This window comes from Scyliorhinus torazame, chromosome 5 (genome assembly GCF_047496885.1).
Source record: "Scyliorhinus torazame isolate Kashiwa2021f chromosome 5, sScyTor2.1, whole genome shotgun sequence".
Classification (NCBI taxonomy): Eukaryota; Metazoa; Chordata; class Chondrichthyes; order Carcharhiniformes; family Scyliorhinidae; genus Scyliorhinus; species Scyliorhinus torazame.
The window spans coordinates 112,535,464-112,678,733 of NC_092711.1; the positions used below are offsets into that span (position 1 = coordinate 112,535,464).

At 47.4% G+C, this 143,270-nt stretch overlaps 4 protein-coding genes, 4 long non-coding RNA genes and 1 other non-coding gene across 16 annotated transcripts; 3 read left to right on the forward strand and 6 right to left on the reverse strand.

The window, feature by feature from the left end:
* Positions 1–10,213: 10,213 nt before the first annotated feature.
* Positions 10,214–37,123, reverse strand: LOC140419463 (uncharacterized). Of its 2 annotated transcripts, XR_011945801.1 has the most exons (5): positions 37,066–37,123; positions 29,239–29,322; positions 27,227–27,333; positions 23,265–23,380; positions 10,214–10,745 (listed from the first exon to the last, which is right to left on the reverse strand). It is a non-coding gene; the product is annotated as an uncharacterized lncRNA (long non-coding RNA). The 2 variants fall into 2 exon arrangements; XR_011945802.1 differs by lacking the exons at positions 10,214–10,745; positions 23,265–23,380 and adding an exon at positions 25,821–25,888.
* A 7,385-nt stretch (positions 37,124–44,508) lies between these two features.
* LOC140419457 (uncharacterized) lies at positions 44,509–49,835 on the reverse strand. The gene is made up of 2 exons (XR_011945798.1): positions 49,366–49,835; positions 44,509–48,452 (listed from the first exon to the last, which is right to left on the reverse strand). It is a non-coding gene; the product is annotated as an uncharacterized lncRNA (long non-coding RNA).
* A 13,952-nt stretch (positions 49,836–63,787) lies between these two features.
* LOC140419461 (uncharacterized) lies at positions 63,788–67,246 on the reverse strand. Its single transcript, XR_011945799.1, has 2 exons — positions 67,153–67,246; positions 63,788–66,138 (listed from the first exon to the last, which is right to left on the reverse strand). It is a non-coding gene; the product is annotated as an uncharacterized lncRNA (long non-coding RNA).
* On the forward strand, positions 66,997–109,398 carry LOC140419458 (uncharacterized). 6 transcript variants are annotated; one of them, XM_072503331.1, is made up of 2 exons: positions 66,997–67,410; positions 105,449–109,398. In XM_072503331.1, exon 2 carries the CDS (start codon positions 105,620–105,622, stop codon positions 106,958–106,960), a length of 1,341 nt encoding a protein of 446 aa, XP_072359432.1. In that variant the 5' UTR covers positions 66,997–67,410; positions 105,449–105,619; the 3' UTR covers positions 106,961–109,398. The 6 variants fall into 6 exon arrangements, with proteins under 6 accessions (XP_072359432.1, XP_072359428.1, XP_072359429.1 ...); XM_072503327.1 differs by lacking the exon at positions 66,997–67,410 and adding an exon at positions 99,750–99,803; XM_072503328.1 differs by lacking the exon at positions 66,997–67,410 and adding an exon at positions 99,811–100,484.
* LOC140419460 (uncharacterized) lies at positions 80,550–108,222 on the reverse strand. 2 transcript variants are annotated; one of them, XM_072503334.1, is made up of 2 exons: positions 108,105–108,222; positions 80,550–83,368 (listed from the first exon to the last, which is right to left on the reverse strand). In XM_072503334.1, exon 2 carries the CDS (start codon positions 82,937–82,939, stop codon positions 82,166–82,168), a length of 774 nt encoding a protein of 257 aa, XP_072359435.1. In that variant the 5' UTR covers positions 82,940–83,368; positions 108,105–108,222; the 3' UTR covers positions 80,550–82,165. The 2 variants fall into 2 exon arrangements, with proteins under 2 accessions (XP_072359435.1, XP_072359434.1); XM_072503333.1 differs by lacking the exon at positions 108,105–108,222 and adding an exon at positions 97,659–97,720.
* Positions 109,399–114,253: 4,855 nt separating the features above from the next.
* On the reverse strand, positions 114,254–122,510 carry LOC140419462 (uncharacterized). The gene is made up of 4 exons (XR_011945800.1): positions 122,377–122,510; positions 119,872–119,978; positions 117,247–117,360; positions 114,254–115,129 (listed from the first exon to the last, which is right to left on the reverse strand). It is a non-coding gene; the product is annotated as an uncharacterized lncRNA (long non-coding RNA).
* trnak-cuu (transfer RNA lysine (anticodon CUU)) lies at positions 121,190–121,262 on the forward strand. The gene has a single exon. It is a non-coding gene; the product is annotated as a tRNA-Lys (tRNA).
* Positions 122,511–127,545: 5,035 nt separating the features above from the next.
* LOC140419459 (uncharacterized) lies at positions 127,546–132,748 on the forward strand. Its single transcript, XM_072503332.1, has 2 exons — positions 127,546–127,755; positions 130,027–132,748. Exon 2 carries the CDS (start codon positions 130,389–130,391, stop codon positions 131,205–131,207), a length of 819 nt encoding a protein of 272 aa, XP_072359433.1. The 5' UTR covers positions 127,546–127,755; positions 130,027–130,388; the 3' UTR covers positions 131,208–132,748.
* Positions 132,749–134,965: 2,217 nt separating this feature from the next.
* Positions 134,966–138,817, reverse strand: LOC140417872 (uncharacterized). Its single transcript, XM_072501309.1, has 3 exons — positions 138,807–138,817; positions 137,199–137,987; positions 134,966–135,023 (listed from the first exon to the last, which is right to left on the reverse strand). Exons 1-3 carry the CDS (start codon positions 138,815–138,817, stop codon positions 134,966–134,968), a joined length of 858 nt encoding a protein of 285 aa, XP_072357410.1.
* Positions 138,818–143,270: the final 4,453 nt, after the last annotated feature.

Here is a 143,270-nt window from a genome sequence, read left to right on the forward strand (position 1 = left end):
GATCATTTTGCACATGAAAAGAAAGTCAACTCAAAGAAAATACATAATAGGGCAACACAAGGTACACAATGTAAATACATAGACAAAGGCATTGAGTGCTGTATACAGGAGTGTAGTATTAATCAGGTCAGTCCAAAAGAGCGTTGTTTAGGAGTCTGGTAATAAGAACATAAGAACATAAGAACTAGGAGCAGGAGTAGGCCATCTGGCCCCTCGAGCCTGCTCCGCCATTCAATGAGATCATGGCTGATCTTTTGTGGACTCAGCTCCACTTTCCGGCCCGAACACCATAACCCTTAATCCCTTTATTCTTCAAAAAACTATCTATCTTTATCTTAAAAACATTTAATGAAGGAGCCTCTACTGCTTCACTGGGCAAGGAATTCCATAGATTCACAACCCTTTGGGTGAAGAAGTTCCTCCTAAACTCAGACCTAAATCTACTTCCCCTTATTTTGAGGCTATGCCCCCTAGTTCTGCTTTCACCCGCCAGTGGAAACAACCTGCCCGCATCTATCCTATTGATTCCCTTCATAAATATATATGTTTCTATAAGATCCCCCCTCATCCTTCTAAATTCCAACGAGTACAGTCCCAGTCTACTCAACCTCTCCTCGTAATCCAACCCCTTCAGCTCTGGGATTAACCTAGTGAATCTCCTCTGCACACCCTCCAGTGCCAGTACGTCCTTTCTCAAGTAAGGAGACCAAAACTGAACACAATACTCCAGGTGTGGCCTCACTAACACCTTATACAATTGCAGCATAACCTCCCTAGTCTTAAACTCCATCCCTCTAGCAATGAAGGACAAAATTCCATTTGTCGTCTTAATCACCTGTTGCACCTGAAAACCAACTTTCTGCGACTCATGCACGAGCACACCCAGGTCTCTCTGCACAGCAGCATGTTTTAATATTCTATCATTTAAATAATAATCCCTTTTGCCGTTATTCTTACCAAAATGGAAAACCTCACATTTGTCAACACTGTATTCCATCTGCCAGACCCTAGCCCATTCACTTAGCCTGTCCAAATCCCTCTGCAGACTTCCAGTATCCTCTGCACTTTTTGCTTTACCACTTATCTTAGTGTCGTCTGCAAACTTGGACACATTGCCCTTGGTCCCCAACTCCAAATCATCTATGTAAATTGTGAACAGTTGTGGGCCCAACACTGATCCCTGAGGGACACCACTAGCTACTGATTGCCAACCAGAGAAACACCCATTAATCCCCACTCTTTGCTTTCTATTAATTAACCAATCCTCTATCCATGCTCCTACTTTCCCCTTAATGCCATGCATCTTTATCTTATGCAACAACCTTTTGTGTGGCACCTTGTCAAAGGCTTTCTGGAAATCCAGATATACCACATCCATTGGCTCCCCGTTATCTACCGCACTGTTAATGTCCTCAAAAAATTCCACTAAATTAGTTAGGCACGACCTGCCCTTTATGAACCCATGCTGCGTCTGTCCAATGGGACAATTTCCATCCAGATGCCTCGCTATTTCTTCCTTGTTGATAGATTCCAGCATCTTCCCTACTACCGAAGTTAAGCTCACTGGCCTATAATTACCCACTTTCTGCCTACCTCCTTTTTTAAACAGTGGTGTCACGTTTGCTAATTTCCAATCCGCCGGGACCACCCCAGAGTCTAGTGAATTTTGGTAAATTATCACTAGTGCATTTGCAATTTCCCTAGCCATCTCTTTTAGCACTCTGGGATGCATTCCATCAGGGCCAGGAGACTTGTCTACCTTTAGCCCCATTAGCTTGCCCATCACTACCTCCTTGGTGATATGAATCCTCTCAAGGTCCTCACCTGTCATAGCCTCATTTCCATCAGTCACTGGCATGTTATTTGTGTCTTCCACTGTGAAGACCGACCCAAAAAACCTGTTCAGTTCCTCAGCCATTTCCTCATCTCCCATTATTAAATCTCCCTTCTCATCCTCTAAAGGACCAATATTTACCTTAGCCACTCTTTTTTGTTTTATGTATTTGTAGAAACTTTTACTATCTGTTTTTATATTCTGAGCAAGTTTACTCTCATAATCTATCTTACTCTTCTTTATAGCTTTTTTAATAGCTTTCTGTTGCCCCCTAAAGATTTCCCAGTCCTCTAGTCTCCCACTGATCTTTGCTACTTTGTATGCTTTTTCCTTCAATTTGGTACTCTCCCTTATTTCCTTAGATATCCACGGTCGATTGTCCCTCTTTTTACCGTCCTTCCTTTTTGTTGGTATAAACCTTTGCTGGGCACTGTGAAAAATCACTTGGAAGGTTCTCCACTGTTCCTCAACTGTTTCACCATAAAGGCTTTGCTCCCAGTCTACCTTAGCTAGTTCTTCTCTCATCCCATTGTAATCTCCTTTGTTTAAGCACAAAACACTAGTGCTTGATTTTACCTTCTCACCCTCCATCTGTATTTTAAATTCCACCATATTGTGATTGCTCCTTCCGAGAGGATCCCTAACTATGAGATCCTGAATCAATCCTGTCTCATTACACAGGACCAGATCTAGGACCGCTTGTTCCCTCGTAGGTTCCATTACATACTGTTCGAGGAAACTATCGCGGATACATTCTATAAACTCCTCCTCAAGGCTGCCTTGACCGACCTGGTTAAACCAATCAACATGTAGATTAAAATCCCCCATGATAACTGCTGTACCATTTCTACATGCATCTGTTATTTCTTTGTTTATAGCCTGCCCCACCATAATGTTACTATTTGGTGGCCTATAGATTACTCCTATCAGTGACTTTTTCGCCTTACTATTCCTGATTTCCACCCAAATGGATTCAACCTTATCCTCCATAGCACCAATGTCATCCCTTACTGTTGCCCGGATGTCATCCTTAAATAACAGAGCTACACCACCTCCCTTACCATCCACTCTGTCCTTCCGAAAAGTTTGATACCCTCGGATATTTAACTCCCAGTCGTGACCATCCTTTAACCATGTTTCAGTAATGGCCACTAAATCATAGTCATTCACGATGATTTGCGCCATCAACTCATTTACCTTATTCCGAATACTACGAGCATTCAGGTAAAGTACACTTATGTTGGCTTTTTTACCTCTGTTCTTAATCTTAACACCTCGATCAGTAACCCCTCCTAAGTTATATTTCCTCTTAACCTTTCTCCTAATTTTCCTTGTCGTCGAACCCACATCTTCCTGTAACAACCTGCCGCATCGCTTACCATTAATGTTTTCACTTCCCATTTTATTTCTTTTAGTATTCCTGGTCCTATTCACTGAGCTCCCCTCTGATACTGTACCTTGTACTGTCGCCCTTTTTGATTTTTGACTCTGGCTTCTCTGCCTTACACTTTCCCCCTTACTGCCTTTTATTTCTGTCCCTGTTTTACTACCTTACAACTTCCTGCATCGCTTCCTATCCCCCTGCCACATTAGATTAAACTCTCCCCAACAGCTCTAGCAAACACCCCCCTAGGACATCGGTTCCAGTCCTGCCCAGGTGCAGACCGTCCGGTTTGTACTGGTCCCACCTCCCCCAGAATCGGTTCCAATGTCCCAGGAATTTGAATCCCTCCCTCTTGCACCATCTCTCGAGCCACGTATTCATCCTCTCTATCCTGACATTCCTACTCTGACTAGCTCGTGGCACTGGTAGCAATCCTGAGATTACTACCTTTGAGGTCCTACTTTTTAGTTTAACTCCTAGCTCCCTAAATTCAGCTTGTAGGACCTCGTCCCGTTTTTTACCTATATCATTGGTGCCTACGTGCACCACGACAGCTGGCTGTTCACCCCCCCCCCCCCCCAAATGTCCTGCAGCCGCTCCGAGACATCCTTGACCCTTGCACCAGGGAGGCAACATACCATCCTGGAGTCTCGATTTCGTCCGCAGAACCGCCTGTCTATTCCCCTTACAGTTGAGTCCCCTATCACTATAGCCCTGCCATTCTTCTTCCTGCTCAGCTGCGCAGCAGAGCCAGCCACGGTGCCATGAACCTGGCTGCTGCCGCCTTCCCCTGGTGAGTCATCTCCCTCAACAGTATCCAAAGCAGTATATCTGTTTTGCAGGGAGATGACCGCAGAGGACACCTGCACTGCCTTCCTACTCTTGCTCTGTCTTTTGGTCACCCATTTACTATCTAACTCAGTACCTTTCACCTGCGGTGTGACCAACTCGCTAAACGTGCTATCCACGACGTCCTCAGCATCGCGGACGCTCCAAAGTGAGTCCATCCGCAGCTCCAGAGCCGTCAAGCGGTCTAACAGCAGCTGCAACTGGACACACCTCTTGCACGTGAAGGAGCCAGGGACAGTGGACGTGTCCCTGAGCTCCCACATCGCACACGAGGAGCATGACACGGGTCTGAGATCTCCTGCCATGTCTTAAACCTTTGGTTAACTTCAACAATTTCAATTTCCCCAGAAAAAATTTAAATAAATAAATAAACAATGAAGAAAAAAATAAATAAATATACCAATGAAAAGAAACAGAAAAACAGAAACACTACTTACCAGTCACAAAAAGCACTTCCTCCCCACCCAGCTTCGAATTCCCACCTCGATTCAAATTCCCAAACTCACTCTTTGCTGTCTCACTCCTGGCTGTCTTCTCTGTCTCACTGGGAGAACTCACTCCCAGCGAGGAAGAAGCTGTTTTCAATCTGTCCGTGTGTGTACTCAGACTTTTGTATGTCCTGGCCGATGGAAGAAGTTGGAAGAGTGAGTAAGCTGGGTGGGAGGGTCTTTGATTATGCTGCCCGCTTTCCCCAGGCAGCGGGAGATGTGAAATGAATGAAATGAAATGAAATGAAAAATGAAAATGAAAATTGCTTATTGTCACAAGTAGGCTTCAATGAAGTTACTGTGAAAAGCCCCTAGTCGCCACATTCCGGCGCCTGTTCGGGGAGGCTGGTATGGGAATTGAACCGTGCTGCTGGCCTGCTTTAAAAGCCAGCAATTTAGCCCAGTGTGCTAAACCAGCCCCTAGATGTGGATAGAGTCAGTGGATGGGAGGCAGGTCTGTGTGATGGACTGGGCTGTGTTCACTACTCTCTGAAGTTTCTTGCGGTCTTGGGCCGAGCAGTTGCCATACCAGGCTGTGATGCAGCCAGATAGGATGCTTTCTATGGTGCATCTGTAAAAGTTGGTAAGAGTCAGTGTGGACATGTCAAACTTCCTTCGTTTCCTGAAGAAGTATAGGCGCTGTTGTGCTTTCTTGGTGGTAGCGTCGATGTGTGTGGATCAGCACAGATTTTTGGTGATGGAAACCCTGTGCCCAGTGCAGGAGAGGCTGGTTGTTGGGCAGTGTGAGCTGAACATACATGGCTGGATAAAAACTAAGGCAGATGTCAAGACCCTTGGAGTGAAAACAAGTCTGGAGGGAGTGGGTCAAAAAACCTGGGGAGTTGCATTTTGCATGAATCGTGAGTGTGACCCAGTCACAATTATGAACAGTAAACAAACCTATCACTGGTTTGATGAGATGATTTACCGTGTCCCAGGTGTTGTATATACTGTACATACTGTAGATCAGCCTGCTTGCTGCCCATGTCTAAGTGATATCAGAATAATGTGCTTCGGTATTAAATAAAGTATCCAAACCTCTCATTGTGCTTCATGCCCAGCATCTTGCCTAACTGTGGATCTTCTGTTTTGCTAACTGGGAAATAGAATCTTCCTGTTTACTAATGGCTCTATGGCGGCTGCGTTACCCAGAATCCCCCGCGCTGCAGAAAGTTCCCGATCAGTGAGTGTACGAGGCCAGTGCGCAGGTGCAGTGTGGGTGTGTGCTCCGAGCATGCTCAGTGTCAGTCATGGTGAGGGAGTGAGGAGGAGCTGGGTTGAACACAACAGTGAGCTGTACCCCTGTGAGAAGGGCATCTCCCAGTCTCTGTTTGACTCTCCTGCAGCTTCCTGTCATGATTGAGTTGGACAAGGAACCCTCATCATTTGAGCTGGAAAAGGCCATTGATTGCTGAGCAAGCAGAAAGGTGCCCGGCAAGGATGGAATTCCAGCTGAACTGCTCACACACAGAAAGTCCCATCGACTGTCACACCTTCCTGCCCGCCCCTTTTGGGCTGTGAGACTGGTCCACGGAACGTGTGTGATGCAATAAAAACAGCAGTGACAGAGGAGCCGGCATCAACTACAGGGACATCTCACTCCTTAGAGTCAGGGGGAAGACGTTCACTTGGGTGATGTTTAAAAGATTCATCTACTTGCAGACTGAGTGTATCCAGAAGCACAGTGCGGTTTCTGTGCTGATCGATCTACAGTGAACGTGATCTCCTCCACACACCAGCTACAAGGGAAGAGAACAATTGGGATTTGATCAAAAGTATCAGTGCTGAGAAAGTGAAATGTTCTAATTACTGAATGAAAGTGAACTTTTCATTGTGAATCACAATTTACTGGTACAATTGGAAAAGGCACCAAAACGTTTCAATCTCTGAAGATAAACTTCAGCCTTGAAGTTATGTTTCGGAGCTCACAAGCTGTGGGAAGCTTTGCGAATGTTTCCCCTTCCCTTTTGTAAACAAGCAGAGAAGTTAACCCTTTCCCCTGACAGCACGGCAACAATTTGAAATAAAGACTTTGACTTTTAAAGATTTGGCTTCATCCCATTTGTCGGGGTCATATTCCCATGCAAATCATCGTGGGCGGGATGGAAATTTGCCGGAACATTTTTTTTTTTTACAATCCTGATCTTTGTCACAAGTAGTCTTACTTTAACGCTGCAATGAAGTTACCATGAAAAGCCCCTTGGCAGCACATTCCGGAGCCTTTTCAGGTACACAGAGGGAGAATTCAGAATTGCCATGTGAGAGTACCTTTAGGAACTGGGTGTTTATCCAATAGCTGTAGTGGATGTACCTTTAAGAAATGGTGTTTATCAAATAACTGCAGTGAAGACAGACAGCCCAGCTCTACCCACACTCTGATATCATTGCAGCTATTTGATAAACACTCATTTTTTAAAGGTAGAGCTGATCTTCCAACCAATCGGAGTGAATGAGGGGTGGGGCTGATCCCAGATCTCCCTCATTGGCTGAGACTCTATCATTTTGAGTTCTTCCCATTGGCCACGTGGGCGCGGGTTCCAAAACCTCATTTCCTGCCTGAGCGATGCCGACCAATGGGAGGATTTGGAAGACCGGATGGACTCTGGTCCTCCAGCCAATCAGACTGCGGGCTTTGTGTAAGTGAAGATTGAGCTTCACACAAGTTAAAAGTTCTTCCTGTGTCAAATCTCTGAGTAAAACACTTTCCACTTTTCACTTCAATGGAATTTAAATTAGAGTCCATTCACCCTCCTACAGAACTGTTACAAGGAACAACAAACGTTAACTCTGTTTCTCTCACAACAGATGTGGCACAGTGGTTAGCACTGCTACCTCATACCGCCAGCGACCTGGGTTCAATTCCGGCCTTGGGTGACTGTGTGGAGTTTGCACATTCTCCCTGTGTCTGTGTGGGTTCCCTCCGGGTGCTCCAGTTTTCCCACAGTCCAAAGATGTGCCGGTTTGGTGGATTGGCTTTGCAAAATTGTTCCTTAGAGTCTAATGGTGAAGTGTAGTTATGGGGAGAGGTTGGGGGAAGTGCGCCTGGGTGGGGAGCTCTTGTGTAGCGTTGGTGCAACTCGATGAGCCGAATGGCCTCCTTTTGCATTGTAGTGATTCTATGATGCTGCCAGGCCTGTTGAGTTAATCTAGCATATTCTGTTTTTACTCTATATTGCACACCTTTTCAATCCACTAATTATGTTTATTGAACCACTGTACCATCAACTACCAGCAGCAGTATGTTGATGTTTCAGCTATTCCGGCCTTGGGTGACTGTGTGGAGTTTGTACATTCTCCCCGTGTCTGTGTGGGTTCCCTCCGGGTGCTCCCACTGTCCAAAGATGTGCAGGTTAGGTGGATTGGCCCCGCTAAATTGCCCCTTAGTGTCCAAACAAAGGTTAGGTGACGTTACTGGGTTACGGGGATAAACAAAGAATAGAGAAAAGTACAGCACAGGAAAAGGCCCTTCGGCCCTCCAAGCCTGCGTCGATCATGCTGCACATCTAAACTAAAATATTCTATGCTTCCAGGGTCCGTATCCCTCTATTCCCATCCTATTCATGTATTTTGTCAAGATGCCCCTTAATAGGGTGAAGCCATGCGCTTAAGTAGAGTTATCTTTCCAAGGGCCGGTGGCAGCTGGATGGGCAGAATGGCCTCCTTCTGCGCTGTAAATTGAATGATTCTGCAGGATTTTCTCTCTCACGGTCTGATCCGATGGGTCTGTCTGGTGGTATTTCCCTGATGGTGGCACAGTGGTTAGCACTGTTGTTTCACAGTGCCAGGGTTCCGAGTTCAGTTCTCGTTTGGGTCACTGTCTGTGCGGAGTCTGCACTTTCTCCCTGTGTCTGCGTGGGTTTCCTCCGGGTGCTCCGGTTTCCTCCCACAAGTCCCGAAAGATGCGCTTGTTAGGTGAATTGGACATTGTGAATTCTCCCTCAGTGTATCCAAACAGGCGCCGGAGTATGTTGACTAGGGGATTTTCACAGTAACTTCACGCAGTGTTAATGTAAGCCTACTTGTGACATTAATAAAAATTATTATTCTGTGTTTGGATATTTTAAGGAGCAGGTAGAACCTCCTTGTTTTACCTGTTGTCCCCTCAGATATTCCCATCTGTTTTTGGTTAATGTGTCTGGAGTCTGAGTTCTTCCAGTCTGTCTCCAATTCTCCTTCCTGTCTTGGGTATATGGGTCGAGGTAGCTTGGTGTTGTGATTTGTGTTGTTCTATTGTCTGTCTGTCTCCAGCAGGTATTGTTGTCTCTCGATAATGACTGTGCTGCTATCCTTGACTTCTGGTTATGAACATATCCGTATTGGAGCCAAGTTCCCGGATTGTCTGTCTTTCTCTCCGGGTGAGATTCTGTTTGTCTCTTGTATTTCACGACTGTGACAGGGCAGAGACCAGATTGGAGGGATTCAGACATGGGAGTTCTGGGAAAGATAGGCAAGGATTTGGGAGGTGACAACATGTTCAAAGAGTTTGGAGAGGAGGGAGGTTGAAGATGGGGCAGTAATTTGTAAGGATGGCAGGGTCAAGGGTTTGTTTTGAGGGGGTGATGATGGCAGATTTGAAGGACAGAGGGACAGTACCTGAAGAGAGGGAAATGTGGACAATATCCGTGGACACAGGGTAGTTGGCTGATCAATAGTTCAGTGGGAATAGAGTCGATGGAGCAGGAGCTGGATCTCATGGACAAGATGAGCTCTGAGAGGGCATGAGGGGAGATGGGAGAGAAACTAGAGAAAGATGTGGGTTCAGGACTCGGGAAAGGATGAAATTTAGAGACAGTTTGGTCCGGTGGGCTCGTGGAAGGGAGGGAAGCAGCAGAGGCAGCTGATCGGATTTACTCAATCTTAGTCACAAAGATGCTCCACAAGCTCCTCACACTTCTTGTTGGAGTTGAGGATGGAAGAGACAGGGGAGAGCGAGAGTATTTCAAAGGGAACGAACTTGTGTCAGAAATATTTAAAAGTTTCAACACACTGCGTATTGCACACAAATCTGATTTATTAGACTTTTAGCCAGAATATTAGCCCCAAAAATGGGCTGGATTTGTCATCAGCAGAAAGAGACTCAAATGACCATGGTTCATACTCCTGAATGTGAGCAACAGCAAAATCCAATCACTGTGGTTTCTTGTGGCCTCGTTGGTGTCTCAGCAGGTGGGATAACTGAGTGAATCCCTCCCCACACTCGGAGCAGGTGAATGGTCTCTCCCCAGTATGAATTCGATAATGGTTCTGCAGGGTGGATGGCTGAGTGAATCCCTTCCCACACTCGGAGCAGGCGAATGGTCTCTCCCCAGTGTGAATTCGCTGGTGTGTGGAGAGAGCGGATGACTGAGTGAATCCCTTCCCACACTTGGAGCAGGTGAACGGTCTCTCCCCAGTGTGAATTTGCTGATGTGCAGTGAGGTGAAATGATCGTCTGAACCCAGTCCCACAGTGAGAGCACCTAAACGGTCTCTCGTCAGTGTGAACACGTTGATGGCTTGTCAGATTCCCAGAATGTTTATAGCACTTCCCACAGTCTGTACATTGAAACGGTCTCTCATCAGTGTGAACTCGCTGGTGATTCAACAGGCGGGCTGAAATAGTAAATCCCTTCCCACACTTGGAGCAGGTGAATGGCCTCTCGCCCGTGTGACTGCGTCGATGTATAGTGAGGTCAGATGATCGTCTGAACCCAGTCCCGCAATGAGAGCACCTAAACGGTCTTTCGTCAGTGTGAACACGTTGATGGTGCATCAGTTCCCCAGAACTTTTATAGCACTTCCTGCAGTCTGGACATTGAAACGGTCTCTCATCAGTGTGAATTCGCTGGTGACTCACCAGGTGGGATGACTTAGTAAATCCCTTCCCACACTTGGAGCAGGTGAATGGTCTCTCCCCAGTGTGACTGCGTCGATGAATTTCCAGCTTGGATGGGACAGTGAATCCTTTCCCACAGTCCGCACATTTCCACGGTTTCTCCTCAGCGTGACTGCATTTGTGGCTTGTGAGGCCTGATGATCGACTGAATCCTCGTCCACACACACAACACGTGTACGGTTTCTCCGCACTGTGAATGAAGCTTTTTCCTTCCATGTTCAATGATATTCCGATGATGTTCAGGGTATGATAAATTGAGAACTCTGTCAGATCTTGATGTGATTCTCCAGACTTTGAAGCCTCCCCTTCGACCACCCTGTGAAATGGATTGAAAACAGAAAATAGGGAGTGAGAGGTTGGTGAGGTTGTGAAATTGAGCTGAATGAATCTGGTCATTTGTGGGACCGACCCCAGGAAAAATGACCATGAAAACTGCTGAATTGTCATAAAAACCCAACTGGCCTCTTTGGGAGGAGAGAGAAAGAGGTGAAGAGGGATTTTGTATATCTACAAGACATATTAAGAGAGTAGTTGGCAAAGCAAATTCGATCTTGAGCTTCATAAACAGTAATATTGACACCAAAACTATGCTTCTGGTGGTGATTAGCACCACTGCCTCACAGCGACAGAGACCCGGGTTCAATTCCTGCCTTGGTGTCTGTGTGTGTGGAGTTTGCACTTTCTCCCCGTGTCTGCGTGGGTTTCCACCCGGTGCTCAGGTTTCCTCCCACAGTTCAAAGAAGGGAAAGTTAGGTGGATTGGCCTTGATAAATTGCCCTTTAGTGTCCAGGGATGTGCAGGTTCGATGGGGCAATGCGGTACCAGGGACAGGTGTGGGCCTAGGCATGGTGTCCTTTCAGAGAATAGGTGTAGACCCGATGGGCCGAATGGCCCCCTTCTGCACTGTAGGAATTCTATGGCTCTAATTCTATTCTATGAATCTTTATAAAGCTCTGGTCACCACTCTTCAGGAAGGATGTGAAGGTTCTTGGAGAAGGTGCAGAGGAGATTTACCAGAATGGTTCCAGCAAAGGAGGTTGAGGGGAGATTTGATTCAGGTACACAAGATTATGCCAGATTTCCATTGGTTGGACAAAGAAACTCTGTTTCCATTCACTGGTCATACAAGCACTAGGGACACAGATTTAAAGTTTTGGGTAAAACCTGGATTGAACTATATAAGATCCTGAGGGGTCTTGACAGGGTTGATGTGGAGACGATGTTTCCTCTTGTGGGAGAATCTAGGACGAGGGCATCACTGTTGCAAAATAAGGGGTCACCCATTTCAGATGGAGATGAGGATTTATTATTCTCAAGGGTTGTAAGACAAAGGGTGGCATAGTGCTTAGCACTGCTGCCTCACAGCACCAGGGACCCGGGTTCAATTCCGACCCTGACTGTGTGGAGTTTGGACTTTCTCCCCGTGTCTGTGTGGGTTTCCTCCGGTTTCCTCCCACAGTTCAAAGATGTACAGATTAGGTTGAATCGGTTAGGATTGTGTTTGCTGGAGTTCAGAAGAATTAGAGGAGATCTCATATAAACGTATAAAAAGTGGGTGGTGCAGTGGTTAGCACTGCTGCCTCATGTCGCCGAGGACCCGGGTTTGATGCCGGCCCACTGTCTGTGTGGAGTTTGCACATTCTCCCTGTGTTTGCGTGGGTCTCACCCCCACAAATCCAAAGATGTGCAGGGTAGGTGGATTGGCCACGCTAAAATTGCCTCTTAATTGCAAAAAAAGAATTGGGCACTCAAAATTTATGTTTAAAAAAAAAACAGGGCAAGACAGAGTAGATTCAGGAAGGATGTTCCCGATAGTGGGTGTGTCCAGAAATAGGGGTCACAGTCTGAGGATACGGGGTAGACCATTTCGGAGAGAGGCGAGGAGAAATTTCTTCACCCTGAGAGTGGTGAGCCTGTGGAATTCGTCACCACAGGAACTAATTAAGGCCAAAACACTGCATGTTTTCAAGAAGCAGTTAGACACAGCACTTAGGGTGAAGGGGATCAAAGGATATGGGGGAAAGCGGGATTAGACTATTGAGCCTAATCAGCTCTGATCGTAATGAATGGTGGAGCTGGCTCAAAAGGCCAAATGGCCTCCTGCTCCTATTCTCTACGTTGCTCCGTATCTATGCATGTAAATGGTCCAGGAGGGTGACTTCCGGGTGCGGCGATGACCAGCTAAGTCGCACGTTTCGGCAGCTCCCGGTGGAACGGACTTTTGGGCTCTTAATAGGAGCCCCATCGGCAATTTTAACGGCAAATAACACTGTGCGGTAATCCAGAAGGGAATCCCCCCTGGACACGGATGGAAAAAAGAGGAAAGTAGCCGGATTGCGGTGGATCCTCAAGAGCAGCGGGCAGGAAGGCAGGCACAAAGCAAGATGGCGTCGGAAGGAGGCAGTTTAATATGGGGCCCTGACCAACAAGAGTTCCTGCGGCGTTGCGTAGATGAACTCAAAAAGGAGATGAAGAAGGAGCTGTTGGCCCCGATATTACAAGCGATTGAGGGGCTAAAGGAGGAGCAAAAGACCCAGGAACAGGAGCTTCGGGTCGTGAAGGCAAAGGCTGCTGAGAATGAGGACGACATCCAGGGCCTGGTGGTGAAAACGGAGATCCACGAGGCACAACACAAAAGGTGTGTGGAAAGGCTGGAGGTGCTGGAGAACAATGCGAGGAGGAAGAACCTAAGGATTCTTGGTCTTCCCGAAGGTGCAGAAGGGGCGGACGTCGGGGCATATGTGAGCACGATGCTGCACTCGTTAATGGGATCGGAGGCCCCGACGGGTGCGCTGGAGGTGGAGGGAGCCTATCGGGTTATGGCGCGAAGACCGAGGGCGGGAGAAATTCCTCGAGCAATAGTGGTGAGATTTCTCCGATATAAGGTCAGAGAGATGGTCCTCAGATGGGCAAAGAAAACTCGGAGCAGTAGGTGGGAGAATGCGGTGATCCGCGTATATCAAGATTGGAGTGCGGAGGTGGCGAGAAGGAGGGCAAGCTTTAATCGGGCCAAGGCGGTGTTGCATAAAAGGAAGGTCAAATTCGGAATGCTGCAACCGGCAAGACTGTGGGTCACACATCTAGGGAAACACCACTACTTCGAAACGGCAGACGAGGCGTGGACATTTACTGTCGAGGAGAAGCTGGAGTGAGCGGGCCAGAAAAAGAACGTTTGGGATAAATGTGGGGGGGGGTGAATTTGTGGGATGAAGGGGGGAAAAGGGGGAAGAGAGGACTTCCTAAGTTGTTAAACCTACGACCCTGTAACTTCTCTCTCTTCCCCATGTCGTGGGGGAGGGGGTGAGGGAGGATGAGGAGCTGAGGGCGCCGGCCATTGGAGGTGGGGCCAAAAGGGAAGCGCGGGCTTTGTTCCCGCGCTATGGTAATTATGGCGGGAACAGGGAAGCAGGAAGGGGGGGGCCTCGCACAGTGTGAGCCGAGGTCACGGGGGGAAGCCGAGGTCGGCCAGAGTTTGCTGACTTCTGGGAGCAACATGGGGTGTGTAATTACGCTAGCTTGGGATCTGGGGGTGGGGGGGGTTAACTGGGTTGCTGCTGCTAGGGAGAGGGGGGAGCTGGTATCGGAGGGGGGGTCGGGGCGGGGGGGCGCCGCCTGGGGGGGATACAGCTACGTGGGAACCGGGTGAGGAGCTGGATTGAAAAAGGAAATGGCTAGTCGTCAAGGGGTAAAGAGCCCCCCAACCCGGTTGATCACGTGGAATGTGAGAGGGCTGAACGGGCCGATTAAGAGGGCACGGGTACTCGCACACCTAAAGAAACTTAAGGCAGATGTGGTTATGCTTCAGGAGACGCATCTGAAGCTGATAGACCAGGTTAGACTTCGCAAAGGATGGGTGGGGCAGGTGTTTCATTCGGGGCTAGATGCAAAAAACAGGGGGGTGGCCATACTAGTGGGGAAGCGGGTAATGTTTGAGGCAAAGACGATAGTGGCGGATAGTGGGGGCAGATACGTGATGGTGAGTGGCAAACTGCAAGGGGAGGCGGTGGTATTAGTGAATGTGTATGCCCCGAACTGGGATGATGCCAATTTTATGAGGCGTATGTTAGGACGAATCCCGGACCTAGAAGTGGGGAAGTTGGTAATGGGTGGAGACTTTAATACGGTGCTGGACCCAGGGCTGGACAGATCGAGGTCCAGGACCGGAAGGAGGCCGGCTGCAGCTAGTGTGCTAAAGGATTTTATGGTGCAGATGGGAGGAGTAGATCCCTGGAGATTTAGTAGACCTAGGAGTAAGGAGTTTTCGTTTTTCTCCTATGTACATAAAGTATTTTTACGAATAGATTTTTTTGTTTTGGGAAGGGCACTGATCCCAAAGGTGACGGGGACGGAGTACACGGCTATAGCCATCTCGGATCATGCTCCACACTGGGTGGACCTGGAGATAGGGGAAGAAAAACAACAGCTTCCACCCTGGAGAATTGACATGGGATTATTGGCAGGTGAGGGGGTGTATTGAAAGGTACTTGGAACTCAATGATAATGGGGAGGTACAGGTGGGAGTGGTCTGGGAGGCACTGAAGGTGGTGGTTAGAGGGGAGCTGATATCTATTAGGGCACATAAAGGAAAGCAGGAGGGTAGGGAAAGGGAGCGGTTGTTGAAAGAACTTCTGAGGGTGGACAGACAATACGCGGAGGCACCGGAGGAGGGACTGTACAGGGAAAGGCAAAGGCTACATGTAGAATTTGACTTGTTGACTACGGGTAATGCAGAGGCACAATGGAGGAAGGCACATGGTGTACAGTACGAATATGGGGAGAAGGCGAGTAGGTTGTTGGCCCACCAACTGAGGAAAAGGGAGAGCAGCGAGGGAGATAGGGGGGGGTGAGAGAGGAGGAGGGAGAGATGGAGCGGGGAGCAGAGAGAGTGAATGGAGTGTTCAAGGCATTTTATGAAAGATTATATGAAGCGCAGCCCCCTGATGGGAAGGAGAGAATGATGTGCTTTCTGGATCAGCTGGAATTTCCTAAGGTGGAGGAGCAGGAGAGAGTGGGGCTGGGAGCACAGATTGAGACGGAGGAAGTAGTGAAAGGGATTGGAAGCATGCAGGCGGGGAAGGCCCCGGGACCAGACGGATTCCCAGTTGAATTCTATGAGAAATATTTGGACTTGCTGGCCCCGCTACTGATGAGAACCTTTAATGAGGCGAGGGAAAGGGGGCAGCTGCCCCCGACTATGTCAGAGGCAACGATATCGCTCCTCCTAAAGAAGGAAAAAGACCCGCTGCAATGCGGGTCATACAGGCCCATTTCCCTCCTGAATGTGGATGCTAAGATTCTGGCCAAGGTAATGGCAATGAGGATAGAGGATTGTGTCCCGGGGGTGGTCCATGAGGACCAAACTGGGTTTGTGAAGGGGAGACAGCTAAATACAAATATACGGAGGCTGTTAGGGGTAATGATGATGCCCCCACCAGAGGGGGAAGCGGAGATTGTGGTGGCGATGGATGCCGAGAAAGCATTTGATAGAGTGGAGTGGGATTATTTGTGAGAGGTGTTGAGGAGATTTGGCTTTGGAGACGGGTATATCAGATGGGTACAGTTGCTGTATAGGGCCCCGATGGCGAGCGTGGTCACGAATGGACGGGGGTCTGACTATTTTCGGCTCCATAGAGGGACGAGGCAGGGATGTCCACTGTCCCCGTTATTGTTTGCATTGGCGATTGAACCCCTGGCCATAGCACTGAGGGGTTCCAGGAAGTGGAGGGGAGTACTTTGGATTTCGGCGGCAGTGGTGCGCAGGGGCCTTCTTGGAGGTGAGTAGTGTATTTAAAAAGCCTTACCTTTACAGGAGCAGCCCTTTGGATTTCGGCGGCAGCGGTGCGCAGGGGCCTTCTGGGAGGTGAGTACTTACTTTAAAAAGCCTTACCTTTACAGGAGCAGCCCTTTGGATTTCGGCGGCAGCGGTGCGCAGGGGCCTTCTGGGAGGTGAGTAGTGTATTTAAAAAGCCTTGCCTGGTCCCGTGTCTGTTCTTCTTTTCTGTTTTATTTGTTTTTATATGAGGCGGGAACCGGAAGTTCGACCCGCGGACCTCTGGCAAGTCCCCCCCCCCCCCAACCAATAAATTCTGGGAAACCCGAGACACTACACGTGTAGTGTCTCCCACCCGCCCTCCTCCTCTAACCTAATAATAAGACCCATTGGTGTAAGGTAAGTGCCATATTATATTATTATTATATTATTAGCATTGTGCAGGTCAAGGTTCGGAGGTGGAGGAGCAGTCTCTGTCAGCGAGAGAACCTGAGAACATCTAAGACACTCAGAAGGTAAGAAGGTAAGTAAGTGATTTTTACTTATTTTTACTTTTATACCTTTTTTCAAATTGTGTGTGTCAGGGGGAAACAAGTGACATCACAGAAAAGCTGTGGCCAGAGTGGCTGGTTGGGATTCTAACCTAAATTTTAAAAAAATTTGAGTATTTGGGAACATAATAACTTAATTATAATTTAGAGGATATCTAAGCCAGAGATCGGAGAGTATTATAGTTAGCTATCGCATTTCTATTAGAAATCTAGTGCTAGGAAACAGATAGTTGACAGTAACTTTGAAATTTAAAAAAAAAGACAAATTTAAATTTTAATTAATTGACGCAATGTCAGTTAGAGGGGTGCTGTGCTCTGACTGTGAGATGTGGCAGGTCCGGGAGGCTTCCAGCGTCCCGGATGGCTTCATCTGCAGAAAGTGCACCCAACTGGAGCTCCTCACAGACCGCATGGTTCGGTTGGAGCAGCAATTGGATGCACTTAGGAGCATGCAGGTGGCGGAAAGCGTCATAGATCGCAGTTATGTAAATGTGGTCACACCCAAGGTGCAGGCAGAGAAATGGGTGACCACCAGAAAGGGCAGGCAGTCAGTGCAGGAATCCCCTGTGGTTGTCCCCCTCTCGAACAGATATACCCCTTTGGATACTGTCGGGGGGGATAGCCTATCAGGGGAAAACAGCAGCAGCCAGAGCAGTGGCACCACGGCTGGCTCTGATGTTCAGAAGGGAGGGTCAAAGCGCAGAAGAGCAATAGTAATAGGGGACTCTATAGTCAGGGGCACAGATAGGCGCTTCTGTGGACGTGAAAGAGACTCCAGGATGGTATGTTGCCTCCCTGGTGCCAGGGTCCAGGATGTCTCCGAACGGGTAGAGGGAATCCTGAAGGGGGAGGGCAAACAGGCAGAGGTTGTTGTACATATTGGTACTAACGACATAGGCAGGAAGGGGCATGAGGTCCTGCAGCAGGAGTTCAGGGAGCTAGGCAGAAAGTTAAAAGACAGGACCTCGAGGGTTGTAATCTCGGGATTACTCCCTGAGCCACGTGCCAGTGAGGCTAGAAATAGGAAGATAGAGCAGATAAACACGTGGCTAAACAGCTGGTGTAGGAGGGAGGGTTTCCGTTATCTGGACCACTGGGAGCTCTTCCGGGGCAGGTGTGACCTGTATAAGATGGACGGGTTGCATCTAAACCGGAGAGGCATAAATATCCTGGCCGCGAGGTTTGCCAGTGTCACACGGGAGGGTTTAAACTAGTATGGCAGGGGGGTGGGCACGGGAGCAATAGGTCAGAAGGTGAGAGCATTGAGGGAGAACTAGGGAATAGGGACAGTGTGGCTCTGAGGCAGAGCAGACGGGGAGAAGTTGCTGAACACAGCGGGTCTGGTGGCCTGAAGTGCATATGTTTTAATGCAAGGAGCATTACGGGTAAGGCAGATGAACTTAGAGCCTTGATTACTCCTTGGAACTATGATGTTGTTGCCATTACAGAGACCTGGTTGAGGGAAGGGCAGGATTGGCAGCTAAACGTTCCAGGATTTAGATGTTTCAGGCGGGATAGAGGGGGATGTAAAAGGGGAGGCGGAGTTGCGCTACTTGTTCGGGAGAATATCACAGCTATACTGCGAGAGGACACCTCAGAGGGCAGTGAGGCTATATGGGTAGAGATCAGGAATAAGAAGGGTGCAGTCACAATGTTGGGGGTATACTACAGGCCTCCCAACAGCCAGCGGGAGATAGAGGAGCAGATAGGTAGACAGATTTTGGAAAAGAGTAAAAACAACAGGGTTGTGGTGATGGGAGACTTCAACTTCCCCAATATTGACTGGGACTCACTTAGTGCCAGGGGCTTAGACGGGGCGGAGTTTGTAAGGAGCATCCAGGAGGGCTTCTTAAAACAATATGTAAACAGTCCAACTAGGGAAGGGGCGGTACTGGACCTGGTATTGGGGAATGAGCCCGGCCAGGTGGTAGATGTTTCAGTAGGGGAGCATTTTGGTAACAGTGACCACAATTCAGTAAGTTTTAAAGTACTGGTGGACAAGGATAAGAGTGGTCCGAGGATGAATGTGCTAAATTGGGGGAAGGCTAATTATAACAATATTAGGTGGGAACTGAAGAACATAGATTGGGGGCGGATGTTTGAGGGCAAATCAACATCTGACATGTGGGAGGCTTTCAAGTGTCAGTTGAAAGGAATACAGGACCGGCATGTTCCTGTGAGGAAGAAAGATAAATACGGCAATTTTCGGGAACCTTGGATGACGAGTGATATTGTAGGCCTCGTCAAAAAGAAAAAGGAGGCATTTGTCAGGGCTAAAAGGCTGGGAACAGACGAAGCCTGTGTGGCATATCAGGAAAGTAGGAAGGAACTGAAGCAAGGAGTCAGGAGGGCTAGAAGGGATCATGAAAAGTCATTGGCAAATAGGGTTAAGGAAAATCCCAAGGCTTTTTACACGTACATAAAAAGCAAGAGGGTAGCCAGGGAAAGGGTTGGCCCACTGAAGGATAGGCAAGGGAATCTATGTGTGGAGCCAGAGGAAATGGGCGAGGTACTAAATGAATACTTTGCATCAGTATTCACCAAAGAGAAGGAATTGGTAGATGTTGATTCTGGAGAAGGGGGTGTAGATAGCCTGGGTCACATTGTGATCCAAAAAGACGAGGTGTTGGGTGTCTTAAAAAATATTAAGGTAGATAAGTCCCCAGGGCCTGATGGGATCTACCCCAGAATACTGAAGGAGGCTGGAGAGGAAATTGCTGAGGCCTTGACAGAAATCTTTGGATCCTCGCTGTCTTCAGGGGATGTCCCGGAGGACTGGAGAATAGCCAATGTTGTTCCTCTGTTTAAGAAGGGTAGCAAGGATAATCCCGGGAACTACAGGCCGGTGAGCCTTACTTCAGTGGTCAGGAAATTACTGGAGAGAATTCTTCGAGACAGGATCTACTCCCATTTGGAAGCAAATGGACGTATTAGTGAGAGGCAGCACGGTTTTGTGAAGGGGAGGTCGTGTCTCACTAACTTGATAGAGTTTTTCGAGGAGGTCACTAAGATGATTGATGCAGGTAGGGCAGTAGATGTTGTCTATATGGACTTCAGTAAGGCCTTTGACAAGGTCCCTCATGGTAGACTAGTACAAAAGGTGAAGTCACACGGGATCAGGGGTGAACTGGCAAGGTGGATACAGAACTGGCTAGGCCATAGAAGGCAGAGGGTAGCAATGGAGGGATGCTTTTCTAATTGGAGGGCTGTGACCAGTGGTGTTCCACAGGGATCAGTGCTGGGACCTTTGCTCTTTGTAGTATATATAAATGATTTGGAGGAAAATGTAACTGGTCTGATTAGTAAGTTTGCAGACGGCACAAAGGTTGGTGGAATTGCGGATAGCGATGAGGACTGTCTGAGGATACAGCAGGATTTAGATTGTCTGGAGACTTGGGCGGAGAGATGGCAGATGGAGATTAATCCGGACAAATGTGAGGTAATGCATTTTGGAAGGGCTAATGCAGGTAGGGAATATACAGTGAATGGTAGAACCCTCAAGAGTATTGAAAGTCAAAGAGATCTAGGAGTACAGGTCCACAGGTCATTGAAAGGGGCAACACAGGTGGAGAAGGTAGTCAAGAAGGCATACGGCATGCTTGCCTTCATTGGCCGGGGCATTGAGTATAAGAATTGGCAAGTCATGTTGCAGCTGTATAGAACCTTAGTTAGGCCACACTTGGAGTATAGTGTTCAATTGTGGTCGCCACACTACCAGAAGGATGTGGAGGCTTTAGAGAGGGTGCGGAAGAGATTTACCAGAATGTTGCCTGGTATGGAAGGCATAAGCTATGAGGAGCGATTGAATAAACTCGGTTTGTTCTCACTGGAACGAAGGAGGTTGAGGGGCGACCTGATAGAGGTATACAAAATTATGAGGGGCATAGACAGAGTGGATAGTCAGAGGCTTTTCCCCAGGGTAGAGGGGTCAATTACTAGGGGGCATAGGTTTAAGGTGAGAGGGGCAAGGTTTAGAGTAGATGTACGAGGCAAGTTTTTTACGCAGAGGGTAGTGGGTGCCTGGAACTCGCTACCGGAGGAGGTAGTGGAAGCAGGGACGATAGGGACATTTAAGGGGCATCTTGACAAATATATGAATAGGATGGGAATAGAAGGATACGGACCCAGGAAGTGTAGAAGATTGTAGTTTAGTCGGGCAGTATGGTCGGCACGGGCTTGGAGGGCCGAAGGGCCTGTTCCTGTGCTGTACATTTCTTTGTTCTTTGTACTTAGGGGGGGGAGAAGAACACCGGTTATCTCTGTATGCGGATGATTTGTTGCTATATGTGGCGGACCAGGCGGAGGGGATGCCAGAGATAATGCGGATACTTGGGGAGTTTGGGGATTTTTCAGGGTATAAACTGAACATGGGGAAAAGTGAGTTATTTGTGGTGCATCCGGGGGAGCAGAGCAGAGAGATAGAGGATTTACCGTTGAGGAAGGTAACAAGGGACCTCCGGTACCTGGGGATCCAGATAGCCAAGAATTGGGGTACATTACATAGGCTTAATTTAACACGGTTGGTGGAACAGATGGAGGAGGATTTCAAGAGATGGGACATGGTGTCCCTGTCATTGGCAGGTCGGGTGCAGGCGGTTAAAATGGTGGTCCTCCCGAGATTCCTTTTTGTGTTCCAGTGCCTCCCGGTGGTGATCACGAAGGCTTTTTTCAAAAGAATTGAGAAGAGCATTATGAGTTTTGTGTGGGCTGGGAAGACCCCGAGAGTGAGGCGGGGATTCTTGCAGCGTAGCAGGGACAGGGGGGTGCTGGCACTACCGAGCCTAAGTGAGTACTACTGGGCCGCCAATGTTTCAATGGTGTGTAAGTGGATGGGAGAAGGGGAGGGAGCGGCGTGGAAGAGATTGGAGAGGGCGTCCTGCAGGGGGACTAGCCTGCAAGCAATGGTGACGGCGCCGTTGCCGTTCTCACCAAAGAAATACACCACAAGCCCGGTGGTGGTGGCTACATTGAAAATTTGGGGGCAGTGGAGACGGCATAGGGGAGGGACGGGAGCTTCGGTGCGGTCCCCGATAAGAAACAATCATAGGTTCGTTCCGGGGAGAATGGACGGGGGATTTGGAGCATGGCAAAGAGCTGGGGTAGTACAACTAAGAGACCTATTTGTAGATGGGACGTTTGCGAGTCTGGGAGCGCTGACGGAGAAATATGGGTTGCCCCAAGGGAATGCATTTCGGTATACGCAATTGAGGGCTTTTGCGACGCAACAGGGATGTTATTGTATATGTATAGGTATTTGGTATATGTAATTGTATATTGGATTGTTGGATTGTATTTTTGGAGAGTATTTATTTTGGACAAGGCAGTTGCCATTTAGTTTTGTTTTTTGTTTTTGTTTATATATTACTTATTTATTTGTTTAAAACTGGCCACGGTTATTTATATTGCTTTATTGTTGTGTAAAAGAAACACTACGTATTGTTATGTTTGGCCAAAAAACTTGAATAAAATATATTTTTTTAAAAAGTAAATGATCCAGGAAGTATGAGGAAGAATGTTTTTACACAGCCAGTGGCAATGACCTAAAACTTGCTGCCTATGACGGAGTTTGGAAATAGACACAATAAATCTTTTTTTTTTATTTGGATAGAAACCAGAGAGAAATAAAGCTGTGAGGATACAGAGACAGAGCAGGAGAATGACTCTGGATTGCTCCAGTTAATAATAATCTTTATTAGTGTCACAAGTAGGCTTACATTAACGCTGCACTGAAGTTACTGTGAAAATCCCCAAGTCGCCACACTCCGGCGCCTGTTCGGGTACACGGAGGGAGAATTCAGAATGTCCAATTCAGCTAACAAGCACATCTTTCGGGACTTGTGGGAGGAAACCGCAGCACCTGGAGGAAACCCACGCAGACACGGGGAGAACGTGCAGACTCCGCACAGACAGTGACCCAAGCCGGGAATCGAACCCGGGTCCCTGGCGCTGTGAAGCAACAGTGCTAACCACCGTGCCAATTAGAGAGCTAGCATGGACTCAATGGACCGAATGCCCTTCTCTGCCCATAATGGTTTGTAAAAAATGTTTTAAAATAAATTTATAGTACCCAATTCATTTTTTCCAATTAAGGGGCAAGTTAGCGTGGTCAATCCACCTAGCCTGCACATCTTTGGGTTTTGGGAGCGAAACTCACGCAAACATGGGGAGAACTTGCAAACTCCACATGGACAATGATCCAGAGCCGGGATCGAACTTGGGACCTCGGCGCTGTGAGGCAGCAGTGCTAACCCACTGCGCCACCGTGCTGCCAGCTGACTCTGACATTTTTGTCCAATCTCGCCTTGTAATTTAACCCCTGGGGGTTCAGATATCACTCAGGTAAATATGTGCTACACTCCCTCCGAGGCCATTCTCTCCTTCCTCAGGTTTGTTGCCCAGAACTGAACACAGTTCTCCAGGTTTGGTCTAACCAGGGTTTGTGAATCTCGGGGCTTTTCCAGTCACACTGAGACCTGAAATCTTCCCTCACAGACAGAACAGACAAACCTTTTACCTTCCACACCCAGATGCTGCTGATATTCAGGTTCTGATGAATCAAGTAACTCTGTCAGATTGTGATGTGACGTTTGGTTTGCGTTTCCCGTCTGTTAAACCTCCACTTCCAGCATCCTGTAAATTTACAGAAACCTCACTGTCAGTTTAGGATCGAAATTCACAACATTCTCTCCTCATCAACTTTGATTAAATGTATTCTTGGAGGTTTTATCACATAACCTGCCCCCATCCACCAGCCATTAATCGGTCAACACATCCATCCTTGTGGCACACTGCCTTCCTCGGCCAATTGGGAAGCAAAAGGACTCATTACCTTACAGGACAGTGATTGACTGTCAGCCAAACAACCTTTATCCCATTTTCAATATTTTTATATCCACTGAAGAGAAATGTTCAAAAATCTTTACTGTCCCAATGATTTTCCAGACACCCAGACATGAATCTCACCAAGGCAGAAGGTAAAATTTGAATTCATTGAAAGTTTACTGATGACCATGAAACCATTGTCGATTGTTGCAAAAACCCATCTGGTTCACTCATGTCCTTCAGTGAAGGAAATCTTGTATCCTTACCTGGTCTGGCCTACACGTGATTCCAGATCCACAGTCAGTTGGTTGACCCTTAAAATTCCCTAAGGTGACGGTGGGCGGGAGGCAGCCGCACATTGGAGGGCTCCCGTTCAGAACGGCATTTTCGGGGAGTAACGCCCGGTCCTAGGGCCAGCGACGGCAGTAAAAGTTGGGAGATAGCGCAAGGAGAAGAAGGATGTCAAAAAACACCAAAGAAACGGCCGGGAAAAAAGCGTCTGAAAGTCCGTTGGAGAGGGGAAAGGTCACTGCGGGGTCAACAAAGAAGATGGAGGCTGGAGCACCAGGGGAGGCCGCAGTGCTTACGGCTGAAGAACTAACTAAGGTGATGGCTGCGGAATTCCAAAAGCAGTTGGTACAGATTGAGAAATGTATGGAGATGGTGAGGAAGGAGATGCGGGAGGTTTTGAATGTGCTGGTGGAGGAGGCGGTTTCCCCGGGGAAGACGGCGGCGGCGAGCGCAGTGGCGGAGGTGTGAGAGCAAGGGGAGGCGCTGAAGGAAGTGGAGGAGACATTATTGCAGCACGGTGATCAACTTGCGTCGATGGGGAAGGAGATGCGGACGGTGATGGTCACGAACAAGAATCTGCGAGGAAAAGTGGAAGATCTGAAAAACAGATCCAGGCGACAGAATTTGAGGATTGTGGGGCTGCCCGAAGGAGTTGAAGGCCGAAGCCGACTGAGTATTTTGCCGCGATGCTGGCAAAACTACTGGGGGAGGGGGAAGACCCCTCCCAATATGAACTGGATCGCGCTCATCGGTCGTGGAGGCCTGTACCAAAGGCGAGTGAGCCGCCGAGGGCAGTGACTCTGTGCTTCCGTAGGTAGTGTGAAGGAGAAGGTCCTGAGCTGGGCCAAGCAGAAGCGGGTGGTGCAGTGGGCTGGAGCTGGTATACGTGTATACCAGGACTTTACGGTGGAGCTAGCGAGGAGGCGGGCTGCCTTCAACCGGGTGAAGAGGGCACTGTACATTGGCAAGGTGCAGTGTGGCATTGTATATCCAGCGAAGCTGAGGGTGACTTACAAGCTCAGGGACTTTTATTTTGGAACGGCGGAAGCAGCGGAGGAGTTTGCGAAGGCAGAAGGACTGTGGCAGAACAGAGAAATTGAGGAATGGTCATGTGCCGATGTAACCTCATGACTGTATTTTCTTCTTTTTTTTTGTATCACTGCGCGCGGGGGTAGAGGCTAAAGGAGCCAATGTTGCATATATTTGGACAAGGGAAGGGACGGGACTTTCATTCAAAAGGAGGGCTCTTTGTGGTGTAGGTGGATAGGCGGGGTTTGTGAGCTAAAAGGGGATCTTTGGGCTTTCCTAGGGCCGGGCAAGGGGGAAAGGGACCCGGGCGGGGGCCTCCACGCTGGCCAGTTTAAGCCGGCCAGTGAACGGGAGTGAGGTGGGGGGAGGGGCTGCGGCCATCGGAGCCTGACAGAACAGGGTCCGAGTGGTCTAGCCTGGGTGGAAAGTTGGGGGGAGGGAACCGAGGTTGGGAGGAGGAGTTCTACAAGAGGCAGTGGACGGGGGAGCTGGAGACTTGGGGGGGTGGGGGGTATAACTGTGGGGTATCATGCACGGTACTCTCTTAGAGGCTGGATGGCGTTGGTTGGGGGGGGGGGTGGTGAGCCGTGTAGATTAAGGGTGACTACGGGCAATCCCTGATTCCTTTTTGTCATTTGTTTATGTAAACATGCGGGTTGAGGTTTGGGGGTTGGTGGGTGGATGGGATTGTTGTTATTATGGGGATTGACATATCTTGCTGATTATTGTGTATTGTTGATGGGTGTAAATGTGGGAGAAAACGTGAAAAAGGAGGAGAATTTAAAAAATGTAAATTTTTTTTAAAAATTCCCTAAGATGCCCTCAGTTCAAGGGCAATTAGTGATGGGCAGTGAATGCTGGCCCAGCCAGTGACACCCACATCCCGTGAATAAAAAAAAAAAATGCCATCCTTACCTGGTCTGGCCGACACGATTCCATACCACAGCAATGTGGTTGATTCTTTAAATGCCCTCCGAGATGGCCGAGCAAGTCACTCTGTTTGAGGGAAATTAGGGATGGGCAATAAATGTTGGCCCAGCCAGTGACTCCCACAAATGATTAAAATAAAATCCCGGAGACTCCAGTCAGTCAATCCGGGAGAGTTGGCATCCGGTCCAGGCTTGCAGTGCAAAATAATAATACTCACTTATTGTCACAAGTCGGCTTCAATGAAGTTCCTGTGAAAAGCCCCTAGTCACCACATTCCGGCGCCTGTTCGGGGAGGCTGAAACGGGAATTGAACCCACGCTGCTGGTCTTGTTCTGCATTAAAAGCCAGCTGTCTTAGCCCACTGTGCTAAACCAGCCCCTTCCCTGCGGCACCTTGTCCTCTGTAAAGATGGCGGCCGGTATTCCGGGCCTGTCACCGCTCAGCTCTCACTCTATTCGGTGCTGTTTAAGACGGGACCGTTAACATTTTCACCGGGAGTTGAAGCCTCCACAGGGTATTTATGAAGCCTCCCGGCTCACTCCGCAGCTTCTATCGCTCCCCGGCCACCCACCGGCTCCAATCCTGAAAGTCGCTCAATTGTTTCTTCCCCGCTCCTCGCACCGTCAGCGACAACCTGAACTGTGCATGCGCCGATCACAGCCCGAACACCGCATGCTCCAGTCACAGCCGGACTCTGCGCATGTGCAAGAAGCTTCTGTCATGTGGATAGAGCACATTCTCAGCTGCAACGCATGTTGGGTAATAAACCTGCCACTAAAATGGATATTTTTGATATAAATTATGCTTTGCGAACTGATTACGATTTGTAACATTGGGCCAAGGGAATACCCACATCCCAAGAACAAATAAAGGAAAGTTGGCAGTTAGAAAGGCAAATGCAATGTTCGCATTCATTTCACGAGAGCTACAATACAAGATGAATGGGGATGAGAAACATATCAGCCATGGTCGAATGGCAGAACAAACTTGAAAACTCGATGGGCTGAATGGCCTAATTCTGCTTCTCGATCTTTTTTTTTAATGAGGGGATCTCATAGAAACATTTGTAAAAAAAATTGTTGGAATCCATCCTGGATACAGATCAATTGATTCTTGGAGGAGACTTCAATTGTGTTCTGGATCCTAAATGGACTGGTCCAAGCTGATTCAACCACAACAAAAACATGAAAAAGGAATGAAACCAGACGGACCACCCGGCATCGACCCAGGCACCAGAAACGACAACGGCAAACCTAGCAAAAGATTTTTTTTTACTGTTCCCATCAGTAGATTGTAAAAAGGATTACGGGACACAGATTTAAGATTGTGAACAAGATCTACAGGGGAGATAGGAGGTAGACATTTTACACAGTGAGTGATAATGATATGGAACTCAATGCTTACACACAAAGGTCGATAATCTCCAGGTCCTGATAACCCGAATGGTGCTGTCAGAATTCGATGTGAAGATTGGTTGTGAGTTTCCTGTCTGCGAATCCCTTTCTAAGTCCCTGTGAAAGAAGTTTACAAAGGCATCACTGTCAGTCCAGAAATGAAATTCAGGAAAGATAAACCTTTTTCCTGGTTTGAATTTGCTGAGTGTAAATCCTCCCCTACTAATCCCCTGTAAAAGGAGTTTCCAAAATTAATCACCGTCAGTCTAGGATAGAAATTCACAACATTCTCCCCTCCTGCTCCCTGGTCCAGGAAGACCTCTCATCCACCCCCCCCCCCCCCCCCCCCCCCCCCCCCAGCTGCACACAGACCCTCTTGTCATCAGCAGTCCCCTCGATTTGAGTGTGACGTCTACTCAGGGTTGTGAATTTCTGCCCTGGGTCGTCATGTGGCTGAACAGAGCCGCAGAGCTTTGAACACATGGGACAGAATGTCTAATAAGACAGTGAAATCCGGAGAGCAGGATTGGCTTCCTTTTCTTTCCATCTCTGCCACCCCTTTGCATCATCAATAAGACATTGGGAATCAAAGACTAATCCAGTTTGATGGACAAGTTGTCTCCATCCTGAACAATGGGGAACAAGCTCCTCCCACTCATTGAAACATCGCCCCGACAAAGATGACAAATGCGCATGCGCCCTGATTCACATCCAATAAAGATGGCGGCCGTTAACCCGAGCCAAACACAAGGAGCTGCAGCTCCGCTTGGTACAAACGGGGTCCCGGAAACTCTTTTCCGAAGATGCAGCTTACAACAGCTTTACACAACGTTTCTGCCCACCTCCGCGATCTCTCGCTTCCTCCATATTGTTAAACGCCACTTTCGGATCTGAAGACACAGCCATTCTCCTTTGCCATTACCCACACTGCGCGTGCTTTAATCACAGCGGGCACCGCCCCTCATTCATTCCGATTGGTTGGAGGACCAGCCACTCCCGGTAGGTCCTCCAGTCCTGCCCCTCCTCTTCCAATGTGCAAAGTCCACGCAGACAGTGACCCAAGGTCGGAATCAAAGCCAGGTACCTGGTGCTTGAGGCAACAGTGCTAACCACTGAGCCACCCCCGTAACTCTGTCATGATTAGACAATAACCTGCCTGTTATTCCAATTCTGGTGTACGTTACTCTGTCACTATTATTATTAGACAACAACCTATCTAATTTCCAATTCTGGTGTGTGTTACTCTGTTACTGTTATCATCAGACAATAATAGGAGGGCAAGATGCAAGGTAGCATTGATATTTTGAAGTTTCTGTGTTACAATGAGTGTCACTGGGAGGTGTGTGATAAAATAGGAATGGAAACATCATGACAAAGGATGGCACGGTGGCAGTGGTTAGCACTGGTCCGCGAGGTCTTCGGCCCAAGTAGGACTCAGCAAAAACACAGTCCGTGCTCCCACCCTGGAAAGACCACCCAATGGATTCCACCTCTTCCCTGCTGGTGTGTGGGGTCTTCAGTCCGGGAGGGGGCTCAGCAAACACACAGCCCACTCGATCCCCCTGCCCCAGAACAAACACACCGGATAGAATAAGGAGGGTTTTGTCCTTGCTGAAGGCAAATGTTATCAGTTGGGAGGACTGGGCCAGGCCCTCAACCGGGGAGGGGCCCAGCAAACAAGCAGTCCAAAGGGCTTTACTCCCATCTTGTTTTTGAAGTTGCCTCCTTGTTGTTGTCTTTCTCTCCTCTCTCCATCCTTCTCTCTCTCTCCCCTCTCTTTCCCGCTCTCTCCTCTCCTTCCTGGTCTCCCCTCGCCTTCCTCTAGCAGCAACTAGCACTGAAAACAGGCAGCAAACTGAGCAACAGAGAAAGCAGCAACAGCCACTCTCCACCACATCAACAACCTCACAACATCAAAGTCTGAACTGGGAGTACCAGCTTCGGATTGGCCATGCTAAATTGCCCCTTAATTGGAAACAAATAATTGGGGACTGTAAATTTATAATTAATAATAATACTCACCTCTGTCACAATTTTGGTGTTTTCAAGTTTACAATCTCCTGCTGCAATCTTCGGCTGGAAAGATATCAGAAGCTTTGGAAGCAGCTGTAAAAGGAAATTACAATGGTCAGAAATGCTAGTCGAGGTTAGAAATTAAGATCAGACAAACATTTATCTTGGTTTGAGTTTACTGGGTGTAAATCCTCCCCTAACCCCCGGTAAAAGGAGTTTCCAAAATCCATCACTCCGAGTCCAGGATAGAAGTTCCAAACATTCTCTTCCCTTGTTGCCAGTCCTAGGATTATGTAATGTGGGCTATACTTGCTTTGGAGGCAGTTCAGTGAAGTTTCACTGGTCTGATTTCTGGGATAGGAGAGTTTGTTTTATGGAGCAAGATCGAGCCTGATTGGTCTGTACCCGGTGGAGTTTAGAAGAATGAGAGGTGATCTTATTGAAACATTCGAGGGGTTTTGATGAAAGAATATTTCCCACATGGGGATTGAAGAACTAAGGGGGACAGTTTAAAGATAAGAGTTCTCCAATTTGACACTGAGATAAGGAGAAATGTCTTCCCTCAGAGGGTCATCAGTCTGTGGATGAAAGCAAATTACTGCGGATGCTGGAATCTGAAACAAAAACAGAAAATACTGGACAATCTCAGCAGGTCTGACAGTATCTGTGGAGAGAAAAGGGAGCGAACGTTTTGAGTCTGGATGACTCTTTGTCAAAGCTGAGTTTGTGGAATTCTCTTTCCCAGAGAGTAGTGGCGCTGGGTCACTGAATATACTCAAAGCTGAGTTCGTCTTTATTTATCTACTGGGGAGTCAAAAGTTTTGGGGGCAGACAGGAAAATGTAATTAATGGCACATTCGGATCAGCGTTTATTGAATGGCAGAGCAGTGTCAATAGGCCGAATGGCCTACTCCTGCTGCTAATTCTGATGTTATTCTTCTTCTGTTCTACGGATTGCCACACATGGCAGTAGCACCTCCCCCTTCTGGAGGGGCCTGTCAATCATCGAGACAATGATTTTCTCTCCTGGTCACCGGGATCCTGAAGCACCGCCTGTTACGTCATCAAGATGGCCCTTCAGCCGCGCTACTAAACAAAGATGGCGGCCGTGGAACTGGGCCTGATACCGGATAAAAGCTCCGCAGCTGCAAACACGGGGTTTGCAGGGTCTTATTCCGGCCTTGTGACCAGCAGGGGGTGTTTATGAAGCCTTCACTCCCTCCCCACCCGACTCCAGACTCTATTCCTCCCTACACCTCACTGCCCCCGCACTCGCACTCGCAGACCTCCGAGCAAAGTGACATTGCGCTTGCTCCAGATACAGCCCAACATTGCGTCTGCGCACTGCGCTCCTGTGGAGTGAATAGGGAACATTCACAGCCGCAAAGAATGTTGGGAAAAAGCCGCACCATTGAAATAGTTAATACAAAATAACTTCGTCACCAATTGCAAAAATAATCAAACAAATTATTGTCAATGGGTATTCCCATTTCTCAAAATGATTACATGCTGATCTCTTGTGGAATAATGCAGAACTGAAAGGTTTTTATCCACAATGGGTCCTTCCTCTCTCCTTCCCACAAGATGCAAACTCTTGTTGGGTACAATTCCAGAATCAGTAATTCTTCCATCTTCTTCCCTCTTGCTCGTGATACTTAATGTTCAGTGTTTTCTGGAATGATCCAGCACAGATGGAAGTCACTTGACACATCATGTCTGTACTGACTCTGGACAAGAGCTACCACTTTTCATGGTTAAATTCCATTTGCCACTGTACTGCCCATATGACCAGTCCATCTGTATCATGCTGTAATTTAAGGCTTTTCTCCTCGCCAGTTACACCAACAATTTTCCATCTGCAAACTTATTGATCATACCACTACCTTCACATATTTCAAGCCCTCGATTTTATATATAATTAATATTGGTGGCTGAGGATGCACCAGGATCTCCATCAGCACCTCAACCTGTGTTTCTTTCCTGTGAGACAATTGAGAGCTTTAATAACTCTGGAGAAACAATGCAGAAAAAGCTGATATTCTGGTCAAGGCTAATAACTGGGTGCTGCCTTCTCTGTCTTTGAATTTACATGACTCCTGTTCACTCCCCACTTATGTGCATTGACCATAATGACTGGCAAGAGTTTGCTGCCAATCAGTCACTATCATGACAACATGCGCATCAAACAGCATCATTCAGGTGGCACGGAAGCAAAGTGGTTAGCACTGTTGCATCACAGCACCAGGGTCCCGGGTTCAATTCCCACTTGGGTCACTGCCTTTGTAGAATCTGCACGTTCTCCCCGAAAGACGTGCTTGTTGGGTGAATTGAACATTCACCTGAACAGGTGCCAGAGTGTGGCGACGAGGAGGTTTTCACTGTAATTTCATTGCAGTGTTAATGTAAGCCTACTTATGACAATAAAGATTGTTATTATTATTATTTTTTCGGTGTTCTTGGAAAATATTGACCTGTTATATTTTAATTGATAATTTACTTTCATAATGGAGGTGTCACTGTGAAGAATTTGTCAGTCAGTAAGGATTGTCAGTGAGGATTAATCAGCATTTTCTAACTGGAGATGTTAATCAGAGGAAGCGTTCAGGCACTGAATTGTAGAGTTTATTACAAAAACTTAGGGCTGAAGTAAAAATTCATAATTTTATTGTTCACCAGCTTCTTTGGGAATTCTTAAATCGAAGGATAAGATCACAGATGATGATTTAAAAAGGGACCCTGCCATCACAAAAACCAACATATATCTTGAAGATTAAACTCCAGCCAGTTAACGTCATGAGGAAAGTAAATAATAATAATCTTTATTGTCACATGGAGGCTTACATTCACACTGCAATGAAGTTACTGTGAAATGCGCCTCGTTGCCACATTTTGGCGCCTGTTCGGGAAAGGATGACATTTAGAGACAGTTTGGTCCGGTGGGCTCGCGGAACGGAGGGAAGCAGCAGAGGCAGCTGATCAGATTTACTCAATCTCAGTCACAAAGAAGCTCCACAAGCTCCTCACACTTCTTGTTGGAGGTGAGGATGGAAGAGACAGGGGAGAGCGAGAGTACTTCAAAGGAACTAACTTGTGTCAGAGATATTAAAAAATTTCAGCACACGGTATATATAACACAAATCTAATTTATTTGACTTTTAGCCAGAATATTAGCCCCTGTAAATGGGCTGGAATTTGTTATCAGCAGAAAGAGACCCAAATGAACATGGTTCAGTCCTGAATGTGAGAAACAGCAAAACCCAATCGCAGTCGTTACTTGTGGCATCGTTGGTGTCTCAGCAGGTGGGATGAGGTGGTGAATCCCTTCCCACACTTGGAGCAGGTGAATGGCCTCTCCCCAGTGTGAGTTCGCTGATGTACAATGAGCTGAGATGATTGTGTGAACCCATTCCCACAGTGAGAGCACCGATACGGTCTCTCGTCAGTGTGAACACGTTGATGGCGTGTCAGATTCCCAGAGGTTTTAAAGCACTTCTCGCAGTCTGGACATTGAAACAGTCTCTCATCAGTGTGAATTCGCTGGTGACTTAGCAGGTCGGATGAAATAGTAAATCCCTTCCCACACTCTGAGCAGGTGAATGGTCTCTCCCTGGTGTGATCTTGCTGGTGCTTCTGCAGGGTGGATGAATCACGGAATCCCTTCCCACACTCGGAGCAGCTCAATGGCCTCTCCCCAATGTGAACTCGCTGGTGTCTCAGTAGGTGGGATGAACGAGTGAATTCCTTCCCACATTTGGAGCAGGTGAACGGTCTCTCCCCAGTGTGAATTCGCTGGTGTGTGCACAGAGCGGATGACTGAGTGAATTGCTTCCCACACGTGGAGCAGGTGAACGGTCTCTCCCCAGTGTGAATTTGCTTGTGATTTTGCAGCGCGGATGAGCCAGCGAATCCCTTCCCACACGTGGAGCAGGTGAATGGTCTCTCCCCTGTGTGACTACGTCGATGAATTTCCAGCTTGGATGGGGAAGGGAATCCTTTCCCACAGTCCGCACATTTCCGCAGTTTCTCCTCAGTGTGACTGCATTTGTGGCTTGTGAGGCCTGATGATAGAGCAAATCCTCGTCCACAGACACAAATCAAGTACGGTTTCTCACTACTGTCAACGATGCTTGTTCCTTCCATATTTAAAATCCGCTGATATTCAGGATATGATAAACTGAGGACTCTGTCAGATCCTGATGTGATGCTTGGTTTGAGTTTCCGGATTTTGAAGCCTCCCCTTCGAACACTCTGTGAAACTGATTTAAAAACAGAAAATAGGGGGTGAGAGAGAACCCACAAAAACACAAAGGTAGGTCGTGAAATTGCTGAATGATTCTTGTCGGCACTGGGAAAAAGTGACCATGAAAACGGCTGGATTGTTATAAAATCCAATTGACCTCTTTGGGAGGAGAGAGAAAGAGGTGAAGAGGGATTTTGTATATCTACAAGATATATTAAGACAGTAGTTGGCAAAGCATAATCGACCTTGAGCTTCATAAATTGAAATATTGATACTAAATTATGCTTCTGGTGGCAAAGTGGTTAGCACTGCTGCCTCACAGCTCCAGGGTCCCGGGTTCAATTCGAGTCTCGGGTGACTCTGTCTGGAGTTTGCAATTTCTCCCTGTGTCTACACAGATTTCCTCTGGTTTCCTCCCACAGTCCAAAGATGTGCTGGTTAGGTGGATTGGCCATGCTAAATTGCCCCTTCGTGTCCAAAGGTTAGTTGGGATCACTAGATTCCAGGGACAGGTTGGAGGCGTGGGCATAAGCTTAAGTAGCGTGCTCTTTCCAAAGGCCAGTGCAGACCCGATGGGCTGAATGACCTCCTTCTGCACTGTAAAGTCTATGATTCTGCACTGTAGGAATTCTATGAAGCTCTGATCGCCACGCTTCAGGAAGGATGTAAAGAGGACAGCACAGTGGCACTGAATGTTAGCCCTGCTGCCTCATGGCGCCGAGGTCCCAGCTTCAAATCAACTCTGGGTCACAGTCCGTGTGGCGTTTGCACATTCTCCCCGTGTTTTCGTGGGTTTTGCACCCACAACCCAAAGATGTACAGGCTAGGTGGATTGGCCACGCTAAATTGCCCCTCAATTGGAAAAGATTAATCGGGTACTCTAAATTCTTTTACAAAAAGGAAGGATGTGAAAGTTCTTGGAGAAGGTGCAGAAGAGATTTACCAGAATTGTTCCAGCAAAGAAGGTTGAGGGGAGATTTGATTCAGGGACACAAAATTATGCCAGATTTCCATCAGATGGACAAAGACACCCTGCTTCCATTCACTGATCGTACAAGCGTTCACAGCGCCAGGGTCCCAGGTTCGATTCCCCGCTGGGTCACTGTCTGTGCGGAGTTTGCACGTTCTCCCCGTGTCCGCGTGGGTTTCCTCCGGGTGCTCCGGTTTCCTCCCACAGTCCAAAGACGTGCAGGTTAGGTGGATTGGCCATGATAAATTGCCCTTAGTGTCCATAAGGGTTGGGATGGGTTATTGGGTTGCGGGGATAAGGTGGAAGTGAGGGATTAATGTGGGTCGGTGCAGACTCGATGGGCCGAATGGCCTCCTTCTGCACTGTATGTTCTGTGTAATCTGTGTAAGCAGCTGGGACACAGATTTAAAGTTTTGGGTAAAACCTGGATTGAACTATATAAGATCCTGAGGGGTCTTGACAGGGTGGCTGTGGAGAGGATGTTTCCTCTTGTGGGAGAATCTAGAACGAGGGGGTCACTGTTGCAAAATAAGGGTCTCCCATTTCAGATGGAGATGTGGATTTTTTATTCTCTTGAGGGTTGTAAGACTTTGGAACTTGCGTCCTTAAAAGGCAATCATGATGTGGAGATGCCGGCGTTGGACTGGGGTGAGCACAATTAGAAGGAGAATGGGACTGACTGGATTGCCCCAGAGAGCTAGCATGAACTCAATGGACCGAATGCTATTCTCTGTGCCATAATGTCTCTGACTCTTTTCTGTCATCTAGTTTTGTAATTTAACCCCAGCGGGTTCAGATATCACTCAGGTAAATCTGTGCTTCACTCCCTCTGAGGCCATTCAATCCTTCCTCAGGCTTGTTGCCCAGAACTGAACACAGTTCTCCAGGTTTGGCCTAACCAGGGTTTGTGAATCTCGGGGCTTTTCAAGTCACATTGAGACTTGAAATCTTCACTCACAGACAGAACAGACAAACCTTTACCTTCCACACCCAGATACTGCTGAAATTCAGTTTCTAATGAATTGAGTGACTCTGTTGGATCGCTATGTGACGTTTGGTTTGCGTTTCCCATCTGTTATACCTCCACTTCCAGTATCCTTAAATTTACAGAAACCTCACTGTCAGATTAGGATAGAAATTCACAACATTCTCTCCTTGCCAACTTTGGAGGTTCGATCACATGACCTGCCCCCATCCTCCAGCCATTAATCGGTCAACACATCCATCCTTGTGACACACTGCCTTCCTTGGCCAATTGGGAAGCAAAAGGACTCATTACCTTACAGGACAGTGATTGACTGTCAGCCAATCAACCTTTATCCCATTTTCAATATTTTAATATCCGCTGAAGAGAAATGTTCAAAGAAAATTACAAAAAAATGTTTTTGACTGTCCTAATGATGTCCCAGCCTTGACTGTCACTGAGGCAGAAGGTAAAATTTGAATTCATTGATTGTGTACGGATGACCATGAAACCATGGTAAGAAGTCTTACAACACCAGGTTGAAGACAAACAAGGTTGTTTGAAATCACTAGCTTTCGGAGCACTGCTCCTTCCTCGGATGAATGAAGAGGTATGTTCTAGAAACATATATATAGACAAAGTCAAAGATGCAAGACGATACTTTGAATGCGAGCATTTGCAGGTAATTAAGTCTTTACAGATCCAGAGACGGGGGTAACCCCAGGTTAAAGAGGGGAACACTTCAGCAGTCAAGGGCTTTCAGCCTCTGATCTTCGGGTAAGCGTTCTCCAAGGCAGCCTTCAGGACGCGCAACAACGCAGAATCGCCGAGCAGAAACTTATAGCCAAGTTCCGCACACATGAGTACGGCCTCAACCGGGACCCTGGATTCATGTCGCATTACATTCACCCCCACCATCAGGCCTGGGCTTGTGAAATCCTACCAACCGTCCTGGCTTGAGACAATTCACACCTTTTAACCTGTGAAAACCTGTTGGACTTTAACAAGACTTCTATCTAGGACAGCACGGTAGCATTGTGGATAGCACAATTGCTTCACAGCTCCAGGGTCCCAGGTTCGATTCCGGCTTGGGTCACTGTGCGGAGTCTGCACATCCTCCCCGTGTCTGCGTGGGTTTCCTCCGGGTGCTCCGGTTTCCTCCCACAGTCCAAAGATGTGCAGGTTAGGTTGATTGGCCATGATAAATTGTCCTTCGTGTCCAAAATTGCCCTTCGTGTTGGGTGGGGTTACTGGGTTATGGGGATAGGGTGGAGGTGTTGACCTTGGGTAGGATGCTCTTTCCAAGAGCCGGTGCAGACTCGATGGGCCGAATGGCCTCCTTCTGCACTGTAAATTCTATGATATCTATGATCTGTAGGATTCTGAACGGTTTGCTCCAGCTCAGGGGGCGGGGCTGGAGGACTGACCGAGAGCGGCTGGTCCTCCAGCCAATCAGTGTGAATGGGAGGCGGAGCAAAGCCGGGGCTATCGCTCCCTCCGCATGCGCCCGGCCACCCGGGCTTGTCTCGAGGAAAAGCCCGAGCAGCGTTCGCCGGTTCAACTGTTGTATCCGAGCTTCGTATTCGGGGCTTGGGGCCTACACGGAGTGTTTATGAAGTCGCCCGACGCATCAACCGGCTCCATCCCTCTCTCATCACTCACCGAGCGGGATCTGACCAGTGGACGATTTCCACCCGACCGTACGAATCCTGAGTTGTCATCGGCTCTGCGCATGATCCAATTCACGTGGGAGACCGGGGCTCAGCTCCGCCCTCATTCACTCCGATTGGTGGGAGGATCCGCTGCAATCTCTCGGTCCTCCAGGCCCACCCCTCTCTTCCTATTGGTCCAGAGCTGCCGTCAATCACTCCCTGGGCATTGTGAGCTGGAGCATGCGCAGTGCCGATGCTGGACTCGGCCGGGAGGTTTCACTGAAACCCGGTGGAGGCTCCAAACACCAATAAGAAGTTTCCGGGCCCGGGTTTGCATCGAGCGGCGGGACAGCTGCGGCCTGCTCCCGGTGACAGGCCTGAGTTAACGGCCGCCGTCTTTATAGAGGCTGCAAACCCGCAGGGGGCAAAACATCAGAGATAGAGTTTGTTGTGAAACCAATGGGATATTGTAAAACAGGAGGTCAGGGTTACAGTCAACAACAACAACTTCTATTTATATAACACCTTTAACATCATAAATCATCCCAGTCAACCTCACAGGAACATTATAAAACAAAGTGAGACACCCAGACACAAAAGGAGATATTAGGGCAGGTGACCAAAAACTTGGTCAAAGAGGTGAGTTTTAAAGAGTCTGAAAGGAGGTGAGTGAGGTGGAGACGGAGAGGTTTAGGGAGGGAATTCAGTGCTTGGGGCCGAGGGAACTTAAAACCATGGCGGAGTAATTGGAATCCAGCGTGTGCAAGAGTCCAGGATCAGAGCTGTGCAGATATCTCAGGGGGTTGTGGGGCTGGTGGAGATCACAGACACGGAGAGAGATGAGGCCATGGAGGAGTTTGCAAACAAGGGTGAGAATTGACTGGGAGCGAATGCAAGTCTCGGAGCACAGGGATCATAGGGGAAAGGAACTTGCTGTGTATTAAGACATGTGTAGCAGACTTTTGGCTGGCTTTAAGTTTACAGAGGTAGAATGTGGGAGAGCAGCCAGGTGTGTAAGGGAATTGTTGAATCGGGAGGTGACGATGGTAAATTGCCTTAGTATCTAAAAAGGTTGGGGGGGGGTGGTTACGGGTAAAGGTGGAGGTGTGGGCTTAGCTAGGGAGCTCTTTCCAAGGGCCAGTGCCGATTGGGTGGGCCAAATGGCCTCCTTCTGCACTGTAAATTCTATGAGGTCAGAAGCTCATTGGATCAGTATGAAACCAAATTTACAAAGAGACTGTCTAAGTCTCAGACTGTTGCCAGGGAGAGGGGTAGAGTCGGTATGTCAGGAATGGAGGTTGGAGCAGGGACCGAACAGTGGATTCAGTCTTCTCCATATTTGATTGAAGTTATTTAGTCAGCAGGAAGAGAACCAGAATGGACCCTGAGTCTGATATCCGTATAACTTAGTTCGAGAGGGAGAGGAAGAACAAAGGAAACCCTGGAAGATTTGGAGAAACGACCTTTGTGATTGTTCATCAAATCTCCACACAGTCAATTAGTCAGGGTGATTCAGATTATAGTCTGTCACAATGGATGAAGTGACTTATAAAGCATGTTCTTACCTCAAATTATATAACTTTGGTAAAAGGAAATAATGATCCAGTACTTTATTTGGATTTCAGCCCCAGGCAGGAGTAGAATGTGTGGACGGGGATTTACAGCTTTGGGGAAAGAAGAGAGACAAAAATGTTCTGCAGAAATTGGAATTAACTGTTCTGAATTTCTATCCTGTACTGAAAGTGTGACCTTTGTAAACTCCTTTTACAGGGCAATAGGAGAGGATTTTCAGACAGGAAACACAAAACCAAATATCACATTACGATCCGACAGTGTCACTCGGTTGGTGTGGACCTGAATATCCTCAGACTATAAATTGGAATGAAAAATGTTTGTTCTGTTTGTGGGAAAATATTTCAATCATCAGTGTGATTGGAAAACACCGAGACACACACACACCTGAGTGAGTGTGTTCCAGTGAACTGACTGTGGAAAGAGCTTTAACCAGTTACAGCCTGGAAAAACACACCATTCACTGAGGGGAGAAACCATACACGTGTTCTGTGTGAGGACCAAGCTTCACTTGATTGTCTAAAGAGGAAACAGACAAAGACACTGACTCCATGGAGATACCGTTGAAACCGTGGAGTATGATTTTCGCTTAGGGGGTTTCCAAAATGCGAGAGGTACCGGGTCCATATCCCGGACGAGCCCTGCAAAGTGCTTGACTGGGGAGGTGATGGTGTAGTGGCATTGTCACTGGATGAGTAATCCCGAGACCCAGCACAATTCTCTGAGAATGCAGGTTCAAACCCCACCACGGCAGATGCTTCATCGTGGTTTGTATTTGAACTTGAATCCAATAAATCAGGGGATGCACAGTGGTTAGCACAGTTCCAGCTCCACTGTCCCAGGTTCGATTCCCGGGTTGGGTCACTGTCTATGCGGAGTCTGCATGTTCTCCCTGTGTCTGCGTGGGTTTACCCTGGGTGCCCCAGTTTTCTCCCACAGTCCAAAGATGTGCAGGTTCGGTGGAGTGGCCACGCTAAATTGCTCTTAGTGTCCAAAAGGGTTAAGTGGGGTTACTGGGCTATGGGGACAGGGTGGAGGTGTGGGCTTGAGAAGGGCCAGTGCAGACTCGATGTGCCGAATGGCCTGTTCTGCACTGTAAATTCTATGATTGTGGAAGTTGGATGTTAAACAGTTTAGTGAGAATCGGGTCAAAGGAGCAAAGGGTAAGTCTCACAGACAAGATGAGCGCTGATAGAGCATGATGGGAAACAGCAGGAAAATAGGAGAAAGTTGTGAGTTCAGAATTTGGATGAGAAAGGTCTTCGAGGCAGTTTTACTGAGTGGGTTAGTGGAAGAGGAGCTGTAGAATCAGCTGATCGGATTGTTTCAATGGTCGGGTTTTCCAGTCCTTCCTGCTGGCTGGATCTTCCAGTCCCACAGGTCTCTCAGTCTGCTGTTCCGGTTCATTGGTTGTCTCATTGGGTTCACTGTATGCCTCCTGGTGCCAGTGGAAGAACACCCGGAGCCTCATTCGCCTGATGAATTCCCTGGGGCCGAGAAACTACGACATCTTCACAGCCTTCAACAAGTCATCGATGAAGACAAACATGTTTTTGAGGATGAGAGTGTGATACCGGTGGGTAGGCTGAAGGAAGTAGATGTTCTGAAGAAGGATATATTAGCAATTTTGAAAAACCTGTGGGTCAACAAGTCCCCTGGGCCAGATGGGATATATCCAAGGATTCTTTGGGAGGCAAGGGATGAGATTGCAGAGCCTTTGGCTTTGATCTTCGGGTCCTCACTGTCCACGGGATAGTGCCAGATGACTGGAGAGTGGCGAATGTTGTTCTTCTGTTCAAGAAAGGGAATAGGAATGACCCTGGTAATTATAGGCCAGTTAGTCTTATTTTGGCGGTCGGTAAGATAATGGAAAAGGTCCTAAAGGATAGGATTTATGACCATTTGGAAAGATGCAGCTTAATCCGGATTCGTGAAGGGTAGGTCTTGCCTCACAAATTTGATTGAATTCTTTGAGGAGGTCTTGCCTCACAAATTTGATTGAATTCTTTGAGGAGGTAACTAAGTGTGTAGATGAAGGTCGAGCAGTTGATGTCGTATACATGGGTTTTAGTAAGGCATTTGATAAGGTCCCCCATGGTCGGCTCATGAAGAAAGTAAGGAGGTGTGGGATAGAGAGAAATTTGGCCAATTGGATAAGTAACTGGCTATCACATAGAAGATAGAGGGTGGCGGTGGATGGAAAATTTTCAGACTGGAGACCAGTTACCAGTGGTGTACCACAGGGATCAGTGCTGGGTCCTCTGCTATTTGTGATTTTTCTCAATGACTTGGAGGGGGCTGAAGGGTGGGTCAGTAAATTTGCTGATAACACCAAGATTGGTGGAGTAGTGGATGAGGTGGAAGGCTGTTGTAGGCTGCAAAGAGATATTGATAGGATGCAGAGCTGGGCCGAAAAATGGCAGATGGAGTTAAACCCTGATAAGTACGAGGTGATTCATTTTGGTAGAAAAAAATTGAATGCGAATTACAGGGTCAACGGCAGGGTTCTGAGGAATGTGGAGGAACAGAGCGATCTTGGGGTTCATGTCCACAGATCTCTGAAGGTTGCCACTCAAGTGGATAGAGCCGTGAAGAAGGCTTATAGTGTGTTAGCGTTTATTAACAGGGGGCTTGAGTTTAAGAACCAGGGGGTTATGCTGCAACTATACATGACCCTGGTGAGACCACATTTGGAATATTGTGTGCAGTTCTGGTCGCCTCATTATAGGAAGGATGTGGAAGCATTGGAAAGGGTGCAAAGGAGATTTATCAGGATGCAGCCTGGTTTGCAGGATAGGTCTTATGAGGAAAGTTTGAGGGAGCTAGGGCTTTTCTCTTTGGAGCGGAGGATGATGATAGGCGACTTAATAGAGGTTTATAAGATGATCAGGGGGACAGATAGAGTCGACGTTCAGAGACTATTTCCTTGGGTGGATGTAGCTGTTACAAGGGGGGCATAACTATAAGATTCAAGGTGGGAGATATAGGAGGGATGTCCGAGGTAGGTTCTTTACTCAGAGAGTGGTTAGGGTGTGGAATGGACTGCCTGCTGTGATAGTAGAGTCGGACACTTTAGGAACTTTCAACCGGTTATTGGATAGGCACATGGAGCACACCAGAATGACAGGGAGCGGGATAGCTTGATCTTGATTTCGGACAAGCTCGGCACACATTCAAGGGCCGAAGGGCCTGTTCTGTGCTGTACTGTTCTATGTTTTATGTTCTATCTTGCCAAGGCCATCCCCGCTACTTTCCTTCAAACAACTGCGCAACCTCAAACAGACCATTGAATGCAGCAAACTACCCGGCATTCAGGAGAACAGCGACCATGACACCAAACAACCCTGCCATGGCAACGTCTGCAAGACGTGCCAGATCATCAACATGGGTACCACCATTACACGTGAGAACACCCCCCAACCAACAATGCGGTATATTCTTGTGCGACTCGGCCAACGTTATCTAACTTATAAGCTGCAGCAAAGGATGTCCCGAGGCGTGGTACATTGGCGAGGCCATGCAGACGCTGTGACAACGGACGAACGGACATTGCGCAACAATCGCCAGGCAGGAATGTTCCTTCCAGTCGGGGAACACTTCAGCAGTCAAGGGCATTCAGCCTCTGATCTTCAGGTAGGCGTTTTCCAAGGCGGCCTTCAGGACTCGCGACAACGCAGAATCGCCGAGCAGAAACTGCTAGCCAGGTTCCGCACACAGGAGTACGGCCTCAACCGGGACCCTGGATTCATGTCACATCACATGTGCTTGCAAAATACTGTCCTGGCTTGAGACAATTCACACCTCTTTAACCTGTGATTATCCCTCTCTCCAGTCGTACTGTATGGACCTGTAAAGACTTAATTACTTGCAAAGACTCGCATTCAAAGTATGATTTTGCATCATTGAATTTTTCTACATATAGAACATAGAACAGACAGTGCGGAAGGAGGCCATTCGGTCCATCGAGTCTGATTCAAAATTGGCAGAAGCATTAAATGCTTCTAATTTATGATGTGGAGATGCTGGTGTTGGACTGGGGTGGGCACAGTAACAAGTCTTACATCACCAGGTTAATGTCCAGCATATTTGTTTAGAATCACTGGCTTTCAGAGCACCTTTCGCCCGTTAGGTGAATGTGATAACCTCTAGGCTTCAGAAACAGCTGGCAGCACGGTACCCAATGGCCCTGTGCAACATTCAACTGCACAGTCTTGCTGCAGCTTTCACTGGTTCAGCTGAGAGGCCAGGTCACTTATTACATGAAGACAGCTGTTCCTTTAAAACAGATGTCTCAACTCATAAGACCATAAGGTGTAGAACTTACGTTGAACTTTAGCATTTGTTCAGTAAATATCTAACGGAACAATGCTCTCGATTCAATCATTAATGCATCATTCTTACCTTCCTACAGAAAATTTCCACCAATTTTACTCAATATTTGTTTCATTATTCAGTGTTGAACATCAGTATATTTATGTGTTATATATGATTTCAGTTTGAATTGAATAGCTCTCGAGTCTTCACTCTGAATAACTCTGAAATATACACCATTGAATTGCAAACACGACTGACCAAGAAAAGAAAGCGTTTCACTGGGTAACAGAAATCCCATCAATCTTTGTTCAGTTTGACCACAGTCAGCCTTTGAACAAAGACAAATATAGTTAAATGGAAGTGAATTGAGAATTATGTGTTGCTTATATTTGACCTCTCTGTGTTTTGGTATGAAACATTCTGCAGCCTAAATCCCGTTCATGTATAAGAAAGGAGGGGTGACAGCAAATCCGCACTGAGCCTGGATTTCCTCATCTCCCTGAGTGGCTTTTCCTGTTTCTCTATCATTAAGGCCGAATTTTTCAAAAAGGTGGTTCAGTTAAATCTCTGCCATTTCCTCGAATTCAGTTACAGTATCGTTTGTGTTTGTCTATATGAGCACACATTACCATTAGGTATGTTTTGGATGGTGATTAAAATATTAATCTGAGTCTACAAAGCCATTAAATTATTTTGTGAACTGAGCAAACTGCCAAGATCCGCACTTTGTTTTTTCATGTGTGTAACGATCTGTCTGGACTGTACGCAGAACAATACTTTTCACTGTACTCGGTACACGTGAGAATAAATCAAATCCAATCAAAGAGAGTTTCTTACTCGTCTTCAAATTGAACAATGAGTCTTCTTAAAAATTATTCATTCATGGGAGGTGGGTGTCAGTGGCTGGGCCAGCATTTACTGCTCATTCCAATTGCCTTTGAACTGCGTGTCTTGTGAGGCTATTTCAGAGGGCATTTACAAATCAGCCACAACATTGCTGTGGATCTGGAGTCACATATAGGCCAGGCCACACAAAGAGAGCAGATTTCCTGAAGGACATTAGTGAACCAGATGAGTTTTTACAACAATCAAGAATGTTATCATCAGACTTTTAATTCGATACTGTCATTCAATTTCAGTTTCACCATGTGTCAAAGGCAGATTCGATCCCAGATCCCCAGAGCATTAACCTGGGTCTCTGGATTACTCGCACAGTAACAATACCATTCCTCCAATGCCTAGCCCACATAGTCTTGGCAGAATATGATGTGTTCTATGATCTATTCTTGCAATGACTCTATAGAATTGCTGGTGACTTAGCCAGAACGGTGATTTATTAATGTACATGTGGTAAGGGAATGATTAGACTGCTATACAGACCAAGTTATCACAGAGTTAGATTCGACACTCTTGGAACTACCCTTATGTGCAACTGGCCTCGTGCACGCTTTACAACCTTCTGCTGGTCGCTGGATGTCACCTGACTGATGCCTGACACCACCTACTGGTGGGAGGTCACACTGCTGAGTACATGTAATATTATATACACGCTTCTCACCACATCTCGTAACTTCGCAAAATTATTGAGCAATTTATTTTTTTAAACAAATTCTGATAGCTCTGCAGTTTCTGGAAACATTTTGGTTGATCATTTATTTTTTAAAATAAAGATCTAGTCTTTACAATATAATTACCTAATACACCAATTCACTAATGATGATCAATGTTCACTACTGAATAATCATGAATATAATTATTGTTTTTTTGCTATAAAATCAATACATAGTTAATAAAGAAAAGGTACAGAAGGTGAAATGGCTGCAGGAAGCCACATGCTAGAGGTATAAAAGGGCTTGCTTGACCTTGTGAATACACTGTGAAAATGACAATTTTATAACTAAATGTGATTACACATGGTACTTACAGCTTCCTACATTACAACAGTGAATATGTTTCAAAAGTACTCCATTGGCTTTAAAACACTTTAGGAGGTCCAGTGGTAGTGAGAGATTTTATAGAAATGTACATTTATTCTAATTGTCTGCAAACTAAGATGTATTACACTCGGTGTCCTCATCAGAATCATTGATGAAGACGGAGTCTTAATTTTGTGGAATAACCATGGCGTTGACACATTTTGATTACTCTGTGAACCTCCAGACACATGTAAAACGAGCGCAAACAACCTCGAACCTACTACCTATGAGAGTAGGAGATGCAGAGACGACGGAAGAATTTCAATCGGAAATTGGACAGGCACTGAGAGAAATAAACCTGCACAAATTTGGTGATAGAACAGGGCAATGGACAGACTGGCTTGCTCCACAGAGAGCCAACACAGTCTCAGAGGGCTGGATGGCCCTATTCTCCACCCTCCAGATGCTGTGATCTCAGGAGAGAAATTCAGCTACTCCAGCCACTCCAACTAACTGGAGTCACTTATCCCTGGTGCCATTCTTGCACAATGGTTAGCACTGTTGCTTCACAGCACCAGGGTCCGAGGTTCGATTCTTGGTTTGGGTCACTGTCTGTGTGGAGTCTGCACATTCTTCCCGTGTCTGCGTGGGTTTCATCCGGGTGCTCCAGTTTCCTACCACAAGTCCTGAAAGATGTGCTTGTTAGGTGAATAGGAGATTCTGAATTCTCCCTCCGTGTAACCGAACAGGCGCTGGAGTGTGATGACTGGGGTTTTTTCGCAGTAACTTCATTTCAGTGTTAATGTAAGCCTACTTGTGACAAAAATAAAGATTATTATTCTTGTAAATGTCCTCCACACCCTCTCTAAGAACTTCACATCTGTCTGAAAGTGTGGGCCCATATCTTGGGTTCCATTCCAGAGGGATAGAATTGAAAAGCACGGAGGAAATGTTCAACTTGTACAGAACCAGGGTTAGACTACACTGGGCGCACTGTCAACATTGGTGATCTCCATTTAGAAAAAGAAAATAGAGGCACTGGATAGGGTGCAACAAAGATTCATAATAGACAGAGCTGAGAGCAGTTAACACTCATGATGTGGAAATGCCGACCATCAGGTGCATAGAGACACAGAGAGATCTGGGCATGCAGGTCCACAGATACTTAAAAGTGGCAGCACAGGTGGAAATGGTGGTGAAGAAAGCATATGCCATGCTTGCCTTGATAGGACGGGGTATCGAGTATAAAAGCTCGATAATTATGTGACAATTGCATAGAATGTTGGTGAGGTCACATTTGGAATACTGTGTCCCAATTCTGGTCACTGCACTACCAGAAGGATGTGGAGGCTCTGGAGAGAGAATACAGAAAAGGTTTACCAGGATGTTGCCTGGTATGGAGGGTATTAGCTTTGAGGAGAGATTGAATAAACGGCATTGTTTTCGCTAGAGAGACGGATGCTGAGGGACAACCTGATAGAAGTTTATAAAATTATTAGGGGTACAGATAGAGTGAACAATTAGAGGATTCTTCCCTAGTGCGGAAATGACAATTACAAGGGGGCACATGTTCAAGGTGAGGGGGGAAAGGTTCAGTGGAGATGTATGGGGGGAGTATTTTACACAGGGTGGTGGTGGCCTGGAATGCTCTGCCAAGTGAGGTGGTTGAGGCAGATAAGTTAGCGACCTTTAAGACTTATCAGGATAGGGGTATAGAAGGATACAGGCAGTTGGTCGAGACAGGACACGTGTTCGGTGCAGGCTTGCAGAGCCGAAGTGCCTGTTCCTGTGCTGTATTGTTCTTTGTTCTCTACAGGGCCTTGGCAAGGCCGTACCTGGAATATTGTGTGCAGTTTTGGCCTCATTATCTGAGGAAGGATGTTCTTGCTCTAGAGGGAGCGCAGCGAAGGTTTACCAGACTGATTCCTGGGATGGTGGGACTGACGTATGAGAGACTGAATCAGTTAGGATTGTATTCGCTGGAGTTCAGAAGAATGGGGGATCTCATAGAAACCTATAATATTCTAACAGGACTTGAAAGGGTAGATGTGGGAAAGATTTTCTCGAAGGCGGGAGTGTACAGAACCAGTGGTCGCAGTCTGAGGATACGGGGTAGACCATTTAGGACAGAGATGAGGAGAAATTTCTTCAACCAGAGAGTGGTGAGCCTGTGGAATTTGTTACCACAGGAAATAGTTGAGGCCAATACATTGAATGTTTTCAAGAAGCAGTTAGATATAGCACTGAGGGCGAAGGGATCAAAGGATATGGAGGGGAAATTGGGATTAGGCTATGGAGTTAGATGATAAGCCACAATCATAATGAATGGCAGAGCAGGTGCAATGGGCCAAATGGCCTCTTCCTGCTCCTATTTTCCATGTTTCTATGTAATCCCTTCCCACACTAAGAGCAGGTGAATGGCCTCTCCCCAGTGTGAACTCGCTGGTGTGTCTGCAGGATGGATGAATCAATAAATCCCTTCCCACACTGAGAGCAGGTGAACGGCTTCTCCCCAGTGTGAATTCGCTGATCTCATAGAATAGAATTTACAGTGCAGAAGGAGGCCATTCGGCTCATCGAATCTGCACCGGCTCTTGGAAAGAGCACCCTACCCAAGGTCAACACCTCCACCCTATCCCCACAACCCAGTAACCCCACCCAACACTAAGGGCAATTTTGGACACTAAGGGCAATTTAACATTGCCAATCCACCTAACCTGCACATCTTTGGACTGTGGGAGGAAACCGGAGCACCCGGAGGAAACCCACGCACGCACGGGGAGGATGTGCAGACTCCACACAGACAGTGACCCAAGCCGGAATCGAACCTGGGACCCTGGAGCTGTGAAGCAATTGTGCTATCCACAATGCTACCGTGCTGCCCTCAATGTTTCCGCAGGGTGGATGAATCAATGAATCCCTTTCCACACTGAGAGCAGGTGAACGGCCGCTCCCCAATGTGACTGAGTCGATGAATCTCCAGCACAGATGAGACTCTGTATCCCTTCCCACAGTCCCCATATTTCCATGGTTTCTCCATGTTTTGGGTCCCCTCGTGTCTCTCCAGATTGGATAATCAGTGGAAGCCTTGTCTACACTCAGAACATGTGCACTGTCTCTCCTCACTGTGAATGGTGTGATGTCTACACACAGAACATGTGCACTGTCTCTCCTCACTGTGAATGGTGTGATGTCTACACACAGAACATGTGCACTGTCTCTCCTCACTGTGACTGGTGGGATGATTTTTCAGGCTGTGTAACTGGTTAAAGCTCTTCCCACAGTCAGTTCACTGGAACATTCTCACTCGGGTGTGTGTTGTGTGGGTCTTGGTGCTTTTCCAGTCACACTGATGTTTCCACAGTCAGTTCACTGGAACTCTCTCACTCGGGTGTGTGTTATGTGGGTCTCGGTGCTTTTCCAGGCACATTCATGTTTAAAATCTTTTGAAGCCGACAGATTGGACAACCATTTCTCCTTCTCGCCGATGATGCCCGATGATATCTAGTTCAGAAGGAATCGAGTGAGTTTGTCACATCATGTTTGAGACATGATGTTTGAGATTTCTGTCTATAATTCCTCCTCTTCCAATATCCTTCAAAAACAATTTACAAAGTCAGCAGTTAGTACAGGATAGAAATTCAGAACAGACAATTCTAGTTCCTATGGAACATTATTTCTTCTCTTGTTCTCCAAAAGCTGTAAATGCCCACCCCACACAATCTCCCTCCATTCTCACTCTGCTGTATGTAATATTCACCCTCCCAATTTTCCTGAAGGGCTGATTCATGTGGATTGACAGATCCAAGCTCAGCTCACTGCTTCTTGACCAGGACACAGAGATTATAATAGGAGCAGGAGTAGGCCATTCGGCCCACTGAGTCTGCTCAACCATTCAATGCGATCCTTGGCCGATCCACCTCAGCACCATTTCCCCACACGAACCCCATATCCCTCGATATCTTCAATATTTGGAATCCTTTCAATGTTTGTTTTGAACAAACTGAGGCTCCACATTCCTCTGGGGAAGAGAATTCCAAAGCATCACCACATCCTCGAGTGAAGAAATCCCTCCTCATCTCAGCTTTCACTCTATTTTCCTACTTGTTCCCATAACGCTGAACTCCATTGTCAATAGAATATCTGTCAAACTTGTGCTTCAATATCTTCAATGACCCCCAGATACAACTGGTCCCTGTGGAAGAGAAATCCAAAGACTAACAACCCTCTGAGGGAAGAGATGACTGGAAATCTATAACATAGCGACAGTCTTATGTTACAGGACAATAAATAATAATGCATTTACTTTATTACAAACTGTAAATAATATAACTAATCTGTTGCAACTGTCCTGGCTTGGGACAATTTGCACCTCTTTATACTGTGATTATCCCTCTCTGCAGTCACACCGTCTGGACCTGTAAAGACTTAATTATCTGCAAAGACTCGCATTCAAAGTATCGTCTTTCATCATTGGCTATGTTTGTGTAACCTACCTCTTCACTCACCTGATTAAGAAGCTACATTCTGAAAACTCGTGATTCCAAATAAACCTGTTGGACTTTAACCTGTTGTTGTCAGACTTCTTACTGAGCCTGGCCCAGTCCAACGCGGCATCTCCACATTCTGAACAATGGGGAACAAGCTCCTCCCACTCATTGAAACATCGCCTCGACAAAGACGGCAAACGCGCATGCGCCCTGATGCACATCCAATAAAAATGGCAGCCGTTAACTCGAGCCGAAGATAAGGAGCTGGAGCTCGATACAAATTGGGTCACGTAAAACTTTCCGAGTTTTGCGATTGCAGCAGTTTTACACAACGTTTCCGCCCACTCCCGCGATCTCTCGCTTCCTCCATATTGTTAAGCGCCTATTACTGATTTCAGATCTGAAGACACAGTTCTTCTCGATCGCCATTACCCACCCTGCGCATGCTTCAATCACAGAAAGTCCCGTATCTCATTCACTCCGATTGGCTGGAGGTCCAGCCGTTCTCGGACGGTCCTCCAGTCCCGCCCCTCCTCTTCCTACTGGTCCGGAGCTGCCGTCAATCACCCGGGCATTGTGACGGTGGCAGAAGGTGAGAGCGGCCACAGGCTCAGGCTGACTCGCTGATTGATCAATAATAACATTGTTTCACAGGCTGAGATGAGGTGGATGGGCTGGAAGGAGATGTGTGTCGAGGATAATCAGCAGCAGAACAGTTGGAAACAGGTCAGAACAACTGGCCTGTTCATTGTAGAATCTAAGTGATTCTATGTAAACTTCTTTTACACAATGTTAGGATTGCAGATGGGAAATTCAAACCAAACATCATGTCAAGTCCGAACAGAGTCTATTGATTCATCAGGAGTTGAAAATCATCGGCCTTTCAATGTGGAAGGAGAAATGTTTGTCCTGCCTGAGAGAAAAGATTGCAAACATCAGTGTGACTGGAAAAGCACTGAGGCACATACACACAGTGATTATTCCAGGGAACTGGCTGTGCAAAGAGCTTTAACCAAACACAGAGTCTGAAAGAATATTGCACCATTTACATCAGGAAGAGACCGTACTCAGGCTGTGTGTGTGGACCAGGCTTCACATCAGGAAGAGACCGTACTCAGGCTGTGTGTGGACCAGGTTTCACATCAGGAAGAGACCGTACTCAGGCTGTGTGTGTAGGCCAGGCTTCACATCAGGAAGAGACCGTACTCAGGCTGTGTGTGTGGACCAGGTTTCACATCAGGAAGAGACCGTACTCAGGCTGTGTGTGTGGACCAGGTTTCACATCAGGAAGTGACCGTACTCAGGCTGTGTGTGTGGGCCAGGCTTCACATCAGGAAGTGACCGTACTCAGGCTGTGTGTGTGGACCAGGTTTCACATCAGGAAGTAACCGTACTCAGGATGTGTGTGTGGACCAGGTTTCACATCAGGAAGAGACTGTACTCAGGCTGTGTTTGTGGACCAGGTTTCACATCAGGAAGTGACCGTACTCAGGCTGTGTGTGTGGACCAGGTTTCACATCAGGAAGTGACCGTACTCAGGCTGTGTGTGTGGGCCAGGCTTCACATCAGGAAGTGACCGTACTCAGGCTGTGTGTGTGGACCAGGTTTCACATCAGGAAGTAACCGTACTCAGGATGTGTGTGTGGACCAGGTTTCACATCAGGAAGAGACTGTACTCAGGCTGTGTTTGTGGACCAGGTTTCACATCAGGAAGTGACCGTACTCAGGCTGTGTGTGTGGACCAGGTTTCACATCAGGAAGAGACTGTACTCAGGCTGTGTGTGTGGACCAGGCTTCACATCAGGAAGAGACCGTACTCAGGCTGTGTGGACCAGGCTTCACATCAGGAAGAGACCGTACTCAGGCTGTGTGTGTGGACCAGGTTTCACATCAGGAAGTGACCGTACTCAGGCTGTGTGGACCAGGCTTCACATCAGGAAGAGACCGTACTCAGGCTGTGTGTGTGGACCAGGTTTCACATCAGGAAGTGACCGTACTCAGGCTGTGTGTGGACCAGGTTTCACATCAGGAAGAGACTGTACTCAGGCTGTGTGTGTGGGCCAGGTTTCACATCAGGAAGAGACCGTACTCAGGCTGTGTGTGGACCAGGTTTCACATCAGGAAGTGACCATACTCAGGCTGTGTGTGTGGACCAGGCTTCACACCACGAAGAGACCGTACTCAGGCTGTGTGTGTGGACCAGATTTCACATCAGGAAGTGACTGTACTCAGGCTGTGTGTGTGGGCCAGGTTTCACATCAGGAAGTGACCGTACTCAGGCTGTGTGTGTGGACCAGGCTCCACATCAGGAAGTGACCGTATTCAGGCTGTGTGTGTGGACCAGGTTTCACATCAGGAAGTGACCGTACTCAGGCTGTGTGTGTGGCCCAGGTTTCACATCAGGAAGAGACCGTACTCAGGCTGTGTGTGTGGACCAGGTTTCACACCAGGAAGAGACCGTACTCAGGCTGTGTGTGTGGACCAGATTTCACATCAGGAAGTGACTGTACTCAGGCTGTGTGTGTGGGCCAGGTTTCACATCAGGAAGAGACCGTACTCAGGCTGTGTGTGTGGACCAGGTTTCACATCAGGAAGTGACCGTACTCAGGCTGTGTGTGTGGACCAGGTTTCACACCAGGAAGAGACCGTACTCAGGCTGTGTGTGTGGCCCAGGTTTCACATCAGGAAGAGACCGTACTCAGGCTGTGTGTGTGGACCAGGCTTCACGTCAGGAAGTGACCGTACTCAGGCTGTGTGTGTGGACCAGGCTTCACACCAGGAAGAGACCGTACTCAGGCTGTGAGTGTGGACCAGGCTTCACATCAGGAAGAGACCGTACTCAGGCTGTGTGTGTGGACCAGGCTTCACATCAGGAAGAGACCGTACTCAGGCTGTGTGTGTGGACCAGGTTTCACATCAGGAAGAGACTGTACTCAGGCTGTGTGTGTGGACCAGATTTCACATCAGGAAGTGACCGGACTCAGGCTGTGTGTGTGGACCAGGCTTCACACCAGGAAGAGACCGTACTCAGGCTGTGTGTGTGGACCAGGTTTCACATCAGGAAGAGACCGTGCTCAGGCTGTGTGTGTGGGCCAGGTTTCACATCAGGAAGTGACCGTACTCAGGCTGTGTGTGTGGGCCAGACTTCACATCAGGAAGTGACCGTACTCAGGCTGTGTGTGTGGACCAGGCTTCACATCAGGAAGAAACTGCACTCAGGCTGTGTGTAGACGAGGCTTCAACTCATCGTCCAACCTGGACAGACATAAGAACACCAGAACACCGGCATCACGGAGAAACAGTGGAAATGTGGGGACTGTGGGAAGGGTTTCAATTATTCATCTGAAATGGAAACTCATCGATGCAGTCACACTGGGGAGAGGTCATTCACCTGCTCTGTTTGATGGAAGGGATTCACTCAGTCATCCCGCCTCTACACACCATCCCGTACCAGCCTTCCTGAACAGGCGCCGGAATGTGGCGACTAGGGTCTTTTCACAGTAACTTTATTTCAAGCCTACTTGTGATAATAAGTGATTTTCATTTCATTTCATGTTCACACAGGTGAGAGGCCATTCACCTGTCTGGATTGTGGGAAGGGATTTAATGCTTTATCAAACCTCCGCACCCACCGTCAGGTCCACTCTGATCAGAGACCATTTAAATGTGCTGACTGTCAGAAGAGCTTTAAAAGTAAAAAGGATTTACTGATACATCATCGCTCTTACACAGGGGAGAGGCCATTCACCTGCTCCTTGTGTGGGAAGAGATTCACTTGTTCCTCCCACCTTCTGATTCACCAATTATTTCACACTGATTAGAGACCATTTAATTGTTCTGACTGTGAGAAAACCTTTAAGCAAATGGGATCTTCTGAAACACCAACACACTCACACTGGGGAGAGGCTATTCACCTGCTCGATCTGTGGGAAGGGAGTCACTCGGTTAGCTCACCTTCTGACACACTATCGAGTTCACACTGGGGAGAGGCCATTCATCTTCTGTGTGTGTGGACAGGAATTCATTGCTTCTTCCAGTCTTCTGATATGCCAACTTGTTCACACTGATCAGAGACCATTTAAATGTTCGCACTGTGAGAAGGGATTTAAAAGTTAACAATCTGCTGAAACGCCAGTGAGTTCACACTGGGGACAGGCCATTCAACTGTCCCGTGTGTGGAAAGGCATTTGCTCAGTCAAACAACCTGCTCAGACACCAGCAAGTTCACAGGCGGCATCCTGGTTTGGATTCTGCTGTTATTGCTGCTGTTAACCACATGCAGGACTAAAATTTATTTGGATGCCTATTTCATGTGGGGTTCCACAGTTCTGTGGTACAAATCAATGATTTTGAGTTAAATGTAGGGGCTATGATGAAGAAGTTGGTGGAAGATACAGAAGTTATTCATGTGTTTGACAATGCGTGGGTTTCCTCCTGGTGCTCCGGTTTCCGCTTAGAAAGACGTGCTTGTTAAAGGTGACATTCTGGTTTCTCCCTCAGTTACCCGAACAGGCGCTGCAGTGTGGCAGCGTTAATGTCAGCCTACTTGTGACACTAAAAGATTATTATTATGCAGAATAAATCCGACGACAGCAGGAAGATATCAATTGCCTGGGTCAGATGGACAGAAAAATGGCAAACAGAATTCAACTGGAGCAGTGTGACATCAAGAATTTGGAGGGTAACAAGAGAAGGGAATGAAGAATAAATGGGATGATGTTGAGAATTATACAGGAACAGTGACCTTGGATTCAAAAACCATAGATTCCTGAAGATGGCTGGACAGGTAGATCAGGTGGTCAAGAAGGCATTTGGGACACTTTTCTTTCTTGTCTGAGGCCCAGATGTTGTCACTGGTTTTCCAAATTTGCAGTGTCTCTTTTTAAAAATATTTTTCGTAAGGTATTTGAAATTTTTAATGATAATAACAATAACAATGACAAAAACATGGTACAATAAACATTACCACCCCCAACCCAATCGTCACACACCCCAACCATAAAACAACAATCCGCGCCCCCCCCCCCCCCTTGGAATACTGTTTCTGCTGACATTTTAATTTTCCCCGAGAAAGTCGACGAACGGCGGTCACCTCCGGGTGAACCCGACCATTGACCCTCCTAAGGCTAACTTTATCTTCTCGAGACATAAACCCAGCCATGTCACTAACCCAGGTCTCCACACTCTGGAGCTTCAAGTCCCTCCACATTAGCAAGATCCGTCTCCGGGCTACCAGGGAGGCAAAGGCCAAGACGTCAGCCTCTTTCGCCCCCTGAACCCCCGGCTCTTCCGACACTCCAAAGATCGCTACCTCAGGATGCAGCACCACCTTTGGTTTTAGCAAAACCCTGCCAAAACCCTCCAAGCTTCGGGCATGCCCAAAACATGTGGACATGATTTGCTGGGCTTCTCGCGCACCTTGCACACCTATCCTCTACCCCGAAAAACTTGCTCATCTGGGCCACCGGCATGTGTGCCCGGTGGACTACCTTAAATTGTATCAGGCTAAGCCTGGCACATGATGAGGAACTATTAACCCAGCTTAGGGCGTCTGCCCATAGCCCCGCCTCTATCCCTTCTCCTAGCTCGTCCTGCCACTTGCCCTTAAGCTCCTTCACTGGAATTTCCTCTGTCTCCGAAAGCTCCTGGTAAATATCTGCTACCTTCCCCTCTCCTACCAGGTACTGGAGACTACTCTATCCTGTATCCCCCGTGGTGGCAGCAGCGGAAAGGCCGGAACCTGTTTTCTCAGGAAGATTCGCACCTGCAAATACCTAAACCCGTTCCCTGCTGGCAATTCAAATTTATGCTCCAAGGCTTTCAAGCTGGGAAAGCTCCCGTCTATAAATAGATCCCCCATCCTTCTAATTCCTGCCCTTTGCCATCTCCAGAACCCACCATCCAGCCTACCCGGTACAAACCGACGATTATTATAAATTGGGGTCCAAACCGATGCTCCCTCCATTCTCTTATATCTCCTCCATTGCCCACAGATTCTCAGAGTCGCCACTACCACCGGACTTGTGGAGTATCGGGCCGGCGAGAACGGAAGAGGTGCCGTTATCAGTGATCCCAAACTTGTGTCTTTGCATGACGCCACCTCCATCCGCTCCCACACAAACCCCTCCCCCCCGCTACCCACTTCCTGATCATGGCTATATTAGCCGCCCAGTAGTAATTGTAGAAGTTTGGCAGCGCCAACCCACCCTCCCCCCGACTGCGCTCCAGCAACACTTTCTTCACTCGTGGGGTTTTACCCGCCCACACAAAGCCTGAAATAACCTTATTCACCCGCTTGAAAAAGGCCTCAGGGATGCTGATGGGGAGGCACTGAAAGACAAACAGAAATCTGGGGAGGACCATTTTCACGGTCTGTACCCACTCCGCCAGGGATAGCGGGAGCATGTCCCATCTCTTAAAGCCCTCTTCCATTTTCTCTACCAGCCGGGATAGGTTTAACTTGTGCAGTGTCTCCCATTCCCGGGCCACCTGGATTCCCAGATACCAAAAGCTCTACACTACCATTCTAAGCGGCAGCTCTCCCAGTCTCTTCTGTCCTCTTGCCTGGATCGTGAACATCTCACCTTTTCCCATGTTCAACTTATACCCCGAAAAATTGCCAAATTCCCCCAGGATTTGCATTACTTCACCCAACCCCTCCAATGGGTCTGAAATATGCAAGAGCAGGTCATCTGCGTAAAGCGAGACCCGGTGCTCCACCCCCCCCCCCCCTCCCTCGAACCTGCCATTTCCAGTTCCTAGAGGCTCGTAATGCCATGGCCAATGGCTCTATGGCCAGAGCAAACAGTAACAAGGAGAGGGGGCACCCTTGCCTCGTCCCTCGGTGTAGTTCAAAATACCCCGACCTGAGCCGGTTCGTAAGCACACTCGCTACTGGTGCCTGATAGAGCAACCGCACCCAGTCAATAAAGCCCTCACCAAACCCAAACCTTCCCAGCGCCTCCCACAGATAATTCCACTCTACCCGATCAAAAGCCTTCTCCGCGGGCTTCCTGTGGCGGCGATGAAGGAGTAAGTCGCACATTTGGTGGCTCCCGCTCGGGTCGGACTTTTGGACCTTTTTCCCTGACTTTTTACCGGACTTGATTTGAAAAATTGATGACAGAGGCAATTGTGAACTGAATTCCCACATCGGTGCATGGAGAGGAGGACTAGAAGTACTCATAAGTGCAGAAACAGAAAGACAGAGAAGACTTGGGCTGAAGCGGCACTGGGAGTAAGCATGGCAGATGACTGGACCTCTGGTTTGTCGACCCAGCGGTCAACGGAGCAGTTGATGCAAGCTTTCCAGGAGGGCTTCGCCAAGCAGAAGTAAGACTGCTTGGAACCAATTAAAGAGGCAATTTCGCGGCTGGAACTTAGATTGGATGCCCAAGATCGGGTGATTCAGAAAGTAGAGAAGGAGCTGGTAGGCCAGGAGGAACATCAAACAGCGGTGGAGTTGGATTGGATTGGATTGGATTTGTTTATTGTCACGTGTACTGAGGTACAGTGAAAAGTATTTTTCTGCGAGCAGCTCAACAGATCATTAAGTACATGAGAAGAAAAGGGAATAAAAGAAAATACATAATAGGGCAACACAACATATACAATGTAACTACATAAGCACTGGCATTGGATGAAGCATACAGGGTGTAGTGTTGATGAAGCCAGTCCATAAGAGGGTCATTTAGGAGTCTGGTGACAGTGGGGAAGAAGCTGTTTTTGAGTCTGTTTGTGCGTGTTCTCAGACTTCTGTATCTCCTGCCCGATGGAAGAAGTTGGAAGAGTGAGTAAGCCGGGTGGGAGGGATCTTTGATTATACTGCCCGCTTTCCCCAGGCAACGGGAGGTGTAGATGGAGTCAATGGATGGGAGGCAGGTACGTGTGATGGACTGGGCGGTGTTCACGACTCTCTGAAGTTTCTTGCGGTCCTGGGCTGAGCAGTTGCCATACCAGGCTGTGATGCAAAATGATAGGATGCTTCCTATGGTGCATCTGTAAAAGTTGGTAAGAGTCAATGTGGACATGCCAAATTTCCTTAGTTTCCTGAGGAAGTATAGGCGCTGTTGTGCTTTCTTGGTGGTAGCGTCGACATGGGTGGACCAGGACAGATTTTTGGAGATGTGGAATTTGAAACTGCTAACCATCTCCACCTCGGCCCCGTTGATGCTGACAGGGGTGTGTACAGTACTTTGCTTCCTGAAGTCAATTACCAGCTCTTTAGTTTCGCTGGCATTGAGGGAGAGATTGTTGTCACTACACCACTCCACTAGGTTCTCTATCTCCCTCCTGTATTCAGACTCATCGTTATTCGAGATCCGGCCCACTATGGTCATATCGTCAGCAAACTTGTAGATGGAGTTGGAACCAAGTTTTGCCACGCAGTCGTGTGTGTACAGGGAGTAGAGTAGGGGGCTAAGTACGCAGCCTTGCGGGGCGCCGGTGTTGTGGACTATTGTGGAGGAGGTGTTGTTGTTCATTCTTACTGATTATGGTCTGTTAGTCAGAAAATCGAGGATCCAGTTGCAGAGTGGGGAGCCAAGTCCTAGGTTTTGGAGCTTTGATATGAGCTTGGCTGGGATTATGGTGTTGAAGGCGGAGCTGCAGTCAATAAATAGGAGTCTAATGTAGGATTCCTTGTTTTCGAGATGCTCTAGGGATGAGTGTAGGGCCAGGGAAATGGTGTCTGATGTGGACCGGTTGGAGGTGGGGATGTTAAGAGACCAGCAGAAAACGCTCCTGGAGAAGGTGGAGGACCTAGAGAATAGATCCCGCTGGCAGAGCTTGAGGATCGTTGGGCTCCCGGAGGGATCTGAAGGAGCGGGCGCTGGGGCATATATAGCGGCCATGTTCGAGAAGCTGCTGGGGGATGGGCATTCCCACGACCCTTGGAGGTGGACAGGGTTCACAGAGCGCTTGCGAGGAAGCCGCGAATGGGAGACCCCCCTGAGGGCAATGGTGGTGAGATTCCACAGATATCTGAATAAGGAGCACGTTTTACAGTGGGCCAAGCAGGCATGGTGCTGCAAATGGGACAACAGTATCCTGCGGATCTATCAAGACCTGAGTGCGGAGGTAGCCAGGAGAAGAGAGAGGTTTAACCAGATCAGGAGAAGAGAGGTGTTTAACCAGATCAGGCGACCCTTTTCAAGAAAAAGGTGAAGTTCGGACTGTTGTTCCTGGCCAGCCTCTGGGTCACATACGAGGAACAACATTTCTATTTCGAGTCGCCTGAGGAAGCGCTGGACTTTGCAAAAAGGAAAGGACTGGTGTTGGACTGAGAACTTTGAATCTTGCTGTTGCGTTTATGTTTTTCAAAAGAAGTTTCTTGTTTCTCGCTTTTTTGGTCATTATTTGTAATGCCTGCTGTATGGATCTGTGGTCAGCTGCAGAGCTGAGTGACGTAAAGTTTGCATTTGCACTGTTGGGGATGGAGGTGTGTTTGTACAGATGCTGGATCTTTTGCTTGATCTTATGTTCTGTTGGAGTCCAACCTGGGTTTTTTTAAATCTCTGTTGTACAATTGTGTTGGGATTGCCTTCCAGTTGAATATGTATGTATGAGCAGAGGGGGGGGACGGGGGGGGGGACCAATAGGTGGGTGATTGTCTGGCACCAGGGGCGAGAGCCACCAAGCTAGCTGGGCGGACTAGCTTATGGAAGCGTAGTTGGGGGGGGGGGGGGTGAACAGATGTTAGGCTTATCAAAGGGGTTGATTTATTTTGTGCTGTTACTGGGGGGGAGGGGGAAAAAATGTTCTGCTGATGAGGGAGGGACTGTTACTGAGGGACAGAGAGGGGGTCAGGGGCTGAGGCTGCCTGGGGTCGGGCCGGTGGATGTGTGGGGCGCGGGTTGGCGACTGGTCCAAGAGAATGGATGGCTGATCGGCGAAGGGGGTCGATGAGCCCACCAACTAGACTGACTACCTGGAATGTAAGAGGGCTCAATGGGCCGGTCAAGAGAGCACGCGAGGTCCCAGGTTCGATCCCGGCCGTGGGTCACTGTCCGTGTGGAGTTTGCACATTCTCCCCGTGTTTGTGTGGGTTTCGCCCCACAACCCAAAGATGTGCAGGTTAGGTGGATTGGCCACGCTAAATTGCCCCTTAATTGGAAAAAATTAATTGGGTACTCTAAATTTATTTTTAAAAAGGGGCACGCGTGTTCGTGCATATGAGAGGACTGAAGGCAGGCGTGGTAATGCTGCAGGAGACACACCTTAGAGTAGCTGACCAGATTAGGTTAAGGAAACGTTGGGCCGGACAGGTTTTTCACTCGGGGCTGTTCTCAAAGACCAATTGAGTGGTGTTTGAGGCGGGAAGAATAGTTTCAGATGGGGGAGGCCAGTACTGGGACGATGTGGAGTTTATAAAGAGGATGCTGAGGAAGATACCGGACCTGGATTCGCATAAGCTGGTCATGGGAGGGGACTTCAGTACAGTTATTGACCCTGGTTTAGACCGGTCAAGCTCAAAAACAGGCAGGGTGCCAGCAATGGCTAAGGAGCTACAAGTGTTCATGGAGAAGATGGCGCGCGCGGGGGGGGGGGGGGGGGGGGGGGGGGGGTTGGACCCATGGAGATTTGGGCAGCCAAGAGTAAAGGAGTTCTCCTTCTACTCATACGTGCATAAGGTGTACTCCCAGATCGATTTCCTCATTCTGAGCAGGGCTTTACTGACGGGGGTGGTAGACACAGGGTGCTCGGCGATTACAATCTCAGTCCATGCCCCGCACTGGGTTGACCTACAGGTTAGTAAAGACAGTAACCAGCGCCCACACTGGAGGTTAGACATGGGGCTCTTAGCGGACGAGGTGTGTGGGCGGTTGAGGAAATGTATTCAGAATTACCTGGAGGTCAATGACATGGGGGAAATTTCAGCAGCGGTGGTCTGGGAGTCATTGAAGGCGGTGGTTAGAGGGGAGCTGATCTCGATACGGGCCCACAGGGAGAAAGTAGACAGGACAGAGACGGACCGACTATAAAGGAGATACTACAGGTCGACAGGAGGTATGCGGAGACCCCAGAGGCAGGGCTTCTAAGGGAACGGCAGAGGCTACAGGCAGAGTTGGCTTGCTAACCACAGGGAGGGCGGTGGAGCAGCTGAGAAAGGTGAGGGGGGGCGATCTATGAGCACGGAGAGGACAGCAGAATGCTTGCACAGCAGCTTAGGAGGAAGGTAGCCAGGGAGATAGGGAAAGTAAAGGATTGGGCCTAAACCTGGTGGGAGATTCAGCAGGGTTGAACAAGGCGTTTAAGGATTTTTATCGTAGGCTGCACGGGTCGGGACCCCCACCGGGGCCAGAGGGGATGAGGCATTTCCTAGGGGGCTGAATTTCCCGAAGGTGGACGGGGAGCTGGTAGAAGGGCTGGGGGCTTCGATCGAAGAGATAGGGTCTGAAGGCCATGCAGACGGGTTCCCAGCGGAGTTCATGAAAAAGTTGTCTGGGATTTTGGGGCCGCTGTTGGTGAGGACATTCAATGAGGCAAGGGAGGGAGGGGTGCTTCCCCCGACGATGTCACAGGCCACGATCTCACTGATTCTGAAGTGGGATAAGGATCCAGAGCTGTGTGGGTCATACAGGCCGATATCCCTGTTGAATGTGGACGCCAAACTGCTGGCCAAAATTTTCTCCTCTAGGATTGAAGATTGTGTTCCGGGGTTTGTTAAGGGAAGGCACCACGGCACCACTTGGGGCAGCACGGTAGCCTTGTGGATAGCACAATTGCTTCACAGCTCCAGGGTCCCAGGTTCGATTCCAGCTTGGGTCACTGTCTGTGCGGAGTCTGCACATCCTCCCCGTGTGTGCGTGGGTTTCCTCCGGGTGCTCCGGTTTCCTCCCACAGTCCAAAGGTGTGCAGGTTAGGTGGATTGGCCATGATAAATTGCCCTTAGTGTCCAAAATTGCCCTTCGTGTTGGATGGGGTTACTAGGTTATGGGGATCGGGTGGCGGTGTTGACCTTGGGTAGGGTGCTCTTTCCAAGAGCCGGTGCAGACACGATGGGCCGAATGGCCTCCTTCTGCACTGTAAATTCTAGGATAATCTATGAAGGCAATTGGTGTCCAATGTAAGAAGGTTGCTAATTGCGATTGTGATGCCCCCAGAAGGTAGGGAGGTGGAGGTAGTGGTCGCAATGGATGCAGAAAAAACTTTTGATCGAGTAGAATGGGAATATTGTGGGAGGTGCTGGGACGGTTCGGATATGGACGGGGCATTATTGACTGGGTCAGGTTTCCATTTCAGGCTCCTGTGGCGAGCGTACGGACGAATAGGACGACATCGGACTATTTTAGGCTACACCGGGAGACGAGGCAGGGGTGTCCCCTCTCCCCACTGTTATTCGCGCCAGCTATAGAGCCGCTGGCAATTGCGCTGAGAGCCTCAAGGGGCTGGAAGGGGTTGATCCGGGGGGGGGGGGGGGGGGGGGGGGGAGTGGAACACAGAGTCTCACTTTATGCAGACGACCTGCTTCTCTATGTGTCAGACCCAGTGGGGGTTATGGAAGAAATCATGAGGATTCTAGGGGAATTTGGCCGGTTCTCAAGGTACAAACTAAATATGGGGAAAAGCGAGATGTTTGCGATCCAGGCAAGGGGACAGGAGAGGCGATTGGGGAAGTTTTAGGTATCTAGGCATCCAAGTGGCGCGGGAATGGGAACAGTTACACAAACTTAATCTCGCCCGTCTGGTGTACCAAACAAAGGACGGTTTTCGGAGGTGGGACGTGCTCCCGCTGTCACTAGCTGGGAGGGTACAGACGGTGAAGATGACGGTCCTTCCGAGATTCCTGTTTGTGTTCCAGTGTCTCCCCATCTTTATTCCGCGCTCCTTCTACAAACGGGTTAACAAAGTTACCACCGGCTTTGTATGGGGCTGGTTTAGCACACTGGGCTAAATCACTGGCTTTTAAAGCAAACCAAGGCAGGCTAGCAGCACGGTTCAATTCCCATACCAGCCTCCCCGAACGGGCGCCGGAATGTGGCAACTAGGGGTTTTTCACAGTAACTTCATTTGAAGCCGCCTTGTGACACTAAGCAATTTTCATTTCATTTCGTATGGGCGGGCAAGACACCGTGAGTAAAAAAGGGGATGATTGAGCGGAGCCGGGGAGGGCAGGTGCTGCCAAACTTCAGGAACTATTATTGGGCGGCGAATATAGCCATGATCAGGAGGTGGGTGGTGGTGGGGGAGGGTCGGCATGGCGCGTATGGAGGCACCAGTTTGGGGGCACTGATAACGCACCTCTGCCGCTCCCGCCGGCACGGCACTCCACCAGCCCTGTGGTGGTGGCAGCCCTGAGAGTCTGGGCACAGTGGAGGAGGCATGTGGGAGCGGAGGGTGCATCGGGTCTGGGCCCCAATCTGTAATAACCGCCGGTTTGCCTCGGGAAAGATGGACCTGGGGTTTCGGAGATGGCTGAGAGCAGGAATTGAGATGATGGGGGATATGTTTACAGAGGGGAACTTTCCTAGCTTGAGGGAGCTGGAGGAGAAATTTGGATTGGCGAGGGGAAACAAATAAAGGTATCTGCAGGTGCGGGACTTCCTGCCTAGGCAGGTCTCAACCTTCCCGCTCCTACCACCAAAGGGGATTCAGGACAAGGTAGTTTCCAGAGTGAGGGTGGGAGAAGTGAAGGTCTCCAACATCTATAAGGAGCTCATGGGGGTCAGAGAACATGCAGACCGAGGAGCTGAAGCGCAAATGGGAGGAGGAGTTAGGAGGAGAGATAGAGGATGGTCTCTGGGCGGATGTATTGAGTAGAGTCAATGCGACCACAACATGTGCCAGGCTCAGCCTGAGACAGTACAAGGTCGTTCACCGTGCTCAAATGACAGTGGCCCGAATGAGCAAGTTCTTTGGTGTAGAAGACAGGTGTGCAAGGTGTGCGGGGGGTGGGGGCAGCGAACCATGTCCATATGTTCTGGACATGCCCAAAGCTCAGGGGATTCTGGCAGGAGTTTGCAGACGTCATGTCCAAAGCATTGAAAACAAGGATGGTGATGGGTCCAGAGGTGACGATTTTAGGGGTGTCGGAAGATCCGGGAATCCAGGAGGAGAAAGAGGCAGATGTTCTGGCCTTTGCTTACCTGGTAGCCCGGAGACGGATACTATTAGCTTGGAGGGACTCAAAGCCCCCGAAATTGGAGACCTGGCTATCGGACATGGCGAGCTTTCTCTGTCTGGAGAAAATCAAGTTTGCCTTGAGAGGGTCACTGTTAGGGTTCGCCCGGAGGTGGCAACCGTTCATTGACTTCTTTGCAGAAAATTAATCGTCAGCAGAAGGGGAAGTGGGGGGAGGGGGGGGGAAAAAGAGTTAGTTTAGTTTAGAGTAGGGGGTTAATACAGGTGGGACCTGCAAGGGGGTAACAGACTTTATTTTGCACTATGTTTATAGACTTATGTATATTGTTTATTTTGGCGTTGTTGTAAAACCAAAAAATACCTCAATAAAATGTTTATTAAATAAAAAGTCTAAATCATTCATATATAACACACAAAGCATGGAATCTTGTCCTGAACAATCCAGAAATCCACTGGAAAGTCTTCCAGTCATTCCCCTTTGCTTCCTGCTGCTCCAGCTGATGACATTTCCAGCGTAATGGAAGTCCCCTGGTTTTCCCACATGGAACTGGATGTGCATTAGTTATTTCATCATTAACTGACTTAAGTAAATAAACATAAGATTCAAACAAATAGGGCCGTACAGTAACGCAGCAGTTAGCACTGCGGCCTCACGGCGTTGAAGTCCCAGGTTCGATCCCGGCTCTGGGTCACTCTCCGTGTGAAGTTTGCACATTCTCCCCGTGTTTGCGTGCGTTTCGTCCCCACACCCAAAGATGCGCAGGCTAGGTGGATTGGCCACGCTAAACTGTTCCTGAATTGGAAAAAATAAATTGGGTACTCTAAATTTATATCAAAAAAGAATAAAACAAATAAAGATTCATCATGTCCTCACCAATCAGTTTTTTCCATTATCCTGAAGTAACCTTATTTTTATAGGGAGTTAAGTGAAGTGTGTTCCTAACCCCTCGTTATCTAAATTTCCATTCACCATTTTTCTGTCCACCTGACCCAGTCCATGGCTTTCTCCCTCATCGTCTAAAACACATCAGCAACTTTTGTATAATCTTGGTGCATACATTTAAGTCTAAATCATTGATATATACCGGAAAACTGTAGAGCCCCACTGGAAACAGATGTCCAGGCATCATTCCGTCCTGAATGTGACTAACAGCAGCAACAACAGCTGAATCCGAACCCTGCTGTTGCCCAGTGAACTTGCTGATGTCTGTGCAGGTTGTTTGACTGAGTGAATCTCCTCCCACACACGGAGCAGTTAAACAGCCTCTCCCCAGTACCGCTCCCACGTGTGGGCCACACGGTAGCACAGTGGTCCGCACTGTTGCTTCACAGCTCCAGGTTCCCAGGTTTGATTCCCGGCTTGGGTCACTGTCTGCGCATTGCCCCAGTGTCTGCGTGGGTTTCCTCCGGGTGCTCCGGTTTCCCCCCACTGTCCAAAGATATATGGATTTGCCATGCTAAATTGCCCTTGAAGTTTCCAAAAAGGTGAGGTAGGGTTATGGGTTAGGTTGGAGGTATGGGCTTAAGTCGGGTGCTCTTTCCAAGGGCTGGTGCACTCGATGGGCCGAATGGCCTCCTTCTGCACTGTAAATTCTATGATTCTGTTTCAGTGTGAACTCGCTGGTGTTTCAGCAGATTCGGTTTACTTTTAAATCTTTTTTTCGTCGGAACATTTAAAAGATTTCTGATCAGTGTGAACAAGTTGGTGTCTATTCAGGTTGGATGACTGAGTGAATTTCTTGTCACACACGGGGCAAGTGTACGGTCTCTGCCCAGTGTGAACTCGCTGGTGTTGCAGAAGGTTGGATGAACATTTGAATCCCTGCCAACACATGGAGCACATGAATGGCCTCTCCCCAGTGTGAGTGCGTTGATGTAACAGTAAATCCTTTCTGCTTTTAAAGTTCTTCTCACAGTCAGCACATTTAAAAGGTCTCTGATCAGTATGAACAAGTTGGTGTCTCAGGAGGATTGATGACTGAGTGAATCCCTTGCCACACACGGAGCAGGTGAATGGCCTCTCCCCAGAGTGAGTGCGTTGGTGCAACAGTAAATTATTTCTGCTTTTAAAGCTCTTCTCACAGTCAGCACATTTAAACGGTCTCTGGTCAGTATGAACATGCTGGTGTGCGATGAGGTTGGATGATTTAGAAAATCCCTTCCGACACACGGAGCAGGTGAATGGTCTTTCCCCAGTGTGAATACGTCGGTGAGTTTCCAATTCAGATGGGTAATTGAATCCCATCCCACAGTCCCCACATTTCCACGGTTTCTCCATGGTTATTGATAGGTTATCTGGTGTAGGTGGGATGAAGATTTGAGGTCACTATCAGATCAGCCATGATGTTATTAAATGGTGGAACGTGGTCACGGGGCTGAATGTCCTATTGCTGCTTCTTGATTCCTCTGGCTCGAATTTCCTTATGTTTCTCCAACTTGGATCATCAGTTGAAGCCAGAGTACAGTTTCTCCTTGATGTAAATGGTGCAATTTAATTTCATGCTGTGTGAATGGTTAAAGCTCAGTTCCAGCTAACTGTGGAAAATTACTTCGATGTCTGTGTCTCGGTGCTTTCCCAATCACAGTGATTTTTGACATTTTTTCCGAAAGACAAAACAGACAAACATTTCTCCTTCCACGTTGAAAGGGCGGTCCTGATGAGTCAAGTGACTGTCAGATCTCAACATGATGTTTGCATCTGCAAATATTCTGTAAAATGAAATTACATTGAATTACTGTGAATATATAAGACACAAACAGTCCATTCTGTCACAGATTCTATCAATACTCGGCACACATCTTCGGTTCCATTTTCTCTCATGTGCTTGTCCAGTTTCCTTTTGGAAACATCTCAGCACTTTCCTCAGCTCATTTCCATGGTAATGTGTTGCACATTCTAAACCTGTGATAAATAAATGTGTCCGTATTGCCCTCTTGGATTTATTCGTAACTATCTTGTATTTCTGACTTGTTGTTTATTGATGGTTCCTGATTTTGGACTCTCTCACATCGCCCCTCTCCAAACTATTGATAATTTAAAAGATTTATAGAAGGTCACTGCTTAATTTGTTGTTGTCGCTACAAAAAGGTCCCACTCTATTTAATCTTTCCTGAGAGCTGTAATCTCTCATGTTTCAAAAGCCATCACTGTCAGTCCAGGATAGAAATTCTGAACAGGCAATTCTAGTTTCTCTGGAACGTTTTTTCCTTTCTTGTTCCCCCAAAGCTGTCAATCCCAGTCCCACGCACTCTCCCTCCTCCCTGGGCTGAAATCCAAACCCATCTCACCATCTGCACCATTTCTTTCCTCCACTCCCAGTTTTCTCCCTCCCTCTCCTCTGCCTGGGTTCAGTTCTCCAGCTCCTGTCTGCAGACTGACAATAAAACCAATGGGTCCTATTGGGGGGTTGGGGCCTCCAGCGGGTGTTTGTGAATCACCCATTGAATGGGGACTGATTAACGGCAGGTTCGGACCAATAGGAAGAGGGGGGGGGAACCTCCAACCAATCAGAGTGAATGAGAGGCGGAACAAAGCCGGGGCTCTCGCTCCCTCCGCATGCGCCCTGCCGCACAACAGCCGGGCCTGTCTCGGGGAAAAGCCTGAGCAGTGTTCGCCGGTTCAGCTGCTGTATCCGAGCTTCGTATTCGGGGTTGGGGCCCACACGGAGTGTTTATGAAGCTTCCCGACCCATCCGCCGCCTCCATCCCTCCCTCATGACTCACTCGGCTGAATTTGACCTGATGAGGGTTTCCACCCGACCGCCTGAATCATCCTCTGTACTGCGCATGCTCCAACTCACGATGGCGATTGGGGACAGCCCGCCCCTTATTCATTCCGATTGGTTGGAGGAGCAGCTACTCCGCTTGGTCCTCCACTCCCCCTATTGGTCCAGAGCAGCCGTCAATCATTAACCGGTCATTGGGAGCTGGAGCAAGCGCAGTGCCAATGCTGGACTCGACCAGGAGGTTTCACTGAAAGAGGTGAGTTTTAAAGAGAGTCTTAAAGGACGAAAGGGAGCTAGAGAGAGGGAATTCAGTGCTTGGGGCCGAGGGAACTTAAAACCATGGCGGACTAATTATAATCGGGGGTGTACAAGAGTCCAGAATAGAGCTGTACAGATATCTCCGGGGGGGGGGGGGGGGGGAATCGACAGGTTCGATTCCGGCTTGGGTCACTGTCTGTGCGGAGTCTGCACATCCTCCCCGTGTGTGCGTGGGTTTCCTCCGGGTGCTCCGGTTTCCTCCCACAGTCCAAAGATGTGCAGGTTAGGTGGATTGGCCGTGATAAATTGCCCTTAGTGTCCAATATTGCCCTTAGTGTTGGGTGGGGTTGCTGGATTGTGGGGATAGGGTGGAGGTGTTGACCTTGGGTAGGGTGCTCTTTCCAGGAGCCGGTGCAGACTCGATGGGCCGAATGGCCTCCTTCTGCACTGTAAATTCTATGATAATCTATGAGAATGTGAGAGAGCAGCCAGGTGTGTAGTGGAATAGTTGAAGCAGGAGGTGAGGATGACATGACCAAGGTTTAGCACCAGACGCACAGACATAGGAGAGAAGCCGGATAATGTAACGCAAGTGGAAACAGTCTTGGTGATGGCACAGATATGAGGTCAGAAGCTCATATTGGGATCAAATATGAAACCAAGGTTGCAAAGAGACGAGGTAAGTCTGAAACTGTTGCCAGGGAGAGGTCAGTATGTCAGGATTGGAGCAGGGACCGAACAGTGGATTCAGTCTTCTATTTGATTGAAGTTATTTAGTCAGCAGGAAGAGAACCAGAATGAGCCCTGAGTCTGATGTCCAGTATAAATTAGTTCGAGAGGGAGAGGAAGAACGAAGGAAACCGGGAAGATTTGGAGAAACGACCATCGTGATTGCTCATCAAATCTGTCAGTTCTGGACACAAGGTTCACATATGTTATTCTGCGTGCTCAGTCAGGGTGATTCAGATTAATGTCTGTCACAAGTCATGGATGAAGTGACTTATAAAGCATATTCTTACCTCTAATTATATAACTTTGGAAAGATACGGAAATAATGATCTAATACTTCATTTAGATTTCAGCCCGGGGAGAGGGTGTGTGGGAGGGGGATTTGCAGCTTTGGGGAAAGAGGGGAAAGAAAGAAAAGAAAGGTTCCCCAGCAACTGGAATTGTCTGTTCTGAATTTCTATCTTGTACTGATCGTGTGACCTTTGTAAACTCCTTTTCCAGGGCATTAGGAGAGGATTTTCAGACAGGAAACACAAACCAAATATCACATTACGATCTGACAGTGTCACTCAATTGATCTGGACCTGAATATCCTCAGACTATGAATGTGGAATGAAAAATGTTTGCTCTGTCTGTGGGAAAATATTTCAAACATCAGTGTGACTGGAAAAGCACAGAGACACACACAACACACACCCGAGTGAGAGTGTTCCAGTGAACTGACTGGAAAGAGCTTTAACCAGTTACAGCCTGAAAAAACATCACACCATTCACAGCGGGAAGAAGCAGAATATACTGTGCAGCAGCCCATTCGGCCCATCGAGGCTGCACCGACCCACTTAAGCCCTCACTTCCACCCTATCCCCGTAACCCAATAACCCCTCCTAAACCTTTTGGTCACCTAAGGGTAACTTATCATGGCCAGTCCACCTAACCTGCACATCTTTGGACTGTGGGAGGAAACCGGAGCGCCCAGAGGAAACCCACGCGGAAAGGGGGAGAACGTACAGACTCCGCACAGACAGTGACCCAGCGGGGAATCTAATCTGAGACCCTGGCGTTGTGAAGCCACAGTGCTATCTACTTGTGCTTCCATGTGTTCTGTGTGAGGACGAAACTTCACTTGATTGTGTAAAGAGAGGCACAAAGACAATGACTCCATGGAGATACCATAGAAACGTGGAGATTGTGGAAGCTGGATGTTCAGCAGTTTAGTGAGAATCGGGTCAAAGGAGCAAAGGGTAAGTCTCACAGACAAGATGATCTCTGAGAGGGCATGATGGCAGATAACAGAAAAAGAGGGGAAAGATGTGAGTTCAGAACTTGGAAAAGAAACGACTTTCGAGGCAGATTTACTGAGTGGTTTAGTGGAGGACCAGCAGAATCAGCTGATCGGATTGTTTCAATTGATGGGATTTTCCAGCCCTTCCTGCTGGCTGGACCTTCCAGACCTGCCAGAGGCCACCCCCTCGCGGCGGTTCCCACGGCGGGATGGGTGAACCACACAAATAGACCATAGACTTTGACAGGACCAGAATATCCCGCCGGCAGCCAAGGCGAGTTTCCTCCCCCACCGGAAAGCAAGTCACGGGAGAACCGGAAAACCCTTTGAGTGACAAAGAAGCTCCATGAGCTCCTCACATTTGTTGGGGGTGAGGATGGAGGAGACAGGGGAGGGAGAACAAAGGTTCGAGATATTAAAAAGACAACACACCGTATTTAACACTAGGCTGGTTTTATTAGAATTTTATGCAGAATATTAATTCCTATAACTGGGCTGGTGTTTATTATCAACAGGAGAGACTCCAATGAATCATCTTCAGTCCTTCATGTGATTTAAATTTTTATTTTTTATTTTTTTTAAAAAGAGTACCCAATTCTACTTTTGTTTCCAATTAAGGGGCAACTTAGTGTGGCCAATCCACCTACCCTCCACATCTTTGGGTTGTGGGCGTGAGGTCCACGCAGACTCGAGGAGAATGTGCAAACCCACACGGGGCCAGGATCGAACCCGGGTCCTCAGCACCATGAGGCAGCAGTGCTAATCACTGCGCCACTATGCCACCCAAAATCCAATCACTGTAATCACTGTGACCTCGCCTGTGTCTCAACAGATTGGATGACTGAGTGAATCCCTTCCCACACTTGGAGCAGGAGAACGGCTTCTCCCCTGTGTGTATGGGTTGATGTGCCAGCCAGCAGGTTGGATGAATGATTCAATCCCTTCCCACCCTCCGATCAGGTGAGTGGCCTCTCCCCAGTGTGAATTCTCTGGTGTTGGGTGAATTGAGCTAATTTCCTGAACCCAGTCCCACAGTGGGAGCATCTGAACGGTCTCTCCTCCATGTGAACACGTTGATGGGTCTCCAGTACTTTTAGATCACTTTCCGCAGTCCAAGCATTTAAATGATCTCGTCACTCGTCAGAGTGAACCCATTGATGGGATGTCAGTTCCGCAGAACTTTTAAAGCACTTCTCACAGATCAGGCATTTAAAAGGTCTCTCCTCAGTGTGAACCCGTTGGTGTTTCAGCAGGTGGGATGACTTGAGTGAATCCTTTCCCACACACAGAGCAGGTAAATGGTTTCTCCCCAGTGTGAACTCGCTGATGTGCCATCAAGTGGGATAACCGAGTGAATCTCTTCCCACACACAGAGCAAGTGAACGGCCTCTTACCTGTGTGACCACTTTGGTGTCCTAACAGATTGGACAACAGAGTGAATCTTCTCCCACACTGTGAGCGGCCTCTCCCCATTGTAAACTCTCTGATGTCTCAGCAGGCTGGATGACTGAGTAAATCCCTTCCCACACTGAGGGCAGGTGAATGATCTCTCCCCGGTGTGACTGCGTCGATTGATTTCCAGGTCAAATGGGCAACTAAATGCCTTCCCACAGTCCTAACATTTCCATGGATTATCCCCAGTGTGTCTACGCTTGTGTCTCGAAAGGCCCAAAGATCGACTGACGACTCGACCACACACACAACACATATATGGTTTCTCCTCGCTGTGACAAGTGCTTTTTCCTTCCATGTTCAAAATCTGATGATATTCAAGTTATGATATACTGTATGACTCTGTCAGATCCTTCTGTCATGTTTGGTTTGTGTTTCCCAACTGCAAACCCTGTGAAATTGATTTAAAACGGTAACAAAGTGAGTGAAAGAGAACCCACAAACACACAAAGGCAGGTTGTGAAATTAAGCTGAATGATTTTGCTAATTTGTGAGGCCAGCACTGGGGAAAAGTGACCATGAAAATTGCTGGATTGTCATTAAAAACCCAATTGGTGCCAGGGTCCAGGATGTCTCCGAATGGGTAGAGGGCATCCTGAAGGGGGAGGGCAAACAGGCAGAGGTCGTTGTACATATTGGTACTAACGACATAGGCAGGAAGGGGCATGAGGTCCTGCAGCAGGAGTTCAGGGAGCTAGGCAGAAAGTTAAAAGACAGGACCTCTAGGGTTGTAATCTCGGGATTACTCCCTGTGCCACGTGCCAGTGAGGCTAGAAATAGGAAGATAGAGCAGCTAAACACGTGGCTTAACAGCTTGTGGAGGAGGGAGGGTTTCCGTTATCTGGACCACTGGGAGCTCTTCCGGGACAGGTGTGACCTATATAAGGACGGGTTGCATCTAAACTGGAGAGGCATAAATATCCTGGCCGCGAGGTTTGCTAGTGTCACACGGGAGGGTTTAAACTAGTATGGCAGGGGGGTGGGCATGGGAGCAATAGGTCAGAAGGTGAGAGCATTGAGGGAGAACTAGGGAATAGGGACAGTGTGGCTCTGAGGCAGAGCAGACAGGGAGAAGTTGCTGAACACAGCGGGTCTGGTGGCCTGAAGTGCATATGTTTTAATGCAAGAGTATTACGGGTAAGGCAGATGAACTTAGAGCTTGGATTAGTACTTGGAACTATGATGCTGTTGCCATTACAGAGACCTGGTTGAGGGAAGGACAGGATTGGCAGCTAAACGTTCCAGGATTTAGATGTTTCAGGTGGGATAGAGGGAGATGTAAAAGGGGTGGCGGAGTTGCGCTACTGGTTAGGGAGAATATCACAGCTGTACTACGGGAGGACACCTCAGAGGGCAGTGAGGCTATATGGGTAGAGATCAGGAATAAGAAGGGTGCAGTCACAATGTTGGGGGTTTACTACAGGCCTCCCAACAGCCAGCGGGAGATAGGTAGACAGATTTTGGAAAAGAGTAAAAACAACAGGGTTGTGGTGATGGGAGACTTCAACTTCCCCAATATTGACTGGGACTCACTTAGTGCCAGGGGCTTAGAGGGGGCAGAGTTTGTAAGGAGCATCCAGGAGGGCTTCTTAAAACAATATGTAGACACTCCAACTAGGGAAGGGGCGGTACTGGACCTGGTATTGGGGAATGAGCCCGGCGAGGTGGTAGAAGGTTCAGTAGGGAAGCATTTCGTGAACAGTGACCACAATTCAGTAAGTTTTAAAGTGCTGGTGGACAAGGATAAGAGTGGTCCTAGGATGAATGTGCTAAATTGGGGGAAGGCTAATTATAACAATATTAGGTGCGAACTGAAGAACCTAGATTGGGAGCGGATGTTTGAGGGCAAATCAACATCTGACATGTGGGAGGCTTTCAAGTGTCAGTTGAAAGGAATTCAGGACCGGCATGTTCCTGTGGGGAAGAAGGGTAAATATGGCAATTTTCGGGAACCTTGGATAACGAGAGATATTGTAGGCCTCGTCAAAAAGAAAAAGGAGGCATTTGTCAGGGCTAAAAGGCTGGGAACAGACGAAGCCTGTGTGGAATATAAGGAAAGCAGGAAGGAACTTAAGCAAGGAGTCAGGAGGGTTAGAAGGGGTCACGATAAGTCATTGGCAAATAGGGTTAAGGAAAATCCCAAGGCTTTTTACACGTACATAAAAAGCCAGAGGGTAGCCAGGGAAAGTGTTGGCCCACTGAAGGATAGGCAAGGGAATATATGTGTGGAGCCAGAGGAAATGGGCGAGGTACTAAATGAATACTTTGCATCAGTATTCACCAAAGAGAAGAAATTGGTAGATGTTGAGTCTGGAGAAGGGTGTGTAGATAGCCTGGGTCACATTGAGATCCAAAAAGACGAGGTGTTGGGCGTCTTAAAAAATATTAAGGTAAATAAGTCCCCAGGGCCTGATGGGATCTATCCCAGAATACTGAAGGAGGCTGGAGAGGAAATTGCTGAGGCCTTGACAGAAATCTTTGGATCCTCACTGTCTTCAGGTGATGTCCCGGAGGACTGGAGAATAGCCAATGTTGTTCCTCTGTTTAAGAAGGGTAGCAAGGATAATCCAGGGAACTACAGGCCGGTGAGCCTTACTTCAGTGGTAGGGAAATTACTGGAGAGAATTCTTCGAGACAGGATCTACTCCCATTTGGAAGCAAGTGGACGTATTAGTGAGAGGCAGCATGGTTTTGTGAAGGGGAGGTCGTGTCTCACTAACTTGATAGAGTTTTTAGAGGAGGTCACAAAGATGATTGATGCAGGTAGGGCAGTGGATGTTGTCTATATGGACTTCAGTAAGACCTTTGACAAGGTCTTTCATGGTAGACTAGTACAAAAGGTGAAGTCACACGGGATCAGGGGTGAGCTGGCAAGGTGGATACAGAACTGGCTAGGTCATAGAAGGCAGAGAGTAGCAATGGAAGGATGCTTTTCTAATTGGAGGGCTGTGACCAGTGGTGTTCCGCAGGGATCAGTGCTGGGACTTTTGCTGTTCGTAGTATATATAAATGATTTGGAGGAAAATGTAATTGGTCTGGTTAGTAAGTTTGCAGACGACACAAAAGTTGGTGGAATTGCGGATAGTGATGAGGACTGTCAGAGGATACAGCAGGATTTAGATTGTTTGGAGAGATGGCAGATGGAGTTTAATTCGGACAAATGTGAGGTAATGCATTTTGGAAGGTCTAATGCAGGTAGGGAATATACAGTGAATGGTAGAACCCTCAAGAGTATTGAAAGTCAGAGAGATCTAGGTGTACAGGTCCACAGGTCACTGACAGGGGCAACACAGGTGGAGAAGGTAGTCAAGAAGGCATACGGCATGCTTGCCTTCATTGGCCGGAGCATTGAGTATAAGAATTGGCAAGTCATGTTGCAGCTGTATAGAACCTTAGTTAGGCCACACTTGGAGTATCGTGTTTAATTCTGGTCGCCACACTACCAGAAGGATGTGGAGGCTTTCAAGAGGGTGCAGAAGAGATTTACCAGAATGTTGCCTGGTATGGAGGGCATTAGCTATGAGGAGCGGTTGAATAAACTCGATTTGTTCTCACTGGAACGACGGAGGTTGAGGGGCGACCTGATAGAGGTCTACAAAATTATGAGGGGCATAGACAGAGTGGATAGTAAGAGGCTTTTCCCCAGGGTAGAGGGGTCAATTACTAGGGGGCATAGGTTTAAGGTGAGAGGGGCAAGGTTTAGAGTAGATGTATGAGGCAAGTTTTTTTACACAGAGGGTAGTGGGTGCCTGGAACTCGCTACCGGAGGAGGTGGTGGAAGCAGGGACGATAGTGACATTTAAGGGGCATCTTGACAAATACATGAATAGGATGGGAATAGAGGGATACGGACCCAGGAAGTGTAGATGATTGTAGTTTAGTCGGGCAGCATGGTCGGCACGGGCTTGGAGGGCCTGTTCCTGTGCTGTACATTTCTTTGTTCTTTGTAATGTCCTTCAGGGAAGGTATCCTGCCTCCCAATCTCTAGGCCTACACAGACCTGGACCTCTACTTGAGGAGAGAACAAGATAGGGTGAGGAGAAGAGGAGTAGTGGGAGAGCTAAGGTTGTAGCTGCAGGGGGCACAGGTGGTGGGAGAATGAGAAGGATTTTACCTTTCTTAAACTCATCGAGAACTTTCACAGAATCTCCCACACCCTCAAACTCTCCCACCTAGAAGGAGCAGGATCACACGTAAACATGAAAGCCATCACCTCCAAGTATCCGTCCAAGTCACACACCATCCTGACTTGTCTGACATCCAGTGCTGGACAAACAGAAGTTTAATATATTGAAAAGACTGAAGCCATTGCCTTCAGTCCTTGCCAATCCCTAGCCACTGATTCCATTTCTCTCCATGGTAACTATCTGAGGCTCAAAATGATTGTTCATACCGTGGTACTATATTTCACCCCAAGGTGAGTTTGCAACTGCATGTCCTAAATGGCCCCTCTCTGTGATGCAATCATTCTATCATTGCACTGAAGGAAAGGGTCCGTTCTCTGCCACCAACACCTAACCCATACAGGCCGTTTCTTAATTGGCCCATCTCTGTTCCTCGATTAGTTTCGTATGAAACTCCTGAAAAAATATTGCAGTTGCTGGAAATGTGAACTAAGAAGAGAAAATGCTGGAAAAACACAGCAGGTTAGGCAGTATCTGCGGAGCGAGAAACAGAGTTAATGTTGAAGGGTGTGCAGAATTAATTACGTGGAATAGAAGTGGTACAGAATTTGTATGTTAATATAAACTCAGAATTGGAAGGGAAATGATATCTAGTGCAAAAAATGTAATTCCTGACCATGGGAAGATCAAGCTGGTAAATCAGCAGCACATTGATGGGCAGCAATGGAAACCTAATTTAGAAACAGTTGGCAGAAACACAGTTAAATACCAGTAAGAAGTCTTACAACACCAGGTTAAAGTCCAACAGGTTTGTTTCGAATCACTAGCTTTCGGAGCACTGCTCCTTCCTCAGGTGAATGAAGAGGTAGGTTCCAGAAACATTTATATAGGCAAAGTCAAAGATGTGAGACGATACAGCACCCACCAGGTAGGCGGTACATACTCGTGTGACTCAGCCAACATTGTCTACCTCATACGCTGCAGGAAAGGATGTCCCGAAGCGTGGTACATTGGCGAGACCATGCCGACGCTGCGACAATCGCCAGGCAGGAATGTTCCCTTCCAGTCGGGGAACACTTCAGCAGTCGAGGGCATTCAGCCTCTGATCTTCGGGAAAGCGTTCTCCAAGGCGGCCTTCAGGACGTGTGACGACGCAGAATCGCCGAGCAGAAACTTATAGCCAAGTTCCGCACACAGGAGTACGGCCTCAACCAGTCCTTGGATTCATGTCGCATTACATTCCCCACCATCTGGCCTGGGCTTGTGAAATCCTACCAACTGTCCTGGCTTGAGACAATTCACACCTCTCTCTGGCTCTGTAAATTTTAATTACCTGCAAATGCTCGTATTCAAAGTATCATCTTGCACCTTTGTCTGTATAAATGTTTCCAGAACCTACCTCTTCATTCACCTGAGGAAGGTGCTGCGCTCCAAAAGCTAGTGATTTGAAACAAACCTGTTTGACTTTAACCTGGTGTGCAAGACTTCTTACTGAGCTCACCCCAGTCCAATGCCGGCATCTCCACATCATAGTTAAATTCCAAAAAATGGTTGGAATAAATCTACTATTAGAGACAGAGGAAGTTAGACAATGGCAGAGAGGTGAATGGGAATCAAATAATCAAATAGGAAGCAGACTTAATGAGGTGAATGTCCTAATTGTAATTCTAATCTTACGTTTTTTGTTCACCGGCCGGCTGTGCATTCGCCCCACCGCACATTGTCCATCCCTAACTCAGGTCTGTTAGGTCGGAGCTGCTGTGTGCAGAGTGAGATGAAAATCAAGGCTCCGCGATTTTCTCTCCTGGTCACTGGGACCCTGAAGCCCCGCCCCTCTATCTGCAGAACAAGACAGTGCCGCATGCGCACTGCTCCTGCGGAAACATGATGTTTTTAAACCTGGGACTATTCTCAGGAAAAAAAGCCTCCGAGCTACAAACTCCGAACCTGCGAAGTCATATTTGAGCTTGAGGCCTACACCGGATGTTTATGAAGCCTCCCCACCCGGCTCCATTCCTCCCTCCCGCACTCACCCGCCTCTGAGCAAGGTGACACTGCGCATGTTCCGGAGAGTTCGGCACTGCGCCTGCGCACTGACCTCTCGCAGAGTGAATAGGGCACATTCATACCCGCAGGGAATGCTGGGTAACAGTAGCGCCATCGAAGTATCCAAACAGAAGGAATCTAATTTTGTCACGCAATTAAAATTAATTAATAAACTCAACAGATAAACTATTGCCAGTATCGGCGCAAATTAAGGGGTTATTCCTGGTGTGATCGAGTAGATGATTGATGTAGCATCCTCTCTGTTACAGGCAGTGGAGATTTGAAATGAAATGAAAATCGCTTATTGTCACAAGTAGGCTTCAATGAAGTTACTGTGAAAAGCCTCTAGTCGCCACATTCCGGCGGCTGTCCGGGGAGGCTGGTACAGGAATTGAACCGTGCTGCTAGCCTGCATGGTCTGCTGTAAAAGCCAGCGATTTAGCCCAGTGTGCTAAACCAGCCCCTTATCATAGAATTTACAGTGCAGAAGGCGGCCATTCGGCCCATCGAGTCTGCATCGGCTCTTGGAAAGAGCAGCCGACCCAAGCCCACACCTCCACCCTATCCCCATAACCCAGTAACCCCACCCAACACTAAGGGCAATTTTGGACACTAAGTGCAATTTAGCATGGCCAATCCACCTAGCCTGCACATCTTTGGACTGTGGGAGGAAACCAGAGCACCCGGAGGAAACCCATGCATCCATAGGGAGAACGTGCAAACTCCACACAGCCAGTGATCCAAGCCAGGAATCGAACCTGGGACCCTGGAGCTGTGAAGCAATTGTGCTTGCCACTGTGCTACTGTGCTGCCTATCTCAACACCTCCAAAGAAAACCACTCAACCCGTTACACACTGTTTAATGGGAGATAAAGTAATGTTTGAAAAATTGCTAAAAGTGGCTGATGAATCGACTGGTAAGTCTCAATCACTTTGGTGCAATTGGTCAGCTATTAAGAGAAAGCTTGATGGTTTGCGACCATCCAGAGCGAAGCTCTCATTATTTTTCTCCCTGTCAGTATTCATTGTCACAGTTCCAGGTTATCAATGGGCACTTAAACTTCATGAAATCCCCAAAATAATGAGAACTAATGATGTCCGGTGAGTTCCCACACTAATCGTACTGAATTAATATGTTTTTTAAAAAAATCAAAATGACAGACCATGTATTTAAACCCAACCCATTAGAAAGCTTGAATTAAAATTGGACACATTGCAGTGAATTGTTTAATGACCCCCTAATCTGGTCTGACATTTTGTGACATCATTATTCGATCAATTTTTCTGCCATGTGACTCTGTTTTTCAGATGAATTGTACTTCCACAAAGAAAGATGTGAAGCAGAATGAGACTGCAAGGTTTAACACTGTGGGCCGTTCAGCTCCGTGCACCGCATTGTTTCTGTAACAGTGAATACATTTCAAAAGTACTCCAGTGCCTTTCAAACACTTCAGGAGGTCCAGTGGTCATGAGAGGTTTTATAGAAATGCACATTTCTGCTAATTGTCCTCAAACTAGGATTACACTCGGTGTCCTCACCAAAATCATTGATAAAGATTGAGCCTTAATTTTGTGTAATAACCACGATGTGGACACCATTTTGAATACTCTGTGAAACTCCATATGCACAATTATTTGTTGTAAAACACAGCGAGTTGTTGTGATTTGCAATGCACTGTCTAAAAATAGTTCTGGAATTTAATTGGACTGTAACTTCCAAAAGGGAATTTGGTGCATTCTGAAAAAAAAAGAAAAGTCGAACTACAGGATTAAATGGTCGTTGTGCAAAGCTGGCAAGACAAAATGGGCCAAATAGACTCCTCTGTGCTCTCAGAGCCTTGTGTAAATGTAAAGGGAGTGGTAACAACCTGGAACCTACTGCCTATGAGGGTGGGATATGCAGAGATGAGGGAAGTATTTCAGTAGGAAATTGGACAGGCACTGAGAGAAATAAACCAGAGGGATTGGAGGATAGAACGGGGCAATGGGCAGACTGGCTTGCTCCAGAGAACCAACATGGTCTCAAGGTTTCCTAAAGTGTTGGGCCCATATATAGGGTTCCATTCTGGAGGGATAGTATTGAAAAGCACAGGGGAAATGTTCAACTTGTTTAGAACCAGGGTTAGACTGCACCGGGAGCATTGTCGACATTGGTGATCTCCATTTCGAAAAAGGAAATAGAGGCACTGGATAAGGTGCAATAAAGATTAATAATATACAGAACTGAGAGCATTTAACACTCAGGAAAGGCTGGGGCTGCTTTTTTCTGGAAAAGAGGAGACTGATGGAAATCTTTAAGAATATGAAGGGGAGCAGCACGGTGGTGCAGTGGTTAGCCCTGCAGCCTCACGGCGCTGAGGTCCCAGGTTCGATCCCAGCTCTGGGTCACTGTCTGTGTGGAGTTTGCACATTCTCCCCATGTTTGCGTGGGTGTCGCCCCCACAGCAGAGTAGGTGGATTGGCCACGGTAAATTTCCTCTTAATTGGAATAAGTCAATTGAGTCATTAAAATTTTTTTTTTTTAATTATGAAGGGATTCAATTATCCAAAAGGAATTTCAACAGAAACCTCTGTACCCAGCATGTGGAACTCGCTACCACAGCGAGTGGTTGAGGTGAACAGCGTGAATCCATTGAACGGAAAGCTAGATACATACATAAGGGAAAGGAATAGAGGGAGATGCTGATGGGGGAGATGTAGAGGGGTGGGTGGAGGATCATAAATACTGACACAGACCATGGCTAACCTCAGCCGGTATGGGAATTTAACCTGTGCTGTTGGTGTCACTCAGCACGAACCAGCCATCCAGTCAACTGAGTTAACCGATCCCCTTGTAAATCTGTAATAATTCCTTGAATATTTGTGATTGCCTGTCTCGCACCATACGATTTAATGTCGTTTGTCAGTGCACCTCAGACAACTTGCCCCTCATTCCCTGATAGTTTTCTTCCGTGAGAAATAGCAAGATAAATTCAACATAAGAACCATGTAACCACCATAGCCCATCTTCATGGCAATGAGGCATGATTTGGGGGGTTTCCAAACAGAAATGGTAACGAAACATCTTCTAACATCCAAACAGCCTTTTACACTTTGATCATTGTGAAATGTGCAACCAGATATTCGCGAGAAGGCTGAGTGAGATTGATCCCAGTGGAGGCGAAGTCGTGAGACCGGCCAGTCCAGCAGAAACCCTCTGACCATCTCCATTGACCAACAGAATGAACAAAATGCAGTCCTGGATGTAATTGAGAACAGAAACAATAACAGCAGAATCCAATTCCTGTAATCAGTTGTGAACCTGTTGGTGTCTCAGAAATTGTGATGAATTACAAAATCCCTTCACACATTGACAGCAGGTGAATGGCCTCTCCCAGTATGAAGTCCCAGGTGTGAGATAATCGGGATTATGGAGACATGGCAGCAGGATGACCAGGGATGGGAACTGAATATATTCAGTGTTTCGGAAGGACAGACAAAAAGGAAAAGGCAGTGAAGTGGCAGTGCAGGTTAATAATAATAATCTTTATTCTTATCACAAGTAGGCTTACATTAACACCAGGTTGGTGTTGAGGATCGTCAGAAGATACAGCAGGACCTAGATAGGTTGGAGACTTGGGCAGAGAAATGGCAAATAGAGTTTAATCCGGACAAATGTGAGGTAATGCATTTTGGTAGGTCTAACGTAGAGGGGACATATTCCGTAAATGGGAAAACTCTTAGGAATATAGAAAGTCAGAGAGATCTGGGCGCACAGGTTCACAGATCTTTGAAGGTGGCAACACAAGCTTAGGAATGCTTGCCTTCCTTGGACGGGGGTATAAAAACTAGCAAGTCATGCTACAGTTCTATAGAACCTTGTTAAGGCCACACTTGGAATATTGCGCACAATTCTGGTCGCCACCCTACCAGAAGGATGTGCAGGCTTTGGAGAGGGTGAAGAGGAGGTTTACCAGGATGTTGCCTGGTCTTGACGGTGTTAGCTATGTGGAGAGACTGAATAGACTCGGACTGTTTTCATTAGAAAGACGGAGGTTGAGGGATGACCTGATAGAGTCCACAAGATTATAGAGTTGATGTGCAAGCACTCTTTCCCACGTTGGAGGGGTCAGTCATCAGGGTGCACAGGTTTAAGGTCCCTGGGGCAAAGTTTAGAGGAGATGTGCGAGGCAGGTTATTTTACGCAGAGGGTGGTGAGTGCCTGGAACACATTGCCAGGGGAGGTTATGGAAACAGATACATTAACGGCGTTCAAAAGGCATCTTGACAAACACGTGGATAGGATGGGTATAGAGGGATTCGGCACAAGGAAGTGCTGAGGGTTTTGGCAAAGATCTGTATCATGACCGGCACAGGCTTAGAGGGCCAATAAAGTATCTGTCAAACTTGAGCTTCAATATATTCAATGACCAAAGGGCATGTTCCTGCGCTGTATTGTTCTTCTTTGTTCGTTGAAATAGTTGAGGCCATTGCATTGTATGTTTTCAAGAATAATAATATTCTTTATTGTCACAAGTAGGCTTACATTGCAATGAAGTTACTGTGAAAAGCCCCAAGTCGCCACATTCCGGCGCCTGTTCGGGTACACGGAGGGAGAATTTAGAATGTCCAAATTACCTAACAGCACGTCTTTCGCGACTAGTGGGAGGAAACCGGAGCACCCGGGGGAAACCCACGCAGACGCAGGGAGAACGTGCAGACTCCAGACAGTGACCCAGCCGGGAATTGAACCGGAGACCCTGGCGCTGTAAAGCCACAGTGCTAACCACTGTGCTGCCCACACAGCAGAAGCAGTTAGATATAGCACTTACGGCGAAGGAGATCAAAGGATATGGAGGGGAAAGCGGGATTGGGCTATTGAGTTGGAGACAAGCCACGATCATCATGAATGGTGGAGCAGGCTCGAAGGGCCAAATTGCCTCTTCCTGCTCCTATTTTCTATGTAATCCCTTCCCACACTGAGAGCAGGTGAATGGCCTCTCCCAGTGTGAACTCGCTGGTGTGTCTGCAGACTGGATAACTGTGTGAATCCATTCCCACAGAGGGAGCAGATGAATGGTTCTCCCGAGTGTGAATCCGCTTATGTTTCCGCAAGGGGATGAAGCAATAAATCCCTTCCCTCACTGAAAGCAGGCGAATGGCCTCTCCTCAGTGTGAACTTGCTGGTGTCTCTCCAGGATGGAAAAATCACAGAATCCCTTCCCACACTGAGAGCAGATGAATGACGTCTCCCCAGTGTGAACTCGCTGATGTCTCCGCAGAGTGGATGAATCAATGAATCCCTTCTCACACTGAGAACAGGTGAATGGCTTCTCCCCAGTGTGAATTCGCTGGTGTGACTGCAGGGTGGATAACTGAGTGAATCCCTTCCCGCATTGAGAGCAGGAGAATGGCCTCTCCCCAGTGTGAATTCGCTGATGTCTCCGCAGGGTGAATGAAGTACAGAATCTCTGCCCACACCGAGAGCAAGTGAATGGCTTCTCCCCAGTGTGAACTCGTTGGTGTGACTGCAGGCTGGGTAACTGAGTGAATCCCTTCCCGCATTGAGAGCAGGTGAATGGCCTCTCCCCAGTGTGAACTCGCTGATGTTTCTGCAGGCTGGATGAATCAATGAACCCCTTCTCACACTGAGAGCAGATGAACGGCCTCTCCCCAGTGTGAACTCGCTGATGTGTCTGCAAGGTGGATGAATGACTGAATTCCTTTCCACATTGAGAGCAGGTGAATGGCCTCTCCCCAGTGTGAACTCGCTGGTGTCTCTGCAGACTTGATAACCGAGTGAATCCCTTCCCACACTGAGAGCAGGTGAATGGCCTCTCCCCAGTGTGAACCTCCAGCTGAGATGGGACTCTGTATCGCTTCCCAGAGTCACCACATTTCCACAGTTTCTCCATGTTTTGGGCCTCCTCGTGTCTCTCCAGATTGGACAATCAGTGGAAGTTTTGTCTACACACAGAACATGTGCACTGTCTCTCCTCACTCTGAATGGTGTGATGTTTTTTCAGGCTGTGTATCTGGTTGAAACTCTTTCCACAGTCAGTTCACTGGAACTCTCTCACTCGGGTGTGGGTCTCGGTGCTTTTCCAGTCACACTGATGTTTCCACAGTCAGTTCACTGGAACACTCTCACTCGGGTGTGGGTTGTGTGGGTCGCAGTGCTTTTCCAGTCACACTCACGTTTAAAATTCTTTGGAAGTTGACAGTTCGGACAAACATTTCTCCTTCTCGCCGATGATATTCAGATCAGAAGGAATCGAGTGAGTTTGTCACATCGAGACGTGATGTTTGAGATTTCTGTCTGTAATTCCTCCTCTTCCAATATCCTTTGAAAACAATTTACAAAATCATCATTGTTAATACAGGATAAAAATTCAGAACAGACAATTCTAGTTCCTGTGGAACATTATTTCCTCTCTCGTTCTCCAAAAGCTATAAATCTCCATCCCACACAATCTGCCTCCATTCTCACTCTGCTGTATCTAATATTCACCCTCCCAATTCTCCTGAAGGTGCTGATTCATGGTGATTGACAGATCCAAGCTCAGCTCATTGCTTCCTGACCAGGACACAGAGATTAGAATAGGAGCAAGAGTAGACCATTCAGCCCAGCGGCTCTGCTCAACTATTCATTGAGATCCATGGCCGATCTACCTCAGCACCATTTTCCCACACGATCCACATATCCCTCGATATCTTCAATATCTAGAAACCTGTCAATATTTGTCTTGAACATACCCGATGACTGAGGCTCCACATTCCTCTGGGTAGAGAATTCCAAAGCTTTCCCACATCCTCGAGTGAAGAAATTCCTCCTCATCTCTGCTTTCTCTCTATTTTCCGACCTGATCCCCATAACCCTTAACTCCATTGTTAATAAAATATCTGTCCAACTTGTGCTTCAATATATTCAATGACCCCCAGATACAACTGGTCCCTGTGGAAGAGAAATCCAAAGACTAACAACCCTCTGAGGGAAGAGATGACTGGAAATCTATAATGTCGCTGCAGTCTTATATTACAAGATGAGAAATAATAATACATTTACTTTATTACAAACTGTAAATAATATATCTAATCTGTACCATGTAACAACACTAGACATATCTCTGTTCATTATTAATTTAAAAAAAAAAAAATATTTTATTGAAAATTTTTGGTCAACCAACACAGTACATTGTGCATCCTTTACACAATATTATAACAACACAAATAACAATGACCTATTTTATAAACAGAAAATGAATAAATAATAAATAACAAAAATGAAAACTAACCCTAATTGGCAACTGCCTTATCACAAGTAACACTCTCCAAAAATATAATTTAACAGTCCAATATATAATTATCTGTAGCAACGACCTATACATATTATACAGTATATATATTAACAACCCTGAGAGTCCTTCTGGTTCCTCCTCCCCCCCCCCCCCCTCTCCCACCTCCCCCCCCCCCCCCCCCCCCCCCATCCCCACCCTGGGCTGCTGCTGCTGCCTTCTTTTTTCCATTCCATCTATCTTTCTGCGAGGTATTCGACGAACGGTTGCCACCGCCTGGTGAACCCTTGAGCCGACCCCCTTAGGACGAACTTAATCCGCTCTAGCTTTATAAACCCTGCCATGTTATTTATCCAGGTCTCCACCCCCGGGGGCTTGGCTTCTTTCCACATTAGCAATATCCTACGCCGGGCTACTAGGGACGCAAAGGCCAAAACATCGGCCTCTCTCGCCTCCTGCACTCCCGGCTCTTGTGCAACCCCAAATATAGCCAACCCCCAGCTTGGTTCGACCCGGACCCCTACTACTTTTGAAAGCACCTTTGTCACCCCCATCCAAAACCCCTGTAGTGCCGGGCATGACCAAAACATATGGGTATGATTCGCTGGGCTTCTCGAGCACCTCGCACACCTATCCTCAACCCCCAAAAATTTACTGAGCCGTGCTCCAGTCATATGCGCCCTGTATAATACCTTAAACTGAATCAGGCTTAGCCTGGCACACGAGGACGACGAGTTTACCCTGCTTAGGGCATCTGCCCACAGCCCCTCCTCGATCTCCTCCCCCAGCTCTTCTTCCCATTTCCCTTTTAGTTCATCTACCATAGTCTCCCCTTCGTCCCTCATTTCCCTATATATATCTGACACCTTACCATCCCCCACCCATGTCTTTGAGATCACTCTGTCCTGCACCTCTTGTGTCGGGAGCTGCGGGAATTCCCTCACCTGTTGCCTCACAAAAGCCCTCAGTTGCATATACCTGAATGCATTCCCTTGGGGCAACCCATATTTCTCGGTCAGCGCTCCCAGACTCGCAAACTTCCCATCCACAAACAGATCTTTCAGTTGCGTTATTCCTGCTCTTTGCCACATTCCATATCCCCCATCCATTCTCCCCGGGGCAAACCTATGGTTGTTTCTTATCGGGGACCCCCCCAAGGCTCCAGTCTTTCCCCTATGCCGTCTCCACTGTCCCCAAATCTTCAGTGTAGCCACCACCACCGGGCTTGTGGTGTAGTTCCTCGGTGAGAACGGCAATGGGGCTGTCACCATAGCCTGTAGGCTAGTCCCCCTACAGGACGCCCTCTCTAATCTCTTCCACGCCGCTCCCTCCTCCTCTCCCATCCACTTACTCACCATTGAAATATTAGCGGCCCAATAATACTCACTTAGGCTCGGTATTGCCAGCCCCCCCCTATCCCTGCTACGCTGTAAGAATCCCTTCCTCACCCTCGGGGTCTTCCCGGCCCACACAAAACCCATGATGCTCTTTTCGATCCTTTAAAAAAAAGCCTTCGTGATCACCACCGGGAGGCACTGAAACACAAAGAGGAATCTCGGGAGGACCACCATCTTAACCGCCTGCACCCTCCCTGCCAGTGACAGGGATACCATATCCCATCTCTTGAAATCCTTCTCCATTTGTTCCACCAACCGCGTTAAATTTAACCTATGCAATGCGCCCCAATTCTTGGCTATCTGGATCCCCAGGTAACAAAAGTCCCTTGTTACCTTCCTCAATGGTAGGTCCTCTATTTCTCTACTCTGCTCCCCTGGATGCACCACAAACAACTCACTTTTCCCCATGTTCAATTTATACCCTGAAAAATCCCCAAACTCCCAAGTATCCGCATTATTTCTGGCATCCCCTCCGCCGGGTCTGCCACATATAGTAACAAATCGTCCGCATACAAAGATACCCGGTGTTCTTCTCCTCCTCCTCTAAGTACTCCCCTCCACTTCTTGGAACCCCTCAACGCTATCGCCAGGGGCTCAATCGCCAGTGCAAACAATAATGGGGACAGAGGGCATCCCTGCCTTGTCCCTCTATGGAGCCGAAAATATGCAGATCCCCGTCCATTCGTGACCACCATTATTAATTTAATGTCCCCTGAAATGTCAGCCATCTCCTGGGGAACCCACCCCTTTAATTGTGAACATTAGGAAAGAGACCATCCTTTTTTAAAATAAATTTAGAATAACAAAGAACAAAGAAAAGTACAGCGCAGGAACAGGCCCTTCGGCCCTCTAAGCCTGCGCCGACCATGCTGACGGCCTAAACTAAAATCTTCGACACTTCCGGGGTCCGTATCCCTCTATTCCCATCCTATCATGTATTTGTCACGATGCCCCTTCAACGTCAATTATTTTTTTCCAATTCAGGGGCAATTTAGCGTGGCCAATCCACCTAGACATGGGGAGAATGTGCAGAGATGTGCAAAATCCCCATGGATCGTGACCCGGGGCTGGGATCGAACCCAGTCCTCGGTGCCGTGAGACAGCAGTGTTAACCGCTGCGCCACCATGCCACCAGTGAGCATCCTTTTAGTTAAGACAAATAAATGTGCCAACCTGTTAAGGAGATGTGTGGGAGGAGTTGGAAACACTTTGTGGAGCCGCAAATCTGCATGAATTTTATCCCCCAATTATAATATAATAATTTTTCTTGTCACAAGCTTACATTAACACTGCAATCAAGTTACTGTGAAAAGCCCCTAGTCGCCACATTCCGGCCCCTGTTCGGGTACACTGAGAGAGATTTCAAAATGTCCAATTCACAACAGAAATTCATCCCAAGCAGGAGGAAACGTGTTAAAGGGGAGGACAAGGCATCCATGGTTGACGAGGGAAGTCAAGGACAGCATAAAAGAAAAAGCATACAAATTGGCGAGTTTTAGTGGGAAACCAGAGGATTGGGAAGCCTTTAAAAGTGATCAGAGGACATCTATAAAAGCAATAAAGGAAGATGAAATATGAGTGCAAACCAGCTAGTAATAAGTGAAGATGTGAAGAGTTTTTTTCAATATATAAAAGGTAAGAGAGAGGCAAAAATAGACATTGGACCACTGGAAAATGTGGCTGGAGAAGTAATAATAGGAAACAAAGAATTGGCAGAGCAACTGAACAGTTACATTTCATCAGTCTTCACGGTGGAAGACACCAGTGGGATGCCAGAGATCCAGGAGAATCAGGGGGCCAAGGTGAGTGCAGCGGCCATCAATAAGGTGAAAGGTTCTGGGGAAACTGAAAGGTCTGAAGGTGGATAAACCACCTGGACCGGATGGACTACACCCCAGGGTTCTAAAAGAGATAGCTGAGAAAATTGTGGAGGCATTGGTGGTGATCTTTCAGAAATCACTGGAGGCAGGAAGGGTCCCAGAGGACTGGAAAGTGGCTAATGTAACACTGCTGTTTAAGAAGGGAGGGAGGGAAAAGATGGGAAGTTATGGGCCAGTTAGCCTGACTTCGGTCATTGGTAAGATTTTAGAGTCCGTTATTAAAGACGAGATCGCGGAGTACTTGGAAGTGCATGGTAAAGTAGGTCTGAGTCAGCACAGCTTTGTCAAAGGGAGGTCATGTCTGACAAATCTGTTAGAGTTCTTTGAGGAAGTAACAAGGAACTTAGACAAAGGACGTGATTTATTTAGATTTCCAGAAGGCCTTTGACAAGGTGCCGCAGAGGAGACTGTTAAATATGTTAAGAGTTCATGGTGTTAAGAGTAAGATAGAGGATTGGCTGACCGGCAGAAGGCAGAGAGTGGGGATAAAGGGGTCTTTTTCAGGATGACAGCCGGTGACTAGTGATGTACCTCAGGTGTCTGTGCTGGGATCACAACTTTTCACAATATACATGAATGATCTGGAAGAAGGTACTGAAGGCACTGTTGCTAAGTTTGCACATGATACAAAGATCTGTGGAGGGACAGGTAGTATTGAGGAAGCAAGAGGGCTGCAGAAGGACTTGGACAAGCTAGGAGAGTGGGCAATGAAGTGGCAAATGAAATAAAGAACAAAGAAAAGTACAGCACAGGAACAGGCCCTTCGGCCATCCAAGCCTGTGCCAAACATGCTGCCTGTCTAAACTAAAATCTTCTACACTTTCTGAGTCCGTATCCCTCTATTCCCATCCTATTCATGTATTTGAGTCGATTTCGGCGGCGTTAGAGCAGCTGGTTAGTCAGTTTCTGCGGGAGCATTGCGGAAGGAGGGTGCTGGGAGGTAAGTCAACCTTTAAAAGCACTTCTCTTTGCAGGGGCAGGCCAGTCGATTTCGGTGGCGTGAGAGCAGCTGGTTAGTCAGTTTCAGCGGGAGCATTGCGGAAGGAGGGTGCTGGGAGGTAAGTCAACCTTTAAAAGTACTTCTCTTTGCAGGGGCAGGCCAGTCGATTTCGGCGGCGTGAGAGCAGCTGGTTAGTCAGTTTCAGCGGGAGCATTGCGGAAGGAGGGTGCTGGGAGGTAAGTCAACCTTTAAAAGCACTTCTCTTTGCAGGGGCAGGCCAGTCGATTTCGGTGGCGTGAGAGCAGCTGGTTAGTCAGTTTCAGCGGGAGCATTGCGGAAGGAGGGTGCTGGGAGGTAAGTCAACCTTTAAAAGTACTTCTCTTTGCAGGGGCAGGCCAGTCGATTTCGGCGGCGTGAGAGCAGCTGGTTAGTCAGTTTCAGCGGGAGCATTGCGGAAGGAGGGTGCTGGGAGGTAAGTCAACCTTTAAAAGCACTTCTCTTTGCAGGGGCAGGCCAGTCGATTTCGGTGGCGTGAGAGCAGCTGGTTAGTCAGTTTCAGCGGGAGCATTGCGGAAGGAGGGTGCTGGGAGGTAAGTCAACCTTTAAAAGCACTTCTCTTTGCAGGGGCAGGCCAGTCGATTTCGGCGGCGTGAGAGCAGCTGGTTAGTCAGTTTCAGCGGGAGCATTGCGGAAGGAGGGTGCTGGGAGGTAAGTCAACCTTTAAAAGCACTTCTCTTTGCAGGGGCAGGCCAGTCGATTTCGGTGGCGTGAGAGCAGCTGGTTAGTCAGTTTCAGCGGGAGCATTGCGGAAGGAGGGTGCTGGGAGGTAAGTCAACCTTTAAAAGCACTTCTCTTTGCAGGGGCAGGCCAGTCGATTTCGGCGGCGTGAGAGCAGCTGGTTAGTCAGTTTCAGCGGGAGCATTGCGGAAGGAGGGTGCTGGGAGGTAAGTCAACCTTTAAAAGCACTTCTCTTTGCAGGGGCAGGCCAGTCGATTTCGGTGGCGTGAGAGCAGCTGGTTAGTCAGTTTCAGCGGGAGCATTGCGGAAGGAGGGTGCTGGGAGGTAAGTCAACCTTTAAAAGTACTTCTCTTTGCAGGGGCAGGCCAGTCGATTTCGGCGGCGTGAGAGCAGCTGGTTAGTCAGTTTCAGCGGGAGCATTGCGGAAGGAGGGTGCTGGGAGGTAAGTCAACCTTTAAAAGCACTTCTCTTTGCAGGGGCAGGCCAGTCGATTTCGGCGGCGTGAGAGCAGCTGGTTAGTCAGTTTCAGCGGGAGCATTGCGGAAGGAGGGTGCTGGGAGGTAAGTCAACCTTTAAAAGTACTTCTCTTTGCAGGGGCAGGCCAGTCGATTTCGGCGGCGTGAGAGCAGCTGGTTAGTCAGTTTCAGCGGGAGCATTGCGGAAGGAGGGTGCTGGGAGGTAAGTCAACCTTTAAAAGCACTTCTCTTTGCAGGGGCAGGCCAGTCGATTTCGGTGGCGTGAGAGCAGCTGGTTAGTCAGTTTCAGCGGGAGCATTGCGGAAGGAGGGTGCTGGGAGGTAAGTCAACCTTTAAAAGCACTTCTCTTTGCAGGGGCAGGCCAGTCGATTTCGGCGGCGTGAGAGCAGCTGGTTAGTCAGTTTCAGCGGGAGCATTGCGGAAGGAGGGTGCTGGGAGGTAAGTCAACCTTTAAAAGCACTTCTCTTTGCAGGGGCAGGCCAGTCGATTTCGGCGGCGTGAGAGCAGCTGGTGAGTGGTGAGTCAGTTTCAGCAGGAGCTGAGACTTTTTCTCTTTTCTTTAAATTAGTTTTTTAGGCGGGATCAGGAAGTCGACCCGCGGACGTCTGGGAAGACCCTCACCAATAAATTCTGGTGGAGAGGAAACCCGAGACACTACACGTGTAGTGTCTCCCACCCGCCCTCCTCCTCTAACCTAATAATAAAACCCATTGGTCTGAGGTAAGTACCATATTTTTATTATATTATTATTATTTTTTATAAAAATTTAATTTAGTTGTTAGCCAGATCTTGGTAGAAAGTTAGAGGAATGGCAGGGAAGGGAGTACAATGTTCCTCCTGCAGGATGTTTGAGGTGAGGGATGCAGTTAGTGTCCCTGCTGATTTTACCTGCAGGAAGTGCTGCCATCTCCAGCTCCTCCAAGACCGAGTTAGGGAACTGGAGCTGGAGTTGGAAGAACTTCGGATCATTCGGGAGGCAGAAGGGGTCATAGATAGCAGCTTCAGGGAATTAGTTACACCAAAGATTGGAGATAGGTGGGTAACTGTAAGAGGGACTGGGAAAAAACAGTCAGTGCAGGGATCCCCTGCGGTCGTTCCCCTGAGAAACAAGTATACCGCTTTGGATACTTGTGGGGGGGGGGACTTACCAGGGGTAAGCCATGGGGTACGGGCCTCTGGCACGGAGTCTGTCCCTGTTGCTCAGAAGGGAAGGGGGGAGAGGAGCAGAGCATTAGTAATTGGGGACTCTATAGTCAGGGGCACAGATAGGAGATTTTGTGGGAGCGTGAGAGACTCACGTTTGGTATGTTGCCTCCCAGGTGCAAGGGTACGTGATGTCTCGATCGTGTTTTCCGGGTCCTTAGGGGGGAGGGGGAGCAGCCCCAAGTCGTGGTCCACATTGGCACCAACGACATAGGTAGGAAAGGGGACAAGGATGTCAGGCAGGCTTTCAGGGAGCTAGGATGGAAGCTCAGAACTAGAACAAACAGAGTTGTTATCTCTGGGTTGTTGCCCGTGCCACGTGATAAGTGACATGAGGAATAGGGAGAGAGAGCATTTAAACACGTGGCTACAGGGATGGTGCAGGAGGGAGGGTTTCAGATTTTTGGATAACTGGGGCTCTTTCTGGGGAAGGTGGGACCTCTACAGACAGGATGGTCTACATCTGAACCTGAGGGGCACAAATATCCTGGGGGGGAGATTTGTTAGTGCTCTTTGGGGGGGTTTAAACTAATGCAGCAGGGGCATGGGAACCTGGATTGTAGTTTTAGGGTAAGGGAGAATGAGAGTATAGAGGTCAGGAGCACAGATTTGACGTCGCAGGAGGGGGCCAGCGTTCAGGTAGGTGGTTTGAAGTGTGTCTACTTCAATGCCAGGAGTATACGAAACAAGGTAGGGGAACTGGCAGCGTGGGTTGGTACCTGGGACTTCGATGTTGTGGCCATTTCGGAGACATGGATAGAGCAGGGACAGGAATGGATGTTGCAGGTTCCGGGGTTTAGGTGTTTTAGTAAGCTCAGAGAAGGAGGCAAAAGAGGGGCAGGTGTGGCGCTGCTAGTCAAGAGCAGTATTACGGTGGCGGAGAGGATGCTAGATGGGGACTCTTCTTCCGAGGTAGTATTGGCTGAAGTTAGAAACAGGAAAGGAGAGGTCACCCTGTTGGGAGTTTTTTATAGGCCTCCTAATAGTTCTAGGGATGTAGAGGAAAGGATGGCGAAGATGATTCTGGATATGAGCGAAAGTAACAGGGTAGTTATTATGGGAGACTTTAACTTTCCAAATATTGAATGGAAAAGATATAGTTCGAGTACAATAGATGGGTCGTTTTTTGTACAGTGTGTGCAGGAGGGTTTCCTGAAACAATATGTTGACAGGCCAACAAGATGCAAGGCCACGTTGGATTTGGTTTTGGGTAATGAACCAGGCCAGGTGTTGGATTTGGAGGTAGGAGAGCACTTTGGGGACAGTGACCACAATTCGGTGACGTTTACGTTAATGATGGAAAGGGATAAGTATACACCGCAGGGCAAGAGTTATAGCTGGGGGAAGGGCAATTATGATGCCATTAGACGTGACTTGGGGGGGATAAGGTGGAGAAGTAGGCTGCAAGTGTTGGGCACACTGGATAAGTGGGGCTTGTTCAAGGATCAGCTACTGCGTGTTCTTGATAAGTATGTACCGGTCAGACAGGGAGGAAGGCGTCGAGCGAGGGAACCGTGGTTTACCAGGGAAGTGGAATCTCTTGTTAAGAGGAAGAAGGAGGCCTATGTGAAGATGAAGTGTGAAGTTTCGGTTGGGGCGATGGATAGTTACAAGGTAGCGAGGAAGGATCTAAAGAGAGAGCTAAGACGAGCAAGGAGGGGACATGAGAAGTATTTGGCAGGAAGGATCAAGGAAAACCCAAAAGCTTTCTATAGGTATGTCAGGAATAAGCGAATGACTAGGGAAAGAGTAGGACCAGTCAAGGACAGGGATGGGAAATTGTGTGTGGAGTCTGAAGAGATAGGCGAGATACTAAATGAATATTTTTCGTCAGTATTCACTCAGGAAAAAGATAATGTTGTGGAGGAGAATGCTGAGTCCCAGGCTAATAGAATAGATGGCATTGAGGTACGTAGGGAAGAGGTGTTGGCAATTCTGGACAGGCTGAAAATAGATAAGTCCCCGGGACCTGATGGGATTTATCCTAGGATTCTCTGGGAGGCCAGGGAAGAGATTTCTGGACCTTTGGCTTTGATTTTTATGTCATCATTGGCTACAGGAATAGTGCCAGAGGACTGGAGGACAGCAAATGTGGTCCCTTTGTTCAAAAAGGGGAGCAGAGACAACCCCGGCAACTATAGACCGGTGAGCCTCACGTCTGTAGTGGGTAAAGTCTTGGAGGGGATTATAAGGGACAAGATTTATAATCATCTAGATAGGAATGATATGATCAGGGATAGTCAGCATGGCTTTGTGAAGGGTAGGTCATGCCTCACAAACCTTATTGAGTTCTTTGAGAAGGTGACTGAACAGGTAGACGAGGGTAGAGCAGTTGATGTGGTGTATATGGATTTCAGCCAAGCGTTTGATAAGGTTCCCCACGGTAGGCTATTGCAAAAAATACGGAGGCTGGGGATTGAGGGTGATTTAGAGATGTGGATCAGAAATTGGCTAGCTGAAAGAAGACAGAGGGTGGTGGTTGATGGGAAATGTTCAGAATGGAGTACAGTCACAAGTGGAGTACCACAAGGATCTGTTCTGGGGCCGTTGCTGTTTGTCATTTTTATCAATGACCTAGAGGAAGGCACAGAAGGGTGGGTGAGTAAATTTGCAGATGATACTAAAGTCGGTGGTGTTGTCGATAGTGTGGAAGGATGTAGCAGGTTACAGAGGGATATAGATAAGCTGCAGAGCTGGGCTGAGAGGTGGCAAATGGAGTTTAATGTAGAGAAGTGTGAGGTGATTCACTTTGGAAGGAATAACAGGAATGCGGAATATTTGGCTAATGGTAAAGTTCTTGAAAGTGTGGCTGAGCAGAGGGATCTAGGTGTCCATGTACATAGATCCCTGAAAGTGGCCACCCAGGTTGATAGGGTTGTGAAGAAGGCCTATGGAGTGTTGGCCTTTATTGGTAGAGGGATTGAGTTCCGGAGTCGAGAGGTCATGTTGCAGCTGTACAGAACTCTGGTCCGGCCGCATTTGGAGTATTGCGTACAGTTCTGGTCACCGCATTATAGGAAGGACGTGGAGGCTTTGGAGCGGGTGCAGAGGAGATTTACCAGGATGTTGCCTGGTATGGAGGGAAAATCTTATGAGGAAAGGCTGACGGACTTGAGGTTGTTTTCGTTGGAGAGAAGAAGGTTAAGAGGAGACTTAATAGAGGCATACAAAATGATCAGGGGGTTGGATAGGGTGGACAGTGAGAGCCTTCTCCCGCGGATGGATATGGCTGGCACGAGGGGACATAACTTTAAACTGAGGGGTAATAGATATAGGACAGAGGTCAGAGGTAGGTTCTTTACGCAAAGAGTAGTGAGGCCGTGGAATGCCCTACCTGCTACAGTAGTGAACTCGCCAACATTGAGGGCATTTAAAAGTTTATTGGATAAACATATGGATGATAATGGCATAGTGTAGGTTAGATGGCTTTTGTTTCGGTGCAACATCGTGGGCCGAAGGGCCTGTACTGCGCTGTATTGTTCTATGTTCTATATGTTCTATGCCCCTTAAATGTCACTATCGTCCCTACTTCCACCACCTCCTCCGGCAGCGAGTTCCAGGCACCCACTACCCACTGTGTAAAAAAACTTGCCTCGTAGATCTCCTCTAAACCTTGCCCCTCGCACCTTAAACCAATGCCCCCGAGTAGTTGACCCTTCGACTCTGGGGAAAATCCACTCTGTCTATGCCCCTCATAATTTTGTAGATCACTATCTGGTCACCCCTCAACCTCCGTCGTTCCAGTGAGAACAAACCAAGTTTATTCAACCGCTCCTCATAGCTAATGCCCTCCATACCAGGCAACATCCTGGTAAATCTCTTCTGCACCCTCTCTAAAGCCTCCACATCCTTCTGGTAGTGTGGCGACCAGAATTGAACACTATACTCCAAGTGTGGCCTAACTAAGGTTCTATGCAGCTGCAACATGACCTGCCAATTCTTATACTCAATGCCCCGTCCAATGAAGTCAAGCATGCCTTATGCCTTCTTGACAACCTCCTCCACCTGTGTTGCCCGGTTCAGTGACCTGTGGACCTGTATACCTAGATCTCTCTGACTAACAATACTCTTGAGGGTTCTACCATTCACTGTATATTCCCTACCTGCATTATACCTTCCAAAATACATTACCTCACATTTGTCCGGATTAAACTCCATAAAATACAATAAATACAATGTGGAAAAGTGTGAGGTTGTGCACTTTGGAAGGAGGAATTTAGGCACAGACTATTTTCTAAGTGGGGAAATGCTTCGGAAATCAAAAGCACAAAAGGACTTGGGAATCCTAGTTCATGATTCTCTTAAGGTTAATGTGCAAGTTCATGCGGCAGTTAAGAAGGCAAATGCAATGTTAGCATTCATGTCAAGAGGGCTCGAATGCAAGACCAGGGATGTGCTTCAGAGGCTGTATAAGAACAAAGAACAAAGAAATGTACAGCACAGGAACAGGCCCTTCGGCCCTCCAAGCCCGTGCCGACCATACTGCCCGACTAAACTACAATCTTCTACACTTCCTGGGTCCGTATCCTTCTATTCCCATCCTATTCATATATTTGTCAAGATGCCCCTTAAATGTCCCTATCGTCCCTGCCTCCACTACCTCCTCCGGTAGTGAGTTCCAGGCACCCACTACCCTCTGCGTAAAAAACTTGCCTCGTACATCTACTCTAAACTTTGCCCCTCTCACCTTAAACCTATGCCCCCTAGTAATTGACCCCTCTACCCTGGGGAAAAGCCTCTGACTATCCACTCTGTCTATGCCCCTCATAATTTTGTATACCTCTATCAGGTCGCCCCTCAACCTCCTTCGTTCCAGTGAGAACAAACCGAGTTTATTCAATCGCTCCTCATAGCTTATGCCCTCCATACCAGGCAACATTCTGGTAAATCTCTTCTGCACCCTCTCTAAAGCCTCCATATCCTTCTGGTAGTGTGGCGACCAGAATTGAACACTATACTCCAAGTGTGGCCTAACTAAGGTTCTATACAGCTGCAACATGACTTGCCAATTCTTATACTCAATGCCCCGGCCAATGAAGGCAAGCATGCCGTATGCCTTCTTGACTACCTTCTCCACCTGTGTAGCCCCTTTCAGTGATCTGTGGACCTGTACTCCTAGATCTCTTTGACTTTCAATACTCTTGAGGGTTCTACCATTCACCGTATATTCCCTACCTGCATTAGCCCTTCCAAAATGCATTACCTCACATTTGTCCAGGTTAAACTCAATCTGCCATCTCTCCGCCCAAGTCTCCAGACAATCTAAATCCTGCTGTATCCTCAGACAGTCCTCATCGCTATCCGCAATTCCACCAACCTTTGTGTCGTCTGCAAACTTACTAATCAGACCAGTTACATTTTCCTCCAAATCATTTATATATACTACAAAGAGCAAAGGTCCCAGCACTGATCCCTGTGGAACACCACTGGTCACAGCCCTCCAATTAGAAAAGCATCCCTCCATTGCTACCCTCTGCCTTCTATGGCCTAGCCAGTTCTGTATCCACCTTGCCAGTTCACCCCTGATCCCGTGTGACTTCACCTTTTGTACTAGTCTACCATGAGGGACCTTGTCAAAGGCCTTACTGAAGTCCATATAGACAACATCTACTGCCCTACCTGCATCAATCATCTTAGTGACCTCCTCGAAAAACTCTATCAAGTTAGTGAGACACGACCTCCCCTTCACAAAACCGTGCTGCCTCTCACTAATACAAATGGCTCTGGTCAGACACCATTTGGAGTTTTGTGAGCAGTTTTGGGCCCCGTACCTAAGGAAGGATGTGCTGGTCTTGGAAAGGGTCTAGAGGAGGTTCACAAGAATGATCCCGAATGGTCTAATTCTGCTCCAATGTCTTTAGGTCTAATCCTGTAAAAGGAGTTTCCAAAATCCATCGCAGTCAGTCCTCCTCCTGCTCCCTGATCCAGGATGACCGCTCATGCCCCCCGCTGCACTGACCCTCGTTGTCATCAGCAGTCCCTCGATTTGAGGGTGATGTTGACTCAGGGTTGTGAGCTTCTGCCCCGGGTCTTCATGTGACTGAACAGAGCCGCAGAGCTTTGGACACATGGGACAGGATATCTCATAAGGCAGTGAAATCTGGAGAGCAGGATTTGCTTCCTTTTCTTCCCATCTCTGCCACCGCTTTGCATCATCAATAAGACATTGAGAGGGCAGCACGGTAGAGCAGTGGTAGCACTGCAGTCACACGGCGCCTAGGTCCCAGGTTCGATCCCGGCTCTGGGTCACTGTCCGTGTGGAGTTTGCACATTCTCCCGTGTTTGCGTGGGTTTCGCCCCCACAACCCAAAAGATGTGCAGATTAGGTGGATTGGACACACTAAATTGCCCCTTAATTGGAAAAAATGAATTGGGTACTCTAAATTTAAAAAAAAATTTTTTAATAAGACATTGGTACTCAAAGACTAATCCAGTTTGATGGACAAGTTGTCTCCAATCTGAACAATGGGGAACAAGCTCCTCCCACTCATTGAAACAAAGATGACAAACGCGCATGCGCCCTGATGCACATCCAATAAAGATGGCGGCCGTTAATCCGAGCCGAATATGAGGAGCTGCAGCTCCGCTCAGTGCAAACTGGGTCCCGTAAACTTTTCCGAGGTTTGCGATTGCAACAGCTTTACACAACGTTTCCGTCCACTCCCGCGATCTCTCACTCCCTCCATATTGATAAACGCCTCTTACCAATGTCAGATCTGAAGAAAACGTGTTTCTACATCGCCATTACCCACACTGCGCATGCTTCAATCACAACGGGCCCCGCCCCTTATTCTCTTCGTTGGAGGATCAGCCGCTGCCAGTGCTACGGTCCCGCCCCTCGCTTCCTATTGGTCGGGAGTCGCCGTCAATCACCCGGGCATTGTGACGGGTCAGTTGGTGAGAGCGGCCACAGGCTCAGGCTGACTCGCTGATTGCCCAATAATAACAGTGAGAGTCTCAGTGGGACAATCAGACAATAATAGCGGAGATGGGGCCCAGAGGAGAAACAGCAAAGGATTCACTCACTTTGAGAGTAACAAACAGAGTGTCTGTTCCAATAATAAAAGTGTGTGTGAGTGAACACATCTGTGTCTGCACAGATTTCCTGTTGGTGCTCTTGTTTCCGCCCACACAAAGATGTGCAGGTTAGGTGGACTGGTTGTGCTAAATTGTCCCTGGGAGGGGTTATGAGGATAGGGTGGGAGATTGGCCCAGGCAGTGTGATCTTTCAGAGGGACGGTGCAGACTCATGGGACGAATGGCCTCCTTCTGCACTGTAGCAATTAGTCATAGAGTGTCATAGAATTTACAGTGCAGAAGGAGGCCATTCAGCCCATCGAGTCTGCACCAGCTCTTTGAAAGAGCACCCTACCCAAGCCCATACCTCCACCCTATCCCCATCACCCAGTAACCCCACCCAACACTAAGGGCAATTTTGGACACCAAGGGCAATTTAGCATGGCCAATCTACCTAACCTGCACATCTTTGGACTGTGGGAGGAAACCGGAGCACCCGGAGGAAACCCATGTGCACACGGGTCAACATGCAGACTCTGCACAGAAAATGACCCAAGCCGGGAATCGAACCTGGGATCCTGGAGCTGTGAAGCAATTGTGCTAACCACTATGCTACCATGCTGCCCACAATTCTATGGTCATTGAATTCAATGTCCCACCCTATCCTCATAACCCCTCCCAGGGACAAATTTAGCATAGCCAATCCATCTAGCCTGCACATCTTTGGACTGTGTGGGAGGAAACAAGAGCACCAACAGGAAATCTGTGCAGACACAGGAAGAATGTACAAACTCCACACAGTGACCCAAGGTCAGAATTGAACCCAGGTCACTGGTGCTGTGAGGCTAACCACTGTGCCACCCTGTTACTTTGTCAGTTATTAGACAATAACCTGCCTGTTATTCCAATTCTGTTATGCGTTATTCTGTCAGTTATTATTGGACAATAACCTGCCTGTTATTCCAATTCTGGTGTGTGTTACTCTGTCACAATTACAATTAGACAATAACCTGTCTGTGATTCCAATTCTGGGTGTGTTACTCTTTTACTATTATTATTAGACAATGAAAGGAGGACAAGGTGAAAAGGAACAAATATGTTTTCAGTTCCCTGGGCCCCAAGCACTGGATTCCCTCCCTGAACCTTGCCGCCTCCACCTCATGTCCCTATTTTAATACTCAACTTAAAACTTACCTCTTTAATCAGGTTTTTGGTCACCTGCTCTAATATCTCCTTTTGTGTCTGGGTGTCTCACTATGTTTTATAATGTTCCTGTGAAGTTGACTGGGATGATTTATGATGCTAAAGGTGTTATATAAAGAGAAGTTGTTGTTGTTGACTGTAACCCTGACCTCTTGTTTTACAATAATCGATTGGTTTCACAACAAACTCTATCTCTGATTATATTCCCCTGCGGGTTTGCAGCGGCCGTTAGCTCAGGCCTGTCACCGGGAGTTAGCTCAGGCCTGTCACCAGGAGCAGGCCGCAGCTGTTGACCCGGGGCACTCGATGCAAACCCGGGCCCGGAAACTTCTCGGAGTTTGGGCCTCCACCAGGTTTCAGTGAAACCTCCCGACCTCGTCCAGCATCAGCACTGCGCATGCTCCAATTCACAATGGCCGAGAATGATTGACGGTAGCTCTAGGCCAATAGGATGCAATGGGCGAGTCTGGAGGACCTAGTGGAGCGGCTACTCCTCCAACCAATCGGAGTAAGTGAGGGGCGGGGCTAGACACGGACGTCACTCATTATAAACTGGAGCATGCGCAGTTTCGTTCATTGCTCAGCATTGAAGAGGTTGTGTTGAAAGTTTCGGCTGTGCGGTACCGCCGGGTGAGTCCTGAGGGATGATTAAAGCCGGCGGTGGGTTGTTCCGGCGGCTTCATAAACACACCGCATAGGCCTGAAACCCCCATTTACGAAGCTCAGATACGGCATTTGAACCGGCGAAAGCTGCTCGGGCTTTTCCTCGAAACAGGCCCGACTTAACGGCCGCCATTTTCTCGGGAGCATGTGTTTAGCCTGGCGCATGCGCAGACAGAGCCCAAGGCTCTGCCCCATCCATTCACTCTGATTGGTTGGAGGATCAGCCGCTCGTGTTCGGTCCTCCAGATCCGCCCCCTCTTCCTATTGGTCGGTACCTGCCGTCAATCAGTCCTTGGGCATTGTGAGCTGGAGTAAACCCTTCAGAACCCTTGTTTGCTTCACATGCGATCTTCTTGGTGGAACAGCCCGGAGTGGGCGGGGTTTCAGGGTTCCAATGACCAGGAGGGAAAATGGTGATGAATTGGTTTTATCCGCACTCTGCACAGAGGGAGTTGAGAACTGAACCCAGCCAGAATGAAGGGGATAAATTGTAAGGATTGGAATAGAGACCATGGTGTGCTGGGTTTGGTGGGCTGTCCAATCTCATGGTGAAAATGAAGGCACAACCTGTCCTGGAAGACCATGTGAGTGGCGGATGGGATTCTGCCAGAGCGGAGGCCAGACCTGCTGAAACACAAACAGTAAAGGGTAAATTTCTATGCCTTGACAAAGGTCCAATGTGTTGGACAAATAGCATCCAAGCAGCCTGGGACAGTGGACTCAAATACAGGACTATCGTCTAAAATATGGTATGATTAATCACCCGGAGATCTGCATTCCAGCACCGGGAGAATGCATGGGATTAGGATTTATTATTTTGCAGGCACAAGTGAGGAAAACATGCTTCATGGAAAATAAAATTGCGTGTTCAGAATTTCTTTCCTGTATTTAAAGTTTTGTAAACTCCTTTTCCGGGGCATTATAATGGGTGGATTTACAAACAGGAAGCTCAAACTGAACATCACAGCATGATCTTACAGAGTCACTGATTCACCACGGTGTGAATATCATCAGTCTTTGAATTTGGAAGGAGAAATGTTTGCATGTTGTGTCAGTGTAACACCAATTCAATAGGGCTGTTTAGCACACTGGGCTAAATCACTGGTTTTGAAAGCAGACCAAGGTAGGCCAGCAGCACGGTTCAATTCCTGTAACAGCCTCCCCGAACAGGCGCCGGAATGTGGTGACTAGGGGCTTTTCACAGTAACTTCATTGAAGCCTACTTGTGACAATAAGCGATTTTCATTTCTTTCATTTCATTTTCAACCATCAGTGTGACTGGAAAAACATCAAGACACACACTGGAGTGGGAGTGTTCCAGTACACTGGCTGTAGAAAGAGCTTTAACCAGTGAAACAGCCTGTTTTTAAAAAAAAAAAACATCACAGCAGGGACAAACCGTGCACATGTTCTGTGTGTGTGGACAAAGCTTCAACTGATTGTCCAAACTTGAGAGAAACAGGGAAACTGGTACCATGGAGAAACCGTGGAAATGTGATAGAGGATTTGATTCTTCATCCCGGTTGGAAATCCATCGATGCGTTCACACTAGGGAAAGGCCATTCAGCTGTTCAATATGTGAGAGAGGATTCACTCAGTTATCTGGCCGGTTATCTGGCCTTTAGGACAGAGTGTAGGAGGAACTTCTTCACCCAAAGAGTTGTAAATCTCTGGAATTCCTTGCCCAGTGAAGCAGTTGAGGCTCCTTCTTTAAACGTTTTTAAGAAAAAGATAGATACCTTTCTAAAGAATAAAGGGATTCAGGGATATGGTGTACGGGCCGGAGAGTGGAACTGAGTCCACAAAGATCAGCCATGATCTCATTAAATGGCGGAGCAGGCTCGAGGGGCAAGATGGCCTACTCCTGTTCCTAGTTCTTGTGTTCGGTTACACCAGCGCATTCACACTGAGAAGAAGCCATTCAGCTGCACAACCTGTGAAGAGAAATTCAAGTCCTTATCCATGCTCACTGAACACCAGCGAATTCACACGGGTCAGAAACCATTCATTTGCTTTGTGTGTGGGGAGGGATTCACTCAGATATTCACCCTCCAGTCACACCACCAAATGCACACAAATGAGGATCCATTCAGGTGCACCACCTGTGGAGAAGGTTTCAGTCAGTCAGCTGACCTCCGTGAGCACCAATGCACTCACTGGGGAGAAGCCGTTCACCTGCTCCGTGTGTGGGAAGGGATTCCCTTGGTCATCCCAACTGCTGACACATCAGTGGGATCACACTAGAGGGAGACGGTTCACCTGCTCCTTGTGTGGAGCAGGATTCTCTCAGTCACAACACCTGCTGAGACACCAGTGAGTTCACAAGTGAGTGCAGGGACTGGAATCTGCTGTTTTGCTGCTGCTAATCACATCCAGGATTGATAGTCTGACAATATCTGGTTTGATTCTGTTGATGTTGACTATCCCTTTAACTGGCTGCAGTTTTATATTCTAGAGATGTTTGGGCTGCAATGCCCCTTTTTAAAAGCACCACCTGTGATCTTTCTTTTTCATTCAAGAACTCTCAACAGAAACTTGTTGAGAATAAATATCAACTTTTTACTTGAATCCTAAATTTGTCTGTGATGCAAAATCTACAGTTCAGTTTCTGAAATGTTCTGCTAATTAACACCTCCGATGGGAAACTCTTGATTAATCTTTCCTGATCATTCTTACTGCCTTCTTCAGAGTGGCATATCCATTATGCAATGAAATTCCGAATAGGCACATCAACATTGTTACTGATGAAGTTTGGAAGTCGCTGAGTTGAATCATTTCTGACACAGCAGCAGCAACATTTGGTAAAGGTGGAACCCACAACAAAGACCGGTTTTGAGACGTACTCAGCAGAGATGACATCTGTACCTGATGTACAACATAAACCCGACAGCTAGAACACTTGAAAATAACCAGGATGGATGTGTAAAAAGCAGGGGGATACTGTGGAAATAAACATTGGATCAGCCGACATCAATAATTCCAAACTGCTTGTGACAATGGAAATAGATGTGCTGAGTCTGATGTGACTAAGGGCGCTTTGTCCTACAGTCACCAAAGTTGCTGCCCTGAAATTGTCAGATTGTGAAGTTCTTACTGACAGAAGTAAACAGATGTCCCGCTGGGTTGAACATGACTGAGCTGTATCCCTGTGAGACAGACATCTCCCAGTCTCTGTTTGATTCTCCTACAGCTTCCCGTCATGGTTGAGTTGGACAAGGAACTCTCATCATTTGAGCTGGAAAAGGCCACTGATTGCTGAGCAAGCAGAAAGGCACCCGGCAAGAATGGAATTCCAGTTGAACTGTTCAAACACAAAGTCCCATCGACTGTCACACCTTCCTGACTGCCTCCGTCTCTGTTTTTGAGATTGTCAGCTGCTCCTCCTTTCGAGGGTGATAACTGCTGAGAGTCACGTATTTCTCTTATTTGTCTTCATGTGACTGGAGAAGGTGATTCTCAACCCACAGATCTTGGAACTGTGGGGCAGGATGACCCATGCACAGTGGGATTCAGTGAACTGGATTTGCTCCCTCTTTGCCTCTTCGTTAAGGTTTTGGAACTCAAATGTGTTCAAGCTCGATGGACAAGTTGTTGCTATAGTAACTGATTAGGAGAAAACTCTTCCCAGTTATTAACATCAATGCTTATTACATAACGTTTATTAGATGGGGTTGATTGTGCCTCTTGGTACATGTTGGTCCGTCAGACCTGACATTGAATGACTGAATCTGAAGTCTGTCACTAAGTTCTCTCTGATGGGATGGAGAATCAGGGTGGGGGTAAAGTGCCTCAAGGTCAGTGATGGACTTGAATGGGTACAAAATGAACCCGGGTAATGGTGAGAACCATGAAATCATCACAAACAATCAGAGTAACGTGTTAGAAAACTAACAAATGACTTGGACGGCTGGGATGGTTATCAAATTTGCTGATGACACAAAGATAGGCAGGAATATAAATTATGTAGAAGACGTAAGTTAACCCACAGATAGCACGGTGACAATTTGAATTAACGACTTTGCCTTTTAAAGATTTGGCTTTATCTCATTTGTTAACCAAGTGTTTGAGAACCGGAGATATGGGAGTTATCTCCAAACTGAGCATTGACTTCTGTCACTGATGTGAAAATACCATATTATGAGAATAATAAGAAAATTTTCCCCTTCGAGGGATCAATAGCCAGCGGCACAGATTTAAGGTCAGGTGCAGGACATTTTGTGGGGATTTGAGGAAAATCTTTATCACCCAGAGGAATGTGGGAATCTGGAACTCTGTGTGAAAGGGTGATAGAGACAGGAACCCTCCACATTTAAGAAGTGTTTAAATGAGCACTTGAAATGCCGTAGCTACAAGGCTGCGGACGAAGTACAGGAAAATGGGATTGGAATAAATAGGTGTTTGATGGCCAGCACAGACACAATGGGCTGAAGAGCCTCTTCCTATGCTGTAAAACTCTGACACTATGACAGAAAGCAGAGATTAGGCATAATGCGTCTTTTTGAGATTGGCAAGATTTATTGAGTGATGCGCCATAAGGATCAGTGCTGGGACCGCCACTGCCCAGGCAACATCATAGAGTGATAGAGTTTTACAGCACAGAAAGAGGCCCTTTGGCCCAACATGTCTGAGAACAAATAGCGATTCACCAGGCCCGAGTGAACGGCCGCCATCTTTATGGGAGGCAATGATAATCGTGTGCATGCACAGCCGCCATCTTTATAGGGGGCAATGTGCAGCAGGGCGCATGTGTGGTGCTCTCTGTCCTGTCATCAGGAGGAGAGAATGTTGTGAATTTCTATCCTGGATGAACAGGGATGGATTCTGGAAACTCCTTTTGCAGGGGGTTAGAAGGGGAGGATTTAAACACAGCAAACTGAAACCAAGAGAATTGTTTGTCTCTTCTGATATAGGTCTTTAACTGGGTTGGAGCTGAGGATTGAGATGGGGAGGCTCCAACTTCATTCCATCATGTGGCTGACCAGGAACCTCTCTCACTCCTGTCATCTGCTGTTGGTGTCTGTTGGAAGGATTTACAGGCTGATGCTATGAAGAAGAGTCATACAGACTCAAAACGATAACTCTATTTTCACTCTCCACAGATGCTGCCAGACCTGCTGAGTTTTCCAGCATTCTCTGTCTCTGTTTCAGATTCCAGCATCCACAGGATTTTATTTTTCTTGATATTCAGTCTGTTTGGCCAAGTTATGAACACGCTTTCCTTGGTCATCAACTCCTAGAGTGGGACTGGAACCCAGAGCTTCTGGTTCAGAGTCAGGGTAATCTACTGCTGCACTACAACATCTCTGGAACACAATAGAGACTAATAAATCCCAAAGAAAAATAGGAAATAATCCTTTCTTCAGACAGTTGCTAAAATGTGGAGTTCACTAAGGCTGGAAGTGGTTGACATAAATAACTGAGTTGCTTTTACCAGGAAACTAAATGAGGACCTGAGAGAGAAATGGGATCAGAATGCGAAACTCTCAAGCTGAGATGAGGTCAGCAGAATGAGGAGAGTCTTGTGTGGAGCAGAAACTAGTACGGACCAGATGGGCCGAATGGCCAATTATGTATCATATAGTCTTTGTAATTAATTGTAAATTATTTTACAGGGTAATAGAAGAGGAGGATTTGCAGTCCGGAAAATCAAACCAGTTGTCAGGTCTGACGGAGTCAATCGATTCATCGGGATCTGAAGGAATTTAATTGATGTCTCAGCTGGAAATTGGTGAGAGTCCGTTCGCCTGCTCCGTGTGTGGGAAGGGATTGATACAGCTGTAAACATGCTGACACGACAGCGAGCTCGCAATAGCGAGAGTCCGTTCACCTGCTCCGTGTGTGGGAAGAAATTCATGTGTTCGTCCAACCTGCTGGCTCACCAACTCGATCATATTGATGAGGAGCCTCTTCAAAGCTCTGATTCTGGGGATGGCTCTGATACCTCCAAGGAACTGGTCCAATACCAGCGAGTTCACACTGATGCCAGACCATTCAGCTGCTCACACTGTCAGAAGAGATTCAGCCAGTCCTCCCGCCTCGCGGAGCACCAGCTCCTTCACACACACGAGAGACCATTCAGCTGCTCCCACTGTGGGGAGTTATTCACTGAGTCAGTGCATCTCATTGAGCACCAGCAAGTTCACAACAAGGACAGGCCATTCAGCAGCTCTCAGTATGGAAAGAGATTCACTCAGTCCTCCCACTACACTGAGCACCAGCTCATTCACTCCAACAAGAGACCTTTGAAATGCTCAGAGTGTGAGAAGACCTTTAAAAGAAACTTTAATCTGCTGAGACACCAGCGCACTCACACCGGGGAGAGGCCGTTTCCCTGCTCTGTGTGTGGGAAGAGATTTGCTCATTCATTCCACCTTCGGAGACACAAGCAAGTTCACACTGGGGAGAGACCATTCACCTGTTCCATGTGTGGGAAGGCATACAGTTGCTCATCTGACCTTGTGATACACAAAAGGATTCACACTGGAGAGAGGCCATACACCTGCTCCGAGTGTGGGAAGGGATTCACTTGTTCAGCCTACCTTTTGATGCACAAAACGGTTCACACCGGGGAGAGGCCATTCTCTTGCTCTGTGTGTGCGAAGAGATTTACTCAGTCAGCTGCCCTGCGCGCACACAAGCGAGTTCACACCGGGGAGAGGCCATTCACCTGCTTTGTGTGTGGGAAGAGTTTCTCTCGTTTGTCCCAGGTTTTGATACATGAGCAAGTACACACCGGGGAGAGGCGGTATCTTTGTCACGTATGTGGGAAGGGATTTACTAGTTTACACCACCTGCAGAGACACCAGCTTGTTCACACCGGGGAGAAGCCGTTTATCTGCTCCGTGTGTGGGAAGGCTTTCCCTGAGTTGTCCAGCCTCCGGAGACACGACCACATCCACACTGGGAAGAGGCCGTTCACCTGCTCTGTTTGTGGGAAGAGATTTATTCAGTCATTCGATCTGCTGAAACACCGGAGAGTTCACACCAGGAAGAAGCTGCTCACCTGCTCTGTGTGTGAGAAGAGATTTACTCAGTCATCCAACCTGCTGAGACACCAGAAACTTCACACGTTACCAGAAAAGTTGAATTCTGTTGTTCCTGTTGAGAATCACACCCAGGACTGAACCTTTTCTCCTTTCTAACTCTAGATTATTTCAGTCTCAATCTTCCAGTTACTCTCATGGATAAGTCCCAGCTCCCCATACCTTCCAGAGTGCCTCTCCTGGCCTTGGGATCCACAGAAGTATCACTAACATTCCCAGTGATCAATAAAACAAAACCCTGTCTGTTAATCACTTTCAGATACTGGACTCATTGCATGGACTGGAGCACTTCAGCTGTGAAGAGAGGCTGGTTATGTTGGGGTTGTTTTCCTTACAGCAGAGAAGGCTGTGCGACTGGGGGGGGAAATTTTATTGAAGTGTCCAAAATTATGAGGAACATAGAGTGGATAGAAAGAAACCTTTTCCCTTAATAGAGGAGTCAGTAACCATGAAGCAGATTTTTATGGTAAGGAGCAGGAGATTGAGGGGATTTGAGGAGAAACGTTTTCACACAGAGGGTGGTGGGAATCTGGAACTCACTACCTGAAAGGGTGCTCGAGGCGGGAACCCTCACAACATTTAAGAAGCATTTAGGTCAGCACTTAAAACGTCAGAACGTACAATACTATGGATCAAGTGCTGGAAAATGGGATTAGAATAATCGGTGCTTGATGGCTGGCACAGGCACGATGGGCCGAAGGGGCCTCTTTCAATAATCGCTTATTGTCACAAGTAGGCTTCAATTTGGTGTTGTAAGACTGACTGGTGTCTCAGAGCATCTCGCAGAGAAATGGCAAATGGAATTTAATCTGGACAAATGTCAGGTAATGCATTTTGGTAAGTCTAACATAGAGGGGACTGTAAATTGCAAAACTCTTAGGAATATAGAAAGTCAGAGAGATCTGGGCGTGCAGGTCCACAGATAGAACATAGAACAGTACAGGACAATACAGGCCCTTCAGCTCACGATGTTGTGCCGCCCATTTATCCTAACCTTTACCCCTTCAATTTACTGCTGTCCATGTGCCTGTCTAAGAGTCGCTTAAATGTCCCTAATGACTCTGACTACCACCTCTGCTGGCAGTGCACTCCACACACCCACCACTCTCTGCGTAAAGAACCTACCTCTGACATCTCCCCTATACCTTCCTCCAATCACCTTAAAATCTTTGAAGGTGGCAACACAAGTGGACAAGGTAGTCAAGAAAACATATATAATGCTTACCTTCATTGGATGGGGCATCGAGTTCACAGCCCAAAGGCAGAATTGCAGTGTAAGGTACATAAAATTCAGATTTGGACGAAGGAATCCAGCTAAAACAATGGAAATCTGAGACAATCCTGTGATAACAACAGTTAATAAATTAATTAGGTGACAGGGAAATGGTGGACGGGATATTAAAAGAAGGAATATTGAATTAAAATTATATTACAATTGGAGTTTGTACATTCTCCCTGTGTTTGCATGGGTCTCACCCCCACAACCCAAAGATGCTCAAGGTAGGTGGATTGGCAACGCAAAATTGCCCCTTAATTGGAAAAAATGAATTGGGTACTCTAAATTTAAAAAAAGAAAATTATATTACAGTTACAGACCTATACACCATTCCTATATTACAGGCTCAGAAATAGATTTACATTTATTGTCACATGTACCGAGGTACAATGAAAATTATTGTTCTGCATACAGTCCAGTCAGATCGTCCATACATGAAAAACGTTGGGCATACAATAGATACAATGTAAATACACAGACATCGGGTGAACCGTATGGAGTATGGTGCTACACCAGAGAAGATGTGTGAAGAGATGAGTTCAGTCCGTAAGAGGGTCGTTTAGGAGTCTGGCAGCAGCGGGTAAGAAGCTGTTTATGAATCTGTTGGTGCGTGTTCTCAAACTTTTGTATCTTCTGCCTGATGGAAGAGAGAATATCCCGGATGGGAGGGGTCTTTGATTATGATCCTTTATTGTCACAAGTATGAACTTACTGTGAAAAGCCCCTATGCTGCCCACTTTCCCAAGGCAGTGGGAGGTGTAGACAGTGTCAGTGGGTGGGAGGCAGGTTCACGTGACGTCCTGGGCTGTGTTCACGTCTCTCTCTAGTTAAAATCGCTCCAGTGCAAATGGAGGCCATTCAGCCCATCGAGTTTGCACCGACCCTCTGGAATAACACTCAGCCCAAGCCCATTCCCCTTCTCTATCTTAATAACTCCTAACCTAAGCATCTTTTCTGGAAACTGAGGGACAATTGAGCATGGTTAATCCACCTATGAAGGAACGGTCTTGGGCCGATCAGTTACCATACCAAGCTGTGATGCAGCAGAAAGCTTTCTATGGTGCATCTGTAAAAATTGGCAAGAGTCAATGTGGACATACCAAATGTCCTTAGTTTCCTGTGGAACATATGAAGTACATGTAAAACTCATTATTTAAGTATTTCACTGAGGACCAGGAACTATGTAAGGATTTGACTCTGTCTGTTTTATTGCAGAGCTATTAATAAAATCAGTAAAAGACAATCTGTTGTTGGGAGTTTGATTCTCTGGTGTCTGAAACCACAAGATTCAATGTTTAGAGGCAACAAGATGAACAAGGAAACACATCAAGGCCCTAAACTCCAGCTGGATATTCACAGGAGAAAGTCTGTTATCAAACACCTCGAATGAATGAAATGAAATGAAAATCGCTTATTGTCACAAGTAGGCTTCAAACGAAGTTACTGTGAAAAGCCCCTAGTCGCCACATTCCGGCGCCTGTTCGGGGAGGCTGTTACGGGAATTGAACCGTGCTGCTGGCCTACCTTGGTCTGCTTTCAAAGCCAGCAATTTAGCCCTGTGCTAAGATCCCAGCTGTAAGTAACTCAAATCATTTGTAAATATCTTTCAAATGCTGACAGGTTGCAGCTGTCAGTTTCCATCACATTGATGCCAATGAAAGGTTAGAGAATGGTTATTCTGGAACTAAAAAACACGAGTTCTATCACAGCGAGACTACTGAGTACAGTTCTGGTCACCACATTACAGGAAGAATGTGATTGTACTGGAGAGAGTACGGAAGAGATTTATCTGGTTGTTTCCAGGATTGATGAATTTTAACTGATGAAAGATTGGATTGACTGGGATTGTTTTCTGTGGAACAGAGGAGGCTGAGTGGGCATTTAATTGAGGTGCATAAAATTATGAGGGTCCCAGATATAGTGGATCAGACGGCAGAAGGACCTATTTCATTAACAGACAGATCAGTAACCTGGAGGCAGAGATTTAAGTATCTGTAGGAAGGATTAGAGGGGAATTGAGGATTTTCTTCACCCAGGGGTGTGGTGGGGATCTGGAACTCTGAATGAAAGGGAGGTAGAGACAGAAACCCTCATCGCATTTAAAGACACCCTGATGTGGAGTTTCTGTGACCTGCAGGCTACAGACCAAGAAGTGGAAAGTGGGATTAGACTGGATAAGGAATTTTCAGCCAACACAGACACAATGGGCTGAATGGCCTCTGTGCTGTAAATGTCTAGGATTCTGTGATGACAAGTGATCCTCGGGTTTTTATCCAAGACAGACCTCGGCGCAATCAGTTCCGCCAAGTGTTGATGTGATGGATTAAGCGGTGTCAGGTACCAGGAGCAGTGATTAAAATGGAAATATCAGTAAATCCTGATATAGTTTATCTGTATGTGGTTCCATTTTAATAACTTCTCCTGAATGTGACCGTCACCCAGGATTTGATTTATTTATAATAATAATCTTTATTGTCACAAGTCGGCTTACATGAGTTTACTGTGAAAAGCCCCTAATCCGCCACATTCCGGGCCTGTTCGGGTACACTGAGGGAGAATGCAGAATGTCCAAATTACCTAACAGCATATCTTTTGGGGCTTGTGGAGGAAACCGGAGCACCCGGAGGAAACCCACACAGACACAGGGAGAATATGAAGACACTGCACAGACAGTGACCCAAGCCAGGCGCTGTGAAGCAACAATGCTAACCACCGTGCTACCGCGCTGCCCACACTGCTGGCCTTGCACTGCATCATATGAAAATTGTCAATACATCTGGTTCAAAGCAGAAGTTCAGGTCTTAATGTCTCATTTGATTTCACTTTGCTGTGTTTAAATCCTCTCCTTGTAACCCCCTGTAAAAGGAGTTTCCAGAATCCATCACTGTCAGTCCTGCTGAGTGGACAGGGCTCACCGCGCATGCGCCCTGCTGCACACTGTCCCCTATGAGGATGCTGGTGGTTAACTGGGGAAAGGCTCTGCAGGAAAACCTTCCCACTCGGTGCAAACTCGGGAGCGGTAATTTCTTGTTTTAGCTTTGAGGCCTCCACTGGGTCTTTGTGAAGCCTCCCCTCCCACCCACTGCATCTAACGCTGCCTCCGCTTATCCGCCTCCTTCCCGCCTGAATGAATGAAATGAAAATCGCTTATTGTCACAAGTAGACTTCAATGAAGTTACTGTGAAAAGCCCCTAGTCGCTACATTCCGGCGCCTGTTCGGGGAGGCTGTTACGGGAAGATGAGACAAACAAGTGTCTGTCCCTGGACATGAGCCGCACTGCGCATGCGCCACATCACAATGCTCGGGGAGTGATTGACGGCAGTTCTGGACCAATAGAAAGAGAGGGAGGACCGAGCGGGCGAGGCCGGTTCGCCAACCATTCGGAGTGAATGAGGGGCGGCCCTGATTGTGGATCTCCCTCATTGGCTGAGATTCTGGATCATTTTATCTTCCCATTGGCCACGTGGGTGTGGTTTCCAGATTCTCATTTCCTGCCTGAGAATTGTTGACCAACTGGAAGACGTGGGAGGACCGGGTGGACTCTGGTCCTCCAGCCAATCAGACTGCAGGTTTTGTGTGATTGAAGATTGAGCTTCACACAGACTGAAACTGCTTCCTGAGTCAAACTTGAATAATTTCTTTCCACTTCAGTGGACGTTTTTAAGAGTCCATTGAGCCTTCTACAGAACTGTCACAACAAGGAACAACAAACGTTAACTCTGTTTCACTTGCCATAGATGTGGCATGGTGGCACAGTGGTTAGCACTGCTGCATCGCACAGTGGTTAGCACTGCCGCACTAGCGACCTGGGTTCAATTCCAGCCTGGTGTAACTGTGGAGTTTGCACATTCTCCCCATGTCTGCGTGGGTTCCCTCCGGATGCTCCAGTTTTCTCCCACCATCCAAAGATATACAGGTTTGGTGGATTGGCCAAGCTAAATTGCCCCTTAGTGACCAAAGGTGAAGTTGGATTAGGGGGAAGAGGGCAGGGGAGGTGCCCTGGGTGGGGTGCTCTTTTGTCGGGTTGGTGCAAACTCGATGGGACGATTCCTCCTTCTGCACTGTAGGGATTCTGTGATGCTGCCAGATCTGTTAAGTTAATCTCCCATTTTCTGTTTAGTTAATCTCCCATTTTCTGTTTTTACTCTACATAACACACCTTTTTAATCCACTAATTATATTTATTGAACCACTGTACCATCGCTACCAGGAGCAGTGTGTTGATGTTTCAGCTATTCTGACCTTGGGTGACTGTGTGGAGTTTGCACATTCTCCCCGTGCCTGTGTGGGTTCCTTCTGGGTGCTCTAGTTTTCTCCCACCGTCCAAAGATGTGCAGGTTAGGTGGATTGACCATGCTAAGTTGCCCTTAGTGTCCAAAAAAAGGATCGGTGGGGTTACTGTATTATGGGGATAGGGTGGAGGCATGGGTTTGAGTGGGGGGCTCTTTCCAAGGGCTAGTGCAGGCTTGATGGGCCGAATAATCTCCTTTTGCACTGTTAGTTGTATCATTCAGTCGAATTTTCTATCTCACATTCTCATCCGATTGCTCTGTCTGGTGGTAATTCCGTGACGGTAGCACAGTGGTTAGCACTGTTGCTTCACAGTACCTGGGTCCCCAGTTCAATTCCCATTTGGGTTACTGTCTACGCAGAGTCTGCACATTCTCCCCATGTCTGCGTGGGTTACCTCCCACAAGTCCTGAAAGACGAGCTTGTCAGGTGAATTGGACATTCTGAATTCTCCCTCTTGTGTACCCGCTCAGGCGCCAGAATATGGCGACTAGGAGATTTTCACAGTAACTTCATTGCAGTGCTAATGTAAGCCTACTTGTGACAATAATAAAGATTATTATGTGTGGGTATTTTAAGGAGCAGGTAGAATTTCCTTGGTTCTAACTGTTGTCCCCTCATATATTTCATCTGTTTTATGTGTCTGGAGTCTGAGTTCTTCCAGCCCATCTCCAAATCTCCTTCCTGTCTTGGGTAGATGGGTCGAGGTAGCTTGGTGTTGTGATTAGTGTTGTTCTATTGTCTGTCTGTCTCCAGCAGGTATAGTTGTCTATCGATAATGACTGTGCTGCTACCCTTGTCTTCTGGTCTTATGAACATATCCGTGTTGCATCCAAGCTCCCAGATTGTCTGTCTTTCTCTCCAGGTAAGATTCTGTTTGTCCCTTGTATTTCACTGTGACAGGGCAGAGACCTGATTGAAGGGATTCATAGAATTTACAGTGCAGAAGGAGGCCATTCAGCCCATCAAGTCTGCAACACCCCGAGAAAGAGCAGCATATCCAAGCCCAAACTTCCACCCAATTTCCGTAACCCAGTTAACCCTACCCCACCTTTTTGGGCACTAAGGGAAATTTAACATGGCCAATCTACCTGACCTGCACATTTTTGGACTGTGGGAGGAAACTCAAGCAGACACTGGGAGAACGTGCTGACTCCACACGGTGACCCAAGTCGGGAATCTAACCTGAGCCCCTGGAGCTGTGAAGCAACTGTGCTAACCACTGTGCTGCCCTTGGGAGGCCTGGAAAAGATGGGCAATGATTTGGGAGGTGACAACATGTTCAAAAAGTTGAGAGGAGAGGGAGGTTGAAGATGGGGCAAAAATTTGTAAGGATGGCAGGATCAAGGGTTTGTTTTATTGAGGAGGGGGTGATGATGGCAGATTTGAAGGACAGAGGGACAGTACTTGAAGAGAGAGAAATGTTGACAATATCCATGGACACAGGGTAGTTGGCTGATCAGTAGCTCAGTGGGAATAGGGTCGATGGAGCAGGAGCTGGGTCTCATGGACAAGATGAGCTCTGAGAGGGCATGAGGGGAGATGGGAGAGAAACTAGAGAAAGATGTGGGTTCAGGGCTCGGGAAAGGATGACATTTAGAGACAGTTTGGTCCTGTGGGCTCGTGGAAGGGAGGGAAGCAGCAGATGCAGCCAATTGGATTTACTCAATCTCAGTCACAAAGAAGCTCCACAAGCTCCTCACATGTCTTGTTGGAGGTGAGGATGGAAGAGACAGGGGAGAGCGAGAGAACTTCAAAAGGATCTAACCTGTGTCAGAGATATTAAAAAGTTTCAACACACTGCGTATTTCACACAAATCTGATTTATTAGACTTTTAGCAGAATTTTGGCCCCTGTAAATGGGCTGGAGTTTGTTATCAGCAGAAAGAGACCCAAATGAACATGGTTCAGTCCTGAATGTGAGTAACAGCAAAATCCAATCACTATGGTTACTTGTGGCCTCGTTGGTGTCTCAGCAGGTGGGATGAAGTGGTGAATCCCTTCCCACACTTGGAGCATGCGAATGGCTTCTCCCCAGTGTGAATTCGCTGGTGCTTCCGCAGGTCGGATGACTGAGTGAATCCCTTCCCACACTGGGCGCAGGTGAATGGTCTCTCCCCAGTGTGAATTCGCTGATGTACAGTGAGGTAAGATGAGTGTCTGAACCCAGTCCCGCAGTGAGAGCACCTGAACGGTCTCTCCTCAGTGTGAACACGTTGATGGCTCATCAGATCCCCAGAACGTTTATAGCACTTCCCGCAGTCTGGACATTGAAACAGTCTCTCATCAGTGTGAACTTGCTGGTGTCTCAGCAGGTCGGATAATTGAGTGAATCCCTTGCCACACTCGGAGCACGTGAATGGTCTCTCCCCAGTGTGAACGCGTCGATGAGTTTCCAGCTGGGATGGGGAAGTGAATCCTTTGCCACAGTCTGCACATTTCCACGGTTTCCCTTCAGTGTGACTGCATTTGTGGCTTCGGAGGCCTGATGATCGACTGAATCCTCGTCCACACACACAACACGTGTACGGTTTCTCCCCACTTTGAACGATGCTTTTTCCTTCCATGTTCAAAATCTGCTGATATTCAGGATATGATAAATTGAGGGCTCTGTCAGATCCTGATGTGATGCTTGGTTTGAGTTCCCGGATTTAGAAGCCTCCCCTTCGAACACCCTGTGAAACTGATTGAAAACAGAAAATAGGGAGTGAGAGAGAACCCACAAAAATACAAAGGCAGGTTGTGAAATTGAGCTGAATTATTCTGGTCATTTGTGGGACCGGCACTGGGAAGAAGTGACCATGAAAACTGCCGGATTGTCACAAAAACCCAACTGGCGTCTTTGGGAGGAGAGAGAAAGAGGTGAAGAGGGATTTTGTATATCTACAAGACATATTAAGAGAGTAGTAGGCAAAGCAAATTCGATCTTGAGCTTCATAAACAGTAATATTGATACTGAAACTATGCTTCTGGTGGCACAGTGATTAGCACTGCTGCCTCACAGCGCCAGGGACCCGGGTTCAATTCCGGCCTTGGTGACTGTCTGTGTGGAGTTTGCACTTTCTTCCCGTATCTGTGTGGGTTTCCACCCGGTGCTCCGGTTTCCTCCAACAGTCCAAAGAAGAGCAGGTTAGGTGGATTGGCCTTGATAAATTGCCCCTTAGTGTCCAGGGATGTGCAGGTTCGGTGGGGCTATGGGGTTACAGGGACAGGGTTGGGGTGTGGGCCTAGGCAGGGTGCCCTTTCAGAGAATCAGTGCAGATGTGATGGGCCGAATGGCCTCCTTCTGCTCTGTAAGATCAGCCCCACATTGGCTGGATCTATGGGTTAGTATGGAGAGAGGGCAGCGTCCATTACGGAGGTTGGATGTGGGACTATTCGCAGATGAGGAAGTCTGTGGGCGGGTGAGCAAGTCGATCTGGAAATAAACGATACAGGGGAAGTTTCGGCAGCAGCGGTGTGGGAAGCTCTGAAGGCAGTGGTTAGAGGGAATTCATTTTGATACAGGCCCATAGAGAAAAGGTGGAACGAGCAGAGAGGGATAAGTTGGTTAGGGAGATACTCCAGGTGGATAGGATTTATGCGGAAGCCCCGGACGTGGGGTTATTGAAGGAGCGGCGGAGGTTACAGATGGAGTTTGGGCTGTTATCTACAGGGAAACCGGTGGAACAACTGAGAAAGGCAAGGGGAGCGGTGTATGAGTTTGGGGAAGAGGCCAACAGAATGTTAGCGCACCAGCTGAGGAAAAGGGAGGCAGCCAGGGAGATAGGGAGAGTAAAGAACAGAGGTAGGAATGTGGCCCTGGACCCAGTGGGGGTGAATGAGGTGTTTAAGGACTTTTATAGCAAGTTTATACGAGTCAGAACCCCGGCTGGGGTGGAGGGGATGAGGCAGTTGAGGTTCCCGAGGGTTGATGAGGATCTGGTGGAAGGGCTGGGAGCCCCAATTGAAATTGAGGACATAATGGAGGGGCTGGAGGTCATGCAGTCGGGCAAGGCCTGACGGCTACCCGGTGGAATTCTACATGAAGTTCTCGGAGATATTGGGCCCACAGCTGGTGAGGGCATTTAATGAGGCAAGGGAGAGGGAGTCCTTCCCCCAACAATGTCGCAGGCCTCAATCTCATTGATTCTGAAACGGGAGAAGGACCCTGAGCTATGCGGGTCATACAGACCAATCTCTCTATTGAATGTGGACGCCAAACTGCTGGCTAAGATATTGGCCAATAGACAGAAGACTGTGTCCCGGGGGTGGTAGGGGAAGACCAGACGGGATTTGTAATGGGCTAGGTACTCACGGCTAATGTTAGAAGGCTCTTAAAAGTTATCATGATGCCCTCAGAATGAGAAGGCCTTTGATCGGGTGCAGTGGAATTGTGGGAGGAAACTGGAGCACCCGGGAGGAAACCACGCAGACACGGAGAAGGTGCAGACTCCGCACAGACAGTGACCCAACCTGGGAATCGAACTTGGGTCTCTGGCGCTGTGAGCAATAGTCCTAACCACTGTGCTACCGAGCTATCATGGACTCAATGAGCCGAATGCCCTTTTTTGTGTCAGCTGACTCTAACTTTTTTGTGTAATCTCACCTTGCAATTTAACCCTAGAGGTTCAGATATCACTCAGGTAAATCTGTGCTACACTCCCTCCGAGGCCATTCTATCCTTTCTCGGGTTTGTTGCCCAGAACTGAACACAGTTCTCCAGGTTTGGCCAAACCAGGGTTTGTGAATCTTGGGGCTTTTCCAGTCACACTGAGACCTGAAATCTTCCCTCACAGACAGAACAGAAAAACGTTTTACCTTCCACACCCAGATGCTGCTGAAATTCAGTTTCTAATGAATCGAGTGACTGTCAGATCGCGATGTGACGTTTGGTTTGTGTTCCCCGTCTGTTAAACCTCCACTTCCGGTATCCTGTAAATTTACAGAAACCTCACTGTCAGTTTAGGATAGAAATTCACAACATTCTCTCCTCGCCAGCTTTGATTAAATGTATTCCTAGAGGTTTGATCACATGACCTGCCCCCATCCTCCAGCCATTAATCTGTCAACACATCCACCCTTGTGACACACTGCTTTCCTCGGCCAATTGGGAAGCAAAAGGACTCAAGAAATCTTTTTTACTGTCCTAATGATTTCCCAGACATGAATCTCATCAAGGTAGAAGGTAAAATTTGAATTCATTGAAAGTATACTGATGACCATGAAACCATTGCTGATTGTTGTAAAGACCCATCTGGTTCACTCATGTCCTTCAGTGAAGGAAATCTTCTATCCTTACCTGGTCTGGCCTACATGTGATTCCAGATCCAGTCAGCTGGTTGACTCTTAAAATTCTCTCTGAGATATACTCAGTTCAAGGGCAATTAGGGATGGGTCAAATTGGGTCAAATAGTTTGAGCTTTTAAAGTTGTTAACCGGTGGGAAAACTGAGGAAATCCCTTTGCACACATGAAGTGTGAGAGTGATCTCCCTCTGAACTGCACATTAGATTAACTAATGACTAACTCATATTTATTCTCTTCCAATGGAAACATCTTCCACTTGTCGATCATGTCAAACCTTTTTATAATCTTAAAGGATCAGGCCATCCTTCATTTCCTTTTTCCAGAGAAAAGGTTTACACCCTGTCCAATCCCTCTTGCCAGGTATAACCTGCCAGTTCAGGCATAATTTAAATATCTTTTCCTGCATCTTCTCCAATCCTTCCAGATCCATTTTACAATATAGAGACTTTAACTAATCTGAGCAGCAAACTCACAATTGCCCCCAAATGCCTGTATGTTGCAGTATTTTAATAATTTTACTATTAGCTGAATATAAGATGGGAAAGAAGCAGATCCAGTGAGTCTGTAACACTGTGGAACATCTACAAATTTGCCTCTTCCCCTTACTGCTAAACAGTTGACTTTTTCCACTCTTAACCTGTCAGTTATGGCATTAAGAATAGTGTGAAAGACTGGATTTCAGCTCGGTGACACTAGGCCAGACTAAATTAGTGCACAGGATTGTTGAGCTAATGTATCCATATCATAAGATGGATCTAGAAGGACTGGGGAAGATACAGGAAAGTGTACCAGAATGATGCCTGAACGAGCAGGTTACAGACAGCGAGAAATGCAGAGGCTCGATGAGCCATATGGTTTCCACCCGCTTCCATTTCTTGTGTTATGAACATCACTGTAAATCATTTCCATGCAGACACAACAGATGCAACAACCACCAGTTCATCGCCATCCTTCCCATAATCCAGGATTCCAAACACACTTTCCAGGTGACAGTGATTTACTTGTATTTCTTGCTATCCAGTATTGTGTATTCACTGCTTACGATTTGGTCTCCCCCACACTGAGGAGATTAAATCTGGATTGGTGACTGTGGAACATCACCATTCAGTCTGCAAGCATAATCCTGAGCTTCTGATCATTTAATATTTTAATTCCCTGCCCCACTCCCACTCTGTCCTCGGCCTCCTGCACTGCTCCAATAAAGCTCAAAGGAAACTTGAGGAACAGAACCTCATCCCTGATCAGGCAATTTCTGACCTTCCAGACACAACATTCATTTCAGTAATTTCAGTTTATAATCATCACTCCGATATTTTCAGACATTTGGTGCTGGTAAAGGTTCTGTTGCCATTTATACCTCACCTGGACCTGTCTTTTATTTCTTCTCTTGTCCTAATAGTTTATTTACTTATCTCATTGTCACCCAGTTTTGTCTTGCACCATTATCCCCCTTGTCATTTAATCACTTCAGCCTCACATCCTCCCAAACTACCCCCTCTGAAATGGCCCAGCAAGCCACTCAGTTCAAGGCCAATTAGGGATGGGCAGCAAATGCCCGCTCAGCCAGCGACACCCACATCCCAAGAACAAATAAAGGGTAGTTGCCAGTTAGAAAGGCAAATGCAATGTTCGCATTCATTTCAAGAGAGCTACAATACAGGATGAATGGGGATGAGAAACATATCAGCCATGATCGAATGGCAGAGAAAACTCGAAAACTCAATGGGCTGAATGGTCTAATTCTGCTTCTCTATCTTTTTTTTTTTAAATGAGGGGATCTCATAGAAACATTTGTAAAAAATAATTGTTGGAATCCATCCCAGACCTGGATACAGATCAATTGATTCTTGGAGGAGACTTCAATTGTGTTCTGGATCCTAAATGGACTGGTCCAAGCTGATTCAACCACAACAAAAACATGAAAAAGGAATGAAACCGGACGGACCACCCGGCATCGACCCAGGCACCAGAAACGACAACGGCAAACCCAGCAAAAGATTTTTTTAAACTGTTCCCATCAGTAGATTGTAAAAGGATTACGGGACACAGATTTAAGATTGTGAACAAGATCTACAGGGGAGATAGGAGGTAGACATTTTACACAGTGAGTGATAATGATATGGAACTCAATGCTTACACACAAAGGTCGATAATCTCTGGGTCCTGGTAACCCAAACGGTGCTGTCAAAATTTGATGTGAGGATTGGTTGTGAGTTTCCTGTCTGTGAATCCCTTTCCAAGCCCCTGTGAAAGAAGTTTACAAAGGCATCACGGTCAGTCCAGCAATAAAATTCAGGAAAGATAAATATTTCTCATGGTTTGAGTTTGCTGTGTGTAAATCCTCCCCTACGAATCCCCTGTAAAAGGAGTTTCCAAAATTAATCACTGTCGGTCCAGGATAGAAATTCACAACATTCTCTCCTCCTGCGTCCTGGTCCAGGATGACCGCTCATGCCCCCCGCTGCACACTGACCCTCTTGTCATCAGCAGTCCCCTGATTTGAGGGTGACATCTACTCAGGGTTGTGAATTTTTATTCTGGGATTTCATGTGGCTGAACAGAGTCGCAGAGCTTTGGACACATGGGACAGGATGTCCAATGAATCATAGAATTTACAGTGCAGAAGGAGGCCATTCGGCACATCGAGTCTGCATCGGCCCTTGGTAAGAGCACCCTACTTAAGCCCACACCTCCACCCTATCCCTGTAACCCAGTAACCCCACCCAAATCATTCGGACACTAAGGGCAATTTAGCATGGTCAATCCATCTAACCTGCACATCTTTGGACTGTGGGAGGAAACCAGAGCACCCGGAGGAAATCTACACATAAAGAATGTACAAACTCCACACAGACAGTGACCCAAGGTCGGAATTAATCATAGAATCTACAGTGCAGAAGGAGACCATTCGGCCCATCGAGTCTGCACCGGCATTACCTGATCTGGCCAACTCACTGAAATGTGGTTAATTCTGAATTTCCTAGCAAGCCACTCAGTTTAAGGGCAATTAGGAATGGGCAACCAAGCTGATTTGCCCGTGACATTCACATCCCATAAAGAATAGAGAAAATCAAAGGGCTGTTTCCAGTGCCGGTTTCAAAGGAATCAGTACTGGGCCCTTCACTCCTGGTTAAATTGATTTGAAAGTAAATGTAGGAACACGTGGAAGAAGTTTACCTGTGACACAAAAATGATTGAACACTTGAGGAATGAGGAAGAACGCTGGAGGGAAAACAAGGCAAGGGATTACATGATAAATGGCAGGACAGGACTAGTATGACCAGAGCTAGATTCCTGTGCACAGGAAGATTGCACCAGAGAGAGTACAGAGGGGATTTAACAACACCAGCCAGAAATTGACAAATGTTTGCTCTGGGGAAAGTTTGGATAAACTGGGACTGTTTTCTTTGGCACAGAAAGCCTGAGGAGAGACCAAAATGAAATGTTGAAAAGCAGCCTGGCTAGCTCAGTCGGTAGAGCATGGGAGTCTTAATCCCAGGGCCGTGGGTTCAAGACCCACGTTGGGCACTTCAGCTTCTTTAATCTGAGAACATTGAGCTGAACTGTTTTATGGGTGGCACGGTAGCACAGTGGTTAGCACTGTTGTTTCACAGCGCCAAGGTACCGGGATTCAATTCCCACTTGGGACACTGTCTGTGCAGAGTCTGCACGTTCTCCAGTGTCTGTATGGGTTTCCTCCCACAAGTCCCGAAAGACGTGCTTGTTAGGTGAATTGGACATTCTGAATACTCTCTCTCTCAGCCCGAATAGGTGCCAGAGTGTTACTACTCAGGGATTTTCATAGTAATTTCATTGCAGTGTTAATGTCAGCCTACTTGTGACAATAATAAAGATTATTCCAAATGTATAAAATTCTGGGGGATCATGGTGGCACAGTGGTTGTGTGCCTGCGTGCTGGGTACCCAGGGTCGATCTTGGCCCCGGGTCACAGTCTGTAAGGAGTTTGCACATTCTATCATTGTCTGTGTGGGTTTCACCCCCACAACCCAAATATGTGCAGGGTAGGTGGCTTGGCCAAATTAAATTGCCCCTTGATTGGAAAAATATATAAATTTACATTTTAAAAAAATTCTGAGGGATCTAAATAGATTGGATAGGAAGGTCCTATTCCCTTTGGTTGAGGGATACATATAAAAGGGGGCAGAGATTTTGGGAAGGACTAGGAGGTTTAGAGGGTGGTGAGGATCTGTGACATGCTGCCTGAAATGATGGCAGAAACCCTCATAACATTTAAAAAGTATTCAGATAGACATCTGAATTGATGTAACTTAAAAAGCTACAGACCACAATCTGGAAATTGAGATTAGGCTGAATACCTACTTTGTAGCCACGATGAGCTGAATGAAATGCAACAGGAACAACAAACTTTGATAAAATCCGGGATAGTAACTCTCACTACTAACAAGGTCAGCAGTTTGCCCACTTTAGCTGCCAAGTATGCTAATGTGGTAATTTGAAAATTTACCTGCATACATAAGAGTACAACAGCAAATTATTTAACTTCCCCAATGTGATCTGTGTAATTAGTCTCAAATTTAACCCGGAATGGTCATTTACATTTTCCCAGTCACTCTGATATCTGAAATCTTTATCGACGGACAGAACAGACAAACCATTTTACCTCCCAATGATATTCAGGTCCTGTTGAATCGAGTAACTCTGTCAGATGATGATGTGATGTTTGGATTGAAGTTCCCGTTCTCAAATCCTCCTCTTTCTAAAGGAGTTTACAAAGGAATTTCACTCTCAGTCCAGGAGAGAAATTCACAAGGTTCTCTCTTCCGGCTTCCGGGTCCTGGACGGCCGCGCATGCGCCCTGCTGCACCTGAGAAAGACGGCCACGCATGCGCCCTGCTGCACCTGAGAAAGACGGCCGCGCAGGCGCCCTGCGGCATATCACTCCCGAAACAGATGACAGGGACCGATCAGAGAGAAAAACACCGCTGCGGCCGCCCCATTCCGTACAGACACCGATCTGTATCAAAAGTGCCGGAAACAATTTATCAGCCTGAGGAACGTAATGGAATAATGGATAAGACTTCGTACTGTGCTCACCCCAGTCCAACGCCGGCATCTCCACATCATGGAATAATGGCGGATAAGGCTACCCGGAATGCCGGGCGCGTATGAATGCGCCCTATCTTCGTCACAGGAGCCAGAACGCGCAGGCGTCAGAATGTCCCGTCCCCGGATGTCTCCCCTCCCTCCCCACCACCCCCCCCCACCCTGTGTGGAGCATGCGCAGTGCTGCTCCGGGATGAGCGTAGTGAGAGTGAGTGCGGCTCCCAGAGGCTGAATGAGAGCCGCCGCGTGCGGGGACAATGGGGAGAACCCAAACACCCCAATAAGACCCATTGGTTTTATTGTCAGTCTGCAGACAGGAGCTGGAGAACTGAACCCAGGCAGAGGAGAGGGAGGGAGAAAACTGGGAGTGGAGGAAAGAAATGGTGCAGATGGTGAGATGGGTTTGCATTTCAGCCCAGGGAGGAGGGAGAGTGTGTGGGACGGGGATTGACAGCTTTGGAGGAACAAGAGAGGAAAAAATGTTCCAGAGAAACTCGAATTGTCTGTTCAGAATTTCTATCCTGGACTGAGTGATGACTTTTGTAAACTCCTTTTACAGGATATTGGAAGTGGAGGATTGGCCGACAGAAAACTCAAACCAAACATCACATCGAAATCTGACTGTCACTTGATTCATCAGGAGCTGAATATAATCAGTCTTTGAATTTGGAAGGAGAAATATTTGTCTGTTCAGTTTCAGCGGTGCGACTGCAAAAGCACCGAGATATACATCCCTTCCCCGAGTGAGAGTGTTCCAGTGAACTGACTGTGGAGAGAGCTTTAACCAGTTACACAGGCTCAAAAAATGTATCACGTCATTCACTGCAGGGAGAAATTAAACGGCTGTTGTGTGTGGACAAAGCTTCAACCGGGAGAGACAGAGAGACCACTCACCACGGAGAAACTGTGGAAATGTGCGGACTGTGGGAAGGGATTCAGTTACCCATCACAACTGGAAGTTCACCGGCGCAGTCACACTGGGGATAGACCGTTCACCTGTTCCATTTGTGGGAAGGGATTCACCCATTCATACAACCTTTTGACACACCAGCGAGTTCATACTGAGGAGAGGCCATTCACCTGCCCTGTGTGTGGGAAGGGATTCACTCGGTCATCCCACATTGTGACTCACCAACTTGTTCACACTGATAAAAGACCGTTTACATGTCCTGACTGTGAGAAGAGTTTTAAATGTAAAAAGGATCTGCTGACACATCAACGTATTCACACTGGGGAGAGACCGTTCTCCTGCACCCTGTGTGGGAAAGGATTCATTCAGTCATCCCACCTGCAGACACATCAACTTGTTCACTCTGATCACAAACGTTTTAACTGTCCTGACAGTGAGAAGAGCTTTAAAAACAAAAAGGATTTACTAACACACCAATATGCTCACACTGGGGAGTGACCTTTCACCTGCTCTGAGGGAATGGATTCAGCCGTCCAAGTGCCCTACCGAACTACCAGAGAATTCACACTGGGAGAGGCCATTCACCTGCTCTGACTGTGGGAAAGGATTCATTAATTCATCCAACCTTCTGATACACCAGCAACTTCATACAGGGGATAGACTGTTCACCTGTTCTGAATGTGGGAAGGGATTCACACGTTCATACAACCTTCTGACACATCAGCAGGTTCACAGTGAGGAGAGGCTGTTCACTTGCTCAGTGTGTGGGAAGGGATTCACTCGTTCATCCAACCTTGTGAATCACCAGCGAGTTCACACTGGGGAGAGGCCGTTCACTTGTTCCACATGTGGGAAGGAATTTTCTCATTTATCTTATCTTCTGAAACATAATCAAGTTCACACTGGGGAGAGGCTGTTCACCTGTAATGTCTGTGGAAAGGGATTTACTCAGACATCTCACCTGCTAACACACCAACCAGTTCACAAGCGACTACAAGGTTTGGATTCTACCCTTATTGATGCTGTTAATTATGTCCAGGACTGAATCAGGTTCACTCTTGACTGTCTTAATCTGCTGATGAGGTTTAATGTAAAATAAATAAACTTGGTTGGAAACATTACAGATTTTTGTCTTTCCCACCTGAGTGTTTAACAGCACCTGGCTGGAGCTCAGAAAGGACAATCTGGAGGAGGATCACACGGCAGGAACAGAACTTCAGCCTGGACACAGTCCTTCAGGGTCACACTGAGAGGGACAAAAGACAATTGGGTCTTTCTCATCTCTCTTCACTGACAGCAAAGTCCCGGTGTGGGTTAATCCTGAGGTGTGAGAAAAATGTATTCCAGCTGTTCTCTTCCATGGTTCAGAGCTCCTAGACACAGAACAGAAGCACCTTTACAACTGTGTTTGGAGTCAGGAAGAACGATGGTGAATGCTGGAAACGTGCTGTCAAATCAGAGATTGGTGTAAAACTGTGATATTCCTGATTGAATGTAAAACAGCTGGTTTCAGTTTCCAGACTGAAAATGTGTTTGTGTGACAGTCGCAATGAATTAATTGAATAGAAACCTACTTAAAAAAGTTTGTTGAAGTCTGCATTAAAATAACAGCTGGAGGAGCTCACAGGAGCCTGGTAACTGCTGGGACAATTAGACAACAGTTTGATTCCCAGATAAAGAAGGATTGCCCAGCTAAATAATTCTACAGATGCTCTACCCTCTGAGAGAAGAAATGTCTCCTCATCTCTGTCCTAAATTTGAGATCCCTTACTCTGAGATTATGCCCTCTGGTCCTGGACTCTCCCGCAAGAGGAAACAAGATGATTTTTCAGGTTGTGTAACTGGTTAAAGCTCTTTCCACAGTCAGTTCAGTGGAACACACTCACTCAGGTGTGTGTGTCTCGGGGCTTTTCCAGTCACACTGATGTTTGAAATCACTTCCCACAGTCAGAACAGACAAGCACATTGACAGTTTGTGATATTTAGATCCTAATGAATTGAGTGACTGTCAAGATCTTGAGTAGTATTTGGTTCGAGTTGCCCAGCTGCCAATCCTCCCGTCCTAATGTCCAAAAAATAAGTTTACAAAAATGATCACTGTAAGAATGGGACAGAAATTCACAACAGATCATTCTAGTTTCTATAGAACCTTCTTTCCTCTCTTGCTTTTCCCAAGCATGTGGTCCAGTCAAAATAAAAGACCAAAATCAACTAGAAATCCCAAGAAAAGTTCCTAACTGAACCAGAATATTGTTCCCAGTATCTCTGAAACACTCTGTCCACTGAGGTATACACTGGTTGTGGAAGGTGTCAAGCATTCCGGCGGGTACCGCATGCTCCCTCTGCAGGGCCACTGGGAATAGACAAGACCACGGGATAGAAGTCGGCAGCCAGAGTGACCACCCACCCACCCACCCATTAACACTGCCAGTTACTGTGGAAAGCCCCAAGTCAGCACATTCCGGCGCCTGTTTGAGTACACAGAGGGAGAATTCAGAATGTCCAATTCACCTAACAGCACGTCTTTCTGGACTTGTGGGAGGAAACTGGAGCGCCCGGAGAAAATCCACAGGGAGAATGTGCAGACTCTGCGCAGACAGTGACCCAAGCTGGGAATGGAGCCTGGGACCCTGGAGCTGTGAAGCAACAGTGGTATCCACTTTGCTACCATACCGCCCATCCCACCCAGCTACAATGCACTGTTTTAACCAGACCCAAGAGTAGATTCAAGATGTCACGTTCGGCACAAAGAGACTGTCGACTGTAAGATCCACAAACTCTGGCAAGGTGGCTGCAACTTAACAGGTTATTCTGAACATTAAACTGTGGGCAATATCCGATCCTGTGACCAATATTTAGTTAAACACGGACCTGAAAGGAAACTTTGCAGCAACCTGTGAAGTTTAAATGTCTCGTTGTGTCAGGATGAACCAGCATTTGAGGAATATAAAATCTCTGGACCGTTGGTCTCCAAGTGCCGTATTGAACACAGGAGAATGAGCTCGAATTGGGACAGAGTGAGTGAGTGAGCATCGTAAACTGCGATTGTATCGGGGTGTTCTGGGTCTCAGAGTTGTAACCCTGTAGTTAATAGTCAGGGATGCAGTATAATAAACCCTGAGCAAAGCAAATGTGTGTGTGAGAAGCAACTGAAGCAGCAGGAAACGGCTGAACCAGCAGAGCTGAATGTCTCCCAGTGCAGCCACAGTACTGTACTTATTCCAGCTGCCAAGTCCACCTGAGAACCAACCTCCTGGCTATTCATCTACAAGAAGCTTCAGAGCCTCATGAGAATTATTTGTTTCTAAAAACGGTTCACTCCAACTAAAGGACCTGCTCAACAAGAAGACAACAGACCTGCAGAGATATAAAGATTGCAGTCTACATTCCATTTTCATCATTACAGCTTCAACTTGATCTGTACCTAATTTCTGTTATGTGTCAGTGAGTGTGAAAGAGACGAGAGACTGAGATGTTCAAACATCCAGGGAAATAGTGTGATAATAAATAACCTTTATTCCTTTAAAAATCATCAGTAAGCTTGCTGCTGAAATGTATTTTAAATAAAGAAAAATCACACTGAGGGTAAGGAAATATCACACAAACATCCTGATAAATGACTGGAAAGGACCACGAAATGTAATCAAACGCTGTATAACCCCCTTCAGGTTGCCATACAGAGGCTGCAGCCTCTCACACTGAATGTCTACGTAATTCAGAGACACCTCCAGCCCACAAACATCAGCTGCAGCTCTGGAAGTGGGCGAAACTTTAAAAAAAACCTGTTGCCCGATAAATTCTGGCGGGCACTGGGACCCGGCTGGGAACAGAAATTTTCAGGTCCCGCCATTAGCTGTTGCATCACCAAGACGCCAGCGCATGCGCTCTGTTTCCCCAAGATGGCGTCTGTGAACCAGGGCCTGGTCCCGGGAGAGAGCTGACCGGCGGTGATGTGACCTGAGGATCACCGCACCTCAGGCAAGGGGCCAGGTTGGGAAGGTGGTGCCTTCAGGAATAACTGGGAAGGTGATGTTTGGTCAGTTGCTGCAGCCTGTGTAGTGAAGGTGCTGTCACAGTGGTGTGAGGCGAGGAAGTACAGGATTATCACCCAGCAATGATCAATTAAGGGGAATGTAAATCCAGCTCAGGCTGCTTTCAGATTGGAAAGGGAGCTAAGGTGTGTCCTTGGAGCTGGTGAATGTTGTGGCTTTGGCAGTTTCTCTATAAAGTCATTCTCATTTATTCCCTCCCTCTCCCACCTCTATCTTTAGGGTCGTAGAATTTTATAGCACGGAAAGAGGGCCTTTGGCCCATTCATTATAATCTTTATTATTGTCACAGGTTGGCTTATATTAACACTGTAATGAAGTTATTGTGAAAATCCCCTAGCCGCCACACTCCGGCGCCTGTTCGGGTCACAGAGGAAGAATTCAGAATATCCAATTCACCTAACAAACACGTCTTTTGGGACTTGTGGGAGGAAACCGGACCGGCACCTGGAGGAAACCCACATAGACACAGGGAGAACATACCAGACTCTGCACAGACAGTGACCCAAGCTGGGAATTGAACCGGGGTTCCTGACGCTGTGAAACAACAGTGTTAGCCACTGTGCTACCGTGGTTCCCAGCATGGCAGCCAGTCCTCGAAGAACCTAATGTGAGCCTTACCCTCCACACCGTCTGACAGGCCGACGACTCGGATGTTCTTTCTCCGACCCTCGGTTCTCCAAATCCTCCAGGACCTCCGAAAGCCACTCGGTTGGTTTTCAAAGGATTGAATTTCGACGGATGCATCTTGCTGAACGTTCAGGATTCTCTCCTCCGGTTCATCGAGTCTTTTTTTTTTCTTTTAAAAAAAATAAATTTCGAGTACCCAATTCATTTCTTCCAATTAAGGGGCAATTTAGCGTGGCTATTCCACCTAACCTGCACATCTTTGGGTTGTGGGTGCGAAACCCATGCAAACACTGGGAAAATGTGCAAACTCCACATGGACAGTGACCCAGAGCTGGGATAGAACCTGGGTCCTCGGCGCCGTGAGGCAGCAGTGCTATCCACTGCGCCACCGTGCTGCCCAGATCATCGAGCCTCTTCATGGTGTTTTGCCGCTGGTCCTCATGAGCACACAATTATTGAGTCAGCTCACTGAGCCTCTGGTCAGTAACATGGATAATGCCGGCAGTCATAATTTTCGCCGCCTCCATGAGAGCCCCGGAGAGCGCGGGATCGAGAGACCTACTGAGGGTCAGGCCGCCATGTTGAAAAGGTGGCTCCACCCCCGCTGAATCCACCTGCGCTGTTTTGTCAACAGATTTCTTCACTTTATTTGGCATAATCCTACTAAACTGAACCCTGACGTCTTCCAGGGACATGATAACAATATTAATTTAAAGATCAGATTACAGGTGAGTGGCACCAAAACCTGCGGAAAAGCAGCTACTCCCGCACCACAAGCCCGACGCCCCGGCACAGACAGATTTCTGATCGATGAGCGTGCCAAGGGTTATGGGGAACTGGCAGGTAAATGGAGAGAAAGCTGAGATGAGGAGGGATTTATTTTCTCGAGGATGCGGTGAAGCTTTGAAATTCTGTACCCCAGAGGATTTACAGTGCAGAAGGAGTCCTTTTGGCCCGTCGCGTCTGCACCGCCCTTGGAAAGAGCACCCTATTTAAGCCCAAGCCTCCACCCTATCCCCGTAACCCAGTAACCCCACCTAACCTTTTTGGACACTAAGGGCAATTTAGCATGGCCAATCCACCTAACCTGCACATCTTTGGACTGTGGGAGGAAAGCGGAGCACCCGGAAGAAACCCACGCAGACACGGGGAGAACGTGTAGACTCTGCACAGACAGTGACCCAAGCCGGGTATCGAACCTGGGAACCTGGTTCTGTGAAGCAATAGTGCTAACCACTGTGCTACCCAACTGTGCTAACCACTGTGAAATGAGGGATAATGTGGGAAAACGGTGTTGTGGTAGATCAGCCAATGATCCCATTGAATGGTTCAGGCTCGATGGGCCGAATGGCATACTGTAGCTCATATTTGTTGTGATCCCCTGTACAGGATGCTGTGAGCTTGGATCTATCAATCAGCCTGAATCAGCACCTTCAGGAGAATAGTGAGGGTGAATATTAGATACAGCAGAGTGAGAATGGAGGGAGAGTGTGTGGGATGGTGATTTACAGCTTTCGGGGAATAAGAGAGGAAAAAATGTGACATAGAAACTAGAATTGTCTGTTCTGAGTTTTTATCCTGTACTGACAGTGATGAATTTTGTAAATTGTTTTTACAGGATATTCAACGAGGAGGAATTACAGACAGAAATCTCAGACGTTACGTCTCGACCTGACAGAGTCACTCGATTCCCTGGAACCTGAATATCATCAGCCTTTGAATCTAGAAGGAGAAATGTTTGCCCAAACTCTCAACTAAAGATTTCAAACATCAGTGTGACTGGAAAAGCACTGAGACCCACACAACACACACCCGAGTGAGAGTGTTCCAGTGAACTGACTGTGGAAAAAGCTTCAACCAATTACACAGCCTGAAAAACATAACAACATTCAGAGTGGGGAGAGACCGTACACGTGTTGTGTCTCTGGACGAGGCTTCAACTGATTGTCCCGCCTAGAGAGACACGAAGAGACCCAAAACATGGAGAAACCGTGGAAATGTGGGGACTGTGGGAAGGGATTCAAAGCCCCGTCAAAGGTGGAAACTCATCAACGTAGTCACACTGGAGAGAGGCCATTCACCTGCTCTCAGTGTGGGAAAGGATTCACTCAGTTATCCGACCTGCGGAGACACCAGCGAGTTCACACTGGGGAGAGGCCGTTCACCTGCCCTCAGTGTGGGAAAGGATTTACTCAATTATCCAACCTGCAGACACACCAGCGAGTTCACACTGGGGAGAGGCCATTCACCTGCTCCCAATGTGGGAAGGGATTCAGTGATTCATCCACCCTGCGGACACACCAGCGGGTTCACACTGGGGAGAGGCCATTCACCTGCTCTCAGTGTGGGAAGGAATTCAGTGATTCATCCAACCTGCGGACACACCAGCGAGTTCACACTGGGGAGAGGCCGTTCACCTGCTCTCAGTGTGGGAAAGGATTTACTCGAGTATCCAAACTACAGACACATCAGCGAGTTCACACTGGGGAGAGGCCATTCACCTGCTCTCAGTGTGGGAAGGGATTCAGTGATTCATCCAACCTGTGGGCACACCAGCGAGTTCACACTGGGGAGAGGCCGTTCACCTGCTCTCAGTGTGGGAAAGGACTCGCTCAGTTATCCGACCTGCGGAGACACCAGCGAGTTCACACTGGGGAGAGGCCATTCACCTGCTCTCGGTGTGGGAAGGGATTTACTCAATTATCCAACCTGCGGAGACACCAGCGAGTTCACACTGGGGAGACGCAGTCCACCTCTCAATGTGAGACGGGATTGCATGCTTCATCGTACCTGCTGTGACACCAACAATTTCACAATCGATTACAGGGGTTGGATTTTGCTGTTATTGTTTCTGCTCTACATCCAGGACTGCATTTTGTTCATTCTGACAGGTGGTCTGTGGGGATGGTCGGAGGGTTTCTTTCTGCTGGACTGGCCGGTCTCACCACTTTGCCTCCAGTGGGCTGATGCACTTTGAGCCTTGTTGCTAATACCTGGCTTCGAATTGTACAAGGATCACAGAGTGAAAGAGTGTTTGGAAGTGTGAAGATATTTAGTTTCCATTTCTGTTTCAAACCCCCTGAAGCATGCCACGTTACCATGGAGATGGGCCTTGATGGTTACATGGTTCTTTTGTTTAATTTATCTGGGTGTTCCTCACAGAAGGAAACTATCAGGGTGTGAGGGGCAAGTTGTCTGAGTGGACTGGGAAACTGATTGGTACAGGGAATGCCGAATATTTAAGGAATTATTACATATTTATCAGGGGTCGGTTAGCTCAGTTGGCTGCACGGCTGGTTTGTGATGCAGAGCAAGGCCAACAGTGAGGATTCAACTCCCGTACTGGCTGAGTTTATTCATGAAGGCCCCGCCTTCTCAACGATGCCCCTCGCCTGAGGTGTGCTGACCCTCCGGTTAAATCACCTCCAGTCAGCTCTCTCGGTCAATGGTGAGAGCAGCCTATGGTCCTCTGGGATTTTGTGACTTTTATTTCACATATATACAACAAATATAGATTCCTTTAAGGAACAAAAATCCAACAGGAAAAGTGATGTAACCTTGGTTAACAAGAAAAGTTAAAGATTCCATGAGATCCATTAGAATTCAGCAAAGGAGGACCAAGAAACTGATGAGAGCAAACTGGCGAGAAACATAAAAAACGACTGGAAAAGCTTCTCCAGGAATGTGAAAAGGAAAAGATTAGCAAAGACCAATGTGGGTCCATTCCAGGCAGAGACAGGAGAGTTTATAATGGGGAGTAAGGAAATGGCAGAGAAACTGAACAATGTGTGTCTCACTTCACAGAGGAAGATACAGAAATTGTCCCCAAAACACCAGAGAACCAAGGGACTGGCAGAGATTATTGGTGAAAAAGTCGTATGGAGAAATTAATGGGCTTAAAAGTGAATAAATCCCCAAAAGCTGATGATCCACATCCCAGTGTTGAACGAGGTGGCTGTAGAGATCTCTATTCTACATTCTCTTGACTCTATCTGTTACGGACAAACCTTTTGTCTAAGCCAAACGTTTCCTTTTTACATAGCCACAGAAGGTTTTACAATGCATTTTTAAGTATTTTGCCAGTTCACATTCTATTCTATTCTCCCTTTGTTTCTCAGTGTCTTGGTTGAAAACGGAAGTAAATCCTCGGGAATGAATCATCACTTTGGACAGGTTCTGAGACAGTTTAAGTTTTGACTTCCAGGACAGAGTAACTATAATCGTGGAGTGATTTTAGATTGTGTAAAAGGGCAAAGTTCTAGCTCATAGTTTAATGTGTAGGTTTCCGAGTTAAAGTAGCTTCTAGCTTGTTTGTTGCATTAAAAGTCAGGAAACTTGAAGTCCCGTCGTGTGATCTTTTAATTTGTGGACTGGGAATTTGATTTTTTTATAACAAGTTGCTGACCTTTATGGAGATCCTAATCCACAAGTTTTGTCTTCCTATTTGAGCCTCGGGCACCTTTCTGTCTCTATTGCTCATGTCAGTGACAGCCAGGTGATGGAGCTGAGGGCTGAATTCAGCTGAGAATAACGGGGCCTGTGTCCCAGTTGGGAAACTGCCATGGGCGTCGCTAATAGGGACTGGAAGGTGCTGGAGGACTGACTGGGAATTGCACTTCCAACCGTTCAGGGGCGAGGGCCACCGTGGGCTGACGGTGATATGACACCCAGGGTTCAGTGCCCCAGTGTCCAAAGCAGGGAGTCACGGGAACACGGTACAGAGGAGCCCACGGGAACACGGTAGAGGAGCCAAAGGGAACCATTTGGGACCAGAACATTGTGAACATCCTGTTACTCTGGTTTTCTTTGATCCTCAAGTAATTTTCTGTTCGTTTTTTTTTAACCACGTTCTGTTTCATCAATAAACTTTTAACAGGAAAATATTTGAATTGGTTGGACTTTTCCTGATTAAATTTGTTCACTTTCGGGTAAGTGGGTGAGAGGGGTTGACAGGCTCTTTAACAGAAAGTGAGTCCCTCTAAGGTAGTTGGCAAAGGAGCCAGAGGGGTAGAGGGCATTTGAATTTTCTTTGAGACAATGTTTGAAAATGGAGTTCAGGAAGTCAATTGTGACTGACTAATTTATCAATGTTCTCTGAGGAAGTGACAAGGGATGTCAATAGATGTGCTTTATCTGGATTTCCAGAAAGTATTTCCCAAGGTGCCACATCAAAGGTTATTACACAAAATAAGAGCTCATTGTGTGGGGGGCAACATATCAGCATGGATAGAGGATTGGTTAGTGAACAGGAAGCAGCCAGTAGGTATAAATGGGTCATTTCTGGGTGGGTAAGATGTGACAAGTGGAATGTCACCAGGATCAGTGCTGGGCTCTCAACCATTTACAATCTGTATGAATGTGTTGGATGACGGGATTGAATGTCTGGCGGCTAAATTTTCTGATGCCTCAAAGACCGGGAGGAAAGTAATTTGTGAAGTGGATTTAAGGACTCTGCAAAGGACTACGAACGGGTTAAGTGAGTGGGTAAAAAACTGACAGATGGAACATAACTTTGGAAAATATGAATTGTCCACTTTGTCAGAAAGTATTAAATAAAACAATATTATTTAAATTGAGAGATTGCAAAACTCTGAGGTACAGAGGGATCGGGGGTGCCTGATCCCAAGTTAGTCTGCAGGTACAGCAAGTGATTAGGAAGGCCAATGGAATATTCTTGTTTATTGCAAAGGAAATGAAATATAAAAGTAGGGATGTTTTGCTGCAGTTGTACAAGGTCTTTAATGAGACCATATTTCGAGCACTGTGTACAGTTTGGGTCTCCTTATTTCAGAAATGAGATACGTGCATTAGAAGCAGCAAAGAGAAGGTTGACTCCCCGGATTCCTGGATTGAGGGGGTTATCCTCTGAGGAAAGGTTTGACAGGTTGGGCCTGTATCCATTGCAGTTTAGAAGAATGAGAAATTATGTTAGAGACGCTAAGTGGAATTGATGGAGAGAATGCTGAGAGGATGTTTCCCCTTGTGGCAGAGACTAGGATGAGGGGATACCATTTACAAATAAGGGGTCTCTTATTTAAAATGCCGATCAGGATGATTATTTTTCCCCTGATGGCTGTGGGTCTGTTAATCTTTCTTCCCCAGAGAGTGGTGGAGGCAGGGCCATTGAATCTGCTTTGAGGCTGAATTTTATAGATTCTTGATTGACAAGGGAGTGAAAGGGTGGAGAAGGAAAGTGGAGTTGAGACCACAATCTGATTAGCCCTGATTTCATTGAATGATGGAGCAGGCTCGAGGGGCCGAATGGTCAACTCTTAATTTATATTGACCCTTAACACCCCCACTTTCCCAAACTCTGAAATGATTCACAGTGATAGTCCTTATTGGTGGCAGTGGTTAGATTTTATTCAGTATAAATAAGAGCTGACACAGTCTAATGTCTGAGCAGTAGTATCAAAGTGCAGCAGCATTACCATTGCATTCTGGGTAGAAGCACCATCTCCATTGATTCTCTCTGGAGTGTGTATCAGTGCCTTGATGCTGTCACAATGTTGTCTCAATCCCTTGGACACATTCACCATTTCATCTCCTGCTGGGTCTCAAATAGCTGTGTTTGGGACCCGGTCTTCAGTCCTTTTCAACATGAATTTACACTTGCTGTTTTTCACATGTAACAAATCACATCTGCACACTCACACCGGTCCAAAATTGCCCATAGTGTTGGGTGGGGCTACTGGGTTATGGGGATAGGGTGGAGGTGTGGATCTTGGGTAGGGTGCTCTTTCCAAGAGCCGGTGCAGACTCGATGGGCCGAATGGCCTCCTTCTGCACTGTAAATTCTATCTATGGTATCCCAAAATCATGTCACACATTCTTAACTCTCAGATGTGCTGATGAAAAGACCAAAGTGAGTCTGTCTTTCTGATCTCCCCCTGTTAAGGTGCTGATATTTTATGTAGCGGCTGGACTTCTTTAAAACAAAATTCATGGACAAGGATGTAAATATTTCCAAGAGAAAGTGATCAACTCATTCATCCCATCTACACATTCCAGACTTTCACTGGAATTTAGGTGGATACCAGATTGAAATATTCCATTTGGACGTACCGGAGGGACAGTATTCCAATTCATTTATTGTCCAGGACAATATATTCACAAGATCTTTAAAACAGAAATTAAACATTCCCAATTGATTTCAGATATTAACATATTCTGTTTGTTCTTTCTGGTCGATGTCAGGCTGGGGATGTTCACCTTGGGAGTAAAGGAGATTGAGGGGAGATTTGATAGAGGTGGACAAGATTACAACAGGTTTCGATAAGGTGGATAAAGAAAAGCTGTTCCCATTAGCTGAAGGGACGAGGACGAGGGAGGGGCACAGATTTTAGATTTTGGGTAAGAGATGCAGGGGGATTATGAGGGAGAATATTTTGATGCAGCGAATGGTAATGACCTGGAACTCGCTGCCTGTGAAATGAAGACCATGGAAGATTTCAAACAGATACTGAATGGGCATTTAGGGATCAAAACTTGCAGGGCTACAGGGATAGAACAGGGCAATGGGTCTGACTGGTTTGCAACAGGGAATCGATGCGCTGAATAGCCTCCTTCTCTGACCTCATGACCATAAGACATAGGAGCAGAATTAGGCCGCTCGGCCCATCGAGTCTACTCTGCCATTCAATCATGGCTGATATTTTTCTCAACCCCATTCTCCTGCCTTTTCCCCATAACCCTTGATCCCCTTATTAATCAAGAACCTATCTATCTCTGCCTTAAAGGCATTCAGTGACTTGACCTCCACAGCCTTCTGCAGCAGAGTTCCACAGATTCACCACCCTCTGGCTTACGAAATTCCTCCTCATTTCTGTTTTAAAGGATCGTCCCTTTAGTCTGATGCTGTGCCCTTGGGTTCTAGTTATTCCTCCCAGTGGAACCATCCTCTCCACGTACTCTGATCTAAAAAGTACAATTTCAGCAGCTCCAGTCTCTCCAATTCACTGAAGTCTCATCCCTGCTCCCATTCTCGTAAATCTCCTCTGCACCCTCTCCGAGAACTTCACATTTTTCCTAACATGTGGGGCCCCATTTATAGGGTTCCTTTCTCGAGTGATAGAATCGAAAAGCAGGGAGGTTATGTTCAACTTGTTTAGAACCAGGGTTAGACTACACTGGGAGCACTGTCAACATTCTGATCTCCATTTAGAAAAAGGAAATAGAGGCACTGGAGAAGGAGCAACAAAGATTCACAAAAATAATACCAGGCCCGAGATCATTTAACCCTCAGAAAAAGCTGGGACTGCTTTTCTCTAGAAAAGAGAAGACTGAAGGGTGACCTGATGGGAGTCTAAGATTATGCAGTGGTTCAATAATCCAATAGGAATTTCAATGGGAAACCTCTTACCGAGCGAGTGGTGAGAACATGGAACTCACGACCACAGCGAGTGGTTGAGGAGAACAGCATGAATACATTGAAGGGGAAGCTGTATACATACATGAGGGAGAAAGGAATAGAAGGAGATGCTGATGGTGGAGAAGAAGAGGGGTGGGTGGAGGATCATGTGGAGCATAAATACTGACACAGACCAATTGCTCCGACTGGCCTGGCCCTGTGCTGTAGACTCAATGGAACAGAGACAAATGTATTTATGTGAGATCCACCTGTAGTGGTAGAAATAACAATATTTACTACTCAGGATAAAATAAGTATCCTTCATCAGTTTGTGGATCATTTCAGTGGAAATGTGCTCTCCCAGGCTCAGCATCAGCCCACTGGAAGCAAAGTCAGGAGACCGGCCAGTCCAGCAGAAAGAAACTCTCCGACACTCCCACTTCATCGACTGTGAGCATGTCAGTCGTGGATGACAGCAGCAATAACAGCAGAATCTAACCCTTGTAATTGCTTGTGAACTCGCTGATGTGTCTGCAGGTTGGCTGACTTGTGTGAATCCCTTCCCACAAACAGAACAGATGAATGGTCTCTCCCCGGTGTGAACTCTCTGATGTGTCAGCAGGCTAGATGACTGAGTGAATCCCTTCCCACACTGAGAGCAGAGGAATGGCCTCTCCCCAGTGTGAACTCGCTGGTGTTTTAACAGGGTGGATGAATCTCTGAATCCCTTTCCCCACACAGTGCAGGTGAATGGCCTCTCCCCAGTGTGAATTCGCTGGTGAGAGAGCAGGGTGGAGGACTGTGTGAATCCCTTCCCACATTCGGAGCAAGTGAACGGCCTCTCCCCATTGTGAACTCGCTGGTGTATCAGCAGCTTGGACAACTGAATGAATCCCTTCCCACATTCTGAGCAGGTGAACGGCCTCTCTCCAGTGTGAACCGGCTGGTATGTCAGTAAGTGGGTTAACTGCGTGAATCCCTTCCCACACTGAGAGCAGGTGAATGGCCTCTCACCCGTATGAACCCACTGGTGTTTCTGTAGATTGGATGAATTAGTAAATCCTTTGTCACACTGGGAGCAGGTGAATGGCTTCTCCCCAGTGTGAACTCTGGTGTGTCTGCAAATGGGATAACAGAGTGAACGCCTTCCCACATTCAGAGCAGGTGAATGGCCTCTCACCAGTGTGAACTCGCTGGTGGGACTGCAGGTTGGATGAGCGACTGAATCCCTTCCCACAATCACAGCAGGTGTATGGCCTCACCCCGGTGTGAACTCGCTGGTGCATCAGCAGGTTGGATGAATCACTGAACCCTGTCCCACAGTCAGAGCTGGTGAACGGCCTCTCTCCAGTGTGACTGCGTCGATGTATTTCCACCTCAGACAGAGCTTTGAATCCCTTCCCACAGTCCCCACATTTCCATGGTTTCTCCATAGTGCGGGTCACCTTGTGTCTCTCCAGGTTCGATGATAAGTTGAAGCCTCGTTCTTATAGAGCACGGGTGCAGTCTCCCCGCTGTGAATGGTGTGATGTTTTGTCAGGCTGTGTAACTGGTGAAAGATCTTTCACAGTCAGTTCACTGGAACTCTCTCACGCGGGTGTGTGTTGTGTGGGTCTCGTTGCTTTTCCAGTCACACTGATGTTTGAAATCTTTTGAAGCTGACAGTTCAGGAAAACATTTGTCCTTCTAGACTCAAAGCCCGATGATATTCAGATTCCAGGGAATTGAGTGACTCTGTCAGATCGAGACATGATGTTTGATATTTCTGTCTGTAATTTCTTCTCGCCTAATATCCTGTAAAAATAATTTTAAAAGTCATCACTGTCAGTGTAGGATAGAAACTCAAGTGAAGACAATTCTAGTTCCTATGGAACATTTTTTCCTCTCTCTTATTCCCCGAAAGCTGCAAATCTCCATCCCACACACGCTCCCTCCATTCTCACTTTGCTGGATCCCTGGGGTGTGCTTCCAGCCATTAAAGCAGTTGTCTGTCATCACCCTCTGTCTCCATCAGCTATGCCAATTTTGAATCCACCATATCATGTTACCTGTATCCCATGTGCTTTTGCCTTCTTTATAAAGTCTCCCCTGTGGGATCTTGTCAAAGGCTTTGCTTAAATCCAGCAAACTGCATCAACTGCACTACCCTCATCTACACAGCTGGTCACATAAAAAATCAATTCAAATTTGTTAGGCATAACCTCCCTCTAACAATGCCATGCTGACTATTCCTGATTAAATCTCGCCTCTCCAAGTGAAGATAAGTCTCTCTCCTTCTGTATGTTCTCCAATAGTTTCCCTACCACTGACCTGAGAAGTTCCCTGGCTTATCTCTACAACCTTTCTTAAACAGTGGGACCACATCAGCTGTTCTCCAGTCCCCTGGCACCTCCTTTGTGGCCAGAGAGGAATTAAAAATTTGGGTCAGAGCCCCTACAATATCCTCCCTCACGTCCCACAGCATCCTGGGACACAATTCATCCAGACCTGGAGATTTGTCCACCTTTAAGCCTGCCAACACTTCCAATAACTTGTCACTCCCTATGTCAATTTGCTCAAGAACCTCACAGTCTCTCTGCCTGAGTTCTATATCTACCTCCTCATTCTCGTGGCTGAAGACAGATGTGAAGTATTTGTTCAACACCCGACCACAGTCCTCTGGCTCCACCCACAGATTGTCCCTTTGGCCCTAATAGTAACACTGTTCTTGATCTGATGAAAGATCATGCTGACCTGAAACATTAACTCTGTTTCTCTCCACAGAGGCTGCCAGATGTGCTTAAGATTTCCAGCATTTGTTTTTCTTTAAATCACAGCAGTCCAGGTGGTGCCTAACCAGGATTTTATATATCTATGCTTCTCCAGTCACACAGATACTGGAAATCCTTCCCTCAACTTTGCATCTCCTACTCTCAGAGGCAGTAGGTTCCAGGTTGTTACCACTCACTTTACATGTACACAAGGCTGCTTGAGGAGTTTATTTGGCCCATTTTCCCCATGCCAGAGTTCGATTATTTTGTTTTATTTTTCAGAATGTATCAAATTCCCTTTTGTAAGTTACAGTCCAATGAGGCTCGAGCACAATTTATAGACGGCACATTCCAAATCACAACAACTCGCTGTGTTTTACAACAAATAATTGTGCATATGGGGTGTCGGGAGTTTCACAGAGTATTCAAAATGGTGTCAATGACGTGGTTATTACACAAAATTAAGACTCAATCTTTATCAATGATTCTGGTGGGGACATGGAGTGTAATATATCCTTGTATGCGGACAATTAGAACAAATCTACATTTCTATAAAACCTCTCACTCCCACTGGACCTCCTGAAATGTTTTAAAGCCAATGGAGTACTTCAGAAACATATTCACTGTTGTAATGTAGGAAGCTGTAAGTACACATGTGTAATCACATTTAGTTTTAAAATTGTTATTTTCATAGTGTATTCACTGTCATTAGTAACAAGGTCAAGGAAGCCCTTTTATACCTCGAACACGTGGCTTCCTGCTGCCATTTTGTCTTCTGTACCGTTCCTATATAAACTATGTATTGATTTCATAGCAAAAAACAATAATTAAATTCATGATTATTCAGTAGTGAACATTGATTATCATTAGTGAATTGGTGTATTGGGTAATTATTTTGTAAAGACTAGATCTTGATTTAAAAAGATAAACAGTATCAACCAAAATGTTTCTAGAAACAGCAGAACTATCAGTATTTGTTTGAAAAAATAAATTCCTTGTAATTTTGAGAAGTTACAAGACATCATATTCTGCCAAGACTATGTGGGCCAGGCAGTGGTGTAATGGTATTGTTACTGGGCTAGTAATCCAGAGACCCAGGTTAATGCTCTGGGGATCTGGGATTGAATCTGCCTGTGATAGATAATGATATTGAATAAAAGTCTCAAATGAAAAGTCTAATAATTGTTGTAAAAACCCGTCTGGTTCACTAATGTCCTTTAGGAGATATGCTCTCCTTGCGTGGCCTGGCCTACATGTGACTACAGATCCACAGAAATGTTGTGGTTGATTTGTAAGTGTTCTCGGAAATAGCCTCACAAGTCATGCAGTTCAAGGGCAATTGGAATGAGCAGTAAATGCTGGCCCAGCCAGTGACGCCCACCTCCCATGAATGAATAATTTTTAAGAAGACACTGTTCAGTTTGAAGATGAGTAAGAAACTGTCCCTTTGATTTGATTTATTGTCACGTGTACCGAGGTACAGTGAAAAGTATTGTTCTGCGTACAGTCCAGATAGATCGTTCCAGACATGAAAAAATAAAGTGCGAATCTTGGCAGTTTGCTCAATTTACAAAATAATTTAATGGCTTTGTTGACACAGATTAACATTTTAATCACCATCTAAAACATTTCTAACGGTACTTGGTGCTCATATAGACAGACACAAACAACACTGTAACTGAATTAGAGGAAATGTCAGAGATTTAACAAAATCACCTTGATAAATTCGACCTTAATGATAGAGAAATAGGAAAAGCCACTCAGGGAGATGTGGAACTCCAGGCTCAGTGCGGATTTGCTGTCACCCCTCCTTTCTTATACATGAACGGGATTTAGGCTGCAGAATGTTTCACACCAAAACACAGAGTGGTCAAATCTAAGCAACACATAATTCTCAATTCTCTTCCATGTAACGATATTTGACTTTGTTCAAAAGCTGACTGTGGTCAATCTCAACAAAGATTCATGGGATTTCTGTTACCCAGTGACACGATTTCTTGGGTCAGTCATGTTTGCAATTCAATGGGGGCTTCCGGTTGCGGCGGTGACCAGCTAAGCGGCACGTTTCGGCGGCTCCAGCTCCAACAGACCTTCGGGCTCTTTTAAGAGCCCCAACGGGAAATTTTCGCGCGACGAAACCCGGTGTGGGGTGAGTGAATAGGGAGTCCACCCCAACGAAAGAGGAAAATATCGGCGGCTGCAGCGCGAGGAATCATCGACGATAGGGACAGAAAGGAAAAAGAAACAAGATGGCAGCGGAGAAAGCCCAGGCGACATGGGGACCCGATCAAGACGAATTTTTAAGACGGTGTGTGGAGCTACTAAAGAAGGAGGTGCTGACCCCGATGCTACAGGCAATTGAGGGGCTTAAGGAGGCACAAAGGACCCAGGAGACAGAGCTCCGCGTGGTGGAGCAGAAGGTGACGGATAATGAGGACGAGATCCTGGGTTTGGCGGTCAAAACACAGACGCACGAGGCGCTCCACAAAAAGTGCATTGAAAGGATTGAGGCCCTAGAAAACAGAGCACGAAGGAAGAACCTTCGGATTCTGGGTCTCCCAGGGGGAGTGGAAGGAGCGGACTGCGGGGCTTACGTGAGCACGATGCTAAGCTCGCTGATGGGAGCTGAGGCCCCTTCGGGCCCCTTAGAAGTGGAGGGGGCTCATCGGGTCCCGGCGAGGAGACCAAAAGCAGGAGAACCACCTAGGGCGACAATCATGCGATTTCACCGCTTTAATGATAGAGAAGTGGTTCTGAGATGGGCCAAAAAGGTACGGAGTAGTAGATGGGAGAATGCAGTGGTACGGGTGTACCAGGATTGGAGTGCGGAGGTGGCGAGAAGGAGGGCGAGTTTTAATCGAGCCAAGGAGGTGTTACACAAGAAGAAGGTGAAGTTCGGGATGCTGCAGCCGGCACGACTATGGGTCACGTACCAGGAGAGACATCACTACTTCGAAATGGCGGAAGAAGCATGGACCTTTATTAAAGGTGAGAAATTGGATCGGAACTGAGGGACTGATATTACAGGGAAATGTTACTGTCGATGTATATAGAGAAGTAAATTGGGAAGGGGGGAGACACTAAGAAATGTGGGTGCCGGTGGGGGGGGAAAGAAGGGACATAGGCGGATGATGAGGAGTGGGGTGGGAAAGGGAGCTGCGCCACAAGAGGCGGGTCAGCTACAGAGATGTTCCCGCGCCAGAAAGATAATGGCGGGAAGATAGGCGCAAGGTAGATGGGAGTTCCCCACACGGGGGGGGGGTCAAGGAGTGAGCAGGAGAAGCCGGGGTCAGTTGAAGTCAGCTGACTTGCAGAAGTAATATGGGGGGAGCAATCACGCTAGAGGGGGATCTAGCGGGGGGGGGGGGGGGGGAGGGGGAGGGGGGGAGGATAACTGGGTTGCTGCTGCAGAAATCAAAGAGGAACTGGCTAAAGAAAGGGTGGTTGGGGCTGGAATGCTGGACACCTGGGGAATGAGTGGGAGCGCGGAATCGGGACGTGGGACTGGCCTAGAGAAGGTGATGGCTAGTCAACACGGGAAGGGGGCAGGTAGCCCCCTAGTGAGGCTGATCACGTGGAACGCGTGAGGCCTAAATGGACCGATTAAAAGGGCCCGAGTGCTCGCGCACCTGAAAGGACTGAGGGCAGACGTGGCTATGCTCCAGGAGACGCACCTGAAGGTGGCGGACCAAGTTAGGTTAAGGAAAGGATGAGTGGGACAGGTGTTCCACTCAGGGCTAGATGCAAATAACAGAGGGGTGG

Bases quoted from the DNA above. Each gene is read 5' to 3' on its own strand.
- LOC140419459 (XM_072503332.1), top strand. From the start codon at position 130,389: ATGGAGAAACCGTGGAAATGTGGGGACTGTGGGAAGGGATTCAAAGCC.
- LOC140419460 (XM_072503334.1), bottom strand. From the start codon at position 82,939: ATGGAGAAACTGTGGAAATGTGGTGACTCTGGGAAGCGATACAGAGTC.
- LOC140417872 (XM_072501309.1), bottom strand. The intron at 135,024-137,198 runs GTGGGAGTGTCG...TGTGAAAAACAG, and splicing joins ACATGCTCACAGTCGATGAA to CAAGTGTAAATTCATGTTGA.
- LOC140419458 (XM_072503331.1), top strand. From the start codon at position 105,620: ATGCTGACACGACAGCGAGCTCGCAATAGCGAGAGTCCGTTCACCTGC.